This window comes from Podarcis cretensis, assembly GCF_951804945.1.
Source record: "Podarcis cretensis genome assembly, chromosome: 13".
Lineage (NCBI taxonomy): Eukaryota > Metazoa > Chordata > Lepidosauria > Squamata > Lacertidae > Podarcis > Podarcis cretensis.
This window is the reverse complement of record NC_137182.1, coordinates 54221946-54363673: the sequence shown is the minus strand read 5'-3', so window position 1 is coordinate 54363673 and position 141728 is coordinate 54221946. Positions and strand designations below refer to the sequence as shown.

The following is a 141728-nucleotide window of genomic DNA, read 5'->3' as shown; positions in this document are numbered from 1 at the left end:
TGGGGCCTCCTGCTGCCGCAGCGCTGCCAGAGCACGATTTCTGTTCTCATCCTGAAGCAAAGTTCTTAACCTGAGGTACTATTTCTGGGTTAGCGGAGTGTGTAACCTGAAGCGTATGTAACCCGAGGTGCCACTGTACTCATTAGGCCTGGCACCCCTAGCCAGATCCGGTTTCTTCAAATTAAGAGCTAATTTCATGTGATTCATTGCTGCCTTGCTCCTGTCAGGGCACCTAAATGCAAACCAGGCCTAAACGCAAACCAGAATCGCTGCGCAACACACAACGCTTTCGCAGAACGGACGTGCGGTCGATGGTTTTGCCTTTTATTTCCTTTCCCAACCCAAAGGTGACTCAGGCCGGGGGCGGCCAGGTCCTCGTCCTCCTCTTTTGCGGGTTCCCATTTCGGATGGGGCCCCTGCTACTGTTTCACTGGGCGGTACACCCAGTCTGAGACGGCAGCCGGCTCAGGCCAGGAATACCGCGGTTTGGCGCTGGGGGTTTCCGTCGGCGTCATCCCTGGCAAAGGGCCACCGCCGATGCTGTGTAACCGGGGCGCCGCCGGTGGCGACAGCGGGCTGTTGAGCAGCTGCTCCGGTTCGGCGCGCGATTTCCGCCGGGAGGATTCCCGAGGCTCGTACTCGACCGGCTGCTCTTCCGGCGTGGTCACGATGGTCCCTCGCCGCCGGTAGCTTCTCTCCGGGCTGCCTGACCGGCTCGCCGGCGGCGTTTGGGGGTGCACCGGGTAGATGTAGACTTTGGTAGGCCTGCGCCCCGTCGTCCCGGGGTATTCGGCCTCCGGCGCGGAGCGGTACTGGCTATCGCTTGCCGGCAACCTCGAGAAGTAATCGGGGTTTACCGCCATGCTGTTCCGGTGATCGTTGCTGCTGCCCGAGGCCAGCATGGGGTCGGAGGAGCCGCAGGCGACGTCTCGGCAGCGGGTGACAGGGGAAGGCGCTGAGGACGTGCGCGGGCGCTGCCGGGGGTCGCAGTCGCAGGTGCAGCACCGCAGAGCGTGGCACGGCAGGTAATCAGGGCAGGGACGCCGGCCAATGCGCTGGTGCTCTCTGCAGGGAAAAGGTTCGTTCTGCAAGTTCATGGTGACCTTCAGCGGCTCCAGGGTGCAGTGGAGGCAGCGGCGGTGTGGCGAAGAGCTTTCTCGCCGACGCCGGCGAGGGAGGTTCTGGTCGGACCACTGCGCTGCCAGCCGCCGGGATTGGGTTCTCCTCGTCTTGGGGGTGGCGCACATCTTTGACGTCTCGGGTTCTGGGAAGAGAAAGCAAAGTGGCCGCAGCGGCAAAGATTTAACTCTCTTAAAATGTTGCATTCAAATAATGGCAAGCTGTTTCAATGGGCTTGTTTATCATATACTATGGGTAGGCAAACTAAGGCCCGGGGCCCGGATCCGACCCAATCGCCTTCTCAATCCGGCCTGCTGACGGTCCGGGAACCAGCGTGTTTTTACATGCGTAGAATGTGCGCTTTTTATCTAAAATGCATCTCTGGGTTATTTGTGGGGCATAGGAATTTGTTCATATTTTTCCCCCAAAATATAGTCCGGCCCCCCACAAGCTCTGTGGGATGGTGGACCGGCCCCCTGCTGAAATAGTGTGCTGACCCCTGTCCTATACAGTGGATCCTTGGTTCTCAAACGGCTTAGTTGACGAACAAATTGGCTCCTGAACAGCGAAAACCCAGAAGTGAATGCTCTGGTTTCCAAACATCTTTCGGAAGCCGAACGTCCGATGTGGCTGTCGGCTATTGTTTCCGGGGCACCTGCGCCAATCGGAAGCCGCGCCTTGGTTTTCAAACATTTCGGAAGTCAAATGAACTTCCGGGATGGATTAAGTTCAAGAACCAAGGTTCCGCTGTAGTTGAATCAGGGTTATTTTGACTCTCCTTGACTGGAGCTTTTTGAGCAGAGGGTAGCCAATTGCCTGCCAGGAATTCTGTAGCTGAGATTCGTGTGCTAAAGGGGGCTGGACTGGATTAAAGGGGGCTGGACTAGATGACCCCATGGGTCCCTTACAATTCTACAAACCTATGGGCCTATGACCTCACAAGCTGGACTATCCTTCGTTGCAGGTTTTTAAACAGAGGTGGGGTGCCCATCTCAGTAGCGGACTTTGGGCTCTCAAATTTCAGCAGCAACCGTGCAACACTAAAATTTTGCACCGCCCGCCCCTCGACCTCCGATCTACATCGCGGTTGTGGCGCCCCCTGCAGGTGGGTGCCCAGTACAGCCAAAATTTGCTGCTCTTAAACCGCCTCTGGCTATCTTCGTAGCGATTCTTCACCTGTGATTCCTCACTTCAGGGGGTTGGACTAGATGACCACTTGGGAACCCATTCTGACTCTTAAGATTCTATGAATGTAGCAATGTATTTCCATTGCGAGTAGCTGTACTTTATGATCAGTTTCATTCCTGATGTTTTGCTGTTGTTGTTTTTTATCAGAACCGGCCTCAGCCTCCCTTCTTCAAACTGTATTTTACTACAGTCAAATTAATGTGCCATTTTGTTGTTAAGAACGGACAAACCTCATAGAATCATAGAATCATAGAGTTGGAAGAGACCACAAGGGCCATCGAGTCCAACCCCCTGCCAAGCAGGAAACACCATCAGAGCACTCCTGACATATGGTTGAAGCGTTTTACGAAAACTCAGAGCAAACCGTTAACATTACCGGTTAGAAAACTGATATCCGAAAGACGGTTAGAATCAATGGTAAAGTCAAGGTAACCATGAGGTCCAGTCGTGGCCGACTCTGGGGTTGCGGCGCTCATCTCGCTTTACTGGCCAAGGGAGCCGGCGTACAGCTTCCGGGTCATGTGGACAGCAGGACTAAGCCGCTTCTGGCAAACCAGAGCAGTGCACGGAAACGCCGTTTACCTTCCCACCGGAGCGGTACCTATTTATCTACTTGCACTTTGAGGTGCTTTCGAACTGCTAGGTTGGCAGGAGCTGGGACTGAGCAACAGGAGCTCACCCCCCGGCGGGGATTCGAACCACCGACCTTATGATCAGCAGGTCCTAGGCTCTGTGGTTTAACCCACAGCGCCACCCGCATCCCAGAATCAATGGTAGCTAAAATAAATAAATCGAGGACTTTTAGCCTCTCGATGTCTGCGTAGACCGGTCTGATCAAAAATGTTTTGCAGCTAAAAGGAGTACAGCGATGGTTCCTGACTAAGGTCAAGTGGCGGGGAGTTCCAAAGTGAACTTAAAGATCAATTTCTGACAAGTGCGGAAACTTTTCAGTAATATTAAGGCCCGCGAATATCATCTTTCAAAATGGCAACCAAAGGACCATTTGGTTCCAATGCAGCAAACAAAAGGTTTGCGGAAAGAAAGTATGCGGTTCCTCAGGGTTTAATCTTATCCCCATTGCTATTCAACATCTACATGCCTGGGATAAGGCTGTCGGTAGAACAAGAGACTCTAAAATTCAGGGTTGTGGGTTCGAGTCCCTGTGGAATGCTCTCACAGGGGAGACTCACCTGATGCCTTCATTATACATTTTTAGGCACGAGGCAAAAACTTTCCTCTCAGGCCGGCTGACATTCCATGCCCTTTTAAATGGTTTTTTTTTGGGGGGGGGGGGAATTATTGGTTTGTTTCTGTTCGTATTTTTATTATTTCGTGGTTTTGATATCGCAGTTTTGTGTTGTGAACCGCCCTGACGGATGAAGTTTGGTGTACAAATTTAACGTTGCAAGAATTCTAAGGTCTCAAATATAAATTGAATGTTCACAAATGTACAAGGCAAACACATACATAAGTATATAAACCACGTGTCTGAGATAGTAAAGGTAAAGGTAAAGGGACCCCTGACCGTTGGGTCCAGTGGTGGCTGACTCTGGGGTTGCGGCGCTCGTCTCGCTTTACTGGCTAAGGGAGCTGGCGTACAGCTTCTGGGTCATGTGGCCAGCATTACTGAGCTGCTTCTGGCAAACCAGAGCAGCGCATGGAAACGCCGTTTACCTTCCGGCCAGAGTGGTACCTATTTATCTACTTGCACTTTGACGTGCTTTCAAATTGCTAGGTTGGCAGGAGCAGGGACTGAGCAACGGGAGCTCACCCCGTCACGGGGATTCAAACCGCCGACCTTCTGACTGGCAAGTCCTAGGCTCTGTGGTTTATACCACAGCGCCACCTGGAGAGCAGTCCTGAAGCCATTTTGACTCTCTCAATGACCTCAAATATTCCTCTGCAGTAAGGGAGGAAAATGGGGAAAACCTTCCCATTGTCTTTTTGCTTGCAAATCCTGTCTTAAGGATGTGATTTGTAGGAATAGGGTGAGCCTGTGACCTGGACTCTGCAGGAACTAAAGTATTAACTGTCACAAAAGAATGGCCAGGCTGCCCAGGTAAAGCAATCAGGGACCATTATCAGGTACCCTGGCAGACAGGATTTCTGCTGTAGACCGCCTCCTTCTGTGATGTATGCATGATGTTTTGGGCTACAGGGTGGGCAATTTCAAGAGTCTCTATAAGGGCCTGCGCCCCATCATTCTGGGTCCCTCCTGCCTCCTGCGTGGGGAGAGTGGAGACCCTGTTGCAACAGTTTAATAAAGATCAGACTTACTAGCTGCTTTGTTTCTCAATATTCTCTGGTTAGCCTCTGTTATTTTCTCCTACCGATAGGGAACCCACTTAAGGACTCGATACGGGCTCTTGGAGACCCCATAAGGGAAAAGGAGCAGGGTTTTTTTTTCTTATAACAAAACTAAGTTTTTGGTTTTTTTTACCAAAGACTATGTTTTTTCTTAATAAGACTAGTGGGGTTTTTTTACCAAAAAATTAGGTTTAAAATTGGGGCTCGTCTTATACATGGGTAGTGCTGAGGGGGTGTTTTCTTAATTTGGAGTCCCCCAAAATAGTGTGTGTCGTATATATGGGGGGCGTCTTATACACATCAAAACACGGTAAATTATAATTTGAATTTGCTGGTCACTCTATCCCATGGGTAGGCAAACTAAGGCCCAGGGACCGGATCCGGCCCAATCACCTTCTAAATCTGGCCCACGGACAGTCCGGGAATCAGTGTGTTTTTACATGAGTAGAATGTGTCCTTTAATTTAAAATGCATCTCTGAGCAGATTTTTTTTCTTACAACATTCATAAATGAGAATAAAACGTCCCCATAAAGGCATAAACTCACCCTTTGCGCAGATCGTTCCAATCAGTGTCCCAAGCAGGCAGCAGAAATAATAGCAGGCCTGGAGGGAGAAGAGGAAGGTGGAGGATTATAGTGGGCCACATCAGACGGCTGGTAGCCCCTGGGACTCAGCTGAGGCCTCTGGCCTGGCCTGGCAGCTGCCATATCCTGAATCCAGCTGCCGGGTCCATGCAGACCCATATTGCCAATTCTTTTCAAACACTGTCAGGGTTTGGAGCATCTAACCAGGACAGGATCAGACCAAAAGGGATGCCTTCTAGTCCAGCATCCTGGTCTCAAAGTGGCTTGGGGAGGAAACCCGAAATCAGGATTCGAACACAACTCTCCCTCCTCCAGTGTTCAGAAGCATTGCGCCTCCAACCGTGGGGGCCACAGCCAATATTATTTTATGAATGTTTTGTTATGTTACGGGGAAATTGGAAGGGGGTGAGAGCAGGGGCGTACGAAGGGGTGTGTGGTTGGGGCGGCCTGACCCGGGTGCCATCCCAGAGTCGGGTGACAAAATCCCCCCTGGGTGGATCGCGCCGCCCCAATGTGCCGGGTTCAGGAGCAGCTAGCTCTGCCACTGGAGGCAAAGACAATAAGACTACAAATGGAGCGACTCACTGATCAATGCATATATGTATTGGCTCAATGGGAAAACTCTAGAAATCCATAAGAAATCACTCGTCGTGAAAGAAGAACGGCAGATGAAATTAATGGGCTATGCAGAATTGGACAAAATGACAGGAAGGATTTGAAACCAGAGATTTACAGAAGATTGGCAGAAGTATACAAACTATTTGAGAAGCAATTGTAACGACAAGAAGTTTTGTAAGGAGAAATATACGAAACGTGACAAACTCGATAAAGAATAGAGATATTGCTTATGAGTTTTAAATGTAATAGGGGAAGCAAGAAATGCGAATGTTCTTTTGGAAGCCGAATGTCCTACGGGGCTTCCAATTGGCTGCAGGAGCTGCTTCCTGCAGCCAATCAGAAGATGCGATTTGGTTTCCGAACGTTTCGGAAGCCGAACGGACTTCCAGAGCGGATTCTGTTTGACTTCCGAGGTACGACTGTACAACCTTTTAGAAGACGTATGAAGGCAGCCCTGTAAGTTTTTAAATGTTTTATTATGCTTTTATATATGTAGGAAGCCGCCCAGATGGCTATCAGATGGCTGGGATAATAATAATACAGTGGTACCTCTGGTTGTGAATGGGTTCCGTTCTGGAGGCCCGTTCACAACATGAGCAGAACGCAACCCACATCTGTGCATGCGCAGGTTGCAATTCGCCACTTCTGCGAATGCGCATGACGTCATTTTGTTTTTGTTTTTGTTTTAAATAATATTTATTAAAGTTTCAAATGTTACAAAAAGAGAAAGAGATAATTCCAAGTTAAACAAAAACTTAATAACACATCACAATAAAGAAAGAAGAGAATAGAAAAGAAAAAAATATATAAAAAACAGAAAAATAGAAACAATTAAAAAACACAACAAACCTTCCCATAACTTATCTTTCATTTACTTGTTTCCTTGACCTCCTCACACCTCCCTTTTTTGTATTCTAGTTCGGTTAGCTATTTCAGCAAATCCTTTCCATCTTTCCCAATTTTTATCCTATAATTTATCTTAATATAATGTAACTTTACCTTTCCTCCTTTCATCCATTAACAATCTATTTTTACTTAATCCTTTATAATATTTCTGCTAAAGCCACATAACTTCATTCTAGCCTCCTTCTAACGTTCCTTAATTTTACAATGTTTCTGTAGATAAACTTTAAATTTCTTCCAATCTTCTTTCACCGACTCTTCTCCCTGGTCTCGGATTCTGCCAGTCATTTTCGCCAGCGCATGACGTCATTTTGAGCGTCTGCACATGCGCAAGCGGCAAAACCTGGAAATAACCCTTTCTGAAAACACTCAGCCTGAAGCAAACGTAACATGAGGTATGGCTGTAATAATAATAATAATAATAATAATAATAATAATAATAATGGAATAAAAGGTAAAGGGTCACCTGACCATTAGGTCCAGTCGTGGCCGACTCTGGGATTGCGGCGCTCATCTCGCTTTACTGGCCGAGGGAGCCAGCGTACAGCTTCCGGGTCATGTGGCCAGCAGGACTAAGCCGCTTCTGGCAAACCAGAACAGTGCACGGAAACGCCGTTTACCTTCCCGCCGGAGTGGTACCTATTTATCTACTTGCACTTTGACGTGCTTTTGAACTGCTAGGTTGCCAGGAGCAGGGACCGAGCAACGGGAGCTCACCCTGTCACGGGGATTCGAACCACCGACCTTCTGATTGGCAAGTCCTTCTGATTGGCAGGGGGTTGGACTCGATGGCCCTTGTGGTCTCTTCCAACTCTATGATTCTATGATTCTAAGTCCCAGGCTCTGTGGTTTAACCCACAGCGCCACCTGCGTCCCTTTCCGTAATGGAATACGGTGTCCCTATTTTCATCAGGGGGGACGCAGGTGGCGCTGTGGGTTAAAGCCTCAGCGCCTAGGGCTTGCCGATCGAAAGGTCGGCGGTTCGAATCCCTGCGGCGGGGTGCGCTCCCGCTGCTCGGTCCCAGCGCCTGCCAACCTAGCAGTTCGAAAGCACCCCCGGGTGCAAGTAGATAAATAGGGACCGCTTACCAGCGGGAAGGTAAACGGCGTTTCCGTGTGCGTCTCTGGCTCTGGCCAGAGCAGCGATGTCACGCTGGCCACGTGACCCGGAAGTGTCTCCGGACAGCGCTGGCCCCTGGCCTCTTAAGTGAGATGGGCGCACAACCCCAGAGTCTGTCAAGACTGGCCCGTACGGGCAGGGGTACCTTTACCTTTACCTTTATTTTCATCAGATAGATGCAGGAGGGTATGGAACAGGATGCTGGCCTCGACGGGCCTAACCCTGCAGGTACTTTCGGCTTGTAGGGAAGAGTGCTGCCTCTCAGGGACAGAGCATCCCAGCACCACCAGATTTCTGGCTCCACAAAGACCTCCAGTCCCCCTGCCCGCCAGCGCTTCAGGGGCCTGATTCAGGCCCCCCCTCCCCGCAAATGGACGCCAAGGGCCCCCTCACCGCTGCGGCCAGCTTCAGTGCCAGATGGACCAGGACGATCAATGCGACCAGGATGGCGATGGTTTCGTGGAGCTCCAGGCAGCATCCCTCGGGGGACGGATGGCAGTGGAAGCTGGACTCCCCCATGGGAGAGGCGACTGGGCCAGCAGCTGGCTGGCTGAGCCCCACATCCCCACCGGCCTCCACGCCCAGGGGCACAGGGCAGGGCAGCTGTCCAGCCGGCAGGAGCTAATGGCCGGCCGGGGAGGCTGAGGGGAAAGGGGGTTTGTGATGCAGTTGCCCTGGCAGCCGGGAGGGGGATTGTGACGCGGCGGGAGGGGGGGCAAGAGGCAAATGGGCCTCTGTGGGGAGGTGGTCTCTCTATAGGGGAAATGGAGGGAGGCCCTGGAGAAGGGATGCAAGTGTGATAGGAATTTTGAGAAAAAACAAAAAAAAAAATCCTTCCAGTAGCACCTTAAAGACCAACTAAGTTAGTTCTTGGTATGAGCTTTCGTGTGCATGCACACTTCTTCAGATACACTTCTGAAGAAGTGTGCATGCACACGAAAGCTCATACCAAGAACTAACTTAGTTGGTCTTTAAGGTGCTACTGGAAGGAATTTTTTTTGTTTTGACTATGGCAGACCAACACGGCTACCTATCTGTAACAGGAATTTTGAGGTCTTTGTTGTTGTAGTTTAGTCGTTTAGTCATGTCCGCCTCTTCGTGACCTCCTTCACCAGAGCACGCCAGGCCCTCCTGTCTTCCACTGCCTCCCGCAGTTTGGTCAAACTCATGCTGGTCCCTTCGAGAACACTGTCCCACCATCTCGTCCTCCGTCGTCCCCTTCTCCTTCTGCCCTCCATCTCTTCCCAACATCAGGGTCTTTTCCAGGGAGTCTTCTCTTCTCCTGAGGTGGCCAAAGTCTTGGAGCCTCAGCTTCAGGATCTGTCCTTCCAGTGAGCACTCAGGGCTGATTTCCTTCAGAATGGAGAGGTTGGATCTTCTTGCAGTCCATGGGACTCTCAAGAATCTCCTTTGAGGTCTTAATTATATGTTAGATGTTCATAATTAAGAAAACAACTCAATCTAAAACTCACCCACAGGTGGTACCTAACACCAAGAAAACTAGCGCTAATACGCCCACATGCCACGTGACCTGGAAGCTGTACGACGGCTCCCTTACGCCATGACTAAGCCGCTTCTGGTGAACCAGAGCAGCGCACAGAAACACTGTTTACCTTCGGTACCTATTGATCTACTTGCATTTTGACGTCCTTTCGAACTGCTAGGTTGGCAGGAGCTGGGACCGAGCAACGGAAGCTCACCCTGTCACGGGGATTCGAACCGCCAACCTTCTGATTGGCAAGCCCTAGGCTAAGTGGCTATTGTGGTTTTCGGACTCAGATGGTGGGAATTCTCGTGCTGGCCCGAAATACACCACCTTTGCCACCAGATGGCACCAGCAAGCTATGGAATAACCCTTATCTGTGTCTGGGCTCCTTCCTGCTTTTTAACCCATGAGATTTTTGCCTGTTTCACAGAACACAAACTGGCCACCCGATCAGATGCCTCCAGCCCATCCTGCTCTACCCACTAGGCGCCACTTCCTCCTTTCCCTCCCTCTGGCTCTGCTCCCTCCCATGAGGACCTGGGTTCGAATGTGGATTGAATCTGGGCTCAGGCAAAGTTTTGGGACTGAATGAACCTTGATGAATGATGACTTCTCTCAAGAACGGGACAGTGCGATTGCCGCTCTGTGTCTTGATTTCTTGGCAGCTTCTGCTGATTCCTGAATAATATTAGCAACTATAATTTGTATAGTAGGGACGCGGGTGGCACTGTGGGTTAAACCACAGAGCCTAGGACTTGCCGATCAGAAGGTTGGTGGTTCGAATCCCCGCAATGGGGTGAGCTCCCGTTGCTCGGTCCCTGCTCCTGCCAACCTAGCAGTTCGAAAGCACCTCAAAGTGCATGTAGATCAATAGGGACCACTCCGGCGGGAAGGCAAACGGCATTTCCATGCACTGCTCTGGTTCACCAGAAGCAGCTTAGTCATGCTGGCCACATGACCATAGCTGTCAAGCGTCCCTTACTTGGTGGGAAAGTCCCTTATCCCAGCGCCGTGTCCCGCTGCTGTCCCTTATTGATGATGTCCCTTAAATTTCCCGGGTTTCAAAGGAAGCAGCTCCTCTCCCTCCCTCCCTCCCTGCCGGCCAGGGAGGAGGGAGGCTCCAACTGTGTTGCTCAGCTGCGTTGCTCACCCAATAAGGAGTCTTAAAATGTGTTTGTGGGAAAGGGTTTAATTGTTTGTCCTTGTTTTTATTATGCATTTTGTGTTTTTATGTTGCAAACTGCCCTGAGATCAACACATGAAGGGCACTATACAAATTAAAGGTAAAGGTAAAGGGACCCCTGACCATTAGGTCCAGTCATGGCCGACTCTGGGGTTGCGGCGCTCATCTCGCTTTATTGGCCGAGGGAGCTGGCATACAGCTTCCCGGTCATGTGCATAGCTATCAACTTGCAGATTTGAAAATAAGGGGCCAGCAGCCTCGAAAATAAGGGATCAGCAGCCAATATAAGCAGAGGTATGTTCAGCTTCTGAGCCCCTCCGAGCCAAAGGCAGAAAGCCCAACCAGCAGCCAAACGAAGCCTCAAGCGGTGGTTCCCACAGCGCAGCAACCCGGCAAAGGGGATGCAGTAAGGAAAACCACCGTCCCCTCTCCGCTGGGAAGCGCTGAGCAAAGGCAAGTCCCCAGGCAAGGGGCCAATTTGATTGGCACAAGGCATGCAAGCTCCACCCCCCAGTCGTTCTCAGACTCCTTATTGGGTGAGCAACGCAGCCGAGCAACACAGTTGGAGCCTCCCTCCTCCCTGGCCGGCAGGGAGGGAGGGAGGGAGAGGAGCTGCTTCCTTTGAAACCCGGGAAATTTAAGGGACATCATCAATAAGGGACAGCAGCGGGACACAGCACTGGGATAAGGGACTTTCCCGCCAAATAAGGGACAGTTGACAGCTATGCTCCTGGTGTGGGAGCTTCATCTTACGGATCACGAGGGAAACGGACAGCGGAGACCTGTTGGCGCGGCTCATAAAGAGCCGTTTGAGAATCACCTTGTTGAATTTTGCATTGGTCCGTCGAGCAAGAAATCTGTAGAGCTTGACCAGGAGGTGAAGGTAGATATCCTGACTCTTTGGGAATGTAAGAAAGTAAAAAACTTCTGGGAGATGATATATGTCAGGGAACTGACATCAGAACGAGAGGTGGAGGCAAGGCTCCACAGCGATGCAGGAGAGGGGACCAGCAGGGGGGAAGGAATTCACCGTAACACCGGTAGGGAAGGGAGGGAAATGGAGAGTTTGGAGAGAGGTCTCCAAGACCCTTCAGCCGAGACTAGTGGGGAGAGCGCGGACACGCATCTGCCTTCCCCTTACTTGTGCAGACGAGTTCCGCGCAGGGAGAGTAGGAGGAGACTTGGCGTCAAACAGCTCTTATGCTGGAAGAGGTTCAAGAAACGCCCACTGACGGATTCTGCAAGTGACTGACCGGCCACGGAGTGTGAGCTGTCAGCCAAAGCATGGTTGGCCAGGCAATCTAACCAAAACTGAAGGCAACTAACGCACAAGTAACCCCTTACAACCATTACAATATATAATGAGATGAGAAAGATGTTGAAATATACATTAAAAAAAACCAACCAGAAGCATTTTTACTTGGTATTATAAGTGAGGATATTAATAGACAGGATGTTAAATTGTTTTTATATGCAAAAACAGCGGCAAGAGTATTGTTGGCCCAGAAATGGAAGCAAGAAGACGAAAGAAGAATTGCAGACAAAAATAATGGATTACACAGAATTGGACCAAATGACAGGAAGGATTCGAAACCTGCGGGACCAGAGATTTAGAGAAGATTGGAAGAAATATACGAACTGTTTGAAGAGCAACTGTAATCAACAAATTACGCTAGCAGGACTACAAGAAGTTTTGTAAGGAGAAATATATGAAATATTGCAAAGAAGAGCGACATTAGATATAATATTTAAATGTAACAGTGAAAGTAAGAAATGTAAATTACGTGATAAGATTGGAAAATTTTCAGATGTGATTGATGGAAGTAAAAAAAAGTGTATAAGATATAAAAGTATGTTTAATAATTGTTAAAAATGTTATGTTAAAAAACTAATAAAAATATATTTTTTAAAAATATCCTGACTCATAGGCTCTTTGCGTCGAACCTTCCGGTCCCATGGCAGCATCAGCGGCGCTCGGGGAAAAAAGAGCCCAACTCTACAATTCTGTGATTATGTGAAAATCTCCCCCCCCCCTCTCACACACAAACAACTGACAAATATAGCAGATTCCTCCCCCCACCGCGCTTTTCCCCACAGCAAACAATAAAATGTGTCTCATGACCCACATGACAGCGGGAGAGAATTTGCGTGAACGGGCAGGCGGACAAGTGAGCACATGCCCCCTGGATCAGCCGCCACACCTTCAGGAACCCAAAATTTGCACCAGACCCAGAACGAGAAATAAACAAGAAATATCCTCAGTAGAGCAAGCCACAGAAGGGAAAACACTGCTGGAGTGGGGGGAATTTGCAGAGTGTAATCTAAAGCAATTCTAGGCTGAAATCTAATATCTTGATCGAGGGAAGTCATAGACCTTCTCTATCTTGCCCTGGTGAGACCACACCTTAGTAAAGATTAGGCTTACTAGCTGCTTTGCTTCTCAATATTCTCTGGTTGGCCTCTGTTATTTTCTTTTTTTTTTTTTCATATTTATTAAAGTTTTAAAGGTTACAAAAGGAAAAAAGAAAAGAACAACATACTGTAATTTTACATTCTCTTCTTTCACCAATTAACAATCCATTTTTACTTAGTCCTTTATAACATTTCTGCTAAAACCACATAACTTCATTCCAGCATCCTTCTAACATTCCTTAATTTTACAATGTTTCTGTAAGTAAACTTTAAATTTCTTCCAATCTTCTTCCACCGACTCTTCTCCGTGGTCTTGGATTCTGCCAGTCATTTCCGCCAGTTCCAGGCCTCTGTTATTTTCTGCTACCAATAGGGAACCCACTTAAGGACTCTATACGGGCTCTGGAATACCCCATAAGGGAAAAGGAGTAGTTTTTCTTATAACATTTCTTTAGCTGCTTTGTTGAACTAGATGAGTTTTGGGTTCAGTTCTATCCTCCAAGATTTAGGCTCCAACCCTTAACCCTGGATACCAGGGACTCTGGGACGAAACTCCAGCAAAGTCAACAGGACTTGCTTCTGAGTAGCTGTGTTAGGCTTGCACTGTGAAAGTGGGCGAGGGCTGGCGAGGAAATTGGGGCGGCAGTGTGTGTGTGTTTAACCGCAATAATTCTCCCCATCCTTTCCTGTCGAAGCAGGAGATCTGTTCCTCAACAGCACCCACACATAGGCAGGCAGGAACGAGGAGGTGAAATGGGAAGGGATCCGCCACGTTCCTGTTTTTCTCTCCCCTCCTTTCAAAGTCCTTCTGTCCGCAGAAGATCTCAGCTGAGCCACTTAGTGGGCCGAGCAAGTGAAAGCCAGGGACCAGAAGACCAGGTCTTGCAGCCACACTAGCTTGGAAGATTCAGGGCAGGCCAAATGAAGCCCTTTTTCATGCATTGCGGACTGTGGAACTCCCTGCCACAGGAGGGACTGATGGCGGCCACTAAGCTGGGTGGCTTTAAAAGAGGGCAGGACAAATTCATGGAGGGCTACCGATGGCTACTAGCCAGCATTGCTGTGCTTTGCCTCCACCGCCAGAAGCAGAGATGCTTCTGAATGCCAGTTGCTCAAAACCGCAGAGCAGTCTTGTGTTCGAATCCTGCCCGGTTGGCCTCTATCAGGACAGGAGGCTGGATGAATCCCGTTGGGAGAGGGGGAGAAAAGCTTATTTAAGCACTCTATCACTTTCAGAAAGCCTGGAGACTTAAGAAGGAAGGAAGGAAGGAAGGAAGGAAGGAAGGAAGAAAGAAAGAAAGAAAGAAAGAAAGAAAGAAAGAAGGAAGGAAGGAAGGAAGGAAGGAAGGAAGGAAGGAAGTGTAGCACCCTGCTTGTGGTTAACGCTTAGCTGGAATGAAATATTCAACGCAGCAATAGAGAAATTAACATAATAATTTATTTGCCAGACAAATAAATATGAGGCACAGTGGTATATGGTTACCAAGCTCTGGCCTGGCCTCCTGCCATTCTGGCCAGCACTTATATTTCCTTAATCCAGCCCCCTTGCTCCTCCTGTGGCTGCCTCTGTCCAATCAGCCTGGTTGAAATTCCTATTGGCTGTTTGCTAGAACCAATCACAAAAGATACACCCATTTCCTTTTTGCCTTTTATGGGAAACAAAAAGCTATATATTCTTCTATCTATAAATGACAAATAAGTAGTCATATATCTTACATTTGTCTCAACAAGAAACCTTAATTACCAGCTCACCTCTTGCCCTCCTTGCCCTATTGCCCTCCAAAACAGATGGTTTAATAGTTTTAAATTTTTATCTTAAACAGATGTCAAGGATCTTGAGTTCACATCAACATTGAAAGATCTCCTTCTTTTGGAGGTCTTTAAACAAAGGCCTGACAACCATATGTGTGCTCTAATGATGTTTCCTGCTTGGCAGGGGGGCTGGGCTGGTGGCTGACTTAATTTCAGGATAGTTACAACTCTTACAACTATATGAAATAAGAATCCAACATTTCTTAAATCCTTTGCATACCGTATTTTTCCCTCTATAACACGCAGATTTTTTCTCCTAAAAAGTAAGGGGAAATGTCTGTGCGTGTTATTGAGCGAATGTGTGGTCCCTGGAGCTGACAGGCGCGAGTGAAGGCAAAAATCAGGGAAATATCAAATCGTCTGGAGAAGGGAAGCCTTGAAAAGAGGAAGCTGCTGCTTTCCTGCATTCTGCCTCAGGGTCTTACTGCTCACCCGCTTCTGTTTCCTTACTGTGTTTGCTCAAATGGAACAAAGAGCAGAGAAAACCCCTCCCCTTCAGGCAAGCAGAGGGGAAAGCAGAGCGTCCTTCCTTCTTATTCCTCTCCGTGCGTCTAGGGACTCGCAGGCAACATGCAGGTGGGGAGGGGGGAGAGAGAGAGCTGGCTTGGGTGGGTGCATAGGGGGAACTTTTGCCTTCCTTTCCGCCCTCCGGTAAAACCCCTCTCCTGCATTCTTAGTCAGCTGCTTCTCCGCACACCCCTCTCGGTGCTCCTTGTCCCTTCTATGTTTTTCCTTCCCTCCCCACTTAAAACGTGGTTCCAATCACGGATCCACATGGATCCTCAGGATCTTTGCATTGGGTCACCCCAAATTCACCATCAGATCACATAGCAATGATCTGATGCAAAAACAGGGCTGCAATGGTGCAAAAACGTGGTTACAAAGCACGGATCCACATGGATCCTCAGGATCTTTGCATTGGGTCACCCCAAATTCACCATCAGATCACATAGCAATGATCTGATGCAAAAACAGGGCTGCCATGGTGCAAAAACGTGGTTACAAAGCACGGATCCACATGGATCCTCAGGATCTTTGCATTGGACCACCCCAAATTCACCATCAGATCACATAGCAATGATCTGATGCAAAAACAGGGCTGCAATGGTGCAAAAACGTGGTTACAAAGCATGGATCCACATGGATCCTCAGGATCTTTGCATTGGGCTACCCCAAACTCACCGTCAAATCACATGTCTGTGGCCGCAGCATGAAGCACAAAAATGATACATCCACCGTTTCATTCAGATTTTTTTTCCTTGTTTTCCTCCTCTAAAAACTATGTGCGTGTTATGGTCAGGTGCGTGTTATCGAGCGAAAAATACGGTAATTACATTTGAGCCAATATATTTCATACATTATCATAGATAGCTTTTTAGAAGAATAAACCTTCTCAAAGTAAAAAAGGAAGGTTTACAGCCTCAAAATAAAAATAGGAAGAAGCCTCTTCTTCTGTTTACACCTCCCTTCTCCAGCCAGCTGCTTTTCTATTTGCTCTTGGCCTTTTAACCTTAGGAAAATATGGCTCAAGTTTAATGGGAGGCACATGGTTTTATTTTACTATTTACCAACTCTTAATTATGTTTTCTCAGCCTTTTTTTTTATTCTGTAATATGTAGGGTCAGTGTAACCTTGGCTCTCAGCCTGTAATTCCCTTTTTACGACTTTGAGAATTGTTTTCTGCTATAAATCAGGGGGCCCCCTTGTCCAGGAGGATAAACATCTTGCCAAAGTACTTAGGCAGCTGGTCTTCTGCCTGGCATGAAACATTTGAAAATCTTTAAGCTCTTTTTAAAATGCAGGCCCTGATCAAAAATATAAGCCTAAGTAAAATGCAGGCTATGATTAGATGCCTCAGAAGGTACCTTAGTCTTAGGCTCTAACAGTTCCGTTTCTAACTTCGATTTTTCCACCTGGAATCCTAGCTTTTTATCAAGTTTAAAAACTTCTTTAATCTGAGCATAATGTAACCAATCTCGCACTTTGTCTTTCATTTTCTCCTGACTCTGCAATTTCCAGTTGTCTCCATCTTTTTCTAATATCTCCCAATATTTCGGCCATTTGGCCTCCATATTGAGTCTTTTTCGGGCCTTAGCTTCCAATGGTGAAAGCTACCTTGGAGTTTTGTTTTCCAATAAGTCTTTGTATTTTGTCCAGACATTAAACAATGCTTTTCTGATGATATGGTTCTTGAAATTCCTATTAATCTTAACCTTGTCATACCATAAATATGCATGCCAACCAAACGCATTATCAAAACCTTCCAAATCCAATACATCAGTATTCTCAAGAAGCAGCCAATCTTTTAACCAGCAGAAAGCTGCTGATTCATAATACAGCCTTAAGTCTGGCAGGGCAAAGCCCCCTCTTTCTTTCGCATCAGTTAATATCTTAAACTTAATTCTGGGCTTTTTGCCCTGCCAGACAAATTTGGAAATATCTCTCTGCCACTTCCGGAAACACTCTGTTTTGTCCACAATCTGCAATGTTTGAAATAAAAACAGCATTTTTGGCAATACATTCATCTTTACAGCAGCAATTCGGCCTAACAAGGAAAGTTTCAATCTTGTCCAAGTTTCTAAGTCTCTCTTAATTTCAACCCAACATTTCTCATAATTATCTTTAAATAGACTCAGATTTTTTGCTGTTATGTTCACCCCTAGGTATTTTACTTTTTTAACCACGTTCAACTCTGTCTCTTTCTGAAACCGTTCTGACTCTGTAACTGTCAAAACACCTTAGTTTTCTGCTTGTTTAATTTGAATCCTGCTACCCGACCAAACTCTTGAATCAATTGTAGTACTTTTTTCGTACTAGATTCTGGCTCCTGTAGAGTCAAAACTAGGTCATCTGCAAACGCTTTAAGTTTATATTGTTTCTCTCCGACCTCAATCCCTTTAACCAACCGGTCCCCTCTAATCATGTTCAAGAGCACCTCCAGGACCGAAATAAATAACAATGGGGAAATAGGGCAGCCTTGTCGTGTTCCTTTTTCAATTTTGAACTCTTCTGTAATCACATTGTTTACTATCAGTTTAGCCTTTTGTTCTGAATAAATTGCATCTATCCCATTTCCAAAACCCCGTCCCACTCCCATCCCTTCCAAATTTTCCTTCATAAATTTCCAAGAAATATTATCAAAGGCCTTCTCCGCATCGATGAAAATTAACACTGCTTTTGTGTTGATATTTGTTTGCAATAGTTCCAAAATATCAATAATGTTCCTTGTATTAGCAAACAAATGTCTACCTGGGAGAAAGCCTGCCTGGTCCTTGTGAATTACTTGGTTCAAAACTTTTTAAAATCTACTTGCTAAAATGTCTGCAAATATTTTGTAATCCACGTTTAAAAGAGAGATGGGGCGGTAGTTCTTAAGTTGAGTCTTTTCAGTTTCCAATTTTGGTATCAATGTGATAAACGCTGCTTTCCACGATTCCGGCGCCTTCTTCCCCTCCAGAATTTCATTGCAAACCTCCAACAATGGTTGTATCAAATAGTCTTTCAATGTCTTATAGTACTTGGAGGTGAGCCCATCTGGCCCTGGGGATTTGCCCAGTTGCGTGTTCTGAATGGCTTGTTCAATCTCTTGTCGTGTTATTTTAGAGTTCAGGATTACTCTATTTTCCTGTGATAATTTTGATAGTCCATTTTTTTTCAAAAATTGTTTTATCTCCATTTCATCTTGCGGCCCTTGAGTATATAATTTTTTAAAATATCTCTGGAAGCATTTTCTGATATCCACAGGGTTCTGAATATTTCTTCCTTCAACCTCTAAATTTGTAACAGTATTTAATTTTTGTCTCTTCTTCAACTGCCATGCTAGCAGTTTTCCACATTTGTTTGCCGATTCAAATGTTCTTTGTTTCATTAATTTAACTTTCCACTCTATTTCCTGATTTATCAATTTGGAATATTGTGCTTGATAGAGTTTAATTTCTCTCAGAATCGGCTGTGACTTCGGATTTAATCTTAACTTCTTCTCAAATTCTTTAATTTTCTTCAGAATCTTATCTTTTTTCTCATTTTGTGTCCTTTTCTTTACAGCATTCTGTTGTATCAAGAACCCCCTCATCACAGCCTTACTTGCGTCCCAGATAATTCTTTTTTCCACTGTAGTATTCAAATTTATCTCAAAATAATCCTTCAGGACTTTTTGGGCCTTCTTGGTTATCTCCTGATCTCTGAACAAATTGTCATTCATCTTCCATCTAAAGGAGCCGGTTGGTAGTAGTGTCATAACCATCTTTACAGCATTATGGTCGGAGCAGGTCTTTGGGCAGATTTCCACCTTTCTGGTCTTAGGTGCCAGACCTCTAGATATCCATATTTGGTCAATTCTCGTCCATGTCAGTTGGGCTTCAGAAAAGAATGTTCCTTCTCTTCCCAAGGGGTTCTTTGTCCTCCAGATGTCAATCAAGTCCATATTGTCAGTCAGTTCAAAAAAGGTCTTAGGTAGTCTGCCATCTTTTGTAACATTTTGATTATGTGACTTAACCATGTTGGTTGATACCACGCCGTTCATATCTCCCATCATAATGATGTTGTCATAGTCCAGATAGTCCAGGACGCTCTCATGCAACTTCTTGTAAAATTCCGATTTCCCCTCATTTGGTGCGTAAATTCCTAATATCAAAAACTTCTCTCCTTGGTATTGTATCTCGATTGCCAAAATTCTTCCTTGCTCATCTTTGAACAAAAATTTAGGTGACAGGCTCTCTTTTACATAGATCACCACTCCTCTTTTCTTAACTCGATCCGAAGAAATAAATTCTTGGCCTAGTCTTTTATTTATTAGCACTTTTCTGTGGAGCCTAGTCACATGTGTTTCTTGCAAAGGTACTTTCAAGAATGTATAACTTGCTGTTAAAATGGAACACACAAGATGAAATGGTTAAATCGGCTATGATAAAGTGGGCACAGGACATCGGGTACAATATTATGTTTGAGGACTGGGTAAAATTGTGGACTACTGGGCTGAATTTCACTGCATGTAATGCTTTGAAAGAAAATGTAATGAAAATGATATACAGATGGTACATGACCCCAGTCAAACTTGCAAAAATATACCACTTGTCTGATAATAAGTGTTGGAAATGTAAGGAAAATGAAGGAACGTTCTTTCACCTTTGGTGGACTTGCCCTAAAGTGAAGGCTTTCTGGGAAATGATATATAATGAGCTGAAAAAGGTATTTAAGTATACCTTCCTTAAGAAACCAGAGGCCTTCCTTTTGGGTATTGTTGGCCAAGGGGTACTAAAGAAGGATCGAACATTTTTTATGTATGCAACAACAGCAGCAAGGATACTCGTTGCCAAGCATTGGAAAACTCAAGATCTACCCACACTGGAAGAATGGCAGATGCAACTGATGGACCATATGGAACTGGCCGAGATGACGGGCAGAATCCGAGACCTGGGAGAGGAGACGGTGGAAGAAGATTGGAGAAAATTTAAGATTTATTTGCAAAAGTATTGTAAATTGTATGAATGTTAAGCAGGATGTTTGATCATAAACAGTTGGGCACCATGGAAAGAAATGAAGTGAATTATGAAGATAAGTTAAATTTATGAAAAAACTAAATTTTTAGATAATTATTGGGTTAATTTTAATGCACTGAAGAGGAAATAAACATATCTAAAATTTAAGATATAACATTGTAAAAAGGGATTTTAAGGTGGGGGTAAGGTGAGAAATTGCTGGTTTAATTTTTATAAATTTGGAACGTAGGAGCGGGAGATGTGAGGAAGTCCAAGGAGGATCTGTATGTTTTATTTTGTTTGTTGTATTTAAAAAATCTTTAATAAAAATTATAAAAAAAATAGATGCCTCAGAAGGAAGGAAGGAAGGAAGGAAAGGAAGGAAGGAAGGAAGGAAGGAAGGAAGGAAAAGAAAGAGCAGATTCTAGCGCCCCTTGCAGGAATGGGCCCTGGTGCGATTGCTGCAAAATTGCATCATGGATAATCCTCGTCTGACCCCCAGCCCCGGTAGGAACAGAATCTGACTTTGGGGCAATTCAGAGGAGCTATTCAAAGGGCAATTTATAGGCCACCCGTTGCCGTCGCTTTCCCCAGCTCCCAGATCAGGAAGGCGTTAAAGAGGCTGAGCCCATGAGAAAGAAGCTTTTAATTAACGATGCTGCGGGGAAGCCTTGCCGAACGAAAGGGGGCTTACTCTGTGTGTGCAAAGATTAGACGAGGATCCTGGCCGGCGGGAGGGATTTTAACTCTGCTTCACCGAGAGCTGCAGGAAAAAGCAATGCCTCAGCACTTGCGAGACGGCGCGTCCTGGAAGCCGCCAGATCTGTATGTTGCTGAGGTGCAAATATATATTCAGGCAGTGTTCAAATCTCATGCCAGAGAGCAAAAAGGGGGGGGGGGTAATGTTTTTCTCCATCCACTGAGGCCTGGACTAGGCAAAATATTTTTATTTTTTAAATTCTATTCTATTCTATTCTATTCTATTCTATTCTATTCTATTCTATTCTATTCTATTCTTTCTCCAAGGACCTCAAGGTGCCACTTACAAGCTCCTCCCACCTCTCCATTCAACCCCCCCGACCACAACAACCCTGTGAGGGAGTCCTTTGAGGTTGAATCCTGACAAGACAGAAGGACTGTTTTGGGGGGACAAGGAGGCGGGCGGGTATGGAGGATTCCCTGGTCCTGAATGGGGTAACTGTGCCCCCGAAGGACCAGGTGCGCAGCCTGGGAGTCATTTTGGACTCACCGTTGTCCATGGAGGCGCAGGTCAGTTCTGTGTCCAGGGCAGCCGTCTACCAGCTCCATCAGCTACGCAGGATGAGACCCTTCCTGCCCGCAGACTGTCCGGCCAGAGTGGTGCATGCTCTGGTTATCTCCTGCTTGGACTACTGCCATGCGCTCTACGTGGGGCTACCTTTGAAGGTGACCCAGAAACTACAACTAATCCAGAATGCGGCAGCTAGACTGGTGACTGGGAGACCATATAACACCAGTCCTGAAAGACCTACACTGGCTCCCAGGATGTTTCTGAGCACAATTCAAAGTGTTGGTGCTGAGCTTGAAAGCCCTAAACAGCCTCAAAGGCCCAGTATCCCTGAAGGAGCGTCTCCACCCCCATCATCCAGTCCGAACACTGAGGTCCAGCTCCGAGGGCCTTCTGGCAGTTCCCTCCCTGCAAGAAGTGAGGTTACAGGGAACCAGGCAGAGGGCCTCCTCGGTGGTGGCGCCCGCCCTGTGGAATGCCCTCCCACCAGATGTCAAAGAGAAAAACAACTACCAAACTTTTAGAAGACATCTGAAGGCAGCCCTGTTTAGGGAAGCTTTTAATGTTTAATAGGATTTTGTATTTTAGTGTTTTGTTGGAAGCCGCCCAGAGTGGCTGGGGAAACTTAGCCAGATGGGCGGGGTATAAATAATAAATAATAAATTATTATTATTATTATTATTATTATTATTATTATTATTATTCCCACTGTCAAACAGAGCCAAAGTTGTCCCCACACCCTACGCCGCTGCCTTCTTGGGCACTTGATAATTTGCTGGGCTTTGCATTGCAACTTAATAGGCTTTATGGCCTTCTCGGGTTGGTCTATAAGGCCTCACGGTGTCTCATTCAAGGACGGCTTTCCGCCCGAACTCCCCTTTCTCACTCGTGAGCTGGCGGGTGGCTTTCTATTTCCTTTCCTTTTCGCTTTGTCCTGAGAGTGAGTCAAAATAGGTGCTGCCGGGCCTGGGTGCGAATCTCGCCCTGCACCCTGGTTTGTGACAGGGTGTGACGGGGGTTTGGGGAAGCAGCGCCGCACAGGGTGGGGGTCAGATTTGGGCCGGGGTGGTGGTGACGGTAACATCTGCGCAGCTGGGTGTTCAGCAGCATCCGAGATGTGAAAAGCAGATGCTAATTATATCTACACAAACGCACAGGCACACCCATCGCACTGCGCATCATGCTGTAGCCTGCAGGCCAGGAGAACTGGGGCGAGCGAAGGAGAATTTGCTTCTCCAACGCGGAGATAAGGAGGAGGAGGAGGAGGAGGAGGAGGAATGTGGGGGCTGTTTTGCAGTCCTGTGGGTGGTTTGACATGGGAGAGAGCGGTTCGGGGGCAAGCAGGCAGCCTGGGCTTCAAAAAATGGGTTTCAGAGCCAAAAGGGGGTCGCCTAGGGCGAGCGGAAGCGAGAGCCTGGCCAACTCAATCTGAAATATACTCGGAGTCGAGAGTGGATTTCATGCGGGTGGCGCTGTGGTCTAAACCACAGAGCCTAGGGCTTGCCGATCAGAAGGTCAGCGGTTCAAATCCCCGCAACGGAGTGAGCTCCTGTTGCTCAGCCCCTGCTCCTGCCCACCTAGCAGTTCGAAAGCACCTCAAAGTGCAAGTAGATCAATAGGTACCACTCCAGCGGGAAGGTAAACGGCGTTTCCGTGCGCTGCTCTGGTTCGCCAGAAGCGGCTTAGTCCTGCTGGCCACATGACCCGGAAGCTGTACGCCGGCTCCCTCGGCCAGTAAAGCGAGATGAGCGCCGCAACCCCAGAGTCGTCCACGACTGGACCTAATGGTCAGGGGTCCCTTTACCTATTCAGCTCGTAGCGTTGAGGAGGAATGGAAGTTCCCCCAGAATGTCTGCTTTATATACATTATTTACACAATGGGCCCCATGTGATTTGGCTAATTCCGGGATTCTCCTGTAGGCCAATCAGGTTGTGGATTCACTTCCACCTGGAGCTGGATTGGGTTGCTCCTGTGGACCAATCAGATTGCTGCATTCTGGATCCTATTGTTCTAGGACCAATCAGACTGCTGCCTTTTGGATCCTATTCAACTCAGTACATAACACAATCCTTCACTGAAATAAAATTTTAAAAACCCCCTGGGCACATATGCTAAGGATACGAGCGGTGCTGTGGTCTAAACCACTGCCGATCAGAAGGTCGGCGGTTCGAATCCCCATGACGGTGTGAGCTCCCGTTGCTCTGTCCCTGCTCCTGTCAACCTAGCAGTTCGAAAGCATGTCAAAGTGCAAGTAGATAAATAGGTACCACTCCAGTGGGAAGCTAAACGGTGCGCTCTGGTTTCCATCACGGTGTTCCGTTGTGCCAGAATCGGTTGAGTCCTGCCAGCCACATGACCCGGAAAGCTGCCTGTGGACAAACGCCGGCTCCCTTGGCCTGAAAGCGAGATGAGCGCTGCAACCCCATAGTTACCTTTTCCCCTTTACAGGGGTGGTTGTGGCCCCAGAGGTGGTCGTGGGATTACCTACAGGGGGCGCTAAGAGGCAGTTTTATTGTTGAAAGGCTTTACAGCCCCGCCCTTTCCCACTTCCTCCCCAGAGCTGAAGAAAGCCGGTTTGGGGGCGCAGACCCGGTACGAGCGCCTTGCGGCTGAAGCCCTGCTGAAGCGAAAAGCAAGGAAGGTAATGAGGAGAAGAGGCTCCTATCTTCTGAGGGACATGATCCGGCCTGCAGGGAGAAGCTGCTGTGATGCGAATGAGGCGCAAGTGGGTGGTCTGGAAATGCCAGCAAGGCTGAACTCCTGCGTAATGTGTTTGTTTTGCTCCACGCACAGGCCACACCCTCATCAGGTACACCCTCTTCTCGTACACCTGTAACACCTGGAGAGGGGTCCTTTACCTTTACGTAAGTATATGCACCGGGACGCGGGTGGCGCTGTGGGTTAAACCACAGGGCCTAGGACTTGCCAATCAGAAGGTCGGCGGTTCGAATCCCCGCAATGACGGGGTGAGCTCCCGTTGCTCGGTCCCTGCTCCTGCCTACCTAGCAGTTCAAAAGCACATCAAAGTGCAAGTAGATAAATAGGTACCACTTCAGCGGGAAGGTAAACGGCGTTTCCGTGCGCTGCTCTGGTTCGCCAGAAGCGGCTTAGTCCTGCTGGCCACATGACCCGGAAGCTGTACGCCGGATCCCTCAGCCAATAAAGCGAGATGAGCGCCGCAACCCCAGAGTCGGCCACGACTGGACCTAATGGACCTCCCTGCTTCTGAATGGGTTTGGTTTGGAGCATCTAACCAGGGCGCTGCAGCAGGATCAGGCCATTAGGGTTACCTTCTAGTCCAGCGGCCTGGGGAGGGAACCCGCAATCAGGATTCGAACACAAGAGCCCTCTTCGCTCCTGCAAAGCTTTGGACCAAAAAACCTGAGCGTCCTGATTTTTATCAGTGGGATGTCGGAGGGCAGGATGAGCTAGTAAATGCCGTTTCACGGAATCATACAGTCAGAAGGGAACCCAGGGGTCATCTAGTCCAATCCCCTGCAATGCAGGTTCTCAGCCTGAGATTCGAATCCGCTTCTGAGTAGCCTTGGGGCGCGGCCAGAGGAAAAAGAAGGTGGGGCAACTCAGGTTGACATTTGCCCAACGGGGTGGTTTCTACACACACACAGGTGCCCTGGGGTTCACCCCCCTGTCCTCCACGCAGCCAAGCAAGAGGCGCAGTCCGGGTTCAAGAGCACTTTCCAGGTGAGCAGAAACATTCAAGCCGGAGAAGGAACATTTTATCATATGTGGTGGGAATGTAAAAAAGTAAAGAACTTCTGGGAAATGATATATAATGAGATGAAAAAGATGTTGAAATATAAATTCTTTAAAAAACCAGAAGCATTTTTACTTGGTATTCTAGGTCAGGACATTAATAGGCAAGATGCAGTGGCGTAGCGTGGGGGGTGCAGGGGGGCCCAGCCGCACCGGGCGCAACATCTGGGGTTAGGGCAAATCCACGGGTTAGGGGGCGCAAATCCACGGGTTAGGGGGCGCAAATTACTTGCCTTGCCCCGGGTGCTGACAACCCACGCTACGCCACTGGCAAGATGTTAAATTGTTTTTATACGCAATAGCAAGAGTATTGTTAGCCCAGAAATGGAAACAAGAAGAAATTCCGACGAAAGAAGAATGGCAGACGAAATTAATGGACTGTGCAGAATTGGACAAAATGAGAGGAAGGATTTGAAACCTGCGGGACCAGAGATTGACAGAAGATTGGAAGAAGTATATGAATTATTTGAAGAGCAACTGTAATCAACAAATTACGCTAATAGGACTACAAGAAGTTTTGTAAGGAGAAATATAGGAAGTGTTACAAAGTAGAAAAAGATAGAGATATTGGTTATGAGTTTGAAATGTAATAGGGAAGATAAGAAATGCATACTGAGAGATTAGATTGGGAAATTTTCAGACAGGATTGATGGAAGTCAAAAATGTGAATAAGATGTAAAAGTATGTTTAATTACTGTTGAAAATGATACGTTTAAAAAAAATTATAAAAAAATATATTAAATAAAAAAAGAAACATTCAAGCTGGGAGGGAAATAGGGCCTGCGAGGGGCACGGTCTGGAGAGACTGGGCGGGGCCTGGAGAGACTGGGCGGGGCCTAGGGAGCATTCTTAGGGCCAGGCATGCAGCTCTGGAGGGCCGCATTCTGGCCCTGAGGTTGCCCACAGCGGCTCTGCTGGAAGAGGACCTCTATTTGGAGAGCTCTCGAAGGTCTGCGTTGGGCCCCCAAGCCCCAGCCACTCCTCAGCCCCTGAAGACGAGGCCTTTTGACCTTTCGACGCGCCCATTTCAAAGACGGGAGCGTAAAGGCACGAGAGATGCAAAGAAGGGTTTTTGAGGCAATGAAACCAGGCTCTGCGGAAGCCAGATGGTCGGGCGAGTGTCAGGGGATATTCTGTTATCCTTACGTAAACTTCCGCTTGCAAACATCCCAGAGACGGAGGCCTGAGCTGCGAAGAGGTGGAGAAGGAGGGAAATATTGCAAAGGACAAGTGGAAGAAGCGATTGCTTGGATCTGGGAGGAGTAAGCAAGCCTTTCCTTGTCGACTGGTGTGTGTGTGTATTTGGTAGATCTCTGTGCACTCTTCTCAATTCTCCAAAGGGCAATAAAATTCCGGCTCTGTTTATTTACTCTGAATAATTCCCAGTCGCCAATTCGCAGCTGCCGCTTGCCGTGAATATGCAAAGCTTCCAGGATCAGAGGCAGTCTACCGGACCAAGCAGCAAGGAGGGGGAGGCTGTGCTCATGCCCTGGACATCTCTCTAAGCTCGGACCAAGATTTTTTAATTATTATTTTTGCAATAAGGAAAAAGTGATAGACACAGGCGCCATTGCTTTGACACAATGTCACCCAACCTTGCTGCAAACAATCAGAAGGAGTTTTTGATAAATAGCTGATAGGTGATCTGGATGGAAATGTGATGGAGTCAGACTCCACCTGGATTTCTGGGCCTGGTTCTGGGCGCCTCAGTTTAAGAAGGGTATCGAAAAGCTGGAACATGTGCAGAGGACGGGGATCAAAATCAAGGGTCTGGAAACCAAGCCTTATGAAGATCGGTCGAGGGATCTGGGTATGTTTAACCTGGAAAAGAGGAGGCTGAGAGCGGTGAGCTCCTGTTGTTCGGTCCCTGCTCCTGCCAACCTAGCAGTTCGAAAGCACACCAGTGCAAGTAGATAAATAGGTATCGCTCCGGCAGGAAGGTAAACGGCGTTTCCGGGCGCTGCTCTGGTTCGCCAGAAGCGGCTTAGTCATGCTGGCCACATGACCTGGAAGCTGTACGCCGGCTCCCTCGGCCAGTAAAGCGAGATGAGCACCGCAACCCCAGAGTCGGCCACAACTGGACCTAATGGTCGGGGGTCCCTTTACCTTTATATATAACACACACACACTTTTGTTCTATAAGTGGCAGAATCCAAGAACCAGTCTCCCTCCAGTCTCCCAAAAGAAACCTAGGAAAAGGGCCAGCAAGAAATCTTCCTTTGGCTATTGCCAAAGTACAGGGTCAGGTTTTAAGGTGCTGGTTTTGACCTTTAAAGCCCTATGTGCCCTAGGACCCACGTACCTACAGGACCGCCTCTCCTGGTACGCCCCGCGGAGAGGTCCACAAATGACAACATTTTGGCGCTCCTGAGCCTCAAGGTGGTGAGATTGGTCTCAACTAGGGCCAGGGCCTTTTCAGTACTGGCCCCGACTTCGTGGAACGCTCTGTCCCAAGAGACTAGGGCCCTGCGGGACTTGACATCTTTCTGCAGGGCCTGCAAGACAGAGCTCTTCCGCCTGGCCTTTGGTTTGGACTCGGTCTGACCCTTATGTTTCCCTCCCCTTATGGTTTTGATTTATCAGTTACTTTTAAAATGAGGCTGCTTGCCAGGTAGGTCAGACCGTGGGTAGGCAAACTAAGGCTCGGGGGCCGGATCCGGCCCAATCGCCTTCTCAATCCGGCCCGCGTATGGCCCGGGAATCAGCGTTTTTTTACATGAGCAGAATGTGTCCTTTTATTTCAAATGCATCTCTGGGTTATTTGTGGGGCATAGGAATTCATTTATTATTTTCCCCCAAAATATAGTCCGGCTCCCCACAAGGTCCGAGGGACAGTGGACCGGCTCCCTGCTGAAAAAGTCTGCTGACCCCTGGGTTAGACAGAGAGGTGCTCTACCCCCTGAGTGAGGCCTTTTCTCCCAGATGATTTGGGGGGGGGGGTGAGCCTCAGCCCGGACGCCTGGGTCCTTTCCCCAGCCGAGAGGCAGGAGTCGGGCTCGGAGCGAACACCCTGTGCTGAGAGGAAGCGAAGCAGCTTTTAATCTGCCACTGCCAGCGTATAAATTATCCATGCCTGTCACCGGAGAATATAAATGAACAGGGAAGGAGGCGCCTCAGAAACCCCACAAGGCACCTCTGGCTGCCGCAGGTTACGGAGCAGGAATGTTAAACGCCTGGCTGGAGCCGCAGTTCGCCCGGGCTCAGCCCCAAAACCTATTTTTAGCCCGAATCGTCCCATAACGCCCCCCTCCCCACTCGTAGAACATGGTTGCTGACATTTATTTTTTGCCAGTGGGCTGCGTGGCGAGGGCCTCTGAGCATGCACAGAGTGGCTCTTGCTCAGCACTCACCTGGCCTCATTAATATATATGGCCTGCACATATATATATATTCATTTATATATATATATCTGCATATCTATCTATCTATCTATCTATCTATCTATGCATTTCTATATATAAATATCTGCATATATCTATATCTATATCTATATCTATATCATCTATCTATCATCTATCTATCTATCTATCTATCTATCTATCTATCTATCTATCATCTATCTATCTATATGCATACATGCATATATATGCATATATATGCATATATATGCATATATATATGAAGGGACGCGGGTGGCGCTGTGGGTAAAACCTCAGCGCCTAGGGCTTGCCGATCGCATGGTCGGCGGTTCGCATCCCCGCGGCGGGGTGAGCTCCCGTCTTTCGGTCCCAGCTCCTGCCCACCTAGCAGTTCGAAAGCACCCCCGGGTGCAAGCTTTATAGCGGGAAGGTAAACGGCGTTTCCGTGTGCTGCGCTGGTGTCGGCTCGCCAGAGCAGCTTCGTCACGCTGGCCACGTGACCCGGAAGTGTCTCCGGACAGCGCTGGCCCCCGGCCTCTTAAGTGAGATGGGCGCACAACCCTAGAGTCGGACATGACTGGCCCGTACGGGCAGGGGTACCTTTACCTTTATATATATATATATATATATATATATATGCCTCGGTGAAGATTTGACGTTTTCATCCCCCCAAAAGTTTTTGATTTGAGTTTCTACTGAAATGAGGCTGCATTTTCATGTTGCATTTTAATCTCGTTTTTAAGTTGTATTTTAATCCATTGTTTTTATAGCTGGTGTTAGCCGCCCTGAACCCGGTCTCGGCTGGGGAGGGCGGGGTATAAATAAAATTATTTATTTATTATTATTATTATTTAGAGGGGAAAAGATCTCTGTGATGGGGAGCCTCGACATATCACAATTTAGAAAAGTAGGGAGGAAGAACTGTTTGTTTGTTTGTTGTGTTTATATCCCAACTTTTCCGCTCCAAGGAGCTCAAAGCGGAGTGTACCTGGTTCTCCCTTCTTTCATTCATCCCCACAACATCCCTGTGGGGCAGGTGAGGCCTAGAAAGGGGATTTGAACTCAGACCCGAGTCCGGCGCTCTAACCACTGCACCTCACCACCAGCTCCCACACTACACCCCGAACTTTACTTGAGCCAAGGCATTCCCTCTCGCCCCTTCAAAACAAACAGAGAGTTCAGTTGGCAAGCTCTTATAATCTCCGGGTCTCGGATTTGAAACCCGCGTTGGGCATAAAACTGGGCATTGGGCTAGACTATGGGTAGGCAAACTGAGGCCCGGTAGCCAGATCCGGCCCAATCGCCTTCTCAATCCGGCCCGCGGACGGTCTGGGAACCAGCGTGTTTTTACACGAGTAGAATGTGTCCTTTTATTTCAAATGCATCTCTGGGTTATTTGTGGGGCATAGGAATTTGTTCATTGCTGTATTTTTCCCCAATATAAATATAGGCCGGCCCCCCACAAGGTCTGAGGGATAGCGGACCGGCCCCCTGCTGAAAAAGTCTGCTGACCCCCGGGCTAGACGGCCCCTCCGGCTCCTTAGTGGCGCTAAGGGGAGGAGGAGGCAAGGCCCCTGGGCATGTGCAGAGTGCCTTTGAGCAAGGAAGCCTGGCTGAAGGTGGTCCCTCTTTCACACCGCTTGCTGGATTTTTGGACTCTTGGGGGGGGGGGATATTCTTCGCCGGCCTCTGGGATCTAGCTGCACACACCTAGGACGTTGGGTGCTGAACCCCAATATAATAATAATAATAATAATAATAATAATTTTTCATTTATACCCCGCCCACTCTGGGCAGCTTCCAACAAAACACTAAAATACAATAATCCCCCCCCCCCAAAGAAACACTCCCCCCCCATCCCAGGTCCAGGAACCATAGCTGTCAACGTTTCCCTATTTGTTAAGGGAAATTCCCTTATTCCGAATAGGATTCCTCGCAAGAAAAGGGTTGGCAGCTAGAGACACCCTCCCCCCCCAGTTTTCTCCGTCCATCAGCCTCTCATCTGTCTCCCCCCCCAAAAAAAATCCCCTTCCTCCCCTTTGCATCCTTTTGAAAGGGGGGGGCAACCAGTCAGGCGTTGCCATGACATCCCTGCGCCATCACAGCCGTCCCCTTTTCACCCCCATCCATCCCCCCCTCTCTCTCTGCGACATAGTTGGGGGGGGGGTTAGAGAGAGAGAGGGAGAGGAAGGCTATTTTTAGCAGCCCTGAGCGCAGAGCCAGAATGCAAAAGAGGCAGAGGGGGAGCGCCCCCCTCCCCACGTGACGCTGACACGCGTCGCCTCCTCGTCTCCTCCACGCGCGCATCCCTCTTCCCTTCCCAACCTCGACTGGTCCATGCGTGACTTGGGAAAAGGATCCCCCCCTCCCGGCAAAAATAAATAAATGCCGGGGGGGTCCTTTTCTGGACTGAACCCCCCCCCTCCCTTCCAGAAGTGCCGACCTCTCCGTTGCAGCCCCTTTGGGGTGCCAACTTGAATAAAAGAATTGGGACGGGGGGGCAGATAACCTCTTTCTGCATAATCGATCGCACGATGCTTCGCATGCACGTCTTGCTCATCGATTTTTTTTTGGGGGGGGGGGGGTGGCAGGCACCGTGGGCAGAGCCAGGGGGGTGCAGAGGGAACAGCTGCCCCCCTAAACCACGTAAATAAATAGAAATAGTTAACTAACTAACTGCATCACAGATATCTCGGTTCTGCCCCCCCCCCCCAAATAGACCCTGGCTAACCCCACACCAGTCCCCCTTAAATATTTTATTTGGGGGAGGAGGTCGAAGGGATCTCAGGCCCCTAGGAGTTGCCTCCCCTTAATAATAATAATTTTTATTTATACCCCACCCTCCCCAGCCAAGGCCAGGCTCAGGGTTGAGGGTTTTTTTCGGGGGGGGGGGAGAGAAGGATTTATGGGCGGATGCTTGGAGCAAGGGAGGAGCAGAGAGAATATATGTTTTTGAGGTGGGGGTGGGGGTGTGAAATTCACAGGCAGGGGCAAAATTCACAGGAGGGAAGGGGGGGGGATAAATAAAAATTCACAGGAGGGAAGGGGGGGAAATGGGCAGGGGATGTGAACAAGATTTCTGAATCGCAGGGGGTTTGACCAGATGACTTTACGGTTTGGGGCAGGACGCCTGCTTGGTGTGTAGAAGGACCCAAGTTCAGCTCCCCGCCCCCCATGGCATCTCCAGTTGGGCTGGGAGAGATGTCTTATTCAGCGTTGCTGCTGCCAGTCCGTGTGGACAATATTGGCTAGGTGAACTCAGGAGAAGGCTCCTGTTTATCTGAGGACTAGAACCACGAGGAGCACAGCTCAGCGGCAGAGCAGCTGCTCAGCTTGCAGAAGGAATAATAATAATAATAATAATAATAATAATAATAATAATAATAATAATAATAAAAAATTATTTGTACCCCGCCCATCTGGCTGGGTTTCCCCAGCTACTCTGGGCGGCTTCCATAGAAACCAAAAATACACTAAAATATCACACATTAAAAACTTCCCTGAACAGGGCTGCCTTAAGATGTCTTCTAAAAGTCTGGTAGTTATTGTTCTCTTTGACATCTGGTGGGAGGGTGTTCCACAGGGCGGGCGCCACCACCGAGAAGGCCCTCTGCCTGGTTCCCTGCAATCTCACTTCTCGCAAGTGAGGGAACCGGCAGAAGGCCCTCGGAGCTGGACCTCAGTGTCCGGGCTGGACGATGGGGGTGGAGACGCTCCTTCAGGTCTACTGGGCCTTTGAGGCCGTTTAGGGCTTTCAAGGTCAGCACCAACACTTTGAATTGTGCTTGGAAACGTACTGGGAGCCAATGTAGGTCTTTCAAGACTGGTGTTATGTGGTCTCCCAGTCCCCAGTCTAGCTGCCGCATTCTGGATTAGTTGCAGTTTCCGAGTCACCTTCAAAGGTAGCCCCACATAGAGCGCATTGCAGTAGTCCAAGTGGGAGATAACCAGAGCATGCACCACTCTGGCGAGACAGACAGTGGGCAGGGAGGGTCTCATCCTGCGTACCAGATGGAGCTGGCAGACAGCTGCCCTGGACACAGAACTGACCTGCGCCTCCATGGACAGCTGTGAGTCCAGAATGACTCCCACGCTGCGCACCTGGTCCTTCAGGGGCACAGTTGCCCCATTCAGGACCAGGGAGTCCTCCACACCCGCCCGCCCCCTCTCTCCCAAAAACAGTACTTGTTTTGTCAGGATTCAACTTCAAGGAAGCCAGTTTCGGTCCCCAACGGCATGCGCAGGTGGCGCTGGGAAGAGACCCCGAGTCTAAAGCCTTGGAGAGTCGCTGCTGCCTGCCTGTGTTTACAGGGGGAAGGGGCATAGGTCAGGGGTGGGATGCTTGCTTGGCTTGCAGAAGGCTCGATCCCGGGCAACAGCTGGGAAAGACCAGCAGATGTTGGGTTGCCATTTTCTAGGTATGATTCCTGCGTTTCTGGAGTTGGTCTATGTTATGTACTGAGTTGAATAGGATCCAAACTGCAGCAGTCTGATTGGTCCTAGAACAATAGGATTCAGAATGCAGCCGTCTGATTGGTCCTAGAACAATAGGATCCAGAATGCAGCAGTCTGATTGGTCCTAGAACAATGCAGCAGTCTGATTGGTCCTAGAACAATAGGATCCAAATTGCAGCAGTCTGATTGGTCCTAGAACAATAGGATCCAAATTGCAGCAGTCTGATTGGTCCTAGAACAATAGGATCCAAATTGCAGCAGTCTGATTGGTCCTAGAACAATAGGATTTAGAATGCAGCAGTCTGATTGGTCCTAGAACAATAGGATTCAGAATGCAGCAGTCTGATTGGTCCTAGAACAATGCAGCAGTCTGATTGGTGCTAGAACAATAGGGTCCAAATTGCAGCAGTCTGATTGGTGCTAGAACAATAGGATCCAGAATGCAGCAGTCTGATTGGTCCTAGAACAATGCAGCAGTCTGATTGGTTGGCAGGAACCACCCAATCATGCTCCAGATATAAGTGAATCCACAACCTGATTGGCTTACAGTAGAATTCCAGAATTAGCCAATCATGTGCAGCCCATTGTGTAAATAATGTATATAAAGCAGATACTTTGAGGGGACATTCATTCATTCCTCCGTGCCGCTATGAGCTGAATAAAGAGCATGAAATCACTTTGCGACTCTGAGTATATTTCAGTCTAGATGACTGCTGGGGGGGTCCCTTTCTGTACAATCCTCTGACCCTGTGACCTTGCGAGGTGTGGTGTGAACTCTCCTTCCAGGGAGGTTTTGGACAAGCTTTTTTTGTGATTTGCCTGCCCTTCAAAGGGGTTAGAATCCTGAGGTTGAATCCTGACAAGACAGAAGTACTGTTTTGGGGGGACAGGGAGCAGGCAGGTGTGAGTCATTCTGCACTCACCGCTGTCCATGGAGGCGAAGGTCAATTCTGTGTCCAGGGCGGCTTTTTGCCAGCTCCATCTGGTACGCAGGATGAGACCCTCCCTGCCCGCAGACTGTCTGGCCAGAGTGGCGCATGCTCTGGTTATCTCCCGCATGGACTACTGCAATGCGCTCTACGTGGGGCTACCTTTGATGGTGACCCGGAAAGTACAACTAATCCAGAATGCGGCAGCCAGACTGGGGACTGGGAGCGGCCGCCAAGACCACATAACACCAGTCCTGAAAGATCTGCATTGGCTCCCAGTACTTTTTCGAGCACAATTCAAAGTGTTGGTGCTGACCTTGAAAGCCCTAAACGGCCTCAAAGGCCCAGTAGACCTGAAGGAGCGTCTCCACCCCCATCGTCCAGCCCAGGCACTGAGGTCCAGCTCCGAGGGCCTTCTGGCGGTTCCCTCCCTGCGAGAAGTGAGGTTACAGGGAACCAGGCAGAGGGCCCTCTTGGTAGTGGCACCCACCCTGTGGAACTCCCTCCCACCAGATGTGAAGGAAATAAGCAGCTATCTTCTCTTTAAAAGACATCTGAAGGCAACCCTGTTCAGGGAAGTTTTTAGTATTTTATGCTGTACTGTTTTTAACACTCGATTGGGAGACGCCCAGAGTAGCTGGGGAAACTCAGCCAGATGGGCGGGCTATAAATAATAAATTATTATTATTATTAGACTGTATGACTTTTGTGGATCCCGTGACTTGCAAGGGAGAAAGGGAGGGAGGTGAAGAAAAGAAGAAGAAAAAAGAAGACAGGTGAGAAAGCAGAAGATGGATGAGGAGGAAAGGCAATTAAGGCGAGATGGATGTAAAGCTTAGAAAGGGGAAATGGCTCTGGATTGAGAGGGAGGAAGGGGGCTGCCCCATAGCGCTGCCAATCAGGCCCCCCGCCCCCTGCCCTCTTCCAAGGCCTTCTCCTTGCCTGCCCCCTCCAAAATCCTCCGCAGTGTCCCCCTCTGGGTTCCCCTGCGACGAAGCCACTGTTCTGCACCGTTTGCAAAAAATATATAGGTCACGACGCTTTTGTGCAGCTGCAATGGGGGGGGGCGAGGCTGCAGGACCCATTGGCTTTGGCCTGCGCAGCCCCATTCCCTGCCCCCCAAAATCCCCCTAGAGATATCTTCTTCTTCTTCTTCTCACCCTCCTTCCGCCTCGGCCAGGATGCCCTGCAGAGGTTTTGGGGTCACAGCTCTTTGCTGGAGGTTTCAAAGCAGCGGATCCTTTTAAGCTGCAGTTTCCGTGCCGCGCTAGTTGATCCCTGGGGGATCCCTTCCTAGGCCACGGTTCTGGGATTCCGAACTGGAAAGCCTAATGGGAGAGGAGAGGGGCCTGCGGGCGGCTGGGAGCTGTAGCCCCACATCTGCGGAGGGCACTGGGTTGGGGAAGGTCGCAAGCCCCATGGCGCCCCCTGTTGGGGAGACCGGGCTTGCTCCCTGCCCTCCATTTTCCCCCTGCAGGTTTCCAGAGGGCAGTTCTGGTATGCTTGTCTCAGAATACCCTACCCTCTGGAACTCCCTGCCACTTGATGTACATTTTCCGAAAGATTTTTCCTCAGGCGAGCGGACACAGATGTGCAGAACGTCGGTCTGTATGTTTCAATTTGCTTTTCGTTTCTTGCTGATTTTAGCCTTTTTTGAATGTTCCAAAGAGTTCCAAACAGTAAGCTTAGTGTTTTGCAAACCGCTTTGAGGTTGTTGTTCCTTTTATATAAGGAAAGGAAAAATTGGCCGGTGTGAAAATTTTATGAAATGTGCTGAATAAACCTGAGGATTCTCAGAAATCCGAATAGGGGAGCTGCAGCAATGGCCCTGTACGGAATCTATGGGGCAGAAAACGTGGGGCAGAAAGAAGGGTTCGCAATCCAGATTCAAGTGAGGCGAGCCCAGGCCCTTAGTGGGCAGTTTCGCCGTCAAGGGAGCGCTGCTCATTTGAGGTGGGGTTGAGGAGTGAGGAAACGGGGCCTGGGAAGGAGCACTGACCTCTCACGTTCCTGCATTTCCTGGGGTTGGACTAGATGGCCGCGATTCTGCGTGCTGCCTCCAAAGTTTGCTCTCAAAGCTGGTTTGGGCAAAGGAAGTTCTATTACTCTCCGTGCCGGGAAGAATCCAATTAAAATGAGCCACGGGGCGTCTTTGAACAGCAGGCACAGCTGGAGGACGACCTGCAGGCTACGTCGCATAAGGGAGGATTTGAACCCGGCACCTTATGGGGAAGGGCCGTCGTAGCTCAGTGGTAGGGCATATGCTTGGAGTGCAGAAAGTCCGATCTCTAGGCAGGGCCTGAAATCCTGGAGGGCTGCCAGTCCGTGTGTGCCTTCCTGATGGACCCCAGTGGTCTCTCGCTTCCTAACTGGGGATCGAACCCAGACATTCTGCATTCCTAGCATGTGTCCTCGTCCCCTGCTTTGGGGCAAGGGCTCCTCTAGACGAGGGGCAGCTCCACCCCCCACCCCAGAAGGCACCGGGGTGGATGTGGCACGGGGCACATTCAGGCCACAGCTGTCAACTTACAGATTTGAAAATAAGGGACCAGCAGCCTCGAAAATAAGGGATCAGCAGCCAAAAATAAGGGATTTTCAGAGCACAGGTATGTTCAGCTTCTGAGCCAAAGGCAGGAAGCCCAGCCAGCAGCCAAACGAAGCCTCAAGCGGTGGTTCCCACAGCGCAGCAACCCGGCAAAGGGGATGCAGCAAGGAAAACCACCGTCCCCTCTCCGCTGGGAAGCGCTGAGCAAAGGCGAGTCCCCAGGCAATGTGGCCGATTTGATTGGCACAAGGCATGCAAGCTCCACCCCCCAGTCGTTCTCAGACTCCTTATTGGGTGAGCAACGCAGCCAAGCAACACAGTTGGAGCCTCCCTCCTCCCTGGCCGGCAGGGAGGGAGGGAGGGAGAGGAGCTGCTTCCTTTGAAACCCGGGAAATTTAAGGGACATCATCAGTAAGGGACAGCAGCAGGACACGGCGCTGGGATAAGGGACTGTCCCGCCAAATAAGGGACGGTTGACAGCTATGATCCAGGCAGCAACCCAACAGGAAGGGGTTGGATTGGATGACCACATGAGGGCCCTTAGAACACGACGGTTCTGTGATAGGCCAGCTTAGTCTGCCTGGCCCAGCAGCACCTCAACTTGGGCCGACGATGGCGCTCCAGGGCTTCCTGCGGAAAGGGGGCCGGTTCTCTTCTATGATGTGCTTCCAGATCCTTTTAACTGGAGCGAACAGGGACGAGATCTGGGATCCAGCTAAGTTACGCCGGACACAAGGGAGGCGGCAGCGTCTGCTACCTTTGGCCGCTGCCGCACACTGGTAGAGCACATGGCGCAAGGCAGAGCATCCTGGGAAGGGGTAGCCATTTTCTAACCGGCCTTATGCCATTTGGAGCCCTCAAGTTGTTTAGGACTACAGTTCCCATCAGCCCCTGCCAATTCCATCTGTTTTGGATTCCCATCAGCCCCTGCAAGATCTGGCTGTTTTGGACTCCAACTCCCATCAGCCCCTGCCAATTCCTTCTGTTTTGGACTCCAGCTCCCATCAGCCCCTGCCAATTCCTTCTGTTTTGGACTCCAACTCCCATCAGCCCCTGCCAATTCCTTCTGTTTTGGACTCCAAGTCCCATCAGCCCCTGCCAATTCCTTCTGTTTTGGACTCCAAGTCCCATCAGCCCCTGCCAATTCCTTCTCTTTTGGACTCCAGCTCCCATCAGCCCCTGCCAATTCCATCTGTTTTGGACTCCAGGTCCCATCAGCCCCTGCGAGCTCCAGCTCTTTGGGACTACAACTCCCAGCATTTGGGATGGGATTTGTAGTCCAAGGCAGCCTGCCAGCCCCAGGTTACAGAAGGCTCTTTCCAAGGGTGAAGCCCTGGGGTCTTGACCCCACCCCACCCCCCGTAGCCCCCCAAGAGTTCAAGAAGCACACCCAGCAGCTAAATCATTTTTTTTATATATTTACAATATCATTTTCCATTTCTTGCAAGGTTTAAAAATGTGTACAGCATCTCAGCTCGGACCCCCGCCTCCCCCCAAATTGCACCCCAAGTCCCTCTTTTCTCGGAGGCTGGAAGGGGGGGGGGGTAACCCACCCCAGAGGCGTTTCGACCCACCAGCTGTGTCTCGATCGTAACAAACAGACGAAATTAAAAAAAGGAAGAAAAGAGGAAGAAGAAGAAGAGCACCGCCTTGGCATTTGCGTTTTTGATTTCAATCGCGCCCTCTTCCATGATAAATAGTCCTTCTTTTCTGGGGTGGGCGGCGAGAGTCCGCAAGTTCGGGGAGGGGGCCCAGATTTCAGCCGTGGGTGTGTGTGGCCCCCGAGTGCAGGAAAGAATTCGCTTTTTTTCTGCTAAACCCCCAAATCAACCCCTTCCTGGCCCAAAACCTAAAGTCTCATAAAAATAGATTTCTCTCCAGTTTGCAAGTGGGGGAACAATGGCGGCGGGAGGGGAGGCCGACCCTCCTCCTTGCACCGCCTGAGGCGAGGTTCTTGGCAGCCATTTTGGGTCACGGCGCATGGCGGTGGGAAGGCGGCCATCTTGAAAGGGGCCACAAGGACGGGGCGGCGGCCATCTTGAAATGTCGGAAGGGGGCGATGAGGACGATGGCCGTCGTCATCATAGCAAGAATAAATCCTCTGAGTCGGGTTTGTGTCGGCCTGTGAAGCCGGCGGACGGAGGCCGCGCTTGATTTTTTTTTTTTTAGAAAACGAGGTGGCGGAGGAGTCATTTCCCGGGCGGCCATCTTGAACGATGGGACGGAGCCGCCCCCGAGGAGGCCACGTCGGTTGGCTTTTGGAAACAAAGAGGGCCGCCTTGGATTTGGCGAACGGGAAGGAGGACAGCATCGGAAACAAACAGAGGGGAGGCCCCACGCGGCAACCTTTCGGTTTCGGAGCTGCCGCTGCAGTTGTCGTCCCTCAGACGGCCATGTTGGGTCGGCGGAGAACGTCTGGGCTGCCATCTTGAACCTCCAAACAAAATGGCCTGTGCTTTTCTCCGCCGGCGGACGGATCCGGGATATTGCAGTTGGCGCTTTTGGGGTGAAAAGGACAAAGGGGCCAGGGTTTTTTTTGGGGGGGGTCGGCATTTGGCAACAGTGTAAGGCGCTGACATCTCTCTTTCCAGAGGTGCATTCGCACCCCACGTTGGAACTTCATTCCGTTCCTTGGCACAGACTGTATTTTTTTGTGTGTTCACAGGAGTCCCAGGAAACTCGGTATTTGCAAAAAAAACCAAGAGAACAGGCCCCCCTCTTTCCCCCCTCCCAAACAAACAAACAAACAAACCACCCCCAAAAAAATATGCTCCCCAGGCCCATCCAAGTTTGCTGGGTTTGGCACAGATTTCGCTTTTATTCCCCGCCCTCCCGCCCGCCCCGTCTATTTAATCATTTTAAATTTTTGTTTTTGTTCATTATTTTTTTTTACAAAATAATTGTTTTCCTTTTTTAAAAAAATGGAGATATCTATATATATATTTATTTATATTTATAATAAATTTCTTTTATTCTTTTCTTTTTTTAAAAAAAGGAAACCAACTCGGAACATCGCCAAGTTAAGATGGAGTCTTCAGAATGGCTTAAGAACCAAAACCGCCCTCCCCCTCCCCGCGACCGGCCTTCATCCGCTCCCCTTCGTCTTTCCTCTTTCGTCGTCGTCGTCGGAATATTCCGGAAACAATAATGGTCTCCCCACACGGCCCCCAACCATGAGAATGAACGCCAGAGGCACGAGAACCGAGGAAGGCAGCAGTGGGGATGGGAGAGAGAAAAGGAGGGGAAAGGAAAAACAAGAGCCAAACACCCACCCAAGAACGATGTGCTTCTGAAAATAAAAATATCACATTTCCCTTTCATGCATTGCAGGGGGTTGGCCTGGATGACCTTTGGGGGTCCCTTCCAAGTCTACAATCCTATTCTTCTACGATCCCCCATCTTACTGGAGCCAGCAAGTACGAGGTTGCTCTAGAAAGAGCGTACTACGGCCGAGCAGGGGGCGAGGAATCTCCCTGGGGATCCCAGGAGATCACTGGAAGTGCGTGTGGGTGCATAGATGGGTCCATATTGCACGGCGGGGATGGGAGACGGAAGTCGGGAACGAAGGATCGCCGGGTCGGGGGGTGGCGGTGGCACCTGCCCCTGCCCACCCCCATCTGAGAAAGAGCCCCCAGCCCTCCCTTCCCCTTCCCCTTCAACCTACACGACCCGGCCCCCAAGCAAAGAGAAAAAGGCACACACAGAAAAGGAGCGCCTTCGGAGGAAACAATAGCTGGCTCATGCAAGCTAGCCAAGCTGCGTATTACGGGGAGAGAGGCACGCGGGGAAGAAGGCTCAGTTCTGCGGAGGTGGGCATTGATCAGGGGCAAGGTTTGATGGACAGGCGGAGCTTATGCAGGGCAAACGGTGGATTTGGGGGGCAGGATCAGGCCAATGGCCCATCCTCGCAGTGGCCAACTGGATGCGAGCAGAAAGCGTTCTCCTGGTTTCCGGAAGCATCTCTGCCTCCTGTGGCAGGGAGTTCCATAGTCTAACTCGGCACTGCACGGAGAAGGGCTTTGAACATTTCGACTCAGTTTTCTGTGCTAGAGCTTCTCTCTTGAAGGGTGCTGTTTCCCGGCCTCACCCTGCTATCCCACCTGCTCCTTGGGTCGGTTGCCAACCCAGACGTAACTAGGGAAAAGAAATCCAAAACTTCATTTTGCTCCAGAAGGAGAGAGGTCGGATCCCAGCCGCATCGTGCGCGGAAAACCTAGCCCAAAGAGGGAAGGAAAGGTTTTTCTTCCTGGAAGGAACGAGGGGGAAACAGGTTGGCAAAGGAGGAGGTGCACGTCTAAACCCTTCAGAACTGCCTTGTCTCTCGAATGAGGAGCCTCCGTCGCAAGGGGTTGGGCTAGATGACTTTGGGGTTCCCTTCCAGCTGTCCTGTTCTGTCAACCGGAGTAGCCGCCATCCGGTAGGAAAAGGCTGCAAGTCACGAACAAAAGCACACTCGGCACTTTTGCCAAACTACGTTCTTTGGAGGGGGAGAAGCGTAACTTTTAAACCTGTTTCACACCAATTTAAATTTGCAGCTCTCGACAGACCAGCTCCTTCCAAGCTGGGGCTTAACGTCGTTCATTCCTTCACTGGCAACTGTGGCTCTGTTTTTGTTTTTTTTAACTTTCTGGATGTTTCACAGAAAAAGGGTCGGCTCAAAGGAAACGGGGAGGGCGAACGGGCTGGCGTTCCCGACGCCAAAAACGTCCTGCGGCTTGTGCGAAATGAAACAAAATGGCACTTGCAGAACAGCAACCCGCAGATCCTGAAATGAGGACCCGCCGGGAAGCACCCACTTTGCAGAAGTTTTAGGCAGGGTGCTTCCGGGTGACCTGCGTCTTGCGCCTTGGTGCCAATTTATTTACGGAGGAACTGTTTGCAAGGAAATGGGACGCCATTGCGTCAAAGCAAGGACCCATCCTTTAATTTCCCATCGTCCACACATTGTTCACTGGAAACAACTGCTGTCCCAAACTCCCCACCCCGGCTAAAACCAGGGTTTCCCTGTCCTTCAAAAATCCAGAAAGGTCACCTCTTTAAAAGCGCTCCTTGCAAGCTTTCTGTGATTTATTTATTTTTAAACGGGCATTTTTGATCTCGAACATCAAGGCGAGGTTGCTTAAAACAGCAAATTGTGTGAAACAGGGAGAATGGACAGGTTAAAAAATCACACCCGAATGTAGGCTGCTCAGGTACGCACCGCCAGGGGCAAATCGATCGCATAAAATTTGGATTTTGTGGGCTTCACCCACACTTTCGTTTGACCCATATTTTGATCATACTGTGTCCCGACCGATCAGATTCGAGGGCTTTCCCGCTGTTCCACAGATGTGCTTTGCGGGGATCTGATCTTGCCCTCTGAACCGGATCTTATCAGATGCATGGAAAATCCAAAATAGAGGTTTTGCTTAACTGAGCGTCAGTTCCTCTGCGGGTGCGATCGGATCTTCACGAGGCGCTGCTGCAGAATGGCGAGAGAGCCTCTGAGGACCCGGGAGAATTAACCGATAGGCGATAAAATCAAAGCATAGGTCAAGAGAAAGTGTGGGTGACCTGCCTCACTTTCTGGCGCATTTTGCACATGACGGTAAACGCACGAGCGAGACCCCAGCGCAAGAGTCCTTTCCCCTTCTGTGGTTTCCAGCAAGTAAAATCCAGAAGCATCACGGTCTCCGGTGAAGGCAGAGCACACAAATTTGCCTCATTCTCTTTTAAAGCCGTGAGAAATGGCCACTGTGGCAAGGAGTTCCAGAGTTTAACTCTGTGCTGCACGACGACGGGCTTTCGCCTGCCCTGAATCCTATGGCACCCAGTTTCAGCAGATGCCCGTGAGTTTGTTTTTATGACATTCGTGGCGAGGGGGGACAGAAATGGGTATGTTGCACAAGACCTCCCAGCCAATGAGATCCGCGCAAAGTGAATTTTGCACCCATGCATGGCTGAATCCCACCCGAAAAGCAACGAAAGTTCAGAAGTTCGCAAGGAGGGTGTTCAGGAAGAGAGGGGGGGGAGCCTCCCCCATCCGCCATAGAAGAGGGGTTGTGGGGGGAGAAATGATCTGGGGGGAGGTCTGGGTTTTCCGAAGCAAAAGGCAAGCGATGGTCCCCCATCCCAAAGAGACTGAAACTCTGACGCCCCACGCCCCGCGATCGCCACTCCTTCGTTTCCTTGCTCAGATCTTAAAAAAATTTTTTAAAAAAATAAAGCCTGGAACATGCAGTGTACCTTTGCAGGTTTTCTTAACAGCTCCCCCCTCCTCCCCAAATCTTGTAGTCACATCCTTCAGGGGGGAAGGCGGATTTCCAGTTGTTGCATTCAAAATTTCGCCTTGGGAACAAGCTAGTTGGCGCATGCTGCCTGCCCACCCCCACCCTGCTTTGAATCCCCTCTCTCTGGATTCCCTTCTAGATGCTCCACATCCCCACACTGTTAAGTCCCCCCCCCACCCAAAAAAAAAAAAACCACCTAGTGATTCCGGGCAAAGCTTTAGCTCTTGCACCAAATTGGAGGGAGGTGGGGGCAGAAAATTGCCCCCTGGTGGACAAGAAAGGGTCAACTAACCCTTCTGCAAATTGTGCAAGGAAGGCACTGGGATTTTGACAAGTACCCACCCCACGGCGAAGAGGCAGGGCTCGCTCCTCATTCCAGCAGGGCGACCCTTTTTCGGCAGCTGCGAACCAGCCATCGCTGGGACCACTGCCTTGGGGACGAACCCGCCCCTGCTTCTGCACTCTAGACACACACACCTCCAGGTCTCCTTCCCTTCTCTCTCTCCACCTCCGCCACACAGACTCGAAAAAGGGAAAATAAGGGGTGGTGGTGAAAGAAAGGGGGCAGGATCTCTAGCAAACCTCTCTCAGCCCAGAAGGGCTGACCGGCTGCTCCCTCCTCAGCAATCCAGCACTGGGAATTTGACGCTGAGCGGACCACAGGGCACCTTCACCACCCAGAGAGATGTTGCGCCAAGGCGAACTGGCTCCCGTCTCTCTTTCTCCCCTCTTTCTGACCTTTGACCTCCCACCCCTCCTCTCCATCATCTCTCCACTGTCCGTCCGTCCATCCAAGCCGAGCTGACAGCTTTGAGTGGCGTCACCGACCCCCCTGGGGGCAGAGGGACTGCCTTCTTTTGTCAATCACAGCCACAGCGGGGACTCTCTTTCCCTATGAGTCAGACTTCCCTTATCTCCGCCCGGAAGGACAAAGGATGCCTTTGCCGCCTGGCCCCAGATGGACGAGGAACGGCAGGCCAATCTTCCTCCTGGGAGCGCCGGCGAAAACCACGGCCGCTGTTCCGCCGCCCGTCCGGAAAACAAGGGTGGGAAGGCGACCCGCTTCTTCGCCTCGTGCCGGAAAGAACCCCCAGCACCCCAAAAGGAAGCGGGATCGCTGGTGCTGCCCTCCTCTGCTGCCATGCCATGCCACGGGTGTCGCCAGAGGGTGTCGGGACCCAAGCAGGGTGGAGAACCGTTGCCAGCCCGTCCGTGCTGTGTGCCGTGGGGACAGACAGGCGGACCTCTGAATCGCCCGACCCCTCCGTCTGCTAGACCCCCCTCCCCCCGCAATGTTGTACAAAAGACCCGTCCACGTGGCAGGAAAGATGGCCCGCTCTTTGCTCGAGCGGGGCGGGGCAGGCCGGGGCGGCCGAGGGGCACGGAGGGGAGGGCGACTATACGCGGGTGGTAGAGTGAGGGTGGGGCAAGGTGTTGTTGTGTCCGGTGGGGAAGGTGTTGAAAGGGTGAAGGGCCTGCATGCCCGTGATAGTGCTGGGGATCATGGTGATGGTGTTGGGGGTCATCAGGGGCACGTCGTCGGGGGCACGCCGCAGCGCCAGGGTGTAGTCGGGGGGGCAGGCGGGGCGCAGGATCTCGTGGGGCCGCAGCGGCTCCAAGTCGTGGGCGTCGTGCTCCGAGTGCTTGATCTGCAGCGACATAATCTCCTCCTCCTGGCCGCCATGCACCAGGTCGTTGGCCGCGTTGCGCTGGGGGCTGAGCCGGCGCCCACTGCGCAGTTCGTGACGCTTGTCCCGCTTGTAGTACAAGGCGGCGAAGGCCAGGATGTTGAGGAAGAGGAGCGAGGCCCCCACAGCCACCGTGACGCTCAGCTCGGTGGAGTAGTCTCGCGAGTCGCCCGGGAAGGGGACGTAGCGCTGGGGGCGGACCACGTCGTCCTCGTCCGGCGGCAGGGTGGGGATGGGCCGGCGCGTGGTGCTGGGCCCCACGCGGGTGGTGGGCCAGCGGGTGACGTAAGGCGGGATGCGGGTGGTGGTGGAGGTGTAGGGCGGCTCGTGGAGGTTGTGAAGGTGCGGGACCAGCTCCAGCCAGAAGGCCACCTTGTTGGCGCGGTAGTTGTCTCGCACCCGGGGCTTCAGGCCGATGTGGAGGTACTGCTTGTCCTTCGTGTTGAACTTGGTCCACACCACCTCCTCAAAGCGGTTGGGCTTCGTGTGGATGAATTTGGTGTCCTGTGGCACCGGCTGGTTGGGGTCCCTGCGGAAAAGGGGAGAGGAGACGGAGATCATCATCACCGTCATCATTTGCGTTAATTAAAATGCTTTTCAAAATTATTTCATTTATAAATTTTAACAAACAAACAAGGCAACAACATTTCAACTTTAGCAATTGATCGTTCCACCTACAACTTTCCCTCCCTCCCTCCTTGGTTCCCTCAAAATTTCAATTTATGTTGCTTATCATCGTTACTTTATACCATGGTTAGGCAAACTAAGTCCAGGGGGCTGGAATCTGGCCCAATTGCCTTCTAAATCCGGCCCGCAGACGGTCTAGGAATCAGCGTGCTTTTACATGAGTAGAATGTGTCTTTTTATTTAAAATGCATCTCTGGGTTATTTGTGGGGCGTAGGAATTCGTTCATCCCCCCCAAAAAAAGGTCCGGTCCCCCACAAGGTCTGAGGGACAGTGACCGGCCCCCTGCTGAAAAAGTTTGCTGACCCCTGCTCTATGCCTTCACTTTATCTCACAATAAAAACAAAGTTCACTGTGATTTTTGCTGATGGCTGCTCTTGCGATTCGCTGCCCCCTGCAGGGGTCAGGGGACAGCTAAGCTGCCGGAGTCAAGAGGGGCTGCAGGAATTGAGAGAAGCATTGGCTGGCTTTGTGGTTTCCCCGACATTGTGATTTTTGCATAACACACATGTCCTGATTCGCAATATATTGCCAGGTTAAAAATTATGAAACCAATGTCACAATATGTGCGTCAGACAACATTTTGCATAGCCGCTCAGAGATCTGGATTATGTAAGTAAATGCTACTTTTACATCTTCACAAAACAAGGTGTGTGAGAGATGGTTATTTTTAAGTGGGAGAAAAGGAATAATAGCAGGGGGGAATCCAGTCTGCCTTAAAGCATCTTGGATTATTGTTTCTAGAAGTTAAATCAGCTTCCAAGTTTTAAAGCTGCAAAGGGCGGGACTCTGCTGATCTCACCAAGGAAGAAAAATAGCTAAGCAACCTATCTTCTCCTAGTGCATCAATCCAGTCGCACAATCGTCTCACCCCGTCTTGGCGAAGTTGGTCCAGTAGGTCATGACGACGGCGCTGAGCATGACATCGTTCTTGGAGAAGTTGCAGGGGAAGAGGTCGGTGGCGCCGATCATGGGCACCCCGAAGACGTAGGGGATCTCGTCCCCGTGGGCCGCGTCTGCCCACTCGGGGCGTGTGTCCGTCTGGCAGTGGTGGTAGAAGGTGTAGAAGTAGACGGGCGACTGGTATTCAGCGTGAAGCTTGGCGGTGGCCACGGCCGGCGCCACCCATTGGTGGTCGGTGAAGAGGGCCAGGAGGGTCTTGCGGCGCATCTCGCCGTTGTCCCGGTCCGCCCAGTCCGTGTACATGAACTTGATGGTCTCGCGAAGGATGTCCTTGCCCTCGGGATAGCCGTAGAGGTTGTCCACGAAGTTGGAGATGGTGAAGTCGAAGTAGCTGGCCGAGATGCCGTCCTCGCTCTCCATGGAGTCCTCCACGAATTTGAGGCCCTCGCCCTGGTTGACCCCGATGAGGATGTCGTAGTTGAGGAACTCGCCCTGCTGCATCAGGATCTCTGGGTCGTCCGGGACCACGTCCCCATCCACCACGGGCCCAAAAGCGATGTGGTAGCGGGCCGGCTGGATGTCCTGGTCTACAAGCTCCCGGTAGGCCTTGCGCCTCAGGCACTCTACCGTGTCGCTCGTGTCCATGTGGTCGCAGCCCACTTTGGAGGCCAGCATGCGGGTGTACTTGAGGGGCTGGTAGTTGACCGACCAGCTGGAGATGGCTGTGCCGCTCTGCGCGATGGCTTTCTGGAACAGACCTGGAAGGAAAAGAACAGTCAGTGGTCAAGAGGAGAAGGGAATGGCTGGAGAAGCCATTGGGACGTATTATTATTATTATTATTATTATTATTATTATTATTATTACAGTGGAACCTCGGTTGTCAAACGTAATCCGTTCCGGAAGACTGTTCGACTTCTGAGACGTTTGACAACCGAGGTGCAAAGTGCGCACTGCAAAGTCAATGGAGAAATGGACAAACATGCCTCTTTCTCTTTTTTGAGAAGCATCTAATATCTCTTGTTTCTTTTTCCCCTTTCTCTTTTCTGAAAAGTGTTTTGTTGAATTAGGAAGCCTCTCATCACTGCCTTACTGGCATCCCACACTACACTTTAATCAGTTTATTGATTGATTGTCCTCCCCCCGGCATATTTTTATCCCCCCCCCTTGCTATTAAATTTACAGCAGTTGGGTGTATACCCCCTAGATTACTGAAATGATATATCAGTGATTCCTGAAGAGTTTTGTGCTCTTCTCTCTTGGCTACTGAGTTTGTTTTTTTCTTTTATGGAGTAGAGAGCACACTCAAATATATAAATATAATTTCCTGCTTGGATTTTGGCTGACTGAGTGGGATACGCTTTATGGATTGTGAATTTCTATATATTTTTTAAAAACTGGTGGATTCCTGCATAATCTAATTGGGATTATTTTGCTTTGTCCTTCCTTCCTGCTGACTGAAGAGGAAAAGAAGGAAGAAGAGGACAAAAAGTAAAGAGGGAAGGGGGTAGAAGGAAAACTGGAATTGTGAGATATAGACACACACGGTGGTACCTCGAAAGTCAAATGTAATCCGTTCCAAAAGGGCGTTAGACTTCTGAAACATTTTATTTCCAAGGCATGGCTTCTGATTGGCTCTTGGAATCAGAAGAGCCAATCGGAAGCCGCTTGTCTGCTGCGCTGGATGTTTGGCTTCTGAAAAACATTCGAAAACTGGAACACTTACTTCCGGGTTTTCGACATTCAGGAGCAGAAATGTTCAGCATCAGAGACAATAAAAAACCAAGGTTTGGCTGTGTGTGTGTGTATTATACACACACACACACACACACATATGATATAATTTAAGATCAGGCATGTCCAAAGTCTGTTTCGGGGCCTAATCCGGCCCACCAGTCGGTTTAATCCGGCCCTGTTTACTTCTTGGGGTAAAAGCTGAAAAAAAGCTCAACTATGGTTGGCGCTCTGGTCGGCCCTCACACGTTCACTTCATCAAACCTGGCCCTCTTTGAAAAAAGCTTGGACACCCCTGATTTAAGATGGATCTTCGAATCCTTTCATGGAATGGAAATGGACTAAATAACAAAACGAAAAGGCATAAAATAGCGCACATCTTGACAAAGCAGAAATTAGACATCATTTGCTTACAGGAGACACATATAAAAAGACAACATAGAAAATTACTAATAAATAAAGGTCGGGGACAAGAGTTTATCTATTCTGATAAAACTAAAAAGAGAGGAGTGATGATGTATGTTAACCCCAAATGAGATCCTAAATTCACCTTTAAAGATGAAGAAGGCAGAATGATGGCTATTGAAGTGAGACTAGGTGGAGGATCAATTACTGTAGTGGGAATTTATGCCCCCAATGAACGGAAAACTGATTTTTAAAAATCTGGAAGAAAATTTGTTTGATCTGTGTGATACTAAAATAATAATGATGGGTGATTTTAACGCTGTTGTTTCCCTTGACTTAGATAGAACTGTACTGAAAATGGATTCAAAAGAAGGGAAACTTCCAAATGCCTTTTTTAAAATATGGTGTCCAATTTTGACTTACCGTATTTTTCTGTGTATAACACAAGGGTTTTTATTTTATTTTAAAACTATGCTTAAAATTTGGGCTTGTGTTATACATGGGTAGTGCTGAGGGGCGATGGGCGATTGGTTGCAGCTGCGAGCACGAGATTCTCAGTGGCGATAGGGCGGGAGATTGGTGGCGGTGTGAAGGGCTGTTGGCGATTGGCTGCCGTTGCGTCAACTGGGTGGTTGATTGGCAGCTGCCGGCGGTGATCAGGCAGTCAATTGCTGTCTTCTGTGATGCATGCAATTGTCAGCGTCGGGTGAGCAATCCTCTCCCAAAGCTCAACAACTCTTGACAATCTCCCCCCATTTTCTTAATTTTGAGTCCCCCCAAATAGGGGGCGTCTTATACATGGGGGCGTGTTATACATGGAAAAATACAGTAATTGACCTATGGTGACTTAAGCATCCATTAGAACGTCAATCTGCTTTTTTATCAAATGCAAACAATTCTTCAAGCAGAATGGACTATTTATGGACTTCAAAAGAATTAACAACCAGGGTAAAAAGGGTAGAAATTCAACCTAAGACACTATCTGATCTCAAGGCCATCTTGATGACAATAACAGGTGAGAAATGATCTTTGTTTAGGTGGAGGTTAAACGATGTGGTGTTGCAAAATGAACAAACTGTGAGTAAGGGGCAACACTCTCTACAATAATTTTTTGACCTGATTTAAGTGTAGTGTGGGATGCTAGTAAGGCAGTGATGAGAGGCCTCCTAATTCAACAAAACACTTTTCAGAAAAGAGAAAGGGGAAAAAGAAACAAGAGATATTAGATGCTCGACTGAATAAAGAAAAGGAGTTAATCGCAAAGCCAAAGGAGAAAGATGTATGTCAAGCAATTAAACTCCTGCAAGCACCATTTTCGGTGTTAGTTAATCAAGAGATTGAGATGAAAATTAAATTAATGAAATAGAAAATGTTCGAATTTGCTAATAAACCTGGTAAATGATTAGCATGGCAACTCCAAAAAGAAAGACAATCAATAATATTGTTGATGAGGATAAGCATTTAACTAGCCCAAAAGAGATAAGGAAAGCATTTGAAAAAGAAAAAGAAAAAATTCTTTATTGTACCGTTGTGAGAAGGAGAACTTTAAAAAAACGGATTCTTATTTAAGTGACTGTTGCATACCCCGGAGTATCTAAGGAAAACCAGCAAATTCTAAATACACCCATATCTTTATCGGAACTGCAAATGGCAATAAATCGAATGAAGATGGGAAAAGCACCAGGGCCAGGTGGACTTATTGCAATTTATTATAAAAAGTTTCAGGATCCACTTATAAAACCACTTAAGGACAGCATGAGCAGAATTTTGGTGATGAGTGTAGTCCCAGCCTCATGGAACGATGTATTCATTACTTTGATCCCCAAATAAGACAGCGACTTAACAAAGACCAAAAATTACAGGCCTGTTTCATTGTTGAGTGCAAACTATTTGCTACAATCTTGGCTAATAGATTGAAAAGGACATTAACTGAGGCAGTCCACAGAGAACAGGCCGGGTTTTATACCAGGCTGACAAAAGAAAGACAATATAAGAAATTGTCAGGGAACTGCCATCAGTACTGGAGGGGGAGAGCGAAAGCCAGAGGGATTTCAGAGAGCGTCCAGGGATCGGGAGGAGCAGCCCATCTTCTGGGGAAGAGAATCAGTGTAGCACCAGTGGAGAAGGGGGGCAGATGGGGGAAGTGGTGAGGCGGTCTCATGACTCCTCGCCTGGGACCAGCGGGGAGAGTAGGGGTCCTCCGTTGCCCACGCCCTCCCTGCGCAGTAGTCTTCTGCGCAGAGAGGGTAGGCGGAGACTAGGCGTCAAAGAACTTCTTTGCTGGAAGAAGTTTAAGAAACGCCCACTCACGGATTCTGCCAGCGATTGAGTCAGCCACGGGTGAGTGGCTGTCCGGACAGAATAATAATAATATAATAATAATAATTTATTATTTATACCCCGCCCATCTGGCTGGGCCTCCCCAGCCACTCTGGGTGGCTTCCATAGAAACCAAAAATACAGTAAAATATCACACGTTAAAAACTTCCCTGAACAGGGCTGCCTTAAGATGTCTTCTGAATGTCAGGTAGTTGTTTATCGCTTTGACATCTGCTGGAAGGACGTCCACAGGGCAGGCGCCACTACCGAGAAGGCCCTCTGCCTGGTTCCCTGTAGCTTTGCTTCTCGCAACGAGGGAACTGCCAGAAGGCCCTCGGACCTGGACCTCAGCGTCCGGGCAGAATGATGGGGGGGGGGGAGACGCTCCTTCAGGTCTACTGGGCCTTTGAGGCCGTTTAGGGCTTTCAAGGTCAGCACCAACACTTTGAATTGTGCTCGGAAACATACTGGGAGCCAATGTAGGTCTTTCAAGACCGGTGTTATATGGTCTCGGCAGCCGCCCCCAGTCCCCAGTCTAGCTGCCGCATTCTGGATTAGTTGTAGTTTCCGAGTCACCTTCAAAGGTAGCCCCACGTAGAGTGCATTGCAGTAGTCCAAGCGGGAGATAACCAGAGCATGCACCACTCTGGCGAGACAGTCTGCAGGCAGATAGGGTCTCAGCCTGTGTACCAGATGGAGCTGGTAGACAGCTGCCCTGGATACAGATTTGACCTGTGCCTCCATGGACAGCTGTGAGTCCAAAATGACTCCCAGGCTGCGCACCTGGTCCTTCAGGGGCACAGTTACCCCATTCAGGACCAGGGAATCCTCCACACCTGCCCACCCCCTGTCCCCCCAAAACAGTACTTCTGTCTTGTCATGATTCAACCTCAATCTGTTAGCCACCATCCATCCTCCAACCGCCTCCAGACACTCACACAGGACCTTCACCGCCTTCACTGGTTCTGATTTGAAAGAGAGGTAGAGCTGGGTGTCATCTGCATATTGATGGACACCCAGTCCAAACCCCCTGATGATCTCTCCCAGCGGCTGCATGTAGATGTTGAAAAGCATGGGGGAGAGGACAGAACCCTGAGGCACCCCACAAGTGAGAGAAAAGGTTCACTTTGGCAACCCAGCCAGGTGTTTGCACCCAGCCGGGGAGATAGGCACCTGCTTACGCACGAGCAACCCCTAGAACCATTACAGCAATCCATGAGTCCCTGCCGTTGCTTGTGCGCAGCCCCGGGGAGGCAGCACGATGAGCCAAACAGGGCCGGCTGGAGAGACAGAGCAAGAAGCCATGGTGCAAGGTCTGGTCGAGAGGAATCGAGACCTGGAGGCACATGTCGTACCCTGTCAGCGCGGCTGGAGGAGAGGCGGGCTCAGGATGCACAGGTCAGAGCCACCCCGATAGGGAGGAAGGTCCCGGGGCTGGTAAATAAGTTTGGAGGAAAGCCCCAAGACTACAATGCTTTCCGAACGGAAATTCAATACACTTTGGAATTGCAGAAAAATGACTTTGCGGATGACGGGGAGAGGGTGACTTACATTGTTGGACATCTGCAGGATGGGGCGCGCGAATGGATCAGGCCCTTGATGGCAATGGGGAATGATGCATTGAAAGATCTTAAGAAATTCTATCAGGCAATGGACGCGATGTTCTCCAGCAAGATTGAGCAAAGCGTGACACGGAGGGAGCTGATGGGGTGTAAGCAGGGGAGCCTGTCCGTCAGAAACTACTGGTCGCGTTTTGCGATGTTAGTGCACAAGCTCGGGTGGGATCTGGACTCTGAACCAGTACAAATGCGAGCAACCCCTAGAACCATTACAGAAATGTAATTAATTTAATAGAGTATCTGGAAGTAATAAATGAAAAATAGGCCGCGCTAATCTTTCTAGATGTGGAGAAAGCTTTTGATAATATTTCATGGTCATTTTTGATCAAGGTTTTAGAGAAATAGGTAATTCTTTCGTGGCAGGAATTAAAACAATCTCTACTGATCAATCTGCAAATATATTAATAAATAATATTCTTTCAGATAAGTGCCAGATGCGCAATTGTATTATGAGGCAGCTTGTTTGTGTTGGTTAAAAGAATGAATTGTATCGGACAATGCAGAAATTTTAGATTTAGAAGGTCACGATTTAAAATTCAGCTGTCATGCATGTCTTTGGCATGGAAAGGCTAAGATCTATGAGAGTTTTTTGAACCACAATCTTAGGACGTATCTATATAGAGTCTGGGAGAAATAGAAAAAAAACTGCTGAAAATAAAAACACATTTACGGTTCTCTCCCACTGAAGCAATTGCAATTAAGAGAGTTAATATGGACAGACGATGGGTGACTTACTGGGAACTGCTGGATTTTACTGGGGGGCAGGTGAAATCAATGGAAAACTTAAGGAGACAAGTTATGGATTGGTTGCAATATCACCAGATATATGAAATGTTTAAATTAGATAGGAAGAATGGATTACTCGACCAAAGCTCACAATTTGAAAAGGAATTCTTACAAAATAAGGATAAACTACTGCCTAGAATGTATTATTTTTTTATTAGAATGGGAAACAAAAGACGAGCTAGTTAAAGTTTAAATGGGACACTGGGCAATAGATATAGGAGACAATGTAGATCTTAACCTCTGGGAGAAGCTTTGGAAAAGCAACCTGAAATTTACTGCATGTAGGGACGCGGGTGGTGCTGTGGGTTAAACCACAGAGCCTAGGACTTGCCGATCAGAAGGTCGGCGGTTTGAATCCCCGCAATGACGGGGTGAGCTCCTGTTGCTCAGTCCCTGCTCCTGCCAACCTAGCAGTTCGAAAGCACACCAGTGCAAGTAGATCAATAGGTACCGCTCCGGTGGGAAGGTAAACGGCGTTTCCGTGCGCTGCTCTGGTTCGCCAGAAGCAGCTGAGTCCTGCTGGCCACATGACCCGGAAGCTGGACGCCGGCTCCCTTGGCCAATAAAGCGAGATGAGCGCCGCAACCCCAGAGTCGGCCACGACTGGACCTAATGGTCAGGGGACCCTTTACCTTTATTTATTGAAAGAGAATGATTTGAAAATGATTCATGGATGGTACCTAACTCCGAGTAGGTTGTCTAAGAATTATAAAACAGAATCAGATAAGTGCTAGAGATGCAAAGAGGCAGACGGAATATTCTTTCATATATTGTAAAAGGGTAAAAGCATATTGGGAAATAATTTATAATGAATTGAAAAAAATGTTTAAAACTCCCCCCCCCCAAAAGAGTCATTTTTCTTGGGAATAACCCAGACAGAAATTCCTACGTGTCAGAAAAGCTTATTTATGTATGCAACAACTGCAGCCTGTGTTTCGTTAGCCCCAAAATGGACAGGGAGCAAAATGCAGAACTTGCAGATTTGACACATAGAATAAGAGAGCAATAGTGCTGAGGGGTGTTTTCTTAATTTGGAGTCTCCCAAAATAGGGGGCGTCTTATACACGGAAAAATACGGTAATTTTTGACGGCTGTAAAAGTGGGGAATCGATTTGAATGGTTATAGTAAAATATGCAGGAATGTATGATACGTAAAATGAACCATGGAAGGAGAAGAAGAGAAGGCATTTGATATTTTAAAGTTTGTAAAATGTTTATTTTGAAATGTAAAATAAAATAATAATAATAATAATAATAATAATAATAATAATAATAATAATAATAGCCAGTCCCGCAAAGGCCTGTGGGAATGAAACAGTCTTTGCCTGCTGGCAGAAGGACAATCAGGAGGGAGCCTGTCTGGCTTTTCAAAGGAGGGAGTCCCAAAGTCTGGGAGGAGCCACCACCGATAAGGCCCTGCCTCATGCCCAGCTCAGCCAAAGCTGGCTGAACGGAGACTGGGGCCTAAGTCCCCCCCCAAAAAAGGTGTTCTGTGGGGCGGGACCAGATCACAGGTACTTAGGCCGGATCCTAGGCCTGTTTAGTTTGGCCACACGGGTAAATAACTATTTCAAAGGTTTATTTGAAGGCAGCCCTGTTTAGGGAAGCTTTTAACATTTGATGCATTACTGCATTTTAATATTGTGTTGGAAGCCGCCCAGAGTGGCTGGGGAAACCCAGCCAGATGGGCGGGGTATAAATAATAAATTATTTCCAACCCCCTGAAACCCTGCGAACCCGCCGCCCTAACGCCGAACGAGCCGAGCGCTACCTTCCGAGTGGTGGGATAAGATGAGGAGGTTGACGCACGAGGCCCCGGCTCCTGAACCGAAGATGGTGATCCGTTCCGGGTCGCCCCCAAAATGCCCAATGTTCTCGTTCAGCCACCGCAGGGCCTGGATCTGGTCAAGGATTCCGTAGTTTCCCTTGGCGGACTGGTCGCCGGTGCTCATGAAGCCTGCCGAGGGGAAGGGAAGAAAGGAAAAAAGCCGTGTCAGGAGGAGGAAGAAGAGGACGAGGGTCTAGGGGGAAAGGCGCGATTTAGTGCAGGCCAATCCACCTACCGGATTTTTCGCTCTATAGGACGCACTTTTCCCCCTCCAAAAATTAAGGGGAAATGTGTGTGCGTCTTATGGAGCGAATGCAGGCTCCTTGGCTTCAGCGATAGCAACGCGAAGCCTCCAAAACGCAGAGGGAGCGCTCCCTCCGCGCTCCGGAGGCTTTGCGTTGCTTTCGCTGAAGCCTGGAGAGCGAGAGGGGTCGGTGCGCTCCGACCCCTCTTGCTCTCCCGTCTTCAGCAGAGAGGGAGAGCTGCGCAGCGTCCCTTCAGCCAAGCGGGAGGAGAAATAGAAGGGGCTCCGTTTCTCCTGCCGCTTTGCTGAAGGGGCGCTGAGCAGAGAGGGGGAGATTTTTTTTTTCTTGTTCTCCCCCTATAAAACAAGGTGCATCCTGTGGTCCGGTGCGTCCTGTAGAGCGGAAAATACGGTAAATTTAGGCTGCATACGTCTTAAAACACACCCGGGTCATTGCTTTTTCTCAATCCGGATCAAGGCTGGTTTGGGAGAAACAAGGTGTGTGCACAGTAAAAGGTAAAGGTACCCCTGCCCGTATGGGCCAGTCGTGTCCGACTCTAGGGTTGTGCGCCCATCTCACTTAAGAGGCCGGGGGCCAGCGCTGTCCGCAGACACTTCCGGGTCACGTGGCCAGCGTGACGAAGCTGCTCTGGCGAGCCGGCACCAGCGCAGCACACGGAAACGCCGTTTACCTTCCCGCTATAAAGCGGTACCTATTTATCTACTTGCACTTAAGGGTGCTTTCGAACTGCTAGGTGGGCAGGAGCTGGGACCGAACCACGGGAGCGCACCCCGCCACGGGGATTCGAACCGCCGACCATGCGATCAGCAAGCCCTAGGCACTGAGGTTTTACCCACAGTGCCACCCGTGTCCCTGTGTGCACAGACACATATACATATTTCTTTTGATAATAATAATCATCTTATAATATTTGTATTATTTATATTCCGCCCATCCGGCTGGGTTGCCCCGGCCACTCTGGTAACTCTGATTTCCGGGGGAAACCACACACACACACACACACACACACACACAAAAAAAAAAACATACACACACACACACACCTTTTGATGCCTCAGATCCCTACTTAAAAAAAAAGAAACAGATTCAAATTCCCTCAACTTTCTAAGCATCTGAGTAGGCTTGTCTTTAATAATAATAATAATAATTGTTAAGTTGTGGGTGAACATATCAGACGACACAGCGATTCTTCAGACAGCTCTTGTTTATTCACAGGCCAGAACAGAACTGAACTGAAGGGTTCAGCCAGCCTGCTTATATAGAGCTCCACTACAACGCAACTGTAACAACTTTCTGTTACTATCCAATCACTGAACGTCACTTTCAATTCCTTATTTGCATATGCGGACCTGAGTGAAAACTATCTACATTATCCCCCTGCTGGCCCAGGGTGAGAACTTCAATACATATTAATAATAATAATAATAATAATAATAATAATAATAATAATAATAATTTATTACTTTTACCCCACCCATCTGGCTGCATTGCCCATCCACTCTGAGCAACTTCCAACAGAACGTAACATGTTTTTATTTTATTTTTTCAAAAATTATTTAATGGTTTTCACAAAATTATAAACAGACAAACAAATAAACAAACAAACATAAATCATAACCTTATAAAAATTACACTTCTTAACATTGTTAAGTGACTTCCTCGCTTCCCCTTAGTTGGATTTCATTGCATATCCTTTTAACGGTTTTCCAAATCAAAGTTCTTATAGACTTAACTGAATCACTTATCATCATTCTAACTTTTCAATTCAGGATTAAACATATTAATTCAACACTTAACTTATATGAAATCCTAAGCCGATCTAGTACTTGCAAGCTATTTCCAGTTAGTTTAACTTAACATATTTAACTAAATAGTCATTAAATTTCGTCCATTCTTCCTGATATTCCTCCTCTTTCTGGTCGCGGACTCTTCCGGTCAGGTCGGCTAGCTCTGAAAAATCCATCATCTTCATCTGCCATTCTTCTACAGTTGGTAGTTCTTGCGTTTTCCACTTCTTAGCTAGTAAAATTCGAGCAGCAGTTGTGGCATGCAAAAATAATTGAACATCTTTCTCGGGCAATTCCAGACCTGTTATTCCAAGAAGAAAGGCCTCTGGTTTCTTTCTAAATGTATATTTCGACATTTTTTTCAATTCATTCTAAATCTTTCCCCAGAAGTCTTTCACCTTGGGGCAGGTCCACCACATGTGGTGAAAAGTTCCTTCATGTTTTTAGCATGTTTTTAGCGGGCTTGATCTCTTGCTCACTGCCACACTAAGCGATTGGGTTCTTAAAAATGCGGAAAGCGGGAATCACAAGATCCCACAGCAGCACCAATTCTTTTTTATATATATAGTCATTTCTTTCTTTTTTTCTTTATTAAAGATTTTCTTGTTTTACAGAAGTATGTGTAATGTCTCTCGTATTTTTTCCGTGTAACATTTTTACAAATCAGTTTCATTTGTTGAGACATGGGGGGGGGGTAGATGGGGGGGTCGGGTGCGATGTTTCTATTTTGCATAATGTATGTAGGGTTTGGTGTCAGCATTGCTCGTGCAGGTTTTCTGCTGTTCATTTGTGTTTCTTTGGTGGTGAGAGAGGTTGGGCTTGGCCTATGGTGTGGTTGTTTGTTTGTGGTTGGCTGTGGTGATCTTTGTTGTCATGTGTGAGTGGGGTGGGGTGTGTGTTTTGGATCAGGTTAGCCATATTGATTTGTATGCTGTTGGTGGGTTTTTGTCATTGTCTTGTTGGGCTGTGTGTGTGATAAAGGGGAGCCATACTGGGGTGAAGGTGTCTTCTTCTATTTGTCCCTGTGTCAGTTTCAGTTTATTGGTTAATTTTTCTAGTAGGGCTGTTTCCCATACTATTTGGTACCATTGTTGTTGTTTTTTAGTCGTTTAGTCGTGTCCGCCTCTTTGTGACCCCCTGGACCAGAGCACGCCAGGCTCTCCTGTCTTCCACTGCCTCCCGCAGTTGGGTCAGACTCATGTTTGTAGCTTTGAGAACACTGTCCCACCATCTCGTCCTCCGTCATCCCCTTCTCCTTGCGCCCTCCATCTTTCCCAACATCAGGGTCTTGTCCAGGGAGTCTTCTCTTCTCATGAGGTGGCCAAAGTCTTGGAGCCTCAGCTTCAGGATCTGTCCTTCCAGTGAGCACTCAGGGCTGATTTCCTTCAGAATGGATACGTTTGATCTTCTTGCAGTCCATGGGACTCTCAAGAGTCTTCTCCAGTAATTCAGAAGCATCAATTCTTCGGCGAATTGGTCCATGCTTACTCCTGACAGGTCTCTCGTGTCTGGCTATGATGCTTCTGAAAGTAGGTGGGTTATGAGTTCTTTGTGGTGTAAATGGGCATTGTTGTCTTGGAAGATGTTTAGTAGGGCCAATTCTGGGGTGATGTCTAATACTTGCTTAGTTATTTTACACATTTCTCGTATGGCTGTTGTCCAGAATAGTTGGATTTTGGGGCACTCCCACCACATATGGAGGTATGTGCCTGTGGAGGTGCACCCTCTCCAGCATTTTGGTGAGGTTCCTGGGCGTATTAGTAGCAGTGCCAATTCTGCCAATCAAAGCAGCTGCGTTTGGCAAAGCGACTTTGCAGGTAAAGTGGTCCCAAGTTGGTAAACATCCTCCAGCCCATCCTGGTTCCCCCTCTGGATGTGGAACGGATTCCTTCAGGAGGTAATGGACTCCACTTCGCAGCGGGGTTGGACTAGATGACCCCTGGGTCCCTTCCAATTCTATGATTTTATGATTCCATGCTTCAAGTCCAACGGGTTCCCCCCCGCCAAAAAACCCCCAATATCTGGCAGGCACCAGGTTGCAGCAGAGGAGAGGCTGCTCCTGACAATAATAATAATAATAATAATAATAATAATAATAATAATAATAATAATAAATTTTATTTATACCCCACCCTCCCCAGCCAGAGCCGGGCTCAGGGCGGCTAACACCAATAAAATAAAATCACAGTAAAAACATAATAGGGGGGGAAGAGAGGGAGGAAAACAAACCAATTTAAAATACAGGTTAAAATGCAGTCTCATTTTAAAACAGCTGATAAATCAAAACCATAAGGGGAGGCAAACGTAAGGGTCCAAACCAAAGGCCAGGAGGAACAGCTCCGTCTTGCAGGCCCTGTGGAAAGATGTCAAGTCCCGCAGGGCCCTGGTCTCTTGGGACAGAGCGTTCCACCACATCGGGGCCAGTACTGAAAAGGCCCTGGCCCTAGTTGAGACCAATCTAACCTTCTTGAGGCTCGGGACCACCAAAGTGTTGTCATTTGTGGACCTTAAGGTCCTCCATGGGACATACCAGGAGAGGCGGTCCCGTAGGTACGAGGGTCCTAGGTCTTAACTTCCTCCCATTCCCGATTCAACACACAACACATAGGGAAGCTCAGCAAAGCGATTGATCGGAAAAGGCCTTTCTTTCTTTCTGCCTCTGCTCAAGGCTCCCGTCCGCACGGCCACATCTCCTTTAAAATTAATCATCGCTCCATCCCGGGGGCGCCCGCTTTTTTCCCTTTTTTTGCTGGAGATAACGAGGCCTCGCCGTTAATTATTAAAAGCTTTTTAATGAAATATTAATTTCGACTGCGCCTGGGTAAATTTCACACCCGCAGGGGGAGCGGAGGCGAGAGGAAGGGGCCGTGACGGGGCTTGAACCGCAGATCGGGCAGGCGAGGCTGAGCCTCAGAAGAGGGGTCCACGCTTCAGGTCAGAACCTCACCCACCCCCCAGCACCCAGAGGCCCACGTTACGCAGTGCCTGTGTGTGCATCTTCCCCTTTGCAGAAGGGACATCGTAGCTGAGTCGATAGGGCACCTGGTCCCGGGTTCAAATCCCTCATGCCTTCTCCAGGCAGGTCTGAGCTAGATGGAGCCAGAGTCTGTATCCACTTCCTATCATCGGCAAAACCGTCTGTCTCAAGAGACAATGGAGTGCGCTTCCGGGGTGAAGCCAAACCGCTGCATCAGCAGCCCCAAAGTGACCTCTTTGGGGCGCAAGACTAGGCAGTGTGTGTGGAGGTCGTGGGCTTCCCAGACGACAAGACCCCCCTCTCAAACTCGCAGGTGTGGCCCAAATGAAACCAGAGTAAGATGCTTGGCACAAGTTCAACCACCTTAGGGACTCCATTCCAGATTTGTAGGTCCATATAATTAAAGCTCTGGTTTTCCCAGTAGTGATGTATGGAAGTGAGAGCTGGACCATAAAGAAAGCTGATGGCCGAAGAATGGATGCTTTTGAATTCTGGTGCTGGAGGAGACTCTTGAGAGTCCCATGGACTGCAAGAAGATCCAACCTCTCCATTCTGAAGGAAACCAGCCCTGAGTGCTCACTGGAAGGACAGATCCTGAAGCTGAGGCTCCAAGACTTTGGCCACCTCATGAGAAGAGAAGACTCCCTGGAAAAGACCCTGATGTTGGGAGAGATGGAGGGCAGAAGGAGAAGGGGACGACAGAGGACGAGATGGTGGGACAGTGATCTCGAAGCTACCAAACTGCGGGAGGCAGTGGAAGACAGGAGGGCCCAGCGTGCTCTGGTCCAGGGGGTCACAAAGAGTCGGACACGACTAAACGACGAAACAACAACAACAAATAGTGTTTCCTCCTGACCCTTTTCTTCTCCCGAAGATGTCCCGCAGGGCAGCGGAGTTTGAGGATGAGAGTTTTCCTTCTCTGAGATGGGCAAGCCCGTCTGCCCCTCACTTCCCTCTACAGCAGCAGTTCTCAACCTGTGGGTCCCCAGATGTTGTTGGACTACAACTCCCATCACCCCTGAGCTGTGGCCTTGCTAGCTAGGGGTGATGGGAGTTGTAGTTCAACAACATCTGGGGACCCATGAGTTGAGAAAGGCTGCTCTACAGCAAATGCAGAAACTGCCTTCATCATCATCATCATCATTTTATTATCTACAGTGGTACCTCGGGTTAAGAACTTAATTCGTTCCGGAGGTCCGTTCTTAACCTGAAACTGTTCTTAACCTGAAGCACCACTTTAGCTAATGGGGCCTCCCGCTGCTGCCGCTCCACCGGAGCACAGTTTCTATTCTCATCCTGAAGCAAAGTTCTTAACCTGAAGCACTATTTCTGGGTTAGCGGAGTCTGTAACCTGAAGCGTATGTAACCTGAAGCGTATGTAACCCGAGGTACCACTGTATACCCTGCCCATCTGGCTGGGTTTCCCCAGCCACCCTGGGCGGCTTCCAACACAATATTAAAAACACAATAAAAGATCAAACATTAAAAATGTCCCTAAACAGGGCTGCCTTCAGATGTCTTCTAAAAGTCAGATGGTTGTTTATTTCCTTGACATCTGCTGGGATGGCATTCCACAGGGCGGGCGCCACCACTGAGAAGGCCCTCTGCCTGGTTCCCCCTAACTTCATTTCTCGCAGGGAGTGAACTGCCAGAAGGCCCTCGGAGCTGGACCTCAGTGTCCAGGCTGGACAATGGAGGTGGAGACGCTCCTTCAGATCTACTGGGCTGAGGCCATTTAGGGCTTTCAAGGTCAGCACCGACACTTTGAATTGTGCTCGGAAACGTACTGGGAGCCAATGTGGGTCTTTCAGGACCATTGGACCCACTCCTAGTCTCGTCCGCTACATCTGCCAGAGTCTGTCCACACAGGCAGAGGAAGACCCTAACTCACTGAGGGTTTGAGACCCATCGGCTCTCCTCGCCTGGTTCAGCCGGCCAGTCGAAGCCGTTCCCAGGGTGTGGCCCCTGTCGCACGCTGACAGCTTCTAGGAGCCACAAGTGAGAGCCGAGTGCAGGCATGGGGCCAAAAGGTGGACAAACTACCCCAGAAGGAGCACAATATGTTCCCCCGTCCAGTAACACTCCAGCTTGCTACATTCCTATTTATTGCAGCCATTCCTTCAGAGCAAAGAAGACTAGAATCTTGCGTTATTTTAAGGGAATTTGGGCATAGCTCAGGGAGTAGCGCTGCCTTGCATCCAGAAGGTCCCAGGTCCAGGTCCTCAGAATATCACCTGCCGCAAACCCTGGAGGGTCGCTGCTGCCAGCCAGTGGGAACAATATTGAGGTTGATGGACCCCAAAGGTCTGATTCGGCAGCTTCCTATGTCCCTAACGGCTCTCCTGTGCACATAATGCTCATCCAAACGTACAAGCAGAAATCACGGAATTGCCATGTTGGAAGGGACCCTGAGGGTCATCCATTCCAATCCCCTGCAATGCAGGAATCTTTAGCTCAACATGGGATTCGAACCCACAACCCTGGGATCAAGATTCTACCAACTGAGCTGTCACAGCGATTTTAAGTCCAGGGCAAAGGTGCATCACGGCTTGGCTATCCATGAGGGTCAATTCGGAGCAGAAACAAATATGTGTTAACAAAACACCTTGCTATACTTTTTGGCACATGGGCAGGGAACAGATTGGCCGCACTAGGAACTGTGTACAGAACTGTTCCGAGATCAGAACAGGAGGCCAGATTTTTCTCTCGCCGCGCACGACTTCCAGAACGCAACACCGGTTTTCATTTCTCCGATTTTTCAAAATACGTCCGTCGCAGGAGAGGCAGAAACCAAGACGCCCAAAGGCTTTCCCACACATCTTCCCACCGCCTCTGCGCCCGGCCTGCTGTGCCTGGTGTATTTATTTCATTTGATTTCAGTTAAAGATTATACACTGCTTGCTTGTTAAAAGCAACAAGCTCAAACCAGTTTACAAAAGAAGAAGAAGAGAGAAAACGACAAAATTACCAGCACGGAAATAGCCCACAACAACAACAACAACGCTTTAAAACTTTAGAAAAGTTATAACGTGACGATTGACTGAAATCTGCATCACATTGTACACGAGTTGTCGGCCGCAATTTGTTTTTAACTATCCGGCCGTTTCTTAGAAAGCGCTGCATTTTTAGGCATCCGTTCCTGCCCTCCCCGCCAAACCAGTCTCGATCCGAATTGAGGCAAAACAAACGCTTCGAGCCGGTGGAATGCACGTAACACGAGAACGGCAGAGGAAAACGAAACCTGCGATTGTGGAGAGCAACTATGTTAGGGGAAACGAGAGAGGAACAGAAGAGAGAGAGAGAGAGAGAGAGAGAGAGAGAGAGAGAGAGAGAGAGAGAGAGAGAGAGAAGTCAAGATTTTGGGCTCTGTTCCCCCAGCCCACCCCAGCGAAGCCCCCCTACCCAGCACGCCGAGCCGGTAATTCATGGTGACGACTATGACGTTCCCATAAGCGGCCAGGACGCTGCCGTCGAACATGTTCCCGGTCCCCTCCATATAGGATCCGCCGTGGATAAACAGCATCACCGGTTTCTTGCCGCTGTCCCGGATATCTGCGGGGTGAGAAGGGAGAGATGGGTGCCATGAGGCTGGGACCGTTCCCTCTGCGACGGCCTCTCGCTGTTCCTCTTTGGGAGTGTTGCAGGAACCCCCCCACCCCAATCATTCTGTTTGTATAAACTTCACACACACACACACACGCCACATTTCTGTTATAAATTCATAGAAAAATAGAAAATCAATCATACATCGGATTTGCACTGTTTCATTTTATTTTTACTCCATATGACAAGAACTAACAAAGGGGGGTGACTTAGTCCTGGTCAGCCATAATCCCTTCACTGTCTCAGCACATACACAGGAGCCCTGCCCATACCAACCCTGATGATCCCAGACAAAAGACAATCAAGATCACAAAGAACTTGCATATGGGAGTGGATTCAACATGGACTGAAACAAAGGACACTGATCAGATCTTCCCTCAGGGGGCAGGAAACTGCAAACTCCCCTTTGTCTCCTGGAAATTCCTGGAAGTGACTCAGGGGGAGGGGGGAAAGGAGGAACCAGCCAGGTGACAAGACACTCAAGTTACCACCAACTCCTCCCCCAACCCCTCCTTTCTGTAATGTATGCATGATGTTTCTGGGGGTGGGCTAGACCTAGAGGAGGGGAATTTCAAAAGTTTTTATAAGGTCTTGCACACCATTATTCTGGGTCTTTTCCTCTCTCCTGCACGTGAGGGGAATACCCTGTTGCAACAGTTCAATAAAGGCCAAGCCTACAGGCTGCTGTTTTGCTCCAAGTTATCCTGGTTGGTGTCTTTGTTTTGTCCAAGGGAGCCCTCGGATTTTTCCGGTAACAGGAGGAAGGATGGAGAGATTCTCCCCTAGCACGCGGCAGACACGCCAGCTCCACTCTGCGCGCTGCTGTTCCACGAATGGCAGGGGGTTGGGATGGATGACCTTTGGGGGGCCCACTTCCGACTCTGCCGTTCTGAGAGTCCATGAATACGGAGCAGGAATTGGTAGCTGAGGAGAGCTGGGAGGTGAGAGGGATGGGAACAGGGGGGAACGGGCAGCGTGAGTTATCGAAACCAGGCGCTCACGGGACCCCTGAAATTGTTGGGCCTTTGGGAGTCAAGTTGCGTGACGGGTTAAGGGTGCCGAGCACCCTGAGGAGACCCCTATTCCCCTCACACAGCTACAGTCCTACATCACTTGAAAATAGGAATGGATTTGTTAAGCCACTTTGGGAACTGTAGCTCAGAGAGGGGGGTCACCTCACGACGCCCAGCACCCTTAACCGAACTGCAACTCCCAGGAGTCCTTGAGGGAAGCCAATTTTGACACTCCATGTCCCTTCCCAGGGAACTCTGGGAATTGCAAGCCTGCAAGGGGAAGAACTACAACTCCCAGAATTCTCTGGGAAGCCATCACTGTTGACGGCGCTTTAAAGACAGGGTGCGAATGCGGCTTTGGCTGGGAACCCCAGCGGATCAGTAGGGTTACGAGGCGCTATTGCAATGAGATCCAGAATCCTGGTCAGACCCGAAGCCCAAATCCCACAAGCCGATGACCAGGGAACTGGTGGGGCAGGTGTGTTTGGGGTCCGCAGGTGAGCTGGATCCCAGGCCAGAGATGAATGAAAGGACAATGGTTGAAGCTTAGCCAATGGAGGGATGCTCATTTGGATTTTTGTGGTGTTTTATGTCCCTGTTTCTGTCCCCCGCAACACCTCAGCCCAACTTTGGCCACTGGGATAAGGTGAAAGGGCTTGGGGGGCTGTGACCCGCCGTGCCCCCGAACCATGCTTCCCTGGGGGGGGGGGAGACGCGAAAAAAGGGCAGCCCCTCTCCTCAAGCCCCGGCCTGCGTTTCTAGGTCACATCCATTTCCATGGCAACCTGGAGCCTAATTAATTCGCTGCAAGGGGAGAGCGTTAATTAGACGCACCAAAGTCTTAATTAGCGGTTTCCACTTGGCCCCTCCCCCCCCACCCGCCTTTCCTGAGGGGAACAGATGGGGAAGAGGGTGGGGCCCAAGGAAAGGGAATCGTGATTCATAGAATCCCCCCAAAAAAACCAACAACCACCAACCCCCCCACGTGTTTGACTTTGGGCAACCTGGTCCCCCTTGCATTGGGCTGGGCGTCCATCAGTATGCGGATGATACCCAGCTCTACCTCACTTTCAAATCAGAACCAGTGAAGGCGGTGAAGGTCCTATGTGAGTGTCTGGAGGCGGTTGGAGGATGGATGGCGGCTAACAGATTGAGGTGGAATCCTGACAAGACAGAAGTACTGTTTTGGGGGGACAGGAGGCGGGTAGGTGTGGGGGACTCCCTGGTCCTGAATGGGGCAACTGTGCCCCCGAAGGACCAGGTGCGCAGCCTGGGAGTCATTTTGGACTCATAGCTCTCCATGGAGGCGCAGGTCAGTTCTGTGTCCAGGGCAGCTGTCTGTCAGCTCCATCTGGTACGCAGGATGAGACCCTCCCTGCCCGCAGACTGTCTTGCCAGAGTGGTGCATGCTCTGGTTATCTCCCGCTTGGACTACTGCAATGCCCTCTACGTGGGGCTTCCTTTGAAGGTGACCCGGAAACTACAACTAATCCAGAATGCAGCAGCTAGACTGGTGACTGGGAGCAGCCGCCAAGACCACATAACACCAGTCCTGAAAGACCTACATTGGCTCCCAGTACATTTCCAAGCACAATTCAAAGTGTTGGTGCTGACCTTTCAAGCCCTAAACGGCCTCGGTCCAGTGTATCTGAAGGAGCGTCTCCCCCTCCATCGTTCAGCCCGGACACTGAGGTCCAGCACCAAGGGCCTTCTGGCGGTTCCCTCCCTGTGAGAATCCAAGTTACAGGGAACCAGGCAGAGGGCCTTCTTGGTGGTGGCACCCACCCTGTGGAACTCCCTCCCACCAGATGTCAAAGAGAACAACAACTATCTGACTTTTAGAAGACATCTGAAGGCAGCCCTTTTAATGTTTGATGAATTATGGTATTTTAATATTTTGTTGGAAGCCACCCAGAGTGGCTGGGGAAGCCCAGCCAGATGGGCAGGGTATAAATAATAAATTATTATTATTATTATAAAATTATTATTAATCCAGCACTCTAACTACTACACCGCACTGCTGTTGGGATTCCAGCTCCCACCCACTCCAGTCAACCTTTAGAAATACCAGGATCAGGCCGACGGCCTATCCTGTTATCACAGCGGCCAGCCTGTGGGAAAGCCAGCAAGCGGAATTCGAACGCAAGACCCGCTCTTCCCTCCTGCAGTTTCCGGCAGCTGGGATCCAGGAGCGTTGCTGCCGCTGACCGTGGAGGTCAACGCACAGCCATCCTGGCCTGGAGCCACAGATATTCCTCTCTTTCTCCTCCACAAATTTCTCCAATCCTTATTTGAAGGTGTATTCCATTTGTGGGACAATTCATCTGGTGGCAGGGAGTTCCGCTGGTTAATTACAGCACGGGACGCTTAATCTCAAGGTCGTGAGATCGAGCCTCAGGTTGGGTCAAAGATCCCTCCATTTCCCATGCAACTCGATGGTTATTTGTTGCGTGAAGATTGGAAGGTCCGTGAAAACCACTGGGTGGCCCTTGAGTCGTTTCAATACTGCAAACCAGACCCTTCCAGATATTTTGGACTGGAGCTGCCATCAACCCCAGCCAGGGGATGATGGGAGTTGTAGTTCAAAGCACAGCGGGCAGTGCCAACGGGCGCTGCTGTTTGAAGGATCTGAAGGGCACCCGGTTGAGGATTGCTGCAGTGAGCTCTCGTCCTGCTGTGGTTGTTTGGAGGAGAAATTCTGGGTGCTCCAGCTGTTTGCCAGATGTTTTGCGGGAGGGGAGGGGGCTCCAAAGCGGGGAGATAAATACGTTGCCGAATATGTTCTTTTTGCTCGGTGTACGGATTGCCGGTGGCAACCCACAAACCAGAGCCGCAAAAGGGTCCAGAAAAGGCCACCCCAAATTATCGAGGGGACGGGGAGCGGTTGCGGCGTTTGGGAATTTCTGGTTTCAGAGGAAAGGCCAAAATCCGTGAAATTAGGCCTTGCATAGAGACCAAGAAAGAGTTTCCCTCCCTCTCTGGCAACACTGGAACTCGTGAATGTTGGAAGATTTTTAAAAAAGACCTTTTTCATGCTTCGTTTAACGTTGTTCAACTATGGAACTCCCTGCCACAGGAAGCCAACCTAGGTGGCTTTAAAAGAGGACTGGACCAATTCGCGGAAGAGGAGACGGCTTTGGACAGCCAGGCGCCATCATTTGACATCTTTACGGGCCAGGAGAAAATGTTCCTCTCCGAGCCAGTCTGTGTCTTTTTAATATTCCACAGACTTTTAAATGTGGGAGAGGGGGGCTATTGTTTTAACTATTTATTTGTGCTTTTATGCTGTATTTTAATCTTGTGAACTGCCCTGACATCTTCGGATGAAGAGCAATATAATAATAATAATAATAATAATAATAATAATAATAATAATAATAATAATAATTGCAATGGCTGTATTCTACCACCAGTAGGAAACAGCAGGTGGAACAAGGCTCAGATCCTGTGTTCGAATCGGGGTGCAAATTTAATAACTTTGGAACTCCCTGCAACTTGATGTCAGGCTCCACACTCTTTTGGGGTGCCTGCTTTGAACATTTTAGTTTAGGCAAGCCTGTTTAAGACACATAGGCCCTTGACACATGTTTTAATCTGTGTTTTTTTTTAGCTTATTGTCCATTATTCCTAAACCTTTTTTTAAAAAGCTGCTTTTACCCATCCTCTTATCGCTTTAAACTTCCCGTAAGCCGCTCTGAGACCTTTTCCTTCTCCTCACCATCGTTTCGCCAGACGAAACGAACAATAGGTAAATAAGCGGGGGGGTCAGGCTAGATGACCCCGGCGCCCCCTTTTCCGACTCTACAATTCTATAATCTCCCTTCAAGGCATTTAAACAGCCCTCCGCTCTGATTTTGGACCCGTTTCATGCTGAATCCTCTGCTGTATCCTCTTGGACTTTGTGGCGTTGTTTTAAACGAACGCCGTGTCAGCTGCCCTAAAAGGTAAAAAATAAATAGCCCAGGGATTTTTGATTTTGAAGACCTTTTTCCTCAGGTGGGATATGGCCCCAAATCTCTGGGTCGTCCTTCGCTCTGTCCCAAACTGAAACAGGAAACACCATTCGCTTCAGACATGCGCTGGATGCCAAATTCGGTCCCAGGCACCCCCAAAATCTTTGGACAAGAAGCGTTATTTTTCGTTGGAATTGCTTTGGGGGCAGATTCTAGCTTGTAATTGCTTTTAGATGCAATTGTTTTTAGAAGGTTTCCACCTGTTTTACAAGGCGTTTGCATTTTGCTTTTCAATTGCATCTCCGTTTGTAGCCCCGGGACCCTCAGGGAGGAACGGCCGGCTATAAATTCAAGAAATAAAAAGGATAAAGAAAGAAAGATGTGTTATTATTATTTTTATTATGTGCCCAGGTTTTCCTCGACCCACGAGACCATGCCCCAGCCTTCACTTTCCTGATTTCCTAATTTCGTTTGCTTTTACGCCGGTTTTAAGTTGCATTTTTCGTTTCGGTTATCGGTTTTAACCTACACCTCTGAAACGTCGTTGCTGTTTTTGTTTGAAATAATAAGCAATCTGGAGCAGTTTCCTTTATTAGGGAAACATATGCAGAAATGGATACTTGAAATAAACACCTGTCCTGTACTGCCAGAATATGGCCGCATTGGTACGGGAGAGAGAAAGAAAGAAAACGCTCTGCACGTGCTCAGGAACACACACAGGAACGTGATTTTCTAAATCCGTACTCTTCGGCTGAACAGTGCAGCTCGCAATCTTAGCTCACTAAAACGGGACTAGCTCACAAAACAGCCGCAGTTCCTACATTGCACTCTTTATTTCTATGACTAATTCAATAGCTTGGGATTCTCTCCTCTGCTTTCCAGAGTAAATTCTACTTTTCCCTGTGTTGGAGAGCGGGCCACAGGATGGGACAAGAAAGTTCTTAAGCGTACGGTGAACCCCGAATTCTTTCCCTGCCTTACCTCCACCAAACTCTACCAATTTAGTAGAATGGAATCCGTAAAATCCTGAGCAGACACTGTTTCATGGTTTCCCCATGCAGGGAGTATTTTTCGATAACCAGTGTCTTCCCTGCTCTGCTACATTTCTACTTGCAGGGAGTCTTTTTTAGATAACAGGCGTCTGCCTTGCTCTGCTAGATTTCTACTTGCAGGGAGTCTTTTTTAGATAACCGGCGTTTGCCTTGCTCTGCTAGATTTCTACTTGCAGGGAGTCTTTTTAGATACGCCCCTCTCCCCCATCTAGTAAAGGTAAAGGTAAAGGGACCCCTGACCATTAGGTCCAGTCGTGGCCGACTCTGGGGTTGCGGCGCTCTTCTCGCTTTATTGGCCAAGGGAGCCGGCGTACAGCTTCCGGGTCATGTGGCCAGCAGGACTAAGCCGCTTCTGGCAAACCAGAGCAGCGCACGGAAACACCGTTTACCTTCCCGCCGCAGCGGTACCTATTTATCTACTTGCACTTTGACATGCTTTTGAACTGCTAGGTTGGCAGGAGCTGGGACCGAGCAACAGGAGCTCATCCCGTCATTGCGGGGATTCGAACCGCCGACCTTCTGATCGGCAAGTCCTAGGCTCTGTGGTTTAACCCACAGCGCCACCCGCATCGCCTTCACCCACCTTTGGGTCGGCCCAAACACCAGGAGCCTCCTCTTTCCTTTTCCGTTATTGTTCTCTGCACGAACAGCCGTTAACCTCCGGAACTGCCTGCCACAGGAATTTCCAAGAGAGTCAAAAGAGAAGGCTGCGCTTTGAATTGCGGGCAGGCAGAAGAAGAGGGACAACGTCAGGGCAGAGAGGCAGGATTGCGGGCTTGCCCGAGAGAGTAGCGCCACCCACAGCGCCACCCCCGTCCCTCCCCCATCTTTTAGAAGATTGTAAAAACGTGACCCTTCTCTTTCAGTCTAAAGCAGTGCTGCCCATTCTACACCCCGGGTAAACCCTCGTTGATCTATTTGTGTGGCAGCACCTAGCCTCTGGAATTCCCTGCCAGGCGCCTTCGCTGAGCTCTTTTCGGGGCCAGCTAAAAAAAATTATTTTTGTTCAGACAAGCCCGCACAGACATGTAGAACGTCGACGTACTTTTTACTCTGTTTTTACTTTATTGCTGATTTTTGTTTGTTTTAAAGAGTCGCTTTTTACTGTTCTTACTGGCAAATTTATTGTTTTCTTCTCCTTGTAAACTTGTTTTTAGGATTTATTTATTTTTTACAATCAAGCAGTGTATACATTTTAAATAAGTAAAATGAAACTGTTCCACCTCCTCATTCTGCCACCGTCAGTGAACGTGGCACTGGGTGCGAAACAAGACGTTTCTCTTTGTGCTTTGTCTTCTTTCCTCGGCTTCCGCTTGTATAGTTTTTATAACAATAAAAACCACACGCAAATGGTTCTGCATTCACAAGCCTCAGGTTCTGGGAGATCAGAAGTGTCAGTTTCTGCTCTTAAACTAACCGCAGTCGTCGTCCCCCCTTTACATCCAAACTGCGGTTTCCTGGAAACACCATGGTTTGTTAAAACGAACCGCAATCAAATTGTTCTGGCTTGTTCTGAAACCACAGTTTACAGAAACCACAGTTCCGGAGATCTGGACGAAATGGGAAACTGTGGTCAGTTTAAAAGTTGCAGAACGGTTTGCAATGTTTTTCATGTAGAGAAAAGACGATTAAGAGGTGACATGATACAAGTCAAGTACGCATGGCCCAAGGAAAATCATTTCCTCCCTCTCTTGTGGCAGTAGGGCATATAATAATAATAATAATAATAATAATAATAATAATAATAATAATAATTTATTACTCTGGGCGGCTTCCAACAAGAGATTAAAAGTACATTAAATGAAGTTGAACATTGGAAGTTTCAGGACAGATAAAAGATAGCCTTTCTTCCTGCAGCGCTGTTAACCTGTGGAACTCTCTGCCACAGGGTGGCCACCAACTTGAATGGCCTTAAAAGAGGACTGGGGAAATTAGGACTAAGGGTATCCAGTAGCTCATTTACGAGCAAACACGGTCTGCATAACCTTGCAAAGAGAGGCTGGAACCACAACCGGTGTGCAAATTTTGCTAACAGCAGAGGATTTCCCACCGTTTCGGCTCATTTTTCTTTTCCTACATGGGATTAAAATACCTGGGGGAGAGTTGCAGTTTGGACTCTCGTTGGTATGAAATAACCCTCCGCGTACACCAGGACCCACGAGTCCAATTTCTCCGCTCCATCTAATAAACCCAAAATAGTCCTGTCCACCAAGTTCCTGCTCCCTCTGCATAATAATTTGCTGCAGGAACCTTTAAAAAACAATGCAAAACCCCAAACCCTTTCCTGCATTTTCTTTCCTCAAATTAGATCTCTCAGCAGCGCCGTTCCAGTCCTGGCGAAATAAAGGGCTGTGGTTGCAAAAAAAGAAAAGGGGGAGAGAGGTAAGATATTTGAGGCCTGCTTTTCAGCGAGACTTCCCCCTTTCTCCTCCGAAAATTTCACGAAAATTCCCTGCATGGCCATATCAGTGAGAGATATAATTCCGCAGGGACACCCGAAACACAACCGTCTGATTGTTTTGGGGCAAAAGGCAATGTAAAACAGTAAGGCCACTGCTGAGCAGGGCAAAAAAGGGAAATAATTCTTAACTTATTTTGGTCTTTAAACGGGCGCATCATTGCACCCTAAATCGGTGAAATTATCACATAAAAGTATTTATCGGTTAGCTTTGGGGGTTGGTCCCCTTTGCTCAAGGGGGGCAGAGCACTTTGCATGCAGATGGTTGCGGGTTCGAACCCCGAGAGAGTCTCCGTTTTAAAAGGGAACAGCCAGGGACCCAGAGAGATGCTGCCAGCCAGAACGGGTAACACTGGCTTAGATGGGCAAAAATGGCACAAGGCGTGTGTTTTTTCCTGCGTTTCTCCCAATTAGGCAACATTTCTTACGAGAAGCTGCGGGCGTATCCTGTTAACTAAACAGTCAAAGCACCTACAATTCCTTCACTCTCTAGTTCCTTTCTTGCCATCCCTGAACTACAATTCCCACGTCGCCCTGGTGCAAAGCGGCGGAAGGGGAGCCAGGTCTCGGACTCCAACTCCCATCATCCTCCTGTCCATTGGGCCACGCCGGCTGAGGCTGATGGGAGTTGTAGTACGTCGACATCTGGTTGACGAAAGCCGTTCTCGGCTGCTGACCAAGAAAACAAAGCAACTTTTCTGTAAAATGGGCACAAGGGAAATTGGGTCACTACCTGCTTTACTTCCGTCAGTTTGGGAGTGACAAGAAATCTTCCCCCTTTCACAACTGGGGACTTTTAAGGGGTGGTGATGGTTTGTTTAAGGGACACCCTGATTGGGGGAAAAACAACCCAAATATATATATTTTTAAGTTCGAAAAGGCAGGAAAACAATGGGAACCAGAGAACAACACCAGAATCCCGTCCCACGAACCCCGTTCCTCTCTCACAATGAATTAAAAGTTGCCAAGTTCAGAAAAAAACCCCCGTGGGCTTTTCTCCACCAAAAAAAAAGCCACTTTATTTTGGAATTTGTGAGCGAGGAGGATTATGGGAAAGAAGCCCAAAGCTTGGTTTGCTTTGGTGTGGACACCAGCCCCAAACCCACAAATACAAGCACACCCCCAAATCCCAAATGAAATTCTTCCCTTTGCAATAAAAGTTCTTCTAAATCTCAGTAAATCATCTGGCCCTAAATGGATTGGGGGGGGGCAGTATTGTAATTATTATTATTGTTTGTTTCCCTTCCAAAAAAAAGGAGGAGAAAAAAAAGAGAGGAAAAGGTAAAGAAAGAAGGAGGCGAAAATTGTGATGATTTTGGAAAACAAGAAAGGGGGGGTGCTTTCCCAAAAAAAGGAAAAAAGAGGGGGGGAAGGGTTGCTTTTTTTCCCAAAAGTTTATATATTATTTGTTCTGGTTTCTTTTCTTTTCTTTTTTAATCAATATATATATATATTTAAAAAGAAGAAGAAGTAAAAAACCAAAAAACCAAAACCAAAAAAAAAAAGGGAAAATATTTTGTTTCTGTTTCTGTTTCTGTTTTTGTTTTTTTTAAAAAAGCAAGATTTGTGAAACATGCAGGAAAAATACCTTCGTCTGGAGAGGGATTGTTAGTTGACACCTCCTCACGCTTTTTCGTGAGCGGACCTAAGAGCAAGAAAAAAGAAGAAAAAAGAAAAATGGGACAAGGGGGTAAAAAGAGAGAGAAAGATCAAGAAAAAAAAGAGATCGGTTTTTTGCGTTTTGTTTTTCGTCTGCTTCAGCAAAAAGGGAAAAAAGCAATATTTCTTTTCTTTCTTTTAGCAAAATACAAACAATTTTCGTTTTTTAAAGGTTTTTTTTTTTCTCTCCTGGGTTTGTGTGTGTGTGTTGCTGATGTTGCTGGGATATTTTTATTTTTCCTTTCCCCCCCCCACCGAAAAAATCATATATATATATATATATATATATAATAGATTTATATATATGACACAGAATTATAGAGAAACCGGATGCTGTGAAATTAAAGGTAGGTTAGAGACGAACCGGGTTGGGAGGGGTGGGTGTGTGGTGGGTTAGATCCTGAAATGGATAACAGAACCATATGGACTACCTGGGAGGGAGGGATTCTTTGCTTGAAGTTTCTGCATCGGAGTGGGTTGGACTAGATGACCGCTGCTGGTCCCTTTCAAGTCTACAACCATCTGCAAGGGACCCTGCAAGATGCGATTTTCCTGCATCGCAGGACTAGATGATATTTGGGGTTCCCTTTCCAAATTTCATTACCATTCAACACCCCTGGGACAGTGGCCGGGGAGAGGGCAGACAAGCTCACTTACTTAAGGGCCACACCAAATTCCTCTCTTCGCAAGGGACTTGCCGGATCTTTAAATTGGAAACCAGCGTCTTAGGAAACCTGTGTGCCTGCAAAAACTGCCCAGTTTTGTTATCATCCGTGCTTTTTACCTGAAGAAAATGCTTGGGGGGTACTCTCGTTTCGACTCGAGAAAAATCACCATTTTGTACTTCAAATCGAGGGACAGAAACACAGCAAATGGACAAAAGTACAGGGGACGCTTGGGTTGCGAACGTAATCCGCGCAGGTTGCGATTCGGCGCTTCTGCGCATGTACAAAGCGCGATTTAGCGCTTCTGCGCATGCTCGACCGCCGAAACCTGGAAGTATCCCATTCCGGTACTTCCGGGTTTTGGCAGTTTGTAACCCGAAGTATGACTCTACAAAGATTCACAAAATGTGGGCTTTGCGTACCTCCAGAAAAAAAGCACTGGTTATTATATTGTGCATTTTTATTTTGCAAAATGCCTTTGTGATCCTCGGATGCTGTCATAAATTGGATCTCAAATGCCTTGGCTCCAGAACAAATCGGCTCCCGAATGATCGAAACCTGGGAGTGAGCGTTCCGGTTTCTGAACGTCCTTTCGGAAGCCGAACATCCGACGGGGCTTCCGAATGGCTGCAGGAGCTCCTTCCTGCAGCCAATTGGAAGCCGCGCTTTGGTTCCCAAACGTTTCGGAACCCGAACGGACTCCCGGAACAGATTCCGTTCGGCTTCCCAGGTACGACTGTGAGGAAATTTAATAAACGGATACATCTCCTCGTGTAACCGCTTAGAAAGGCTAAAAAATGCTAAGCGCTTTTAAATAAAATGAAATAAATATGCTTTTTTGAGACTTTTTCTCCCAAGGGTGCTGATTCCAAAGTCAGGATCGAGTCACTAACCCGCTTCCTGGGTCGTGGTTGTCGTTTTTGGTTCTTACGGCCTTTAACCGGTGTGTGACATCATTTCTCAGGGACGCAGAGGGTCAGTTCGCCTGGCTGCTAACCGGAAGGTTGGCGGTTCGAGTCCAGCCACGGGTGTCTGTGGGCAGGACTCCTGCATTTCAGAGGTTTGGTCTAGATGGAACTTCAGGGTCCCTTTTCCATCTGGACAATTCTATGAGCAAGCAAGCAAGCATTCCACAGGTGCAGTCCCCTCCCCAGGCAGAACTGTGCGCGGAAGCTACACCCGTCGGACTCCTGCCTGCGTCCCAAGCATCCTTCCGGAAGACGCGGGAGGAAGGAACCGGGAGGCAAAGAGGACGAGGATGGTGACTAGAGAGGGAAGCGACAGAAAGCAGAGCGAACCGGGAGCTCTTTTTAATTTGGTGTCCTAGAGAAAAGGTTCATTCGAGGCGAAGCCAAGAGCCCAGCGGGACGCAGGAAGGGGGCGTCGCGACGGGATCTGGCGGGCAGATGGGAGAGGGGTGTGTGTGGCTGCCGCAAAGCTGCAGGACGTTGGAAGGGACCCGTACGGCCATCCATCTCAACCCCCTGCGGCTGGAGGAGGAGGTGTCGACTGAAGAGCACTGAGCTGGAGGAGGAAGGGGGCAAAGGAAATGTTGATGCCCCACAGGACCCCATTGAGGCCGATCCTGTCCCTTCTGGGAGAAGGGGGTCGGACTCTTAAGCCCGCGGAAGGGAGAGGAGAGGCGTTAGCCGGCATCCCCAAGGAGGAGACGTGGAAGGCCAGGGTTTTCCAGCTCCTGAGCAATGCAAGCAGGCCCCTATGGATCTCTGGAACTCCCTGCTACAGGAATTCCCGAGAGAGTTTGCCAGTATCTGAGGAGGGGGACTTGCAACCGAAGGGAAATCCTATGCCGAGAGGGGGAGTTTTGGGGGACAGGGGAAGGAAAGGCGAAAGGCTTGGCACCGTGCCCAGCTCAGCTCCGCCGGCCGAAATCTGGGGCAACGCGATGGCTGGCGTCTCCCTTTCCTCCCTGATGTGATGGCGGAACTGGGCATTTGCAAATTAAGACAGAAGGATTTTTCACGGGCTGGCGACTCGCCCCGGGCGGCAGCATCCTCTGCTATATAAAGAGAGCAGCGAAAGGGAGGGCAGAGCGGGAGAGCGGAAAACAGGGAGAGAAGGAGGGAGGGAAGGGGCTAACCACAAGTGCCCCTTCACCTCCTGACCTGCGCTACTCTCTTGGCACAAGCCCGCAGATCCTGCCTCTCTGCCCTGACGTTGTCCCTCTTCTTCCACCCGCCCACAATTCAAAGCGCGGCCTTCTCTCTTGACTCTCTCAGGAATTCCTGTGGCAGGCAGTTCCGGAGGTTAACGGCCATTTGTGCAGAGAACAACAATGGAAAGGGAAAGAGGAGGCTGCTGGTGTTTGGGCCGACCCAAAGGAGGGTGAAGGGGATGCGAGTGGCGCTGTGGGTTAAACCACAGAGCCTAGGGCTTGCCAATCGGAAGGTTGGCGGTTCGAATCCCCGCAACAGGGTGAGCTCCCGTTGCTCAGTCCCTGCTCCTGCCAACCTAGCAGTTCGAAAGCACGTCAAAGTGCAAGTAGATCAATAGGTACCGCTCTGGCGTTTCCGTGCGCTGCTCTGGTTTGCCAGAAGCGGCTTAGTCCTGCTGGCCACATGACCTGGAAGCTGTACGCCGGCTCCCTTGGCCAGTAAAGCGAGATGAGCGCTGCAACCCCAGAGTTGGCCACGACTGGACCTAATGGTCAGGGGTCCCTTTACCTTTACCTAAAGGTAGGTGAACCCAGCCACCCTGTGCTACTTATCAAAGGACCCGATCCGATAGAATTTAGCTGTGGTTGAGCGGGGTTGGACTAGATGACCCCTGGGGCCCCTTCCAGCTTCTGTTATTCTATATGAATGCATGCGGCTTCCCACTGGATCAGACCCGTTGCTTTTAACTATCATGCTCCTTGGGAGTTATAGTTTGGGGTGAGCCCCGGACATTCCGCAGGGCCTGTAAGACAGAGTTGTTCCGCCTGGCCTTTGGCTTGGAGCCAATTTGATTCCCTCCCCCTCTTTCTTTTTCCTTCTCCTCCTGTGATGAGGCTGCATTTCAATATTTTAATGTTGTTTTTTAATCTTGTTTTTAAGTTGTATTCATTCAATTTGTTTTTATTCTTGCTTGTTAGCCGCCCTGAGCCCAGCCTTGGCTGGGGAGGGCGGGGTATAAATAAAAATTATTATTATTATTATTATTATTATTATCATCTTGTCCGCACCAGCTCACATTTCCCAGGATGCACTGGGATGGACAGGGATATTAAATCGCCCTGAGCCTATAGCAGCCTTTGCCAACCTCGTGCCCTCCAGATTTTGGGAGAATTTTATCTGCCATCGAGTCCATCCAACATGGCAGCGGTCAGGGATAATGGGAGTTGTAGTCTGATGCCTAGAGGGAACGAAAGATTGGGGGAGACTGCTGCGGAGGTGTCCCTGAGATTAAATTTTGCCATAAATGTCGGGTGAGTGGGTGAAGATTATTTTCCACTATTGGGGAGGGGTGGAACCCTCAAAACTGAATTTCAGCATCCATACAGACAAACTTTATCTGCATTCCTTTATTTTTATCTGTAAGCCGCCTTGAGCCCCATCCTGGGGAAAAGGTAGGATTTTAATTTAAAAATATATAGTTTAAGGAAAATTTGTCCAAAGGGGTTACTCTGAGGAGGTCCAGGCTTCCATGCCCATTTCCTACAGCTGCCTGCTATAATAATAAAATAATAATAATAATAATAATAATAATAATAATAATAATAATAATAATTCTACCCTGCTCACCTGCCTGGGTTTCCCCAGGCACTTTGGGCAGCTTCCAACAAAATATTTAAAATACAATAAAACATCAGGCATTAAAAACTTCCCTAAATGGGGGGCGGGACTTCCCTATCAAACAGGAACATCAAAAGATCCAGGCTGCAGGATCAGGCCAACGGCCCACCTAGGCTGCATTCATGCCGAATGTTAAAAGCACTGCGATACCGCTTTAAATAGTCATGGCTTCCCCCAAAGGATTCTGGGAGCTGTAGTTTGCTAAGGGTGCTGAGAGTTGTGATGAGGCCCCCCGCTATTCCCTTCAGAGAACTGCAATTCCCAGAATTCCCTGGGAAGAGGGATTGGCTGTTAATCCACTCTGGGAATGATAGCTCCGTGAGTGGGAACAGCAGGGTCTGCTCACCGCGCTCGGCAAACTACATCTCCCAGAATCCCCTGGGAGAAGACATGCCTGTTTGACCTCCAACGCCGCTTCCCAGGGAACTCAGCACCCTCAACCCAACTACAGTTCCCAGGATTCCTTGGGGGGGGGAGCCATGACTTTAAAGCGAACGACATGAACATGGCCAGTGTTTCCCAAACGTGGGTCTCCAGCTGTTTTTGGACTACAACTCCCATCGCCCACAGCTAGCAAGACCGGCGGTCGGGGATGATGGGAATTGTTGTCCCGGAGACCCAGGTTTGGGAAACCGCCCAGTGGGGCAGATTCAGTTATGGGGCTTCCAGTTACTGGCTCCTCTTTAAATGAAGATTATCCCAGATCGGGCCTGGCATTAAGTCCGCCTGGAAAAAAACACCAAAACCCAAACCAACCAACCCTCATCTGGGACCCCTTTCTCCTCCTGTGGGTCTCTCCTACCCCCACTCCAGAGCCTCCAGGAGTCCCTATTTTCCAGTGTTATCCCCAGCTGTGAAACCTTTGGGGCCGAGATGGTTGCGTTTTCTATTCCGGACCCTCCAAGTTTCTCTATTTTCCTGATTTATAGAAGCCGTCCCGGTTTTTTGATTTGATCCCAGAATCTCCCGCTTTTCCTTAGGACGTCCCTATTTCCATTGGAGAAATGTTGGAGGGTGTGGAGATATCTGACCTCCGAGCCGTCTGAAAGCAATCCTGTACAGTGGTACCTCTGGATGCGAACGGGATCCGTTCTGGAGCCCCGTTCGCACCCAGAAGCGAACGCAACCCGCGTCTGCGCGTCGCAATTCGCCGCTTTCGCGCATGCACGAGCGGTGAAACCCGGAAGTAACGCACTCCGTTACTTCAACCCAAGGTATGGCAGTACAGTGGTACCTCGGGTTACGTACGCTTCAGGTTACATACGCTTCAGGTTACAGACTCCGCTAACCCAGAAATAGTACCTCGCGTTAAGAACTTTGCTTCAGGATGAGAACAGAAATCGTGCTCCGGCGGTGCGGCGGCAGCAGGAGGCCCCATGAGCTAAAGTGGTGCTTCGGGTTAAGAACAGTTTCAGGTTAAGAACGGATCTCCGGAACGAATTAAGTACTTAACCCGAGGTACCACTGAATAGGGAAGGGTTGTTTTTTTAAAAATGCTTTTATTATGTTTTTTTATCTGTTGGAAGCTGCGACCCAGAAAGACGCACGGGGCATAAACAGCGAAATTACTGCGACGGAACAGGACGTCCCTATTTCCACCAGAGAACTATTGCATCCTTGCTGCCTCGGCCTCATCCAGGTGAGGACAGGTGAGGGCATCTTTGCAGAGGCTGGACCGGGGAGACGCGAGAGCCTTTGCCGCTCAGGTGAGGGAGATTGGGGGGGGGGGCAAGAAGCAGCAGGCACGGTTCCCAAATGGGACCTGACATTTCTCTGCGACGCCCCAGGCGGCAGCTGGGGAAAAGGAGGGGAGAAAGAGAGGGAGGGAGACAAGATATGGGGCACAGGGTGGGGGGGCGAGGGGCAGAGTTTGGGGTTGAGGGGATGAGTGTAGGAACAGCGGCTGCCTCTGCCAGAAGCAGGTGCCCCACACCGGGGGGGGGGGGGGAGAGACGCTCCGATGCCTTGTGTGTGTTTTTTTCCGCCTAGTGCTTTGGGATTTGCTCCCCCCCTTCTTTAAATGCAACCCCCCCCTTCCTGGCCGTTGCCAAGGAAACTGGCTTAGCGATGCTGCAAAAAGAGAGAGGGATGGCTTGGTGGGAGATGGAAGGGGTGGCGTTTGGGGGGGGGAGAGAAGAAGAAGCTGGTTTCTCCTCCTTCTCCTCTTTCGCACCATCCCCTGCTTTTTGCGGAGAGTTCTCCCTCCCTTAATAATAATAATAATAATAATAATAATAATAATAATAATAATAAATTTTATTTATATCCCTCCCCAGGCAAAGCTGGGCTTAGGGCGGCTAGCAACAATAAAATAATACAACATTCTAACATCATTTCATTACAATTAATTCAACTCAAATTGTGTCCAGAAACAAATGTTTAAAAGGCTAATAATAATAATAATAATAATTCCAAAATGCATTCTCAAAGTGGCAAGATCAATGCCCCCCATAGGAAGCCCACAAGCAGAATGTAAGAATCCTAGAATGGTAGCGCTGGAAGGGACCCTGAGGGTCATCTAGTCCAACCCCCTGCAAAGCAGGATTTTTTTGCCTAACGCAGGACTCGAACCCACAACCCTGCGATCGAGAGCCCTGTGCTCTACCGACCGAGCTGTGCCAGTAGCCCTAAGGCCAGGCCATTCCTTACCGTTCTCCGCCCCAACCGGCAAAGCCCCCCGACCCTGAAGTTAGTGGGGTGGTTGTAGGGCAAGCGTCGCTCGGACAGGACCTGGCGGTGGGGGAAAAATGGCCTTGGGGAGTCCCCAAAGGGCCGCAGCAAAGGATTCTGGGAGCCAGAGCACCCTGGGTTTTTGGGGAGAGGAGCCCTTGTTCCTGGAGGGATGAAGCTCATCGCTAGACCCGAGGTCGGAGCTTAGTGGCGGGATACCTGCTTGGCTTGCAGAAGGCTCCATCCTGGGGGAGCGTCTTCGGGTAGGCCTGGGATCCCCCCCTTCCAGTGCCTGAAAACAGGGCTGCTGCCGGCCCGTGTAGGCTGCACTGAGCTAAGTAGCCTGCTTTAGATAGAAGGCATTTTGCTGTCTTTGTACATTTCGAGCTGCTCAGGGGGAGAGTTGCTTGGAGTGAAGAAGGCTCCGGGTACGATCTCTGGATAGGTAAAGGGCCCTGCCGGGAGCCCTAGCAAGCCGCTGCTGCCAGTCCGTGCAGGGAACGCTCTGCTAGATAGGCCAGTTTGGTCTGAGACTGGGATAGCTCCGTTGCTAGAATAATAATAATAATAATAATAATAATAATAGGAACCTGCCAGGCATTCTTTAGCGGAGACTAAATGACTCATGGGGTCCCCCGTCCAATGCTATGATCTGGAGAAGAAAAGCTCAGGTTTACAAGCCCCAGTCTGTTTTGGGGAGAGCGAATCTTGCGCTTATTCGACCCCAGCTTGAAAAAACAAAATGAAATCAGGATTTTCATTGCTCCCCAAAGGAGAGCAGCTGCGCGTTCAGGGTGAGCCTGAGGGTGAGAGGTGCACTGCTTCTGACTCCCAGTTGCTGGAAATCACACGAGAGGAGGGTTGCTCTCGAACTCGGGACCCGCTTGCGAGTTTCCCGCGAGGCGCGTCTGTTTGGCCGCGGCGAGAAGACGATGCTGGCCTGGGTGAGCCCTTGGCCTGGCCTGAGGGCTACCGGCACAGCTCGGTCAGTAGAGCACGAGGCTCTTGATCGCAGGGTTGTGGGTTCGAGTTCCGCGTTGGGCAAAAAAATCCTGCTTTGCAGGGGGTTGGTCTAGATGACCCTCAGGGTCTCTTCCAACGCTACCATTCTAGGATTCCTACATTCTGCTTGTGGGCTTCCTATGGGGGGCATCGACCTGGCCAGTTTGAAAACAGCATGCATTTCAAAATTATTATTATTGGCCTTTTAAACATTTGTTTCTGAACATTTGGCTCACTGGCATCCTCTTCGGGCTCTGGGAAGGGTCTCCTCGCGAGCCACGAGGATTTCCCCGCTCTCTCCCGCCACTTCTGGGCTGGAATCAAATCATTTATTTATTCTGTGGCGCCTGGCCTGCGCACACAAATGGGGAGTTGCCCGTAATTGCCACTGTTAACTTTTATAATAATAGCACAGTATACCCTTATCCATTCCCCCCTGCTTTTCGTTTTCCCTTCCACATTGTAATCAGTCAATCAATTCCCACCAGACTCACAGAACCAGAGTCAGAAGGGGCCCTAGCGGTCATCTAGTCCAACCAGTGCAGGGATGTGCCCCCGACCCTGATGGGGGTGAATCGAACCCGCAACCTTGGTGTCACCAGCACTACACTCTAACCAACCGAGCTCATTCAACTAAACCAGGCATAGGCAAACTCGGCCCTCCAGATGTTTTTTGGGACTACAACTCCCATGATCCCTAGCTAACAGGACCGGTGGTCAGGGATGATGGGAATTGTAGTCCCAAAACATTTGGAGGGCCAGGTTTGCCTATGCCTGAACTAAAAAGGTAAAGGGACCCCTGACAGTTAAGTCTAGTCGTGAACAACTCTGGGGTTGTGGCGCTCATCTCGCTTTATTGGCCGAGGGAGCTGTTTGTCCGCAGTTTTTCTGGGTCATGTGGCCAGCATGACTAAGCCGCTTCTGGCGAACCAGAGCAGCGCATGAAAATGCCGTTTACCTTCCCGGCGGAGGGGGTACCTATTTATCTACTTGCACTTTGACGTGCTTTTAAACTGCTAGGTTGGCAGGAGCAGGGACTGAGCAACAGGAGCTCACCCTGCGGTGGGGATTCGAACCTCCGACCTTCTGATCGGCAAGCCCTAGGCTCGGTGGTTTAGACCATCCCATACGCCTGAACTAAACTGTTCTTTAAAAAATTATAACACTAAAGGATGCTAGTCTCGCTGCTCCGATCCTGTGGAGCTCTTCCGGTCGCAAAAAGCACTCTGCACATGCCCAGAGGCTCTGCTCAAACTGTTTCTGGGAAGCTAGCGATTGGAGGGGTTTCCGGTTAGCAGCGCAGGGGAGGCGGCCAGGGCTAAAGATGAGGGTTGGATTCTGATGGTGATTATTATTATTTCAAAGAAGGGATTGCGGTGTTAAGCGGGGAGTGAGGTTCCCTGACCTACGACGCTGGAGGGGAGAGTGGGGAGAGATGCGAGACGGCTGAGGGGAGGGTTGGGAGGGGGCTCGCCCGTATCCGCTCGCCCGCCCCCCTTTTGCACCCTTACCGTCCTCCATGGGGACGTAGATGTTGAGGTACAGGCAGTCTTCGCTCTGGTTCTGCACGTAACCCGCCACAATCTCCAGGTTTTCGGTGAACCACACTGGGAGCATGATGCCCGGGAGCATGCCGTGGATGTTCTGGGGGCAGACGGGAGCGAAGGCGGTGGCGTTCCGCACCTCAGACCAGGACGCGGGCGCCTCGGGGGGCTGGAAGCGTCTCTCGCCCACGGGCGGCGTGGCGTAGGGGATGCCCAGGTACTGCACCACGGGTCCCAGGATTTCGTTGTTGAGGTCCTTCTTGATTCCCCGCAGCTTGCCGTAGTTGGTGGGCACCACTGGGTACTTGTCCTCCGGCTTCTGCCCTGAGAGGGGCAAGGAGCGCAGTGCCAGGCCCAGGAGCCAGAAGAGGACGGCTGAGCCCGTGCGGAGATTCAGCACCCGCAAGACGAGCCTCGAAGGCGGGAGGAACATGGCGGACGCGGCGGTGGGGTGGCGGGCGACGGATTCTGGGAGGGCAAGCCGGGGGAAGGGAGAGAAAGGAGCGTCCTCGCGCGAGGAGCAGGCGAAGAGGAGGGATGAGGAAAGGGGTGCGGGAGGTGAGCCGGGCGTCCGCCGGAGGAGCAGCAGAAGAAGAGGAGGAGATAACCACCAGGAGAGCGGCCCGAGAGGAGAGGATTAGGAAGCCCGGAGGTCTTAGCAAGAGTCGCAGGAGGGTTTTCCAGCAGAGGAAAGGCGTCTGTTGCGTTCCATCGTGGCCCGGGAGAGCGGGAAGCGTCCAGCCAGACTTGAGAAACGCACCTAGAGGTCAAGAGATGGGGGGGGGAGAATCGAAGGGAGGGGTGAATAAGAGCCAAAAGGGGAAAAAAGGGAAGGAAACAGGCAGGATGGGTGGAGAGAAAGAAAGAAAGGGGTTTTCAGAAAAAAGCTATCCTCCAATCATTCACCCCTCAAGTAGTTTTCTTTGCCTAAAATGGACACACCATAGATTTTAAGCATAGTTCACCCCTTTAAAAAAAAAAAAAAGAGGATTCTGGGAACTGTAGTTTTCCTTTGAGGGTGCTGGGAGTTATAGTTCCGGAAGGGGCGAACTACAGTTCCCAGGATTCTTGGACGGGGGGGGGGGGAATGTGCTTTAAATGTACAGTACGCACAGCTCCCATCCCCAAAACACCTTTACCTTCCCCCAAAGTACTGCCCACTCACCTCCAAAATCTTTTTTTTTTTTTTCCTTGGGAACCGATCTGCATATTGACATCATGTAGATTATGCATGATTACGTAACAATGCGTTATGCGCTTCACACTTCCTGCGAAGAGGGAGTTGAGGACAAAAAGGGAAAGGGGAGATTGGGGATTTGTGGAGTCGGGGGGGGGGGAGAGAACAGGTGTATACCTTGGCTAACCCCAGGCACCTCCGTTCCCTTAAGGGAAAACAAGTCCATTTGGTTAGAAACATCTCCTCAGCCTCCTTGCACAACTATTCTATTAACCACACTTCCATTTTTCTCCTTCCGCTGGGAGTGATGGACCACGAAACCAAATGCAACATGAGAACGTAAGGATGAGGCTGGCGGCCCGTCTAGGCTGGTGTCCTGTTCTCACAGCGGCCAACCAAATGGCCATTCTGGGAAACCCACAAGCAGGATTCGAACACAAGACTCGTTCCTGAGGTTCCCCACAACTGGGATTCAGAACCATTTACTGCCTCCAACCACGGAGGCAGAACGCAGCAGGCAACACCAGCCCCCTCCTCATCCACGAACAGGTCCAATCTTCTTTCAAAGCCATCCCAGTGGGCTCCTGTGGCAGGGAGTTCCACCGTCTAACTACGGGCTGAAGGACTTCCTATTATCCGTCCCAAATAGCCCGACCCTCGGCTTCTCTGAACGTCCACTGGTTCCAGCGTTACAAGGGAGGAGGAACCAACAGATTCAAGGGACGGTAAAGGAGAATCCGACCAGGAAGAAGTTTCTGACGGCAGGAGCTGTTCGACAGTGGAACAGACTGCCACAAGAATTGACGGACTCTCCTTCCTTGGAGATGTATAAGCAAAGGTCGGACGGCCATCTGTCTGGGATGATGAGATTCCTGCATAGGGGGAACCTTCTGATTCAAAGAAGCGTAGAATCGTAGGGACCCCACGAGTCATCTAGTCCACCCCTTGCAATGAAGAAATCTCAGCTAAAATCTCCAGGACACATGGCCATCCAACCTCTGTTTAAAAACCTTCAAGGAAGGACAGACCACTTTGGCCACAGGTAATCCTCATGGGTAGACGCGGGTGGCGCTGTGAGTTAAACCACAGAGTCTAGGACTTGCCAATCAGAAGGTCGGCGGTTCGAATCCCCGCAATGACGGGGTGAGCTCCCGTTGCTCGGTCCCTGCTCTTGCCAACCTAGCAGTTTGAAAGCACGCCAGTGAAAGTAGATAAATAGGTACCGCTCCGGCGGGAAGGTAAACGGCGTTTCCGTGCACTGTTCTGGTTCGCCAGAAGCGGCTTAGTCCTGCTGGCCACATGACCCGGAAGCTGTACGCCGGCTCCCTCGGCCAGTAAAGCGAGATGAGCGCCGCAACCCCAGAGTCGACCACGACTGGACCTAATGGTCGGGGGTCCCTTTGCCTTTACCTTTTTAATCCTCATGGACTTTCCTGAACATGCCCTCCTTCAATTCTGATTTCTTCCCAAACCAGGTGTGCTTTTGAGTTACCACACGCAGGTAAGCAGCCATTCTGGGTCGGGGCCACAAACACGCCATCCCTTGAACCTCCACCCCGGGCAGATCGAAGCGCGGATCATTTCCCACGCCGAAACTGATCCCCGCGGGATTCTGCGCTGCGTTGGGAGAAGCGGCGTCCTCTCCCCCGCCTCCCCTTTCCCAACCGTACCAATTCTCCCCGGTGGATTCTACCAGGTCTTTAATTAAATAAAAATGGAGGTTTTTGTTTATCATTCACAATGTGGCAATTAGAGGCAGGAACGTGTAATTAGTACCAAATTGCGTCTGGGAGAATCCAAAAGGCCCAGAGAGAAAGGGGGGGCGGTGCTGGGAGCGCATGCCAGAACCCGATGCCATCAGAACAGCCGACGGACAGACAGACGGACGCTTCGACGCAGGGGAAGTCGAGGCAGCTGCTGCGGCGCAGAAGCTTGACGCTGGCCTTCTCCAGGCTTGGTGCTGTTGCAGGAATTTATGTATAGGTTGTGGGGGGGTTTGCCCCTCCAGCAGATATCATGCACATGCAGCCCACTACCAAAACCAGCACAATCGCTTTTGTGACTTTTGTGATTTGTCCCCACAAAACACTTCATCACAGTTTCTTCCTATCTATTCAAAGGGCCTTTGCTGCACGACACCAAATGTAAGAATTCGCTGATCAATGGATCTCTGTACTGGCTCACTGGGAAAACTTCAGAAACTCATCTAGACAGGTGAGCTCAGCTCCTCAGCAGCCCCTCTGCCTGAGTGATAATCCCTGGCATCCTGATACCTGAGTGCCAGACAGGTAGCCATTCCGGGAAGAACAAGCCCAGATGAAGACAAAAGGGTGGGATTAACTTGGCTGGGAAACAGGGAAATGTAAATATCTCTTTTGTTACACTTGATGGGTGTTTGGTGGAGGGCAAGGAGAACCATGGGGCAGGGTCCAGGATGCTCAGATTACGGCCACCAGACCTCCCCTTTCATGATGTAACTGTGATGTAGTTTGGGGGGGGTGTAACATGGGGATTAAAGGTAAAGGTACCCCTGCCCGTAGGGGCCAGTCTTGACAGACTCTGGGGTTGTGCGCCCATCTCACTTAAGAGGCCAGGGGCCAGCGCTGTCCGGAGACACTTCCGGGTCACGTGGCCAGCGTGACATCGCTGCTCTGGCGAGCCAGAGCCGCACACGGAAACACCGTTTACCTTCCCGCTGGTAAGCGGTCCCTATTTATCTACTTGCACCCGGAGGTGCTTTCGAACTGCTAGGTTGGCAGGCGCTGGGACCGAGCAGCGGGAGCACACCCCGCCGCAGGGATTCGAACCGCCGACTTTCGATCGGCAAGCCCTAGGCGCTGAGGCTTTAACCCACAGCGCCACCTGCGTCCCCTAACATGGGGATTAGCAGCTAATAAAAGTTTGGGTTCTCTTTTGTTCGGGGCTTCCATCTTGTTCCACCTGGTGGCAGGTGGGAGTCCTGTCGCGACAGTCTTCAATAAAGACCAAGCCTACTGGCTGCTGTTTTGCTCTGGTATTCCTGGCTGGCGTCCTTGTTTTTTGTCCAAGGGAGCCCTCAGATTTCTCCATTAACAGTTCCCAGCAGGCTGGGACTACAAATCCCATGTCCCTCTGGGAGGCTGATGAGAGCATAGCAGGTGTGCGGCACAAGGGGATGTTGAGAATTGCGTTCCTGCGTATCTGGGGGGCGCTGCCTTGCAGTGCTTCGATAGAGGGGTCAGGGTGGCCAGAGGGAGGAATGGGCGGGCTCCTGGCGGAGGTTTGTTGTGGATGGGACCAGGGCAGAGGGCTACATTCGGATTTACGTCTAAGCTAAACAAGCTATAACTTAGGGCCCCACTCACTTGGGGGCCCAAAAAAAATGTAAAGGGGGAAAAAAAACCTGGATGTACATTTCCAAAATATAAGATAAAAAATAAAACCTACAGACAGCAACAGACGCGGGTGGCGCTGTGGGTTAAACCACAGAGCCTAGGACTTGCCAGTCAGAATGTCGGCGGTTCGAATCCCCGCAATGATGGGGTGAGCTCCCGTTGCTCAGTCCCTGCTCCTGCCAACCTAGCAGCTTGAAAGCACGTCAAAGTGCAAGTAGATAAATAGGTACCGCTCCGGCGGGAAGGTAAACGGCGTTTCCGTGCGCTGCTCTGGTTTGCCAGAAGCGGCTTAGTCATGCTGGCCACATGACCCGGAAGCTGTACGCTGGCTCCCTCGGCCAGTAAAGCGAGATGAGCGCCGCAACACCAGAGTCGGCCAAGACTGGACCTAATGGTCAGGGGTCCCCTTTACCCTTTTTACAGACAGCAACAGTGTTTTGTGTTGTGTAGGCTCCTAGGATGTCAGTCACGGGCCCCGCCTGCTCCCTAAAATATCCCGAGTTTGCTCCTTTCCAAATATAGGGTACCTACATTCTGCATGGACTGGTTGCACAGCAACATGGGCAAATGGCTTGAGATACCTATTAGGTCCATAAATGACCATTCAGTGGACGCTCGGGTTATGAACATGATCCGTGTGGGATGCACATTCACAACCCGCAGTGTTCGCGACCCGCGCCTGCGCACGTGCAGGTTGCGATTCGACGCTTCTGCGCATGTGCAAAGCGCGGTTTAGCGCTTCTGCACATGCGCGGCTGCCGAAACCCGGAAGTAACCCATTCTGGTACTTCCAGGTTTCGCCGGTCCACAACCTGATAAACAACCTGAAGTGGCTGTAATCTGAGGTATGACTGTATAGCATATATTCAACACTAAAAAACCAGCAACAATTTGCTGTTGACAAAGGACAGCTGGACATTTAAAGGGCCCCATTACCTTCAGTAGCTGAGGGCCTCATCAAACCTAAATCCGGCCCTGGGTAGGGTGAATGGGTGGCGATTCCAATTTTGAGAGACAAGGAGAATTCTACGATTCCACGTTCTTTCTATCGAAAGGGGCGAATGTCAAAGAGTGAGTTGGCAGTGTGATGGAGCAGCAAAAACAGCTAACGCTATTCCAGGCTGCATCAGTCTCGATCGAAGGAATGATAATAATAATAATAATAATAATAATAATAATAATAATAATTTATTATTTGTACCCCGCCCATCTGGCTGGGTTTCCCCAGCCACTCTGGGCAGCTTCCACAAAGACCAAAAATAAACTAAGATATCACACATTAAAAACTTCCCGGAACAGGGCTGCCTGTTCTGCCTTGGCCAGATCACAACTGGAGTCCTGGATCCAGTTCTGGGTGCCACAGTTAAGAACGATGTGGGCAAGCAAGAGGGTGTGCAGAGGAGGGTGCCCAAAATGATTTATTTCTTTTATTTACTCAACTTACACTCCGCCCTATACCTGGAGGTCTCAGGTCGGTGCACAACATATAAAATCAAACAAAAAACAATAAACCAATTTAAACCCCCCCAAAAAAGAACCACACTCTAAAAGGGTCCTTCAGAAGATCAACCAAAGGCCTGGAGAAAAAGGAACGTTTTTGCCTGATGCCTAAAGCTGTATAATGAAGGCACCAGGCAAACTTTCCTGGGAAAAGCATTCCACAGATGGGGAGCCACTGCAGAGAAGGCCCCGTTCTCGTGTTGCCACCCTCTGGACGTCTCGAGGAGGAGGAACACAAAGAAGGGCCTCAGAAGATGATCTCAGGGTCCGGGCAGGTTATTATGGGAAGAGGCGGTCCTTGAGGTATTGCGGTCCTGTGCCGTTTAAAGCTTTATAGGTCAAAACCAGCACTTTGAATTGGACCCGGAAACTAATTGGTAGCCAGTGCAGTGAAATATGCTCAAACCGTCTTGCTCTGGTGAGCAACCTGGCTGCTGAATTCTGCACTAACTGAAGTTTCCAAAGGCAGCCCTATGTAGAACACATTGCAGTCATCTAACTTTGAGGTTACCAGAGCATAGACAACAGTAGTCAGGCTATTCTCCACTAGGGCCAGGGCCTTCTCAGTGATGGCTCCGACCTGGTGGAATGCTCTGTCCCAGGAGACCAGGGCCCTGCAGGATGTAACCTCCTTCCGCCAGGCCTTTAAGACAGAGCTATTCCGCCTGGCTTTTAATTTGAATTCAGCCTGATCTTTTATTTTCCCTTCTCTTCTCTCCCCCTCCCCTTTTATGAAGATTACCCGCTCTGAGACCCCACAGCTAATTCTCCCCTGGCCTTTTCACTGGCCAAGTAGGGCTAATTCAGCCAGCTAGCCTTGGTGATTATCTAACATTTATTACGGTAGATGGATTTCCCCTAAATTGATTTCTGAACTTTGAATTTTATTGTTATTCATGTTTTTAGACTGTGTTTTATGCTGCTTTTACAATTAAGTGTTTTAAATTTGTCGTTAGCCGCCCTGAGCCCGGTTTTTGAACCAGGAAGGGCGGGGTATAAATAAAAATTTATTTTTATTTTTATTTTTATTATTATTATTATTATTATTATTATTATTATTATTATTATTATTATCCCTGTCCAGATATGAGTGTAGCTGGGCCACTGGCCGAAGCTGATGGAAAGCACTGAGTCCGGAAACTGAGCCTGATGAGGAACGGTTGAAGTAACTGGATATGTTTAGCCTGGGAAAGAGGAGACTGAGAGGAGATAAAGGTAAAGGTAAAGGTAAAGGGACCCCTGACCATTATGTCCAGTCATGGCCGACTCTGGGGTTGCGGCGCTCATCTCGCTTTATTAGCTGAGGGAGCCGGCGTACAGCTTCCGGGTCATGTGGCCAGCAGGACTAAGCCGCTTCTGGCGAAACCAGAGCAGTGCACGAAAACACCGTTTACCTTCCCGCGAGAATGGTACCTATTTATCTCCTTGCACTTGGACATGCTTTTGAACTGCTAGGTTGGCAGGAGCAGGGACCGAGCAACGGAAGCTCACCCCGTCATTGCGGGGATTCGAACCGCCGACCTTCTGATCGGCAAGACCTAGGCTCTGTGGTTTAACCCACAGCGCCAAAATATCTCACCAAATATCTCATGGCTGACATAAGGAAGATGGAGCAAACTTGCTTTCTCCTGCTGCGTAGGGCAGGATCCGAGTCGATTCAAATGACAAGCAAGGAGATCCCGACAGAACAGAAGGACTTTCTGACCGTAATGGAGCGTTCTCCCTTGGGTTCTCCTTCGCTAGAGGCTTTTAAACAGAGGTCGGGTGGCCATCTATCACGGATGCTTTCGCTGGGTTTCCTGCACTGCAGCGGGTTGAACTAGATGACCCCAGGGAACCTCCCCATTCTAGAATTCTACAATTCACTTATTGGTTTTCGCCTCGTCAGCAGAGTGGAAACAAAGGCATCATTGATGGATTCAAACGATTCCCCCTCCCCGCGAAAAAAAAACATCAAGGCACTTCATCCCCACCGCACAACCAGCATGATTATGAAGAATAACCGGGCAAATTATAACAATACCAACCTTTCTGCATTTCGAAAGCACTATATAAATGCTAATTATTACTGCTAATTATTATTTCTTATCCAAGTTGTAAGCCTCCCTTATTTGATAATAGTGAAGCCAGTCTTGTACTTTAGTTTTAAAACTGTCAAAGCTCTGCAGCTTTAATCTATCGCCATCCTGTTCCAAAATTTCCCAATATTTTGGCCAGTTTGACTCCATATAAAGTTTTTTCAGAGCCTTAGCCTCCATTGGTCACAGCCACCTTGGTGTTTTACTTTCAAGCAAGTCCTTATATCTCATCCAAACATTAAACAAAGCTTTCCTGACAATATGGTTTTTAAAGGCTTTGTGTGCTTTGACCTTATCATACCACAGATATGCATGCCATCCAAAAACAATATCAAAGTCTTCTAAATCCAAAATGTCCGTGTTTTCAAGAAGCAGCCAATCTTTCAGCCAACAAAATGCGGCTGATTCATAATAAAGTTTAAAGTCTGGCAGGGCAAATCCACCTCTTTCTTTAGCATCAGTTTATTATTACCCGCCTTTTAGAGCCGCCAACTACCCGACCACCTCACCTTTGCCAGAGGCACCTTGGTCCAACCAGCTCCCTTCCCATGAGAAAGCCTCCAGTGCTTGATGAGAGGCAGTGTGGGGTAGTGGTTAGAGCGCTCGACTGGAGCATGGGGCAGACCAGGGGTGAAGTCCCCCCTTACTTTGACATGGCCTAGGACTCACGTACCTACGGGACCGCCTCTCCTGGTATGCCCCGCGGAGAGGTCCACAAATGACAACACTTTGGAGGTCCCAGGTCACAAGGTTAGATTGGTCTCAACTAGGGCCAGGACCTTTTCAGCACTGGCCCCGACTTGGTGGAACGTTCTGTCCCAAGAGACCAGGGCCCTGCGGGACTTGATATCTTTCCGCAGGGCCTGCAAGACAGAGCTGTTCCGCCTGGCCTTTGGTTTGGACTCGGTCAGACCCTTATGTTTCCCTCCCCTTATGGTCTTGATTTATCGGCTACTTTTAAAATGAGACTGCATTTTAAATTGCATTTTAACCTGTATTTTAAATTGGTGGTTTTGTCCCCCTATTATGTTTTTACTGTAATGTTACTGGTGTTATTCGCCCTGAGCCCAGCTCTGGGCTCCTTTGGGAGGGCGGGGTATAAATAAAATTGTGGTTGTGGCTGTGGTTGTGGTTGTTCTTGTTGTTGTTGTTGTTACTATTACTTGGCTATGAAGCTGTGCCCGACACTTCCACTCTCTTAGCCTAGTCTACCTCACAGGGAAGCAGAGACATCACCTTGCCAACAAAGGTCCATATAGTTAAAGCTCTGGTTTTCCCAGTAGTGATGTATGGAAGTGAGAGCTGGACCATAAAGAAGGCTGATCGCCCAAGAACGGATGCTTTTGAATTCTGGTGCTGGAGGAGACTCTTGAGAGTCCCATGGACAGCAAGAAGATCCAACCTCTCCATTCGGAAGGAAATCAGCCCTGAGTGCTCACTGGAAGGACAGATCCTGAAGCTGAGGCTCCAAGACTTTGGCCACCTCAGGAGAAGAGAAGACTCCCTGGAAAAGACCCTGATGCTGGGAAAGATGGAGGGCGCAAGGAGAAGGGGACGACGGAGGACGAGATGGTGGGACAGTGTTCTCGAAGGGACCAGCATGAGTTTGACCAAACTGCGGGAGGCAGTGGAAGAGAGGAGGGCCTGGTGTGCTCTGGTCCAGGGAGTCACAAAGAGGCGGACACGACTAAACGACTAAGCAACAACAACCTCACAGGGCCGTTGTAATGAGGGAGGGGAAAACCCTGCCTGTGCCTCCTTGAGATCATCAGAGGGAAAAGGTGGGATATAAATGCAATACATACATAATTGTAATATTATTTCTTACATGCGTTAGCCAAATCTCAGCCTGATGCCTTCCAGCTGTTTGGGACTACAGCATCCAGCCAGTGTAATCGTCGGGCTGATGGAAGCTTGGCTGCGCTGACACGGTTGAGATAAAGGCCCGTTTTTATTTTATTTCTTTATTAAATTTCTGTTCTCACCCTCCCTCCCTCCCAAAGGAGCCCAGGGCAATGCTGTACCTATTTATCTATTTAGGCAAATTCGCATCCCGCTTAAACGTAGCCGTCTCTGGAAAAAACTCAGGGCAATGAAAATAAAAACGAGCTCTAACGGTAAAACCAGAATTCAACTAAAAAGCTTGCTGGATTTATTTTTTATTTTTATTTTTAAAACAGAATTCACTAAGCGCTGGAGGTTCAGCTGTCTGAACGCTCTCTGCCTCTGTGGATTGAGGCAGAAATGTTCCCGAATCCCAGTTGCAAGAGGGGAGAGCGGGTCTTGTGTTCGAATCCTGAAGGCGGGTTTCCTACGATGGGCACCCGGTTGTCCACTGTGAGAACAGAATGCTGGACTAAGATAAGCCTGATACATAAAGCTCTGCTTACGATCTTAATTTCTAGAGAAGCGTGCCGGTAGCAGTCTTTACCCCCAAACGACCGTGAGATATTAAGCCATCTGAGATATTAAGCCCATCACAATACCCAGGAACCTCAGAAGCAGGGTTAGAAACTCAGATGTATAATCTAGGTGCCAAATGGCTCCTAAAACCAAGCTTACAGTCACCATTTTGGGGGCCAGGAGGCTGTAAAGTCTTATTTTTTCAAACAATGGACTGGCTGAGATTGATTCTCGCTTCTGGAGTGGCTGGGAAACCCAGCCAGATGGGCTGGTACAAATAATATATTATTATTATTATTATTATTATTATTATTATGGCTACCTCAGACAACAACGCTGAGCTAGGTTAGGAGCTTTGAGAACGTGAAGAAAAGTCTCTTGATCCAGGTACACCCCACATACCGTATTTTTCCACCTATAAGACACCCCCGATTTTCGGGGCGACAACCAATTGCCAGCCCACCCTCGACGCTATCCGTGTATATCTATCCGGGCCCTAATTTTTGACATTTGTTTTTAGGAGGGAAACTATCGTCTTATACATGGAAAAATACGGTATATATCGGCCCGTCCCTACCTCTTTTTCTTAAGGGCGAGGGCACCTTCTCAGGCTGCGCAGAAAAAGCGTTTTGGTTCTGGAAATTTGTTCCAATTGTGCAGAGAAAATATAGCTGATGGAATTCTATGGGACGGGGGTACGAGTGAGCGGAAACAGTGCAGATCCAAGGATCCGCAAGATGGTGGAGACGTTGGCATCTTCACTTGGTCGCAGGTGGCCGATTTGTTGTTGTTTAGTCGTTTAGTAGTCACGTCCGCCTCTTCGTGACCCCCTGGGCAAGAGCACACCAGGCACTCCTGTTTTCCAATTCTTGGCTAACAAAATTCTAGCTGCAATTGTGGCATACAAAAACAATCTAACATTTCTTGGGCAATTCCAAACCTCTTATTCCAAGAAGAAAGGCCTCTGGTTTCTTAATAAATGTATATTTCAACATTTTTCCCAATTCATTATAAATCTTCTCCCAGCAGACCGGGCTTCACGCTGCATTTTGAAGTAATGGACTCCTAGACTGGTAGAGTTGAAAGGGGGTCCCGAGGGTCATCTAGTCCAACCCTGCCCCCCACGACGCAGGAATTGCAGCTGGAGAGTCCCTGACAGACAGCTGTCTGAGGCTCTGCTGACCACCGCCTTCCGAGGTTGAGAACAAGCTGTGGGGTCGGAATGGGGACCCTTCAGAATGGAGAGGTTTGATCTTCTTGCAGTCCATGGGACTCTCAAGAGTCTCCTCCAGCACCAGAATTCAAAAGCATCCATTTTTTGGTCATCAGCCTTCTTTATGGTCCAGCTCTCACTTCCATACATCAATACTGGGAAAACCACGGGTTTAACTATACGGACCTTGGTTGGCAAGGTGGCCGATAGTCAGGTGCAAAAGGCGTCTGGCGCCTGGCTAATTTTGAACGCTGCTCAGAAGAGCCCCATCTAGCATCCTGTTCTCAACCAGATGGTGGGAAACTCGCAAGCAGGATTCGAACACAAGACCCGCTCTCCCCTCCTGCGGTTTCCAGGAGGGAATTCAGAAGCATCACTGCCTCCAGCCGTGGAGGCAGAGGTGAGCCATTGTGGCTAGGAGGAGTAATAATAATAATAATAATAATAATAATAATAATAATAATAATAATTTATTTCTACCCCCCCAACTGGCTTGGTTTCCCCAGGCCCTCTGGGCAGCTTTCAACAGAACATTAAAAGCACATCAAACATTAAAAACTTCCCTGAACAGGGCTGCCTTAAGATGTCTTCTGAATGTCAGGTAGTTGTTTATCGCTTTGACATTTGGTGGGAGGGCGTTCCACAGGGCGGGTGCCACCACCGAGAAGGCCCTCTACCCTCCCTGTAACTTGACTTCTCGCAAGGAGGGAACCGCCAGAAGGCCCTCGGAGCTGGACCTCAGCGTCTGGGCTGAATGATGGGGGTGGAGCCATCAATAGCCCTCTCCATGAATTTGTCCTGCCCTCTTTTAAAGCCATCCAGGTTCGTGACCATCACTGACTCCTGTGGCAGGGAGTTCCGCAGTTCGAAGTCTTGTCATGGACTGCCTGGATGCCGTTGAATGGTAGGAGGCACCAGCCAGGGAACCACCCAAGGGAGGGAGCACAGGGGGAGACAGACCCTCAAAGTATCCCAATTTTCCAGGGACAGTCCCGGATTGACAGAAACCATCCCAGTTTCTGAACTGATCCCGGAACCTCCCACTTTTCCTTGTTGTTGTTGTTGTTGTTGTGTCGTTTAGTCGTGTCCGCCTCTTCGTGACCCCCTTGACCAGAGCACGCCAGGCACTCCTGTCTTCCACTGCCTCCCGCAATTTGGTCAAACTCATGCTGGTAGCTTCAAGAACACTGTCCCACCATCTTGTCCTCCATCGTCCCCTTCTCCTTGCGCCCTCCATCTTTCCCAACATCAGGGTCTTTTCCAGAGAGTCTTCTCTTCTCATGAGGTGGCCAAAGTCTTGGAGCCTCAGCTTCAGGATCTGTCCTTCCAGTGAGCACTCAGGGCTGGTTTCCTTCAGAATGGAGAGGTTGGATCTTCTTGCAGTCCATGGGACTCTCAAGAGTCTCCTCCAGCACCAGAATTCAAAAGCATCCATTCTTTGGCGATCAGGACGTTCCTATTCTCAGCGGAGAGGGTATGGGGTTATGGGACCCCCGAGCCAAGGAGATCCAGTGAGGAGGATACCAGGTAGCCTGACATCTGGCTGGTTGACAGGGGATCAATTACTTATTTCACTCATTACAATGCACACCAATTTCTGACTTTTGTCTTCTGGGTTTTCTGGGTTTTTTTTTCCTGTTGTTATTCTGTCTCTCACAGCTACAGTAAACCTACCATTAAAATTATGGACTGGTCATTTCTTTGTCAGAGGGCAAACGGGCAAATTTAGCAGGGGATCAAATACTCCCCCCCCCTCACTGTAACTATACAACCTTTAGAAGACATCTGAAGACATCTTTGTATGGGGAAGCTTTTCAACGTTTAACGTTTTATTATGTTTTTATGTATGTTAAGCTGCACATTATTAAATAGGAGATCCCTATTTTCTTCTTATTTTTTTGGAGATTGTTTTTATTTGACTTTTCATATATATATATATATATATATATATATATATATATATATAATCAAATACATAAAGAGAGATTTTTCTGAATCTCAAGACTTCATCCCCTCCATGGGTCCTATTGACAACATTTTCAACTCCATATTATTTCATAATCTATATATCCAGATTATCCATAGCACTTGTTACATGACAAGTGGGGTAAAAATCCTGCTAATCTTTTCATCTGCTCATAGTGGTCTCCTAAATAAATTAAAAATTTCCCCCATTCTTTTTGTTACAGAAATGACAACACATCTTTATAGTTGTTACATGTTGCAAATATTATGCCTGAACGTATCCTTTCGACTTGACAGCGCAGGGGAAGAAATCTAGCTTTATAAATTCGTAGAAAATCCATACTTTAACTGACTCTCCTCATTCCAAGACCATTTTAACCCTGAAAGAAAGGTGAATTTGGGCTCCACCTCCCTCCATGAACCAAGAAGTAGGAACAGGGCATCCCGCCATAATTCCCCAAGTGTGTGATACGGAAGGGGGGGGCATGTCTTCTTCACCTTCTTCCTTGCTACAATATATCCATTTATTTCCAATTGTCAATGTCAAAAGGGACTAAAATCTATAAAATTCATAGAAACTCAACGTGCCAATTTGCTCAATTTCTCTAGGACTCCATGACACCTCCCTGTCCTCCATAATCCCTCAAGCAAGGTGTCAAGACCCTAATCCTGTCAAATCGCTCTGCCATGCCTTTCCTCCGGGCAATGCCAGGTGGCAGACTATACATATTTGGACCACTGTCTTCTCATCACCGGTACTCAGGATGTGCTTATCTGCGCATATCTCCCCCTCCCTCCTCCATATGTTAATCCGTGTAACCCAACCTCTTCTTAATGTATTCATGATGTAATCTGTGTAACCCAACCTCTTCTTAATGTATTCATGATGTAACTGGGATGTATTTTGCACTGTATTCTGGGACATGGAGGGAAGTTTCAAAAGTTCATGTCACCCCTTTCTCGCCGTTCAATCTCGCCTTGAACCTGTTGCGCAATAAACTTGGATCTTCTGCAGCTTGCTCCTGTCACCGGCTGAGCTCATTTTCCTCCGCAGGGACCCGCGGACTTAGTCCGATGAGCTGGGTGGCAGAGCAGCCTCACACCCAGATTTTACCGTAACACGTGAGAGGGCATTCACAGCCCTCCACTCGGGGAATGACCAAGGGGGCAACAATAGACATCCCCAGAGGCAGTTGAGCAAGTCAGGTGTTCTGAAAGCCCATCTCCAGACAAGGTCTGAGGGGAAGGAGATATCAAGAGTTTGATTGTTCTTTTGGGTGATGGGAACTTAAGAGGTGTTGGGAAAGGTGTCTGATAAAGTGACCTAATGTTGACCTTGCGTAACCCTTGTGTAAAGGTAAAGGTAAAGGGACCCCTGACCGTTAAGTCCAGTCATGGCCGACTCCAGGGTTGTGGCGCTCATCTCGCTTTATTGGCAGAGGGAGCCGGCGTACAGCTTCCAGGTCATGTGGCCAGCAGGACTAAGCCGCTTCTGACGAACCAGAGGAGCGCACGGAAACGCCGTTTACCTTACGTGTTACGGGTGGCAGGGGGGATCTGCTGCAGTCGTGAGCAGAGGATCCATGGTTCCCCTTCCTTTCCTCCTCCGTGGCTCGCTTTGAAACAGCAAAGCGGGAGAAGAGCCACGGAGTGGGGAGGAGAGAGGGACAGAGAGCCTGGTTACAGAGCATGGATCCACATGGATCCTCAGGATTTTTGCACTGGGTCACCCCAAATTCACCATCAGATCACATAGCATGTCCATGGCTACAGCTTGCACCAAAAAAACACCCACCCACTGTTGCCTGGGGCCGCAGTGGTGCAAAAACATAGTTACAAAGCATGGATCCACATGGATCCTCAGGATTTTTGCATTGGGCTACCCCAAACTCACCGTCAGATCACATGTCTGTGGCCACAGCATGAACCACAAAAATCATACATCCACTGTTTCGTTTAGAATATTTTTTTTTCTTGTTTTCCTCCTCTAAAAACAATGTGTGTGTTAAGGTCGGGTGCGTGTTATAGAGCGAAAAATACAGTAGGTCCAGTCGTGACCGACTCTGGGGTTGCGGCGCTCATCTTGCTTTATTGGCCGAGGGAGCCGGCGTACAGCTTCCAGGTCATGTGGCCAGCATGACTAAGCCGCTTCTGGCGAACCAGAGGAGCGCACGGAAACGCCGTTTACCTTCCCGCCGGAGTGGTACCTATTTATCTACCTGCACTTTGACATGCTTTCAAACTGCTAGGTGGGCAGGAGCAGGGACCGAGCAACGGGAGCTCACCCCATTGTGGGGATTCGAACTGCCGACCTTCCGATCTGCAAGCCCTAGGCTCTGTGGTTTAGACCATGGGTACTGTAACCCGTAACCCGAAAAAACGCAACCTGAAGCGGCTGTGACCCGAGGTAGGACTAATTTGGAGCAAAAGAGCGGTCAGTAGATCACAATCTTTATTGTTGCACAAAGGTCCCTACAGGAGTAAGAACCCCCGAGCAGGGGGTGATCTCCTCTTTTAAAACTTCCCTCTTTCCCTCAGAATACATCACTGATGTATCATCACTACATCATTAGCATGTCACAAATGGGGAGGGGCATACAAGGGTCTAGGGATGCAGGTGGCGCAGTGGGTTAAACTACAGAGCCTAGGACTTGCCGATCAGAAGGACGGCTGTTCGAATCCCCGCAATGACGGGGTGAGCTCCTGTTGCTCGGTCCCTGCTCCTGCCCACCTAGCAGTTCGAAAGCACGTCAAAGTGCAAGTAGATAAATAGGTACCGCTCCGGCGGGAAAGTAAACGGCATTACCGTGCGCTGCTCTGGTTCGCCAGAAGCGGCTTAGTCATGCTGTCCACATGACCCGGAAGCTGTACGCCGGCTCCCGCGGCCAATAAAGCGAGATGAGCACTGCAACCCCAGAGTCGGCCACGACTGGACCTAATGGTCAGGGGTCCCTTTACCTTTATACAAGGGTCTAAACCAAGGGTCAGCAAACTTTTTCAACAGGGGGGCTGGTCCACTGTCCCTCAGACTTTGTGAGGGGCCAGATTATATTTTGGGGAAAACAATGAATGAATTCCTATGCCCCACAAATAACCCAGAGATGCATTTTAAATAAAACGACATATTCTACTCATGTAAAAACACACTGATTCCCGGACCGTCCGCAGGCCGGATTGAGAAGGCAATTGGGCCAGATCCGGTCCCCGGGCCTTAGTTTGCCTACCCATGGTCTAGGCTCTGTGGTTTAACCCACAGCACCACCCGCGTCCCATATTCATCAGACAAATGAACAAATACATATTTAGAAAGAGGAAGAATTGTAGGGACACCCCCACACAGTATCTAAGACATTCTTTGTTGAGATGGAAAGACGAAACAGTCCCGACCAGGGAAGAATGGCAAACCAAGTAGATGGACTATACTGAAATGGCAAAATTAACCGGAAAGCTCAGGAACCAAGCGGACAAAAACTTTAAAAAGGAATGGGGAAAATTTATAAATTACTTAGGAGATCATTGTAAGCAGATGAAAAAACTGGCAGGATTTTAAACTCACTTGCAAAGTAGCAAAGACTATGGATAACTTAGATGGATAAAAAATGTGGATGATGGGTTGATAAAAGGTAAAGGGACCCCTGACCATAACCGTATTTTTTGCTCCATAACACTCACTTTTTTCCTCCTAGAAAGTAAGGGGAAATGTCTGTGTGTGTTATGGAGCGAATGCCTACGGGTGGCAGGGGGGATCTGCTGCAGTCGTGAGCAGAGGATCCATGGTTCCCCTACCTTTCCTCCTCCGTGGCTCGCTTTGAAACAGCAAAGCGGGAGAAGAGCCACGGAGTGGGGAGGAGAGAGGGACAGAGAGCCTGGTTACAGAGCACGGATCCACATGGATCCTCAGGATTTTTGCACTGGGTCACCCCAAATTCACCATCAGATCACATAGCATGTCCATGGCTACAGCTTGCACCAAAAAAACACCCACCCACTGTTGCCTGGGGCCGCAGTGGTGCAAAAACATAGTTACAAAGCATGGATCCACATGGATCCTCAGGATTTTTGCATTGGGCTACCCCAAACTCACCATCAGATCACATGTCTGTGGCCACAGCATGAACCACAAAAATCATACATCCACTGTTTCGTTTAGAATATTTTTTGTTTCTTGTTTTCCTCCTCTAAAAACAATGTGTGTGTTATGGTCGGGTGCGTGTTATAGAGCGAAAAATACAGTAGGTCCAGTCGTGACCGACTCTGGGGTTGCGGCGCTCATCTCGCTTTATTGGCCGAGGGAGCCGGCGTACAGCTTCCGAGTCATGTGGCCAGCATGACTAAGCCGCTTCTGGCGAACCAGAGCAGCGCATGGAAATGCCATTTACCTTCCCGCCGGAGCGGTACCTATTTATCTACTTGCACTTTGACGTGCTTTCGAACTGCTAGGTTGGCAGGAGCAGGGACCGAGCAATGGGAGCTCACCCCGTCACTGCGGGGATTCGAATGGCAAGCCCTAGGCTCAGTGGTTTAGACCACAGCGCCACACAGGTGTAAATGTTGACAGTAGGAGCCATGGAAGGGATAGGGGGAAGTCCAGAGATTCAGAGGTATCTCTTTACATGGAGTTGTGCTTGTATTTGTTATAAATTTGTATATGTAAAACCGAATAAAAATATTTTTTTAAAAATACTAAGACATTCTTGGTCAACCTGCTGCCCATTGTCCAACCAGGGATGATTCTCATTTATCCAGTCTTAAGCTCCACATCCAATTGCATTTATTTTTTTTAAGGCACCATGGTAATTCGCCAACTTTTAAGTGCAAATTTCTCCTAACTTGCACACGCGGTCATATGCATATTTTGCCCATTGTACACATTTTTGCAAAGGCATTTCTGTAGGTCCTTTTCACCAATGCATGCAGTTGTGCCCATGCTTTACTCTAATGTATAGGAATGCAACTTTGGACGAAGGAAACATAAACACTGCAAAAACTGGACGGCGTCAAATTAGCGAAGGGTGGCCAGGTTTCAGTTCCACCTCTCGTTCCCGGAAATCAGAATTGGATCGAGTTTGCCTTTAAATGCAAATAAAATTAAGTTCCCCTCCCGCATTGCAACTCCTGGAGGCTGATGGGAATTGTAGCCCAAAACATTTTCTTGACCTGTTAAGATTGCATTGGTGGACCACCTTTTTCTCCCAGGAGTTCAATGTGGCATGGAACAACAACCTTGCGAGGTAGGGTAGGCTGAAAGAGGCAGCAACCGGCCCTGCAAGGCCACCCAGTAAATTTCATAGCCATGCGGGAGGGGGGATGTGAAACCGGATCTCTCCCTCGTCCGACCGCACTGAGACTCTTTTGACAGAAGGATGCTTTCGGGCGTCGTTCACCCACCATTTCCCAACAGAGATCCTTTCATTAGCAATTAACATAAGGGGTCTACTCCATTGCAGCGGGTTCAGAGAAATATAAATAAAATAAATAAAATGCTGGTAAGGGTGTTCTGGGTTCAAGGGGATAGTCCAGCTGCCTCAAACTGCAGAGGCAGAGCACAGCCATCCTAGCAATAATAATAATAATAATAATAAAAATTGTACCCCACCCATCTGACTGGGCCTCCCCAGCTACTCTGGGCAGCTTCCAACAAATAGACATTAAAATGTCACACATTTAAAACTTCCCTGCCTTCAGATGTCTTCTAAATGTCAGGTACAGTGGTACCTTGGGTTACATACGTTTCAGGTTACATACGCTTCAGGTTACAGACTCTGCTCACAGAAATAGTACCTTGGGTTAAGAACTTTGCTTCAGGATGAGAACAGAAATCGCTCAGCGGTAGCAGGAGTCCCCATTAGCTAAAGTGGTGCTTCAGGTTAAGAAGTTTCAGGTTAAGAACAGACCTCCGGAACAAATTAAATACTTAACCGAAGGTACCACTGTAGTTGTTTATTTCCTTGACACCTAGCTGGAGGGTGTTCCACAGGGCGGGCGCCACCACCGAGAAGGCCCTCTTGTCTGGTTCCCTGAAACCTCACTTCTCGCAGGGAGGGAACTGCCAGAAGGCCCTCAGAGCTGGACCTCAGTGTCCGGGCAGAACGATGGGGGTGGAGACGCTCCTTCCGGTATACTGGGCCGAGGCCGTTTAGGGCTTTAAAGGTCAACACCAGCACTTTGGCTAGTAGCCATCGATAGCCTTCTCCTCCTCTGTGAATTTGCCCAGCCCTCTTTCAAAGCCACCTAGGTCAGTGGCAGGGAGTTCCGCAGTTGAACTCTCCGCCGCGTGAAGAAGGACTTTCATTTCTCTCTCCCCAACTGAGATCCGTCCTGAATCAAGACCCAGGCGAGAGGCTGGACTTCCCATCCCCACCGACGTCCGGTGCCACTTTTGGACCACAACTCCCATCAGTATCCCTCCCTCCCTTGCCAAAACAGATGTGCTGGCTGGGGGGAGAGAGTTGTTGATGGGAATTGTAGTGCAGAAGATCCAAAGGGCGCCTGGTCGTCCAAGGCTGCTTGGACGGAGCGTCCACTATTTACTGGAAAACAGGTGGGCGTGTGATCTGGAGCCAACGTTATTCTAGATCTGTTCTGGCAGGCGGGGAGGAAGAGAGAGAAAGCTGCTGCTGTATATGGGGGAACCCGGGTCCTCTAGGATGGGTCGGTTACCTGGCCTCTGCTTGGACATGCCTTCCGCCCAAAAAATATGTATCTCCCCAGCTCCCGGGCTGGATGGGGAGGGGGATTCACTGTGGCGCCTGGCTGAGTCTCGGTGCAGCTGGCAAGGGTGAGGGGAGGAGGGGGCACAGGGCCGGAAACGAGATCCTCAATAGAAAAGGCTGCGCTGGACGGCGGCCAGGACAAGAAAGCCACCATCTCCCGGCTGGGCAGAGGGCCAGAGGCAAGCGGGTGGGGTAGACACTTGTCTCCCAGGCCCAAACCAGGCTCGGCCTTGTCCCCTTGGCTCGGGGGGCCAACTGGCAGGGAGGGGGCTAATAGGGGCAACTGCCTCCTCTTCCCCGACACCCCAATTTTGCCGGCTGACTTTCGGAAAGAGGGAGATCCGACATCCAGGAACTGATTTAGGCCTCGACATCTCGGAGAGCTCTTCATCTCAGGGTTGCTGGTTTGAGCCCCGCACTGGGCAAAAGATTCCTGCCGGGGTTAGAAACTCAGATATATCTAAGCTAACCACCAAATGGAGCCTTAAAACCTAGGCTGCAGTCACCCCAACAGAATGTCTAGGCACCGTTTATTTTGCAATGTAATCTATTGTTTTGTTATTCTTTTTTTGGCTGCTTTGTGTTTGACAGAAACAGCCTCAAAGTGGTTTACAACACAGCAAAACGTCAAATAAAACCGTCTGGAATAAAATTCAAGATTGAAGGAAAATGTTTCTCTAAGTGACATTTTGCTCTCTTCATGTTTATTACCTGCTTAATTTACAGAGCTGCCCTGCCAGTGCGAAGTAGTCGTTAGTGTCCGACGAGGACTCTTACAGCCTCCTGGCCTGCTTCTCAGGGTCGTTGTGGGAATTAACTCAGGAGGGCGGGTTAGCTCTAACCGCCCCCAAATGAGGAACAGACATATTCCCGGCAAAGCCCGGCGAATCTGGACCTAAACTTGCCAGCCCGACAACGCTGATATCCTTTACATTTTAACCGCTGTGCACCTGCGCTCGTTCTGCGTGCCCATTTTACAGTTCCGATCCTCACTTTCCTGCCCGTTGTTAACAGCGGCCCTCTCTGTTTTAGACGTGTGAAAACGGAGCAAAACAGGAAGAGGCCTCTGAGGGCGCTGGCTTGCAGCTTGGCGGAGGCAGAGAGAGGGTGGCCGGCACACCCAGGGTGGGTGCTGTGAGGGTGCCAGGGAGACAAGCCATCCGCTGGGCATCCCACCTGGATCCTGGCGCTTGCCGACAAAGGAAGGGGCAAAAGGGATGCATGCAATTGTCCTGGGAGGGGGGCAGATTCGCAGTTTAAAAGGGGCAGGAGGGAACTCCACTCTGGAAAGCACAACTGATGGCGAACAGGGAAAGCGGGCGAGGAGCTAAATATGGAGAGAGCGAGTGTGTCAAATATTCTGCCGAAATCCTGCAGCAGGAGAGGGGAGAAGCGAGCGCAGGCCTCCTCCTTTCCCTCCTCCTCTCCTCTCCTCCTCCTCTATGCCTTCCCCATTCCCTCCTTCCTGCGGTCACGGCGAGGAACAATCTTTTTTATTAATAATGGATGTCCCTTTAGGGCAGTTTTGCTGGATCTTTTATTTCCTCTTTCCCCCCCCCTCCTCCTTTCGGGGATCGGCCGGCCGTAAATCCACGGAAGGAGCCGCTTGCTGCCTGCCTGCCTGCCAGCCCCTCCCCCCCCAGGACCCCCCCCCCCCATGCTGCAAAGCACACTGCGGGGGGGGGGGGAGAGGGAGGGACACGCGCGCAAGAGGAGGAAAGGGTTATTATTACGCGTAGGGGAGAAGAACGCGCGCGGAGCGTTTTGCACGGAGGAGGCGCACACAGCCAGCCGCCCTGCGTTGCTGGAAAGCCAGGCCTGGATCGAGCCCACGTCTCCATCTGGCACCGGGGCACCCCTCTCGCCCCCACTGCCCACCTACGGGTCTCTCCCATCGCTGGGCCCCCCAAGGTGTTGCTAAGGCAGCGATGCTGTAGCCCCGTGGCGGCCGCGCACGGAGAGGGATGGCGACGCAGAGGAGCGCAAGAAGGGGGGCAGCTCAGGGGAGATTCCTTCCCTCCCTGCACCACCACCCTCCTTTTTTTTTCCTCCCCCCACTCCACAACCCCACAATCTCCCGGCGTAAAGGCATGGGCCCGTTGCCGTGGCGGCAGTCACTACGGGTATCCGTGGCAACCGGGTTTCCAGAGCCGCCGCCGTTCTCCCCGCTTACTCATCCCTGCCTGAAATCCCTGCGGTGGGCTGGGTGGGACCCCCACCACCCCCACCACGCGGGGGGGGGGGGCTTGGATTCGGAACCGGGGGGGGGGGGAGGCTTCTTCTGCGCCCCGAAAACCCCGCAAATATCCATTCACCTGTCACGAGATGACAGCTCTCTCTGTGTCTGGCAGGAGAACCAGATTATTTAAAGGAAAGAGGCATCAGCGAAAATGGGCAAGAGGGCTTCTGAGAAAGCGCAGAGGGCCTTCCTCTCTCCGCAAGCCACCTGGCAGGGCTGCTCTGCCAGAGGGGCTCGTACCCCCAGACCTATTATCTTAGGCGTTAATAAAGGAGATTGCGACTGACCGTTAGAAGAACTTTCTATTAGGGGGTGGGTTCCCTCAAAAGATGGACTCTCCTTCCTTGGGGGAACCCGTCTGCTAGGGATTCCTGAGCTGGGATTCCTGCCTCGCAGGGGGTCAGGCTAGATGGCCTTTGGGGGTCCCCCAACATGATGGGTTCACGGCAAGCCTGCTGTCTTCTCCAAGAACCTGGCATCGTGGGTACCTCAGCGTACCCAGAGACTTCCTTGCCATCTTCTGTCCAACTCCACAAGCATTTCGGCTAGGTGGGGCCCTGTCTCTCGGACCCAACATGCTCTGCACTGACCCGCCAGAACCCAGGAGTCCGGGCTCCCAATTCCCCCTGCTCGGCCAGGACAGCCCAGCCCAACCTGGTGCCCTCGAGGTGCCCAGTCGCTGTCCAAAACAGTAACATCATTAGCAATAGTACTATTACATATAGTAATATTGTCCTGAAGGATGGCTCTGTTGGGAGAGCATGGCACTCTTAATCTCAGGGTTGTGGGTTTGAATCCCATATTGGGCGAAAGACTCCTGCGTTGAAGCGGGTTGGGCTGGATGATCCGCAGGGTCCCTTACAATTCTATGTACATGTGATAGAATATCTGTAAGTATATTCACAAATTCTTCATACTAACATCAGGAGAGGACCAATTTGGGGAAGCCTGGGTTAGACCACAAGCTCCTCCTCAATAAACAACCCCAAATATCTCTCTTGGTCCTGGACTCCACAGGCAAATACGCACACACAAACAACAACAACAACAACAACAACAACAACAACAACAACAATAATAATAATAATAATAATAATAAATGTTTATTTATATCCCACCATCCCCAGCTAAAGCTGGGCTCAGGGCGGCTAACAACAATCAAATAATCCAACATTCTAAAAACATTTCATTATAAAAATTAATTAAAATCAAATTTATGGCAACTGTTAAGCAAAATTCTGTGCAGATTGCCAGAGGAGGGAGTCAGGCTGTGCCCTGAACAAAGGCCTGGTGGAACAGCTCTGTCTTGCAGGCCCTGCAGAAAGATGTCAGGTCCCGCAGGGCCCAAGTCTCTTGCGACAGAGCGTTCCACCAGATCGGGGCCACGGCCGAAAAAGCCCTGGCTCTGGTTGAGGCCAGCCTAACCTCTCTGTGGCCTGGGACCTTCAGGATGTTTTTATTTGCAGACCGTAGGTTCCTCTGTGGGACATACCAGGAGAGGCGGTCCCGTAGGTACGAGGGTCCTAGGCTGTATAGGGCTTTAAACACCCCTTACCAGTAATCTCTAGTCTATCCAGCAGAAAGAATGTAGCTTAGAGGTAGAGCACCTGCTTGGCATGTAGAAGGTTGAACTCCCAGCGGCATCTCTGGGCCAGACTGGGTGAGGCCTGCTGCCTGAAACCTGCACACCAGGCCTTGGCTCACAACCATGAGGACTATAATCTTAGCAGAAGAGCCACAACTCCATGGCAGGACACCTGTTTGGCTTGCAGAAGGTTCGATCCCAAATGACATCTCCAGGCAGGGCTGGGAGACAAACGCGCCTAGAATCCCAGAGAGCCACTGCTGCTGCCAGCCTGTGCAAGCAGTATTGAGTTAGACAGCCTGACTCCCATGCTCAGACCTCCAGCCCAAACATGCATTTAGGACAACACTTCTCGATTCGCTGGCACAAATTTGTCAGGCTGCAGTCCAGTTGCGCCCCCAAATCCACCAACTGAAGAACATCAAAACAGCCTTGGTGGATCAGGCCAGGATCCCATCCAATCCAGCCCCTGTCCTCACAGTGCCCAGCCAGGAGCCCATCATAGGAAAGCCGCAAGCAGGACTCGAACCCAAGATCCCTCGCCCATCCTGCAACTGGTCTTCAGAAGCATAATCGCTGCCTCCAACTGCGGAAGGAGAGCCCAGCCATGGGGGCACAACTGAGGTTTCTCCTCCTTACGTCCTTAGTCAAATCCATCACCTCTGCCCCACATGGCCCCACAACTGAAGGAGTACTGGGGAAGAGGAGTGGAAGCAGGGAAGGAGGGAGGGAGGGAGGAAAAGAAGGGAAGGAATATGAAATAGGAGGGAGGGAGGGAGGGAGGGAGGGAGGGAGGGAGGGAGGGAGGGAGGAAGGAAGGAATATGAAATAAGAGGGAGGGAAGGAAGGAAGGAAGGAAGGAAGGAAGGAAGGAAGGAAGGAAAAGAAGGGAAGGAATATGAAATAAGAGGGAAGGAGGGAAGGAAGGAAGGAAGGAAGGAAGGAAGGAAGGAAGGAAGAGAAGGGAAGGAATATGAAATAAGAGGGAAGGAGGGAAGGAGGGAAGGAAGGAAGGAAGGAAGGAAGGAAGGAATATGAAATAAGAGGGAAGGAAGGAAGGAAGGAAGGAAGGAAGGAAGGAAGGAAGGAAAAGAAGGGAAGGAATATGAAATAAGAGGGAAGGAGGGAAGGAAGGAAGGAAGGAAGGAAGGAAGGAAGGAAGGAAGGAAAAGAAGGGAAGGAATATGAAAAAGAGGAAGGGGAGGAAGGAAGGAAGGAAGGAAGCAAGGAAGGAAGGAAGGAAAAGAAGGGAAGGAATATGAAATAAGAGGGAAGGAGGGAAGGAAGGAAGGAAGGAAGGAAGGAAGGAAGGAAGGAAGGAAGGAAGAGAAGGGAAGGAATATGAAATAAGAGGGAAGGAGGGAAGGAGGGAAGGAAGGAAGGAAGGAAGGAAGGAAGGAATATGAAATAAGAGGGAAGGAAGGAAGGAAGGAAAAGAAGGGAAGGAATATGAAATAAGAGGGAAGGAGGGAAGGAAGGAAGGAAGGAAGGAAGGAAGGAAAAGAAGGGAAGGAATATGAAAAAGAGGAAGGGGAGGGAGGGAGGGAGGGAGGGAGGAAGGAAGGAAGGAAGGAAGGAAGGAAGGAAGGAAGGAAAAGAAGGGAAGAAATATGAAATAAGGGAAGGAAAAGAAGGGAAGGAATATGAAAAAGAGGGAAGGAAGGAAGGAAAAGAAGGGAAGGAATATGAAATAAGAGGGAGGGAGGGGAGACCTGCCCCTCTGCCCTGGCATTAGGACTTGTCCTCCAAGCCCATCATCTCAGATGAGGTGTTCTGACGCACCCCTTCTCCAGCAGCCCGCCATGGCCTGTCTATCCCACCTTTTTCTCCAAGGACCTCCATGGTTCTCCCTGCCCCTCATTTAAACCCCACAACAACCTTGTGAGGCAGGACAGGTCAAGAGGTCAGCATGGCAGAGCGGGGGCTTTGAACCCCGGTCTCTCCCAGATCCTAGGCAGGCACCTCTAACCACAGACCACACACCTGCCTGCTCACAAACACACACACACACACACACACACACACACACACACACACTTCAGGGAAACTCCGTTGGGTCAGACCAACTTGGACTGCTCTGGAAGCGGATTAGACAAATTCTTGAAGCTGTCGAAGGCCATGATGGCTCGGCTCTGCCAAGTAGGGAGACTTGCTGTACAATCATAGAGTCAGAAGGGACCCCGAGGGTCATCTAGCCCAACCCGCTGCAGTGCAGGAATATTTTTGCCCAACTCAGGGCTCGAACCCACAACCCTGAGGTCGAGAGTCTCATGCTTTATTGTCTGAGCTATCCCGTGTCCTGCTTTTGAGGTTTCCCACTGGGGCCTATGGGTGGCCCCTGTGAGCACAGGATGCTGGCCTGGCCGGGCCCCCTTTGACCCAGCTGCCACAAGGCTCTCCTGAAGTTTTCGCAGTTAGCCAGCGGAACTCGCTGCCACAAGGAAGGAGATTCCGACTCAGTATCAGGAAGGACTTCCAGGAGGTGACAGCCAAACGGAAGGCGGTGGTCTCTCCTTCCCTGAAGGTTTTTTAAGCCGCCTGCCAGGGCTGCGATTCCTGCATTTTGGGTGCCCCTCCCAACTGTACAATTCTATGGTTCTAAGGGGTACTGGTGGCTGCCAACTTGGAGGGCTTTGAAAGAGGACTGGACAAAGTCAGGGAGGAGGGTGGGGTTATAGATGGAGGGGTTAGACTGCCCCTGAACAAGGAGGCTCAAAAGCCCTTGACAAACCCTCAAGTTATCCAAACCCTCCAGCTCCTCCAGCTACGACTCCCATCAGCCTTAGTCAGCATGGCTGTACGACATCAGAACCGATGGGAGTTGTAGTTCTCAGCATCTGCACAGGGCGCCATGTTGGAGGGGCTGGTCCAAGCCGACAGCCATTGGGACAATTTGCTGCGGTCAGTTCCACCAACGGATTTTGCAGAGTCGTCCCGTCCGTTTCTAGGCTGAAGGTCTCCCATATAGCTGGGAGGGACCCCAGCGGTCATCTAGCCCAACCCGCCACAATGCAGGACCTTTGCTCAGGCTCGTTGTTAACGAAAGGAGGCGCGATGGGAAATGGCGGGTCAGGATGCTCGGAAACAGTCCTTCTGACAGTGCGGCCTAGTGGTTAGAGTGCCGGGCCTGGGAGAGACCCGGGTTCAAAGCTCAGCCACAAAGCGAGCTGCTGTCTCTCAACCCAACCTACCTGGCAATTAAATGAGTGGGGGAACCACACACAGGCCACCTTGAGCTCCTCAGAGGGAAAAAGGCATGATATAAATGCAACAAATAAGTCAGAGCGTTAGTCATGCCCTGCAGGATCAGGCCCGCCTGGTCCACTTGTGTCAACAGCTCCAACTGCCCTGCTATTTATCTCCACCGACACAATATTTTAAGGTAGACTGCCCCTGCAGAAGGAGGTTCTCTTTAGCGGTCATGGCCAGTATCAAACAAATACGTTTGTCCCCCGCAAATTAACCGAATCCCTGTTATTTCCCCTGCTCCAAAGCGCCCGCTCTGTTGTACTGCTTCCTTCCACCCCCAGATTTGGGGGCTGGGTTAGCACACGAACGACACCCCCAATTGGCAAATCAACTCCCCATTCAGTTTTTGTTTTCTCCCCTCTCGTTGCAACGTTGCGAGTGAAACTTCCTCTTGTCCCGCTCAGGATCTGAAGCCAAACAATCAAACAAATAACAAACTTAAGAACGGCGGAGCTGGAAGGGGTCCGAGGGGTCATCTAGCTTGACCCCACGCACTGAACTTTAATGTCACCAACCCACATGTCAATTCTACACAATCACACATACACACACACCAGCCCTGAAGGAGAATCTAGGATGGGGACATGGCGCCTGCGTGGCCACTCACTGGATGCATTGGACTCCGACTCCCATGATCCAGCGTGGCCAAGGGTCGTGGACGATGGGAATTGTAGTCCCCAAAACCCATTGCTATCCCAGGACCGCACCTGGGAGAGAAATATCCGGAGGCGTCCTAGAAACACTATCTAATCCAGGCATCCCCAAACTCAGCCCTCCCTCCAGCTGTTTTGGGACTACAATTCCCATCATCCCTGACCACTGGTCCTGTTAGCTAGGGATGATGGGAGTTGTAGTCCCAAAACAGCTGGAGGTGCTTGACTAATCAGAAGACTTGGAAATGTTCTGCCATGTGCGTAATAAGGACTTGAAGACTGGGGAAATAAAAACAGTGGGATCCGAGGAACTCCCCAAACGAGCAGCAAAGAGGAATCCCTTTTGATATATGGCTGTTATCCATCCACAAGCAGGAATTTGTTCCCTGAACCCTCGATAGCGAAAAGGGGGGGAGAAGGGGGGAGTCCAGCTTTGTCCGGAGGGATTACTAAATTTAGGAAGGCTTCACTGAGGTATAGGCCTTGCTGGGGGGGGCGGGGAAGTGAGTAGATGGAGTGGAGGTGAGTTCGAGAGAAATTGGGCCAGAATCCTCTCTCTGACACAAACCCATTTTCCCCTTCCTCTTTTCTTTTTTCAAAGAGTTTTCCCACGGGACTCCCTGCCCCGCCCCCAGGCCAAACACTGGCCTCCTTTTGTCATATCAGTCATACCTGCTCCAGTGTTGCCTACTCGGGCAGGCAGCAGCGACATCGACCCTGCACCCTCGCCTTCAGGGATTGGGACAAGGAGCGCTGGCTTTGGCGCCTTAGCGCTACCGGATTCCCCCAGATCCACACACACACACACAAAACACACAACACACCACAACACTTTTGCTCTGCATCACAGGTAGAAAGAAACAGATCTACAGCAGCAGTAGCTGATAATGGACAAAGATGCTACAACCCTACAAGTCTTCGCTCTAGCTAGTCCCAGGAGAGGTGGCTTAGCTGAGGCTCAGCGGCCTCCGAAACCACCCCTCTCTCCCCTCCATCCTGCGCCCCAAATCCTGGGCCTGCCCCCCAAATTCTGTGCCCTCCGGAAGCCCTCTTTCCCCCCCCCCCCGCTCTGATGGATGGTCCTCAATCATTTCCCAAAGGGCAGATGGTTTCTTCTCCTCAACCTGAGCTTCCATACATCCCAGGCCCGGGGATTATTCCTCCACACAACCGTTTTCCTCGCTCCCTCTCTCTCACCTCACTGCCTTCCTTCTCTCCACATCCTCCTGGCTCTCACAGCAACCACCCCGCCATACCTCTGGGGAGATCTTCTCCAAAGGCTCCCTTCCCCCCCCCCAAAGGAAAAACACCTCTGACCCACACTGAGACCCCCTGCAAGGACCGCTTGTGGGGTCGGTCCAGAGGTTTGCCAGGATCTCCTCGGTTTCCGCATGCAGCCTTGAAAGGTCTCTCTCCACCCCCCCCCCCCACCGTGTTGGGCCTTGACTGAGCTGCAGGCAGGTGGGTGGGAGAGACCCCCCCCCGCGCGCCAAACGCTGGTCCAAAACGCTCCCCTGTTGCAGAGCAGGGTTAGATGGGGGGATGGAGCAATGAAGGAGAGAGAGATGGGAAAAAGGGGTGAATGTGTGAGAGAAAGAGAGAAGGGAATGGGGGAATTGTGTGGTGGGGGGGGACACGGAGAGAGAGAAATGACAGACCAGGTGCCAGGCGGAACAAGATGGATGGATGGATAAGTAAGCAAAGGAAGACGGGAGCAGCAGCCAGGGCGACAGGCAGAGCAGGAGGAAGGAAGAAAGGAAGGAAGGAAGGAATAAAGGAATAAACGCTTTACCGGCCCGGCTCCTCCTTTGCAGAAGGATGAGAATCAGCGCTAACACGAAGGATGCAGGGGAATCGCATCTATTTGTTTTCTAAGCCGGCTGCGCTGGGGGGCGACGCCAACATTTTGCTCTAATTCCTCTGGAAAACGGGGGTGGGGGTGAGGAATGGGAGAGGGGGGCATTTCCCGTGGGGGGCCCCGCTCTGGGGTGGCAAGGAGCATGGAGGGGGGAGAAGAGAGGCAGCGGGAGCGCGCGTGTGCCGGGGCCTACGTCCCTGACTGAGTGCGCCCATTCAAATTGGGTTGCTGTTGTGGGGGGGGGGAGAGATGGGGGGGGGAGGGAGAGAAGCAGGTGCCAGTGAGGAAGAAGGGATTATAGAAGTGGAGGGGTGACGAATGGAGTCTTCTTCTTTTGGAGGGGGGGGTGATGGAGAGATGGAGCGGGCGAACGAAGGGATGGAGGCGCGCGGGGAAGATGGAGATGCGGGGTGAAGATGGAGGTGCTGGCGGGGCCCGCGTGGCTCTGCGCCCCCCACCCCTGCCCGTCGTGGGTGGTCTGTCTCTCCCCCCCCCCCAAAAAAAAACCCCAGCGGGGTCGCGGCTCCTTACCGGCCTCAGCAGCAGGAGGAGCAGGGTTGGGGCCGCCGGCGCCGCCGCCTGCGCGCTTCTCGGGGTGCCGGGGCCGCCGTCGGGGGGTCTCGTCCGTTGCCCAGCGCTGCCCGCATCCTGGGAGGGGGGGGTTGGGGGGAGAAGGGAGGGAGGGGGAGAGCGGCAGCCTCTCAGCCGAAGGCCATGGGGGGGGGAGCGCGGGTGGGGGGGTGAAAGTAGGGTGTGCTGCCGGGGCGCACGGGTGGAGGGGTGGGTTGGGTTGTGGGGTCGTCCGCTGCTGCTGTTGCCTCCGAGGATGGAGAGGCCGGAGCCGGGCGGGATGGGTGGCCGGTGGGAGGTTCCAGAGGGCGCCCCCCCGACGCCGCTGTGCCCGGCGGCGCCCCGGCTTAGGAGGGGAGGTGGCCGGTGCTCGCCCGCCGCCGCCGCCGCTTGGCCGCTCTCGGCGCCCGCCCGCCCGCCGGCCCCGCTGCCTGGCCCGCTCGCCTCGCCCACCGAGCCCGCATCAGCGGCCGCGTCAGGGAGGCGGGAGCCGAGAGAGAGGGAGAGAGGGAGGGAGGGAAGGAGAGATGGAGAGATGGAGCCCCTCCCTCCCAACTGATGCAGGCGGACCCCGGCCCGGAGGGGGGGGGAGAGGGAGGAGCGCGAGGGGGGAGGGGGTGGCGAGGCGGAGGAGATGGGGGGGGGAGAGAGGGGAGAAGCCGAGGAAGAAGGAACAACTGGGGAAGAAGAGAAGGAAAGGAAGAAAGACGGGAGGAGAGGAGAGGAGGGGGCTGCAAGACAGGGAAGGGAGAGAGGCGAGGAAGAGAAGAGGGTGCAAAGGAGAAGGAAGGGAAGAGAAGAAGGGATTGAGGAAGAAGAAAGCAAGAAAAGATGACTCGGGGAAAAGCGAGGAAGGGAGTTTTGGGGAGAAGAGAGAGAATGAAAGAAGGCCAGGGTGGAAGGATGGGGTAGGAAAGGCCCCCGTTGAAAGGGTGAGAGGGAGAGAACTAGAAGGAAGGAAGGAAGGAAGGAAGGAAGGAAGGAAGGAAGGAAGGACAGGAGAAGGAGAAGGAGCCCAGCTGGGAATGGAAGACAGAAAGGTGGAGATGGAAGAAAAAAGCAGGGAATGAGAGAGAGAGGGAAGACAAAACAGCAGAGAGAAATCAAAGCTAAGGTCTCTGTTCTGCCTTGAGCATGCAACCCAAATAAGCAGTGCTTGGGCTCTGGCGAATCCCCAGTGGCATGGAGTTCCACAGGCCCTGCAAGGGTCTCTCAAGGCAGGAAAATTGAAGAGACATGAACTCCCAGGTGGATGGATGGATAGGATTATGGGAGAAGAGGGAGAGTTGCAGAATGGAAGGAAGGGCAGAGGCAAAGGGGCTCGATCGGATCCCAAAGGTTGTGCCCTCCAAGTCTGAATCGGTGTGAACCCAGATTACGGAAGAAATGACAGCAGGAAGAGGGAGAAGGACCTGTGTCCATCTGCCTGGCAGGTGACCAAAAGAGGAGATAAATAGATGGATATCGGATGGATGAAGTTAAAGCTGAAAATGCCCACAGACAGCATTATGAAACGAAAGAACGAGAGCGATAGCAAAAAGGAAAGGAGATAATGGAGGGGTGTCAATGTCACAACAAAAGGGAGCGTCTGCTCCTGGGGGGGGCAGGTGGGAGAGTGGGGAGCCAGGACTCCTGGGTTCTATCCTGCCCCAAACTCCGCCCCCCACCAGTCCACGAAAAAAGAAAAAAATGTGATTCGAAGCATGCTGATGGATTGGCTAAGGGCGATCTCTGGGCCTGTGCGAATTGCTATCGACAGGATTCAATTGACCAAAAACCCAGCACGAGACGAGCAGAAAGGCTGCGTCATCCTGGCCCTGGCAGATTTGGTTCAAGTTTGCAGCACGGGACGGAGCTAGGCTGGACTGGGTGGGCTTTGCGGCCCACCACCCGGTGAAGCAGAGGAGTCAAATGCCAAGGGGAACGCGTTGCTGGCAAACGTGCCTGCTTAGCCTTGGGTGCTCAGAGCCGAGCCGAATAAGCAGTGCTTGGGCTCGGGAGAATTCCCAGTGGCAGGGAGTTCCGCAGCCCCGATGCCCTGCAAAGGGCTCGCCTGGGCTCAGAGGAGGTCTCCCAGACTTCAGACCCCACAATAAAATAAGCTGGGCAGGTGCGAAACTGCGGAACTCCCTCCCACAGGAAACCACCAACTTGGACGTCTGGAAAATGGAATCGGGTGTACGGCTGCCCAAATGATTTGTGCCCAAAGATGGAAAGAAGAAACCGTTCCAACAAAGGGGGACTGGCAATTAAAACTGACGGAGTAGACAGAAATGGCGAGACTTACCGGAAGAATAGGAAACCAAGAAGAGAGACTCTTTTAAAATGGGGGAAATGTATTGATTACCTGAATACCGGTATATATTGTAAATAATCTGAAACACCAGCAGGATTGATATGAACACATGCAGTAAGAAATAATTAAATGGGAAGATAAGGGGAAACTAGTAAATAGTTTTGAATCGGAGATGCAGTAATAAGAAGATACAAATTAAGTAACCAGGGAAAGGAAGGAAGTGGAGCGAAATGTCAACTGAATTTTGTAAAGACTCTCCCCCCCCCTCTTTTAAAATATTTGCAAAATGTGAAAATAAAATTTGCTTGTGAAAAAGAAAGATAAAGGAGTCTGACACATTCATGGGGGAGGGGGCTATTGATTGGGGTCGGCCATGACAGCTGAAAACTGCAGGAGGGGAGACCTGGCTCTTGTGGTCGAATCCTGCCTACTGGTTCTCCATAATGGGCACCTGCTGAGCCGCTGTGGGAACAGGATGTTGGGCGAGGTGGACTGTTGGCCTCTTCCAGCAAGGCTCTTCTGAGCTGCTCAGTGTCCAACACAGGGTCTTGTTAAAGCAGCTTCATGGGCTACTGCTCAGCTGCTCCTGAACCAGGTTAGAGCTCCTGGAACAGCCTGAACTAGTCAAACCTCTCCATTCGGAAGGAAATCAGCCCTGAGTGCTCACTGGAAGGACAGATCCTGAAGCTGAGGCTCCAAGACTTTGGCCACCTCATGAGAAGAGAAGACTCCCTGGAAAAGACCCTGATGTTGGGGAAGATGGAGGGCACAAGGAGAAGGGGACAACGGAAGACGAGATGGTGGGACAGTGTTCTCGAAGCTACCAGCATGAGTTTGACCAAACTGTGGGAGGCAGTGGAAGACAGGAGGGCCTGGCGTGCTCTGGTCCAGGGGGTCACGAAGAGTCGGACACGACTAAACGACTAAACAACAACAACAACAACAGATTTAGGTTTGATGAGGCCCTGAGCTACCGAAGGCACTTGGGCCCTTTCTATGTCCAGCTGTCCTTTGCCAACAACAAGTTGTCCCTGTTTTTTGTGAGGAATATATGCTATATGGTCATTTATGGAGCTAATAGGTATCTCAAAGCATTTGCCCATTCCAGTCCATGCAGAATGTTGTTGTTGTTTAGTCATTTAGTCGTGTCCGACTCTTCGTGACCCCCTGGACCAGAGCACGCCAGGCACTCCTGTCTTCCACTGCCTCCCGCAATTTGGTCAAACTCAAGCTGGTAGCTTCGAGAACACTGTCCCACCATCTCATCGTCCGTCATCCCCTTCTCCTTGCGCCCTCCATCTTTCCCAACATCAGGGTCTTTTCCAGGGAGTCTTCTCTTCTCCTGAGGTGGCCAAAGTCTTGGAGCCTCAGCTTCAGGATCTGTCCTTCCAGTGAGCACTCAGGGCTGATTTCCTTCAGAATGGAGAGGTTGGATCTTCTTGCAGTCCATGGGACTCTCAAGAGTCTCCTCCAGCACCAGAATTCAAAAGCATCCATTCTTCGGCGATCAGCCTTCTTTATGGTCCAGCTCTCACTTCCATACATCACTACTGGGAAAACCAGAGCTTGAACTATACGGACCTTTGTTGGCAAGGTGATGTCTCTGCTTTTTAAGATGCTGTCTAGGTTTGTCATTGCTTTCCTCCCAAGAAGCAGGTGTCTTTTAATTTTGTGACTGCTGTCACCATCTGCAGTGATCATGGAGCCCAAGAAGGTAAAATCTCTCACTGCCTCCATTTCTTCCCCTTCCATTTGCCGGGAGGTGATGGGCCCAGTGGCCATGATCTTCGTTTTTTTGATGTTGAGCTTCAAGACCATATTTTGCGCTCTCCTCTAGGAGCAACCCCGTGATATTTTAGGGAAGGAGGCGGGGCCCATGACTTACATCCTAGGAGCCGACACAACACAAAACCCTGCTGCTGTCTGTAGATTCATATTTCATTTGTTTTCTATCTTAAATTTTGGAAATGTACATCCAGGTTTTTTTCCCCTTTACATTTTTTTGGGGCCCCCAAGAGAGTGGGGCCCTAAGCTATAGCTTGTTTAGCTTATATGTAAATCCGGCACTGGTCTGAACCCTCCCACCCCAACTTGATCACAGAGATCAGGTTGATCCTTCGCCGGGATGGGAGTTGTAGTTCATAATGTTAAGGAAAAAATCTAGGTGTGAGGCTGCTCAGTCACCCAGCTGGTCAGGCAGAATAAAGGAAGGATTCCAGCCAACCGGAGCAAATAGCTGTAGACCAAAGTTTATTGCGCAGTAGGTTCAAAGAGCAAATTTTGAACCCCGAGGACGGGGTGACAAAGACTTTTAAAACTTTCCCACCGCATCCCAGAATATAGTTCGAAGGGGAGGGGTTAATCTTGACAAACATGTCCAGACAAGTCCTTGGCACAAGATTAGCGTAAGCGGACATGGGAGGGCAGGACTCAGGTATAAGATGAGCATAGACAAATATGTCTTAAGTACCCACCACCCAAAAGTACAATAGAAGTTCCTTTGCATGTCTGGAGCCTGAGGCGAGTCAGGGGATGAGATTTGGCTTCCTTTGGCTAACAATGAGCCCAGCAATTTTCCCCTCTGAGAACTTCTTGGAGTCCCTTTTGCCAGGGGAAAATAGCTTTGGAATGGGGGGAACTGGGAAAGGAGATGATTTTATATTATTTGTAAAGCTAGGTGACTTCCCTGAGCTGTCAAGTTGGAAGGATATATTCAGGCATAATATTTGTAATATGTAACTTTAAAGATGTGCCCCCCCCCTAATTTCCGTAACAATCAGAAGTTTTCCCCCTCCCACCTGACTGAGTGCCTATTGAATGGATGGGCTCCACGCTATGGGGAAATCCAGCCAGATGGCAGGGTATAAAAAATATATATTATTATTATTATAAACCTATAGGCTTTTCGGCCTTGCCCTGCTAGGGCTGATAGGAGTTTGAGATCCAAAGGATTTGGAGGCCACCAGCTTGGGGATGCCTGGTTGAGATTCTCTGCCCTGCTCACAGCCGAAAGAACTCAGAAATCCCCCAGAGGTTTTCACGCAGTGATGAGGGTGGGAAAAGCTGTCATCAGAAGTGCTGTCAATACGCGAGTGACACCCAGCTCTATCTGTCTGCTCCATCTGAGATCAGAAGTGGCGTTTGAAGTGCTAGATCACTCCTCTGAGGCAGTGACAGGCTGGATACCGGCCAGGAAACGGGAACCAAATCCTGGGAAAAATACACAGAGGCGCCCTGCATCCCGAGTCCTTGAGTCCGTGAGGTGGGGAGACGGCCGGTTTCAGACACTGTTGCAGACCTTGAGAAGATGGGGCTCATCTCGTATATGGGATATGTATATAATTTTTCCCTCGGCTCTTTTTGCTGGCCCATGTAGGACCAGCATGGAAAGTTGGCCCCGGGGGAATATTTGACATTTCCCCCCCTTAAGGCTTTGATCTATAGGCTACCATTACAACAAGGCTGCATTTTAAACTATTTTTTATATATAAATTTTTTTATTAGTTTTTTTAACATATCATTTTCAACAGTAATTAAACATACTTTTACATCTTACGCAGGTGGTGCTGTGGGTTAAACCACAGAGCCTAGGACTTGCCGATCAGAAGGTCAGCGGTTCGAATCCCCGCAACGACGGGGTGAGCTCCCGTTGCTCGGTCCCTGCTCCTGCCAACCTAGCAGTTCGAAAGCACCTCAAAGTGCAAGTAGATAAATAGGTACCGCTCCGGCAGGAAGGTAAACGGTGTTTCTGTGCGCTGCTCTGGTTCGCCAGAAGCGGCTTAGTCCTGCTGGCCACATGACCCAGAAGCTGTATGCCGGCTCCCTCGGCCAATAAAGCGAGATGAGCGCCACAACGCCAGAGTCATCCGCGACTGGACCTAGTGGTCTGGGTCCCTTTACCTTTACCTCTTTTTTTGACTTCCATCAATCCTGTCCGAAAATTTTCCAATCTAGTCTCTTAGTATGCATTTCTTATTTTCCCTATTACATTTCAAACGCATAACCAACATCTCTCTTTTCCTACTGTGTAACACTTCGTATATTTCTCCTTACAAAACTTCTCGTAGTCCTACTGGTGTAATTTGTTGATTACAGTTGCTCTTCAACTGTATTCTTATATTTTAATCAACTGTTTGTTTGTTGTTTATTGTTTTTTAAAAATATTTTTACTGTATTTATATTCAGTGTCAGTCGCCCTGAGCCTGGTCTTGGCCAGGGAGGGCGGGGTATAGATACATTATTATCCAGGGCAGCTGTCTACCAACTCCACCTGGTACGTAGGCTGAGACCCTACCTGCCCGCGGACTGTCTCGCCAGAGTGGTGCATGCTCTAGTTATCTCCCGCTTGGACTACTGCAATGCGCTCTACATGGGGCTACCTTTGAAGGTGACTCGGAAACTACAACTAATCCAGAATGCGGCAGCTAGACTGGTGATTGGGGGTGGCTGCCGAGACCACATAACACCGGTCTTGAAAGACCTACATTGGCTCCCAGTACGTTTCCGAGCACAATTCAAAGTCTTGGTGCTGACCTTGAAACCCCTAAATGGCCTCAAAGGCCCAGTAGACCTGAAGGAGCGTCTCCACCCCCATCGTTCTGCCCGGACGCTGAGGTCCAGCTCCGAGGGCCTTCTGGCGGTTCATTGCGAAAAGCAAAGCTACAGGGAACCAGGCAGAGGGCCTTCTCGGTCGTGGCGCCTGCCCTGTGGAACGCCCTCCCATCAGATGTCAAAGCGATAAATAACTACCTGACATTCAGAAGACATCTTAAGGCAGCCCTGTTCAGGGAAGTTTTTAATCTGTGATATTTTAGTGTATTTTTGGTTTCTATGGAAGCCGCCCAGAGTGGCTGGGGAAACCCAGCCAGATGGGTGGTGTACAAATAATAAATTATTATTATTATTATTATTATTATTATTATTATTATTATTATAGCTTGGGGTTCCTCCTGGATCAAGTGGCTTCAATGGCTAACAAGGTCTATCCCTACTTTTCGGGCCACTGTGTTGTCTGTCGCAGCCCCTCTACGTGTCCCTATTTCCCAGGGACATTCCTGTTTTAGAGAAGCTGCCCTAGTTTCTTATTTGATCCCAGAATGTCCCGCTTTTCCTTAGGACGTCCCTATTTTCATTGGAGAAATGTTGGAGGGTATGGAGTTATTTCACCTCCTGAGCCGTCCGAAGGCAACCCTGTACAGCGGCCCCTTGGTTCTCAAACTTAATCCATTCCGAAAGTCCGTTCCAAAACCAAAGCGTTCCAAAACCAAGGCATGCTTTCCCATAGAAAGCAATGCAAAACTGGTTAATCCGTTCCAGACTTTTGAAGACAACCCCTAAAACAGCCATTTAACATAAATTTTAATATCTAACGAGACCATGGATCCATAAAATGAAAGCAATAAACAATGTACCGCAGTCACACAATCAATCAGGAGCTGAACTGGGTTCCACACAGCCACAAAAACAACACAACAATAAAGAGCCGTGAAAACAAAAAATGTAAAGTAAATAGCAAAAATAGACAGACCTCAGGGTAACACTCAAAACCGAAGCGTGGCACTCAAAACGGAGCACGCTCAGCTTCCAAAAAAAGTTCGCAAAACGGAACGCACACTTCCGGGTTTACAGTGTTTGGGTTCCAAGTTGTTTGAGTACCAAGGTGCTTGAGAACCAAGGTACCACTGTATTTTGGTTAAAGAATGAAATATAGGCGAAAGGAAAATCCAGTCCAGGTTTGGGGCAAGTACTCACTGGCAAGAGAAGCAATTTAAAATCACAAAATAGACGTGGAAATGCAGGCCATTAGACCTTTAAAATATCCCTTTCTAAGTTGCTCCCGAAGTTCCCTACCCCCTGTAGCATAGAAAGAGGCTGTGCATTTGGCCAGTTAAAAATGGTTTACTGTACTTACAAATTCTTCAAAGGTCAGATTCATGTGCTTTTGCATACAGCAGCAAGAAAGGACAGGCACCTTAGACCTCCTCAAAACGGAAGCGCGTTCAGCTTCCGAAAAAAGTTCGCAAACCAGAACACACACTTCCGGGTTTGCAGTGTTTGGGTTCCAAGTTGTTTGAGTACCAATGCATTTGAGAACCAAGGAACCACTGTAAACACCTGGAAGAACTTTCTGACGGCAAGAGCTGTTCAACCACGGAACGGACACCCTCGGAAAGTGGTGAGCTCTCACCATCTGTCCGGAATGCTTTAGCTGCGATTCCTGCATTGCCAGGGGGTTGGACTGGATGACCTTTGGAGGGCCATTGCAACTCTACAGTAATGTGATTAGAATCAAAGAATCATAGAATCATAGAAGAGTTGGAAGAGACCACAAGGGCCCTCGAGTCCAACCCCCTGCCAAGCAGGAAACACCATCAGAGCACTCCTGACATATGGTTGTCAAGCCTCTGCTTAAAGACCTCCAAAGAAGGAGACTCCACCACACTCCTGGGCAGCAAATTCCACTGTCAAACAGCTCTTACTGTCAGGAAGTTCTTCCTAATGTTTAGGTGGAATCTTCTTTCTTGTAGTTTGGAGCCATTACTCCATGTCTGCTTCTCTGGAGCAGCAGAAAACAACCTTTCTCCCTCCTCTATGTGACATCCTTTCATATATTTGAACATGGCTATCATATCACCCCTTAACCTCCTCTTCTCCAGGCTAAACATGCCCAGCTCCCTTAGCCGTTCCTCATAAGGCATCGTTTCCAGGCCTTTGACCATTTGGGTTGCCCTCCTCTGGACACGTTCCAGTTTGTCCGTGTCCTTCTTGAACTGTGGTGCCCAGAACTGGACACAGTACTCCAGGTGAGGTCTGACCAGAGCAGAATACAGTGGCACTATTACTTCCCTTGATCTAGATGCTATACTCCTATTGATGCAGCCCAGAATTGCATTGGCTTTTTGAGCTGCCGCGTCACACTGTTGGCTCATGTCAAGTTTGTGGTCAACCAAGACTCCTCTCCCCAGCTCTTTCCCATTAGCTGCTACTGTTATGGAGAGCACCGAGTGTCTTTGATGGGGCAGCAACGAGGCCCTTTAGTCCACATCCTGTTCTCCAGGCGCCCATGGGAAGCCCGCAAGCAGGATTCGAACACAGAGCAACACTCCCCGCTCCTGCGCTGTCCAGCAACTGGGATTCTAAAGCCTTTACAGCCACAACCCTGGAGGCAGATCAGCAAAGCCGTTGTGTCTAGAAACCTTTGATAGCCCTCTCCCAACTGTGAACTGAGAGAAGGTCTGACTGTGTCTCCTGTTAAAGGAGAAATCTGAGGGCTGCCTTGGACAGAAACAAGGATCCCAGCCAGGAATACCAGAGCAAAACAGCAGCCAGTAGGCTTGGTCTTTATTGAAGACTGTCGCGACAGGACTCCCACCTGCCACAAGGTGGAACAAGATGGAAGCCCCGAACAAAAGAGAACCCAAACTTTTATTAGCTGCTAATCCCCATGTTATGGGACGCAGGTGGCGCTGTGGGTTAAAGCCTCAGCGCCTAGGACTTGCCGATCGAAAGGTCGGCGGTTCGAATCCCTGCGGCGGGGTGCGCTTCCGCTGCTCGGTCCCAGCGCCTGCCAACCTAGCAGTTCAAAAGCACCTCCGGGTGCAAGTAGATAAATAGGGACCGCTTACCAGCGGGAAGGTAAACGGCGTTTCCGTGTGCGGCTCTGGCTCGCCAGAGCAGCGATGTCACGCTGGCCACGTGACCCGGAAGTGTCTCCGGACAGCGCTGGCCCCTGGCCTCTTAAGTGAGATGGGCGCACAACCCCAGAGTCTGTCAAGACTGGCCCGTACGGGCAGGGGTACCTTTACCTTTACCTTTAATCCCCATGTTACACCCCCCCCCAACTACATCAGGGTTACATCATGAAAGGGGAGGTCTGGTGGCAGGAATCTGAGCATCCTGGACCCTGCCCCATGGTTCTCCTTGCCCTCCACCAAACACCCATCAAGTGGGACAAAAGAGATCTTTCCATTTCTCTGTTTCCCAGCCAAGTTAATTACACCCTTTTTGTCTTCATCTGGGTTTGTTCTTCCCGGAATGGCTACCTGTCTGGCACTCAGGTATCAGGAGGCCAGGAATAATCACTCAGGCAGAGGGGCTGCTGAGGAGCTGAGCTCACCGGTCTATATGAATTTTTGAAGTTTTCCCAGTGAGCCAGTACAGAGATACATTTATCAGTGAATTCTTACATTTGGTATCGTGCAGCAAAGCCCTTTGAATAGATAGGAAGAAACTGTGATGAAGTGTTTTGCGGGGCCAAATCACCAAAGTCACAAAAGTGATTGTGCTGATTTTGGTAGTGGGCTGCATGTGCATGATATCTGCTGGAGGGGCAACACCCCCAACCTAAACAAATTCCTGCAACACTCCCATCAGATGCCCCTGCGGCAGAGGGTGAGGGAGCGACCCCCCCCACCTCTCCCCCCCCCCGTCTTGCGCCAATGAGACAGGAGGTGTGCAAAGGGTCAGCATCGATTTGGCCCCCGCGTTGCATATTCATGCCTCCTTGTGGGTGAACGAAAGCTGACTGCGTGGAAAAGAGAGGAGGTGTTGATCTCCACGTTGAAATCGATGCGGGAGAAAAATAGTCAATAGAGCCCGTGGCCCCTGGGGTGGGGTGGGGAATTTCTCGGCCAGAAAGAGCAAATGGGAGGTGGCGAAGGATGGTTGGGCACATGGAACGGCCCAACTGAGATCCAGAAGGAGGGCTGGGCCGTGGGATCGTAGAAGTGCCGAGTTCAAAGGGAACCCCAAAGGTCATCCCGCTGCGAGGCAGGAATAAAATCCATGACAGACGGCCGTCCAGCCTCTGCTTAGAAAGCACCCATCGCCTTCCCAGGGAGTCCATTCTGCTATTTACGTTCTCTTTTTATCATGCATGTTACAGAAAAATCTAGGTGCGAGGCTGCTCAGTCACCCAGCTCCAGCCACCAACCGGAGCAAATAAAGGTGTTGTTGTTGTTGTTTAGTCGTGTCCAACTCTTCATGGCCCCCTGGACCAGAGCACGCCAGGCCCTCCTGTCTTCCACTGCCTCCCGCAGTTTGGTCAAACTCATGCTGGTCGCTTCCAGAACACTGTCCCACCATCTCGTCCTCTGTCGTCCCCTTCTCCATGTGCCCTCCATCTTTCCCAACATCAGGGTCTTTTCCAGGGAGTCTTCTCTTCTCAGGAGGTGGCCAAAGTCTTGGAGCCTCAGCTTCAGGATCTGTCCTTCCAGTGAGCACTCAGGGCTGATTTCCTTCCGAATGGAGAGGTTTGATCTTCTTGCAGTCCATGGGACTCTCAAGAGTCTCCTCCAGCACCAGAATTCAAAAGCATCCATTCTTCGGGAACCAGCCTTCTTTATGGTCCAGCTCTCATTTCCATACATCATTCCTGGGAAAACCATGGCTTTAACTATATGGACCTTTGTTGGCAAGGTGATAGACCAAAGTTTATTGCACAACACATTCAAAGATGAATTCTGAACCACGAGGATGGGGTGACAAGGACTTTTAAAACTTTCCCACCATATCCCAGAATACAGTTCGTACAGCATCATTGATACATCACTGACATGTCACAAAAGAGGAGGGGTAGACAGGGGTTGGGATGTGGGTGGCGCTGTGGGTTAAACCACAGAGCCTAGGGCTTGCCGATCGGAAGGTCAGCGGTTCGAATCCCTGCAACAGGGTGAGCTCCCGTTGCTCAGTCCCTGCTCCTGCCCACCTAGCAGTTCGAAAGCACCTCAAAGTGCAAGTAGATAAATAGGTACCCCTCCGGCGGGAAGGTAAACGGTGTTTCCGTGCGCTGCTCTGGTTCGCCAGAAGCGGCTTAGTCCTGCTGGCCACATGACCCGGAAGCTATACGCTGGCTCCCTCGACCAATAAAGCAAGATGAGTGCCGCAACCCCAGAGTCAGCCACAACTGGACCTAATGGTCAGGGGTCCCTTTACCTTTACCTAGACATGGGTTACACTAGTTTAACCTTGGCAAACATGTCCAGGCAAGTGCTTGGTGCAAGATTGGCATAAGCAGACATGGCAGGGCAAGACCCAGGTATAAGATGAGCATAGGCAAAGTCCCACCACCCAAAGTACAAGAGAACTTCCTTTGCATGTCTGGCCCCTTGGCAAGTCTGGGGATGGGATTAGGCTTTCCTTGGCCAACAATCAGCTCAGCAATTGTCACCTCTGGGAACTTCCTGGAGTCCTTTTTCAAGGGGAAAATAGCTTTGGAATGGAGGAAATTGGCAAAGGAGTTGATTTTATATTATTTTTAAAGCTAGGTAACTTCCCTCAGCTGTCAAGTTGAAAGGATACATTCAGGCATAATATTTGTAACATTTAACAACTTTAAAGATGTGCCCCACCCATAGCTGTCAACTTACAGATTTGAAAAAAAAGGGATCAGCAGCCAAAATAAGGGATTTTAGTCAACCGCGTGAAATACAAAGTTAAAAGGGACCAGATAATTTTGGAGAGCAGCGCTGGTTTTTAGAACCTTCGTTTCCAGAGGTTGCTGCTCAAGCTGATAAAGGTAAAGGTAAAGGGACCCCTGACCATTTGGTCCAGTTTTTGGCGACTCTGGGGTTGCGGCGCTCATCTCGCTTTATTGGCCGTGTTGTAAATAAAAATATGCCCTTTTCCTTTATGGGGTATCCAAGAGCCCATATAGAGTCCTTACATAGGTTCCCTATTGGTAGGAGACAATAACAGAGGCCAACCAGAGAATATTGAGAAGCAAAGCAGCTAGTAAACCTGATTTTTATTGATCTGTTGCAACAGGGTGCTCCCCTCAAACACAGGAAAGGAGGAGGACCCAGAAAAATGGCGTGTAAAGCTTTATAAAGACTTTTGAAATTTCCATCCTGTAGATCAAGACCACCCCCAGAAACATCATGCATACATTACAGAATAATAATAATAATAATAATAATAATAATAATAATAATAATATCTTTATTGCCATTGCCCTCAGATACATCCCACCTACATCACAGAAATTTTAATATTGTTTTTCTCCTGTTGTTGTTTATCTCCTGTCTAGCAGGTTACTTGATTGGATTTCCTGATGATAAGTACTTAGGCCCTGGCCAGGTCACAGGCTCACACCCTATTGAAACAGACATACCCTTAAGACAGGATTTGTGAGGAAAGAGACAATGGGGAGACTTTTCCAGTTTGACCTTGCGGAGAAAACATTTGCTCAGTTTAGGAATCTAAATGGTTCCAGGTTGGCCTTCCTGACTAAGCTGCTTCTGGCGAACCAGAGCAGCGCACGGAAACGCCGTTTACCTTCCCGCCGGAGCGGTACCTATTGATCTACTTGCACTTTGACGTGCTTTCGAACTGCTAGGTTGGCAGGAGCAGGGAGCTCACCCTGTCACGGGGATTCGAACCGCCGACCTTCTGATCGGCAAGTCCTAGGCTCTGTGGTTTAACCCACAGCACCACCCGCGTCCCTATGTTTATATATATATATATGCGTGTGTGTGTGTGTGTGTTAAAAAACAACAACCCCAGAACGAGCTATTTAGGGCAGAGAGCGGAGGAGGATGAGGTGTTGGTGGTGAATGCAATTTACACTGAACACTTCCTTGCCACCTTCCTCAGATGAGGAACACGGGATATCACGGGACCGAAGGTGGCATGATCGGATAGCGGCAGGAAGGAGGGGTGCCCCCCACTCTTTCTCAAATCCCACTCTGCGCATGCTCTGATGTCTTTTTTTTATTTATTTCGCGTTTCTTGAAGATCTGCCTTCAAAACACCTCCCGGGCCTGGGAGAACCACAAAGACAGCCTTCGTTGTTAACCTGGCGCCCTTTCGGACTACAACTCCCATTATCCTGAGGCAGCTCAGCCAATTGTCGCGGACGATGGGAGTTGTAGTCCGGCAGCGCCTGGGGACCTGGGAAAAGCCTTCTAGAGGGGCCTTCGCTAAGATGGCACCTTCCAGGTGTTTTTGACTACAACTCCCATCAGCTCAATGGGAACTGATGGGAGTTGTAGGCCAAATATCTGGAGGAAGACTGCAATGGGAGAAAAAGAGAATTTTAGAAGATGAAGAAGAGAAGAAGAGTTTGGATTTGATATCCCGCCTTTCACTCCCTTTAAGGAGTCTCAAAGCGGCTAACAATCTCCTTTTCCCTTCCTCGCCCACAACAAACACTCTGTGAGGTGAGTGGGGCTGAGAGACGTCAAAGAAGTGTGACTGGCCCAAGGTCACCCAGCAGCTACATGTGGAAGAGCGGAGACGCGAACCCGGTTCCCCAGATTACAAGACTACCGCTCTTAACCACTACACCACACTGGCTCAGGATCCCACCCAGATGTGGGATCCTGCTTCAAAGCAAACATCTGGATCTGATCACATGTGGAAATGGGATTGCGGTCTTATTGTGAGGTCTGGCCAATCCATAATTAATAATAATAATAATAATAATAATTATATCCCACCCATCTAGCTGGATTTCCCCAGCCACTCTGGGCAGCTTCCAACAAAAGATTAAAAGTACATTAAAACATCAGTCATTAAAAACGTCCCTAAATTGGGGATGTAAACGCTTTTAAAACCTGAATATTTGCTAAAACTGCAGGTCGCTTTATAAACGGGGGTTTCCCCCTCTATCATTCACGGAAAACGACTTCCAATTTTTTTTAAAAAACCCCAAACCTGTTACACTCGTGTTCATTTTTTTGTGCGTGGGTAAAGCGATTGATTCCTCGATCGACGCTCGTGCAATTAACCGGGCAAGGTTTTTTAAAAAATTTAATTTGTGGCATTGCTAAGCCAGCAATGCGGATGGCAGACCCAGCATCCACCCCAAAATCCAGCATTAAAAACCCGATGCTGTCGCCATGCGCTGAATTGTCGCGCCGTTGCCGCCCTCTGGTGGTCGACGCTTGCAAAAAAATGAAAAATTAGGGAGGGGGAGCGAGGAGAGAAATCCTAGTCTTGATGATGAAAAATAATTAAAGGACCAACGAGTGCTTTGAGAATTATTTGAATTATTATTTTTTTTTTTTGCTTTTTGCTTTTGTTTGAAATAATTTAAAAAAACACCTGGCGCCCTCCAGATATTTTGGACTACTGGTGGGAGCTGCAGTCGGCAACATCTGGAGGGCGCCAGGTTGGGGAACGCTGAAACAGACAATGCCTCTTTATGATGGAAGAGGCAGCAGGAAGGAGGCAATGACTTTAAAAGAGAAACCACATGGGAATCTCTTTTCCTCCACCAGGCGGCGCTGTGGAGACACTTGGGGCGCCGTAAATATTCTAAACAAGGAGCAAAAACAATTTCTTCCTTCCAAAAAGATGGGAAGAAGGTTGGTAGGATTTTTAACGCGCAGCCAACGTTTCCAATTTGTCACGTGCTTACCGTATGCATCCTAAGAGCAGCGCACACTTTAATTTTCCTTCCTCTTTAAGCTGCGGCAGAAGCTGCTGCAAGCGCGTTCCTACCAGGCGCCCCCTGATTGGTTGACGCGCTGAGATGGACTTCCCGGAGGCAACCTATCAGAAGAATGGAACTGGAGAAGCGAGGCGGGGAGAAGGAGGTACCGCGCTTCTCATTGGACGCATCCGCGTTCTAATCCGGGACGCCGCACGCTATTGGCCAAGCCTTTCCGAACTTTGGCTGATGCGGAAGGAAGGGCTGGGGAACGCCGATTGGCTAAGGCGCAGCGTTCTGCGGGGGCAGGGGCTGCATACTAACGAGCCGCCGAGGGCGCTGATTGGATAAAACGCGCCGGGAGTCGGAAACGAAGTTGATACATTTTCACGTCGGGGATGGGAATGGTCGCGGGCGCCGGGGCTTTTTTCCGACGGCTCGGAGCGCTGAGCGGGGCTGCGGCCGTCGGGGCGGCCGCCTACGGGGCTCACGGTGAGGAAAGGCGGGTGCTGGGGTTGGAGAAGAGTGGGTACAATCCTGGCCTCGATCCCCCGACGGTATTTGTGGGCAGCTCCCAAATACTGCGGAGAGAATACAGTGGTACCTCGGGTTAAGTACTTAATTCGTTCTGGAGGTCCGTTCTTAACCTGAAACTGTTCTTAACCTGAAGCACCACTTTAGCTAATGGGGCCTCCCGCTGCTGCCGCGCGATTTCTGTTCTCATCCTGAAGCAAAGTTCTTAACCCGAGGTAATATTTCTGGCTTAGCGGAGTCTGTAACCTGAAGTGCCTGTAACCCGAGGTACCACTGTAATTGGGTGCCCTCTTCCAACCTTGGATCAATTCTATGCTTCCAGGTGCCATAAGAAAGTTGCAGAGATAAGCGCAGGATAGTGCGCACCCCGGAAATGATCTCTTTCAGCTTCTGCCGCAACCCCAGAGTCGGCCACGACTGGACCTAATTGTCAGGGGTCCCTTTACCTTTACCTTTTAAGCTAATCTCTATGGGAATATATTGTATTCACTTATGGGGTATCAGAATTTTTAGGGGCTAACCAGGCCGGGATAGTTGGGATAGCTGGCTTGTTGGTTTTTGAATGTCTGGTGTAGATTTTTCAATTTGGTTGTTCTGTAAGGGACAATGACAATAAAGATAACCGTGTTGTAAAAAAAGGAGGTTGCAATTGAGGTGGGGGGACGAGCCTTGAAATGGGGCTGTCGGTGCAAAGTTAAGCGAGGTGTGTGGTCTGTTTTTGCAGATGAGGCTTGCAAAGGGGCAGGTAATTGCAAGTCGCCCCTGGGGTTTGCCAGCTGCCCCACCCACCCAGCCCCCTCTTAAACTAGCAAATTGCTATTAAACCACCAGGATGTTCTGTAGCACAAGCCGCTGTTGGATTTGTTTTATTTAATAACTTTTATGCGCCACTTGGTTGCAAAATGAAATCAACAAACAAAACCACTCAAAGCGGTTTACTGCTACTGCTAATAGTAACACAATACAATGACCAGCAAGAAAAATGAGCAGTAACTTAAGGCTTTTGAAACGTTAAGTTACTACAGGCAAAAAACTTGCACCATCAGCTTTCTAAATGTCTGTGTGGGCTTGTCTATGCAATAATGTTTTTTAGACAGGCACTGAAAAGAGTACGGTGGAGGCACCTGCCTGAGGTCAATAGGCAGGGAGTTCCAAAGTTCACTTAAATATCAAGTCAGGGTTTTGTCTCGTTTCAGCTGAGAATTTCCCCGGGTGCATTGGGCCCTCTGGTTCGCCTCCCATGTTTGTGTTCCAAGCTCAGAGCCTGGAGACTTTTCCTCCACCATATCGCATTTTGCAGCTGTTGGGGAGGCGTTGATGACCCACCCCTTTCCCCCAGTTTATCTCCTGTGCAGTTTCTGCTAACTCCCCCCCCCTCTCTCTTCCCCGCCCTCCTCCTCCCAGATTTCCGTCGCAGCGACCGAGATGACTACTTGAAAGAGGTAAACTGTCTTATTTGGCTCAGTCAGAAGAGCACGAGACTCTTAATCTTAGGGCTGTCAGTTCGAACCCCACGTTGGGCAAATGATTCCGGCATTGCGGGGGGGGGGGCATTGCACTAGATGACCCTCATGGCCCCTTCCAACTCCACAGTTCTGTGATTCTATTTATTGCATTTGTATCTGTTACGTGGGTGGCGCTGTGGGTTAAACCACAGAGCCTAGGACTTGCTGGTCAGAAGGTCGGCGCTTCGAATCCCTGCAACGGGGTGAGCTCCCGTTGCTCGGTCCCTGCTCCTGCCAACCTAGCAGTTCGAAAACACAAAGTGCAAGTAGATCAATAGGTACCGCTCCGGCAGGAAGGTAAACGGCGTTTCCGTGCGCTGCTCTGGTTCGCCAGAAGCGGCTTAGTCCTGCTGGCCACATGACCCAGAAGCTGTACGCCGGCTCCCTTGGCCAATAAAGCGAGATGAGCGCCGCAAACCCAGAGTCGGTCACAGCTGGACCTAATGGTCAGGGGTCCCTTTACCTTTACCTTTATCTGTTACAGAAGAATCTAGGTGCGAGGCTGCTCAGTCCCCCAGCTGGTTGGGAAGAGCACGCAGGTCCCTGCGGAATAAAGGAAGGAGTCCAGCCACCAACTGGAGCAAATAGCTGTAGACCAAAGTTTATCACGCAACAGGTTCAAAGAGGAATTTTGAACCCCGAGGATGGGGTGACAAAGACTTTTAAAACTTTCCCACCATATCCCAGAATACAGTTCGTACAGCATCATTGCTACATCACTGACGTGATGGGGTAGACAGGGATTACACTAGTTTAACCTTGGCAAACATGTCCAGGCAAGTGCTTGGTGCAAGATTGTCATAAGCAGACATGGCAGGGCAAGACCCAGGTATAAGATGAGCATAGGCAAAGTCCCACCACCCAAAGTACAAGAGAACTTCCTTTGCATGTCTGGCCCCTTGGCAAGTCTGGGGATGGGATTAGGCTTTCCTTGGCCAACAATCAGCTCAGCAATTGTCACCTCTGGGAACTTCCTGGAGTCCTTTTTCAAGGGGAAAATAGCTTTGGAATGGAGGAAACTGGCAAAGGAGTTGATTTTATATTATTTTTAAAGCTAGGTAACTTCCCTGAGCTGTCAAGTTGAAAGGATACATTCAGGCATAATATTTGTAACATTTAACAACTTTGAAGATATGCCCCCCCCCCCCCCCGGTAATTCCCATAACAGTTGTTGTTGTTTAGTCGTTTAGTCGGGTCCGCCTCTTCGTGACCCCCTGGACTAGAGCACGCCAGGCCCTCCTGTCTTCCACTGCCTCCCGCAGTTTGGTCAAACTCATGCTGGTCCCTTCGAGAACACTGTCCCACTATCTCGTCCTCCATCCTCCCCTTCTCCTTGTGCCCTTCATCTTTCCCAACATCAGGGTCTTTTCCAGGGAGTCTTCTCTTCTCCTGAGGTGGCCAAAGTCTTGGAGCCTCAGCTTCAGGATCTGTCCTTCCAGTGAGCACTCAGGGCTGATTTCCTTCCGAATGGAGAGGTTGGATCTTCTTGCAGTCCATGGGACTCTCAAGAGTCTCCTCCAGCACCAGAATTCAAAAGCATCCTTAACAGTATCCCAAGGAGCCCACAGTGACCTGTACATGGTTCGCGTCTTGCCCCATCTTATTCCCAGAACAACCCTCTGAGGTAGGCTAGGCTGAGAAGCAGTGGCTGGCCCCCAAGGTCACATCTTTGTGGCTGAGTGGAGATTCAAACCTGGCCTCTCCCAAGGTCAGAGTCCAATACTCTAACCACTACACCACACTTACCTTCACTTCCTCCTTCCCTTCCCTTCCCAGTCCCTTCGGCTGAGCCAGTTAAACCGGAACCGCTGGTTGTCATAGTTTGTGGGTGGAGAGAGAAACCCTTCCCTGGGGGGTTCAAATTTTCAACCCCCGGGGGAGGAATGAAGTGCGGCAGGTTAGTGGAAGAAGAGGCACAATTGGGTGCGATAGATGGGAAATGAGTTTGTGCGTTCTTAACTAGATGGAAGGAAGAAGTTTGAAAAAATTGACGGAAGTTTATAAAATTATGCCTGGCATGGAGAAAGTTGACAGATAATTATTTTCCCTCCCTCCCTCTCCTAACCCTAGAACTTGTGAAGCTGAACGTTGGGAGATGTTCTTTGGCTTAAAGCGACTGGCAGATTTAAGAAATAATAATAATAATAATTCAAGAATTCAATACCAATAAAAGAAAGTCCTTCATCCAGCACATGATACCTACCTCTCTTTCAAATCAGAGGCGGTGAAGGTCCTGTGTGAGTGTCTGGAGGCGGTTGGAGGATGGATGGCGGCTAACAGATTGAGGTTGAATCCTGACACGACAGACGTACGGGAGGCGGGCAGGTGTGGAGGACTCCCTGGTCCTGAATGGGGCAACTGTGCCCCCGAAGGACCAGGTGCGCAGCCTGGCAGTCATTCTGGACTCACCGCTGTCCATGGAGGCACAGGTCAGTTCTGTATCCAGGGCAGCTGTCTGCCAGCTCCATCTGGTACGCAGGATGAGATCCTCCCTGCTCGCCGACTGGCCAGAGTGGTGCATGCTCTGGTTATCTCCCACTTGGACTACTGCACTGCGCTCTACGTGGGGCTACCTTTGAAGGTGACCCGGAAACTGCAATTAATCCAGAATGCGGCAGCTAGACTGATGACTGGGGGTGGTCCCTGAGACCACATAACTAAGAGAGTCTGTGTACTGGTCCAGTAAACGCTTCCGCTGCGCAACCAGCAACAGTTCTCTTTGCAGAGCATTAATAAGGCCAGTGCAGAGATTCTTATTGCAGTACAAGCTTCAGAGTCTCAGCAGCAAAGAAATAACGACACAGGGAAGCCTGTCTTTCCAAAGACAGGTTTATTACAGAAAGATAACAGAAACACCTCCGGAGCTTTCAGACATTTTTGCTTCACGCCCCCCACAGGCAGAGAAAACAAACACTCTTTATATACTGAGCAACTTAACAACTTAACGAGCTTGACTACTTAAAGTCACATGACATTGCTAACTTGCCAGCGTCTTAGGTTTCACACCCTAACAATAACACGGTCTTGAAAGACCTACATTGGCTCCCAGGATGTTTCCGAGCACAATTCAAAGTGTTAGTGCTGACCTTGAAAGCCCTAAACGGCCTCAAAGGCCCAGTAGACCTGAAGGGGCGTCTCCACCTCCATCGTTCTGCCCAGACACTGAGGTCCAGCTCCGAGGGCCTTCTGGCGGTTCCCTCCCTGCGAGGTTACAGGGAACCAGGCCGAGGGCCTTCTCGGTGGTGGCACCCACCCTGTGGAACTCCCTCCCACCACATGTCAAAGAGAACAACAACTACCTGACATTCTGAAGGCAGCCCTGTTCAGTGAAGTTTTTATGTGTGACATCCTAGTGTATTTTTTGTCTTTGTTGGAAGCCACCCAGAGTGGCTGGGGAAACCCAGCCAGATGGGCGGGGTATAAATAAATAATTATTATTATTATTAACCTGTGGAACTCCTTCCTGCTTTAAGAGAGGTTAGGACAAATTCATGAAGGAGGAGAGGACTGTTTGTGGCTATTCTTGGGTCTCCGTGGTCGGAGGCAGGGATGCGTACGAATACCAGTTCCTGGAAACCGCAGGAGGGGAGAAAGGGGATCTTGTGTTCGAATCCTGATTGTGGGATTCTGATAATGGCAGCAGTGAGAACAGGAAGTTGGACTAGACGGGCCCTTCTTGGCCTGATCCTGCTGATTCCTCTTATGTCCTTAAGAGGAATTGTGGCTGCTAGTCGGGCCCCCCTGGCACCCATCTCCAGGTGGGCTCCAATCCTGGGAAGGGGCTGGGAGGGAACCCAGATGCCTGGGTTCTTTGCGGAAAGGAGATTGGGATGCCGCAGGTGTATGGAGCTGTGAGATCGCGAACCAGCATTCCCAAATTCTCCTTAGTATCACGCTCCTCTTACTTGAACGCTGGGTCGTATAGGCAAGCGTTTTTTTTCAACCCGAGGCCCCCAAGATGTAGCCACGCTTGTCCAATTCAATCTGCAGATTTCTTCCTGCGAAATACCGTATTTTTCGCCCCATAGGACGCACCGGCCCATAGGACACACCTAGTATTTTTTTTGGGGGGGGGATAAAGGGAAAAAAATTATTTCCCCCCCCCCCAGGTGCGCACCGACCTCTCTCGCTCTCCAGGCTTCAGCGAAAGCCTGCATTCGCCCCATAGGACGCACACACATTTCCCCTTCATTTTTGGAGGGGGAAAAGTGCGTCCTATAGGGCGAAAAATACGGTAATCTCAAAGCTGTATTTCCCAGAGAAAAACACCAGCAATAAAAGCAGTGGCTTTAATTCCACATAGGAAAAAAAACAATGGCACAATTTAAAACAAAAACGTTCCTAAAAACAGTTCCACGTATAGAAACAATTTGAAACACTTTCAAATCCAATACAGATGTATAGGTAATGTATTTAAAACATGTATACAATACAATGTATAGATAATATGTTTAAAACAAATGTTTCTCTTTAACCTTTTTTCTTTTTGTTTCTTCTTTATTAAAAAGATTTAAGGAAATAATATAACACTGTGTAAAATACAACAAGTGTGATTTAGGTTTTTTGAGAACAATCAGAAATCTAGGTCTTTTTTTTGTTTTAATTTTCTTGTATTTTCATTCCCCCCCCCCCCAGTATGGGATGGGATATAAATCATAATATAGTATATTGATGTATAAATCTGTGGAATATGTTTAATAAAGACTTTTTTATAAAAAATAATCTAATACAGAGGCAGCCTGGGAAGCAGATCTGCCCTTGTTGAAAAAGGAAGGCACCGGAAAGACTACAAAGCCCATCATCCACGACCATTTCCTAAGCTTGCTGTGGATGATGGGCGTTGTAGTCCAACATCTGGAGGGGAGGAAGCAAATGGCTGAAGTACAGAGATGGGAAACTTGTGGCTCCAGAAATTGCTGGACTACAACGGCCATCGCACTTGCAGGGGCTGATGGGAGTTGTGAGCCCCCAATGACGACAGGGATGGCCTGTTTGTGTTGAATCACTGTCCTCAACTTGATCCTTGACCTTCTTTTGTAGCTCTACGAGACGGCCAACAAATATCACTTCCTTCACAGCCTGGCCCTCCTGGCTGTGCCCCACTGCCGCTATCCCATGATGGTAAGGATCCACGACTTAGAATTGGCAAGGGGTTTTTTTTTTGGGGGGGGGTTACAAGGTGCCAATTTCATCAGAATTTCTTCTTGCTTCCATTTCTGGGCTAACAATACTCTTGCTGCTCTTGTTGCGTATTGAGTTTTTATTTCTCCTCTTTGTATATTGTATTGTTGTTTTGTTGCTGTGGCCGATGGCTGACGCAAATAAACATTCATTCATTCAGTGATTCTAACTTGCACCTTTTGTTCCTCACAGGCCGGTAGCATCCTGTCTCTGGGCATGGGGATGTTCTCTGGCGCCCTGTATTACCACGCCGTGACAGGGGACCCGATCCTGACCAAGGCGGCCCCTTATGGTGGTTCCCTCCTCATCCTCGGCTGGATCGCCATGGCCCCTTGACACCCCGTTCTGTCCCCATGTGGCCCCTCTCTCCCATCGCCAGGGCAACCAGCCCTGCCCCTCACTCCCCCCTTAGCCTAGCCAGAAGGGAGCCCTAGGAGAAGATAGATTTCCAAATGTCAGTGGGATCCCTTGAGGTCTTTAGCCCACCCCAAACGTATCTCTGTCCTGCATCTTGGAATTCCCCGAATGCTGAATCCCTTTTCAAAAAGCCAAGATCCTTTCCCCCCCCCCCAAAAAAAATTGCAACCAGATTTGAGTTTGCGATGGAGGCCACAAAATGCAATGTCTGATCGGTGCTTTTCAAATGGTGTTTTTTAACTTAATAAATGATGAAAGTGATTTACCTTTTTTAAAAACCCACGCACCTTTTTTTCTGTGAATAAATTTATTCCGTGGATAAATGTCGTGGTAAATCGTGGATATATGTTAGATGTCACGCGTAAGCTAAGAGCAGGAAGCACAAAGCATTCCAGTGCGTCTCCGCCTCCCTCCCGAGGTTGCTAGACTACAACTCCCATCAGTCATGAGACTTTTGAGAGACAAAAGAAGGGCTAAAGGGTGTTTCAGGCAACCTGGCTGGGCTGGCTGGGAGTTGTAGTCCAAAGCAGGTGAGGAGCCCTAGGTTAACAGACTGAGGTTGAATCCTGACAAGACAGAAGTACGGGAGGCGGGCAGGTGTGGAGGACTCCCTGGTCCTGAATGGGGCAACTGTGCCCCTGAAGGACCAGGTGTGCAGCCTGGGAGTCATTCTGGACTCACAGCTGTCCGTGGAGGTGCAGGTCAGTTCTGTGTCCAGGGCAGCTGTCTGCCAGCTCAGTCTGGTACGCAGGATGAGACCCTCCCTGCCCACAGACTGTCTGGCCAGAGTGGTGCATGCTCTGGTTATCTCCCGCTTGGACTACTGACATGCGCTCTACGTGGGGCTGCCTTTGAAGGTGACCCGGAAACTACAACTAATCCAGAATGCGGCAGCCAGACTGGGGACTGCGAGCGGCCACTGAGACCATATAACACTGGTCCTGAAAGACCTACATTGGCTCCCAGTACATTTCTGAGCACAATTCAAAGTGTTGGTGCTGACCTTGAAAGCCCTAAATGGCCTCAAAGGCCCAGTAGACCTGAAGGAGCGTCTCCACCCCCATCGTTCTGCCCGGATACTGAGGTCCAGCACCAAGGGCCTTCTGGCGGTTCCCTCCCCGCGAGAAGCCAAGTTACAGGGAGGCAGAGGGCCTTCTCGGTGGTGGCGCCCACCCTGTGGAACGCCCTCCCTTCAGATGTCAAGGAAATAAGCAACTACCAGACTTTTAGACGACATCTGAAGGCAGCCCTGTTTAGGGAAGCTTTTAATGTTTAACTACTGTATTTTAATACTTTGTTGGAAGCCGCCCAGAGTGGCTGGGGAGACCCAGCCAGATGGGCGGGGTATAAATAGTAAATAATAATAATAATAATAATAATAATAATAATAATAATAATAATTAATAATAATAGGTTGGCAAAAGAGCATAGAATTGCAGTTGCCAGGAATCCCCGAGGGTCATCTAGTCCAACCCCCGGCCATGCAGGAATAAAATTTGTTGTTCAAAAAGTGGGGATGGGGAAACCTTGGCCCTTCAGATATTGGGACGCAAACTCCCCATGAGCCTGCAGGACCAATGGTTAGGGATGATGGGACTTGTAGTCTAGGAATATCTGGAAGGACACAGGCTGAACATCTGGAAGGATCTGGGCCTGAAATTCCCACTGATTGCTCTTTGACAGATGGTAACCCACCGTTAAAAAATCTCTCTCCATGCATTTATTTCACCACCATTATTACTATTTAAAATATATGCTTTTATACAGTGTTACCTCTGGTTACATAGGGACGCAGGTGGCGCTGTGGTCTAAACCACTGAGCCTCTTGGGCTTGCTAATCGGAAGGTCAGCAGTTCAAATCCCCGCGACAGGGTGAGCTCCTGTTGCTTGGTCCCTGCTCCTGCCAACCTAGCAGTTCAAAAGCACATCAAAGTGCAATTAGATAAAGAGGTACCGCTCCAGCGGGAAGGTAAACGGCGTTTCCGTGCGCTGCTCTGGTTCGCCAGAAGCGGCTTAGTCATGCTGGCCACATGACCCGGAAGCTGCTGCAACCCCAGAGTCGGCCACGACTGGACCTAATGGTCAGGGGTCCCTTTACCTTTACCTCAGGTTACATACGCATCAGGTTACATACGCTTCAGGTTACAGACCCCGCTAACCCAGAAATAGTGCTTCAGGTTAAGAACTTTGCTTCAGGATGAGAACGGAAATCGTGCTGCTGCGGTGCGGCAGCAGCAGGAGGCCCCATTAGCTAAAGTGGTTCTTCAGGTTAAGAACAGTTTCAGGTTAAGAACGGACCTCCGGAACACATTAAGTAGTCAACCTGAGGTACCACTTTATGCTGTCATCTCATAAAGATGTACAGAGCGGTGATTAAAAAACAACAACACATCTGCCATCAAAGCAGAACAGCATAAAAGCCAAAAAGATAATATGGAGACTCCAAAATTGTTGCCGTAAAGCTCCTTTCTTTTTGAGCGGCATTAAAAAGCCGTCTAAAAACAACACAGCCTCCATCATAAAAAAAAATAAAAGCTCTGGGAAACCTGGTCAAGCATCAAAATCTACACTGCGGCCGCATTTGGAATACTGTTCTGGACGCCTTGCCTCAGAAAGGATGTTGAGGAGTCGGAGAAGGTTCAGAAAAGGGCAACGCAAATAATTGGGAAATGGAGAAATTTCCCTGCGAGGACGGAAAAGATGCAGAGTCTGGGAATTATAAGGTTTTTTAAGAGGCAACACGATAGAAGTTTATAACTGAATGGAGTGTCTAAATGAATACCTTAAAAGCCAAGGTTTGAGGACAGAAATCTGGCTGAGTCTGGAATAACCTTGTGAAGTGAAAGGATATGAAAGAAAGGAAAGAAAGATAGAAATGATAACAGGAAAACAGGAAGACACGAGAGGTAAAGGAGGTGCTGTGGGATTGGTGGAAGTCAATGATTGTTTTTTTCTTTTTAGTGTTTATATTATTAACTTGTAAGATATAGATATGTGGGTTTTTTGTTTTGTTTTTTGAATGTTGGTTTTTGTGTTGTGTGTATTCTTATTTTTCGATATTTTTTGTGTTGTGTGGAAAATACTAATAACATTTATAATAAAAATAAGTTTATAAATGATCGCAACACGAGAACTCATGGGCATCCAATGAAGGTAGATGTTGGACAATTCAGGATGGATGAAAGAAAAGTCCTTTTTCATGCAACGCAGAGTTAAACTTTGGAACTCCCTGCCACAGGAAGCAGCGACGGCCAAGAACCTGGATGGCTTTAAAAAGGGGACAGGGCAAATTCACGACGGAGAGGCTGATATCAATGGCCACTAGCCAGGATGTGTCTGCTCTGCCTCTGCAGTTGGGAGGTAGTGATGCGTCTGAACGCAAGTTTCTCGAAGACACAGGCGCGGGAACGGATCACGGGCACCTGGTTGGCCACTGTGAGAACAGATGCTGGTCTAGAAGATGTTGTTGTTGTTGTTGTTTAGTCGTTTAGTTGTGTCCGCCTCTTCGTGACCCCCTGGACCAGAGCACGCCAGGCCCTCCTGTCTTCCACTGCCTCCCGCAGTTTGGTCAAACTCATGCTGGTCGCTTCGAGAACACTGTCCCACCATCTCGTCCTCCGTCGTCCCCTTCTCCTTGCGCCCTCCATCTTTCCCAGCATCAGGGTCTTTTCCAGGGAGTCTTCTCTTCTCATGAGGTGGCCAAAGTCTTGGAGCGTCAGCTTCAGGATCTGTCCTTCCAGTGAGCACTCAGGGCTGATTTCCTTCAGAATGGAGAGGTTGGATCTTCTTGCAGTCCATGGGACTCTCAAGAGTCTCCTCCAGCACCAGAATTCAAAAGCATCCATTCTTCGGCGATCAGCCTTCTTGATGGTCCAGCTCTCACTTCCATACATCACTACTGGGAAAACCAGAGCTTTTACTATACAGACCTTTGTCGGCAAGGTGATGTCTCTGCTTTTTAAGATGCTGTCTAGGTTTGTCATTGCTTTCCTCCCAAGAAGCAGGTGTTTTTTAATTTCGTGACCGCTGTCACCATCTGCAGTGATCATGGAGCCCAAGAAAGTAAAAAAAGGAGGTTATAGAGGGAAGTTTTCTCAGAACAGCGAAGCCTTAGGTTGACTTGGGGGCAGGAAGATCTTTACCCTCAAAGGAAAGTTTTTTTGGAGAGGGTGGGCCTACACAAGAACTCAGCCCCACAATCCTGGAAGGGCCAATTGTAGTTGCTCTAGTGCTGAAGTCACTCTGCACATGGTCTGAGAAACACACAAACACAACACACTGCAACCAACCACACCCTGGGCCCTGTGGGCTCTTGCACCGCCAGCAAAAATAAGTACCGGTTTATGCGATGCTGACACAAAGACTTTGCTGACACACCATACAGAAGAATGAAATTTTACTGCCTCCTTTTCTCCCACACAACCCCATATTGCCTGTAATTGTAACATCTCACTCGGAATGCGACTGATTTGTTTGACTTGAAAAGCGAGACTCTGTGTGTTCTATTGTTACTTAAGAAAATATTTTATTAAAAACATGTAATAATAAAAAGAGACTTGCAGAGGGCTCTTTTAGCTGAGGCAGGCTGGGGGAAGTCTGAGCGCTTGAAATCAGTGGGGTTTGGAGCCC

At 49.6% G+C, this 141728-nt stretch overlaps 3 protein-coding genes and 1 long non-coding RNA gene across 5 annotated transcripts; 1 reads left to right on the top strand and 3 right to left on the bottom strand.

Moving 5' to 3' along the window:
- Positions 1-303: 303 nt before the first annotated feature.
- Positions 304-8488, bottom strand: LOC307202243 (uncharacterized protein). Its single transcript, XM_079952089.1, has 3 exons — positions 8234-8488; positions 5161-5218; positions 304-1264 (listed from the first exon to the last, which is right to left on the bottom strand). Exons 1-3 carry the CDS (start codon positions 8357-8359, stop codon positions 420-422), a joined length of 1029 nt encoding a protein of 342 aa, XP_079808215.1. The 5' UTR covers positions 8360-8488; the 3' UTR covers positions 304-419.
- Positions 8489-37936: 29448 nt separating this feature from the next.
- Positions 37937-113874, bottom strand: NLGN2 (neuroligin 2). 2 transcript variants are annotated; one of them, XM_079951823.1, is made up of 7 exons: positions 113756-113874; positions 83185-83977; positions 73472-73528; positions 63207-63356; positions 54718-54903; positions 46054-46843; positions 37937-45026 (listed from the first exon to the last, which is right to left on the bottom strand). In XM_079951823.1, the coding sequence occupies exons 2-7, from the start codon at positions 83648-83650 to the stop codon at positions 44207-44209; spliced, it is 2469 nt and encodes an 822-aa protein (XP_079807949.1). In that variant the 5' UTR covers positions 83651-83977; positions 113756-113874; the 3' UTR covers positions 37937-44206. The 2 variants fall into 2 exon arrangements, with proteins under 2 accessions (XP_079807949.1, XP_079807950.1); XM_079951824.1 differs by lacking the exon at positions 73472-73528.
- A 4449-nt stretch (positions 113875-118323) lies between these two features.
- LOC307202359 lies at positions 118324-132645 on the bottom strand. The gene is made up of 2 exons (XR_013832847.1): positions 132156-132645; positions 118324-118398 (listed from the first exon to the last, which is right to left on the bottom strand). It is a non-coding gene; the product is annotated as an uncharacterized lncRNA (long non-coding RNA).
- On the top strand, positions 129804-137377 carry TMEM256 (transmembrane protein 256). Its single transcript, XM_079952235.1, has 4 exons — positions 129804-129954; positions 131401-131438; positions 136542-136622; positions 136875-137377. The coding sequence occupies exons 1-4, from the start codon at positions 129861-129863 to the stop codon at positions 137016-137018; spliced, it is 357 nt and encodes a 118-aa protein (XP_079808361.1). The 5' UTR covers positions 129804-129860; the 3' UTR covers positions 137019-137377.
- Positions 137378-141728: the final 4351 nt, after the last annotated feature.

Bases quoted from the DNA above. Each gene is read 5' to 3' on its own strand.
- LOC307202243 (XM_079952089.1), bottom strand. From the start codon at position 8,359: ATGGGGGAGTCCAGCTTCCACTGCCATCCGTCCCCCGAGGGATGCTGC. The intron at 5,219-8,233 runs GTGAGGGGGCCC...TTCTCCCTCCAG, and splicing joins CACTGAAGCTGGCCGCAGCG to GCCTGCTATTATTTCTGCTG. The intron at 1,265-5,160 runs GTGAGTTTATGC...TTCTCTTCCCAG, and splicing joins TGGAACGATCTGCGCAAAGG to AACCCGAGACGTCAAAGATG.
- NLGN2 (XM_079951823.1), bottom strand. From the start codon at position 83,650: ATGTTCCTCCCGCCTTCGAGGCTCGTCTTGCGGGTGCTGAATCTCCGC. The intron at 73,529-83,184 runs GTAAGGGTGCAA...TCTTGCTCTTAG, and splicing joins CTACGTCCCCATGGAGGACG to GTCCGCTCACGAAAAAGCGT. The intron at 63,357-73,471 runs GTATTTTTCCTG...CTCACCCCGCAG, and splicing joins CAATCCCTCTCCAGACGAAG to ATATCCGGGACAGCGGCAAG.
- TMEM256 (XM_079952235.1), top strand. From the start codon at position 129,861: ATGGGAATGGTCGCGGGCGCCGGGGCTTTTTTCCGACGGCTCGGAGCG. The intron at 131,439-136,541 runs GTAAACTGTCTT...CTTCTTTTGTAG, and splicing joins GAGATGACTACTTGAAAGAG to CTCTACGAGACGGCCAACAA. The intron at 136,623-136,874 runs GTAAGGATCCAC...TGTTCCTCACAG, and splicing joins ACTGCCGCTATCCCATGATG to GCCGGTAGCATCCTGTCTCT.